The sequence below is a fragment of the Rhyacophila brunnea genome, unplaced genomic scaffold (genome assembly GCF_057557595.1).
Source record: "Rhyacophila brunnea isolate RB1 unplaced genomic scaffold, BYU_Rbru_1.0 scaffold_2, whole genome shotgun sequence".
Taxonomy (NCBI): domain Eukaryota; kingdom Metazoa; phylum Arthropoda; class Insecta; order Trichoptera; family Rhyacophilidae; genus Rhyacophila; species Rhyacophila brunnea.
In genome coordinates, this window is record NW_028232859.1 from 6133200 (window position 1) to 6253497 (window position 120298).

Here is a 120298-nt window from a genome sequence, read left to right on the forward strand (position 1 = left end):
GTAAGATTAACGTCCGCGATTTTCAAATTTATATTAAATTTCATTGCTAAAATATTTAAGGAAGACTTTAGAGTCTACATTATAGATAACGCTGAATTGGATATTAACCGTAATCTATCATGTCACGATTTAGTTGTGTATAATTAAATGGGACTTACAATGGTATAAAATCTGTAGCATACACAATATAAGCTGTCCAAATACATGATCCGGTGAAGATACAGCCCATTATGCCAGCAACTAATCTCCGCCTGAAATGTATACATTTTTACAATAAAACATCAAAATATCACCTTTATTCTTTTTTTCCGACCATGTCCGATCCTAATAAGATCATTTGGGCCTCCACAGAGTGGAGGTTTGTATTAACAGATTTTGTTTTTACGAGAAATGGATGTCAGCCACTTTCTCAACCTAACCCATAGACTCAAACACAAATTGAAAAACAATATGTGTATTTGCCAGACCCAGGATACGAACCTGGGACCCCCGACGCTATAAGCCAACGCATAAGCCGCGCGGCCATCGTGAGTCAAAGTACAATGTTTAAATTGTTATTTATAAAAAAATATGAAGAATATTATTTTATTCAGTGACATCTTGCGAGGATAGACGGAAGAACACACTAGAAACATGCCCTGTATTCGGACCGGTCGCGGCACTGAATTGAGAGTTTCAATGCTAGTGATAGTTATTGATTATTTTCGAATGTAATGTGGTAACCTGATTACCTGCAGTAAATGAAGATTTTCGGTTATGTATTTCATTCAAAAAAAAATAACGTATTATCATTTATTTTCATATGAACAATCAACATTTTCTACTAACAGTTTAACGTATTGGCTCTATGGTGCAGTGCGTACGGTGCTGGCTTTATACCCGGGAGCTCTGGGTGCTATTCCCGGTGAGGACACAATATTTTTATGTGATTTTCTCAAAGCATGAGTGTTTGTGATTGTTTAAAATTACTAACAAACACCTTGTGCGAAAAAGTAAGGACATGGCTATTAACAATTAAAAAAATACATTGCGCTTGAAGTATAAGCAATAACTAGTAATTTGTTCGAAATTTACAGTTTTGTATCACGGCCTGACTATAGTGGGGATTAGTTCGAATACATACCTATTTTATTGAAAGAGAACAGTGAATTAATTTCATCTAGACAGACATTTATGATCTCCAACAGGAAAACGAATAAGAATATCATAATACGATTATTGCTCTTCTTATATTAAATGGAAATAGCAATTTGGTGATTGCAAGTGTTGTATTACAATGTACCATTAATTTAATAAATAGTTACATTATGTGTAATATTATCATTAATCAGTAATTGATGACTATAAAACCATAACTGAATTTGTTTAATAATGATTTCTCTGAATATTAAATTGTAAATTGAGACCCTATAGTCGTCAATGTGCATTTTAATTCGATTGTTTTTCAAATAGAGTGTCCATAGAAAATATATTACTTACGATTTTGTCAAAAGAAGGATTGCAGAACAGAGTATAAAGAATTGCATGTCATTGCTGATGTAGTAAGTCCAAAACATGCACATTTCAGAGCGTGGGAAGAAATTATTTATGTATAGTAAATTCCTCCACCAGTATTTTGAGCAGAGAACTTCATTATTTTCTCCAGGCAAAAAGGCGGTGTCCCGATATGTCCAAGTAGAGCTTATGTCTGATATACATAAAGCTACCATATATGCTGGGGTTAATCTGGAAAATTTCGAACAGTTTCCAAAGAATATTATAAATATTTCATCGATAGAATAATATTTAGAGACACTAGCATTAGTCTATAATTTTAATATTGTGAAATATAATATAACGAATACTTAAATCTTAGGTATATAAAGGGATAATAATCAACGATCATCGATTGTAATAGGTTTGCGTAATTCTAAAAGTAGTTTATTATTCTTTCACAAAATTATACTTAATTAAAATGTTCACAGACAAACATTTTCAAACACAACTAAAGTTCGTGAGGGTTGGTCGTTTATTTAATTTCGTTAATAAAAAAAATGAATTATTGAAAGAATTATTAAATTTGTCTTTACAATATGGTCACACGACTTTATTTAAAAGTCACAAAAAGTTAATTTGAAAATTATTTAAAGTGCCCTCTTCAATATGTAATCAAATAAATATAATGACAAATACACATTATTGTAAACAATAAATTAATACCTTAAAAATCTTTTAGTAATCCGTGTTAATAGTGAAGCCAGATTACTTAAAAATGTCTCACCACACCCATTATTTGGTTTTTTGTTTAAGTCTTTTAAAAACAGATGGGCCAGCAAAAATCCACTGAAAGCAAAATAATAACGTTACATAATTGATGTAATATATTTGAAATATTTAAATATACACAAAAAATACTATTATGATAAGTAATTAGTAATAACAATTGTCATTCTGAATATCCCCAATAAACGCGTTATACTTTCTATCATGATTAACACCCGTGAAGGTCTCAAACATTAAATTTATTCTATTCTAATTGATGGAGCTTTTACTACCTATGAACACTTCTTGTGTATAAATTATAAGGGCTTTGCGATTAAAATCGATTCATTCGGAAATATTTTTTTTTATCTTAATTTAATCTTGTTGATTTTTTGATTTATTAAATCGATTTGATTTGAAAAGTAAGAGAACCGAGTCCAAATAATAATTGTTTACTGTAATTTAAAATGGCAAACCATAAAAAATATTTATTCATCTTTTTCATTTTTTTTGTCAGTTTTCAAAATTTGAAAAAACTACTACTATATTAAAATCGATATTTAGCTTATTTTTACTTAGTTTTTGTAGCATATAATTACTCTACGAATCGAATAAATCCCTAATAGATAGATGCTTGCTGTTGTTAAGTATTCAAACAATATATAACAGTAATTGTAGCAAATTCCGAAATATTTTTAATCAATATGATCCATGGAAATATACTGTCGTCTTACTGTAAACCACTATAATCTATAATTGTACATTTTATTGAAGTAAAGTATTATTGTCATTGCATAAATATATCATTTCAATCACAATGAATATAATCCCCTGTTCAAGGACATTATTGTAGCATTTTTCTCTTGTATTGTCCGGCCGAGTATTGTACAATTTTCTTATATAAAAATTCTTATTGATTGTGTCTTAATTTAGTGCGGTCAACATAATGCTCCTCATATATTACCAATTATATTGCAATTTCAGATACATAGTGAGGTTAGAGAAACTTCTTAAATTGGTTACCGCCGCCTTACTTGAATAAATCAAAAAGTAAGCAGAGTATTGATTGAAATTCTTACCCGATAGTAAAAAATGTATCTGGAGCATACTGTGCGTTGACATATATTTGACCGACCACAGTATTAGCCCTAAACTGAAGGCCAACACCGTCATCAAAAAAGGTTAACATAAACATCATACCATGAATGAGCAGCATATAAGTCATTATTAAAAACCTGAAAATAACTTTATTTTAGTAGACATAATATCAAATAAAAAATAAAAAAATAATGACGAGCGCTGTGCGGCTGATCAATGCACTCTCTGGAGATGAAAAATTTTTAGCGATGCAATAGTATGTATTTAGTTTTTAAAATTCTATTTTATTGTGTAATTTGTATTTTTCTTGAATTACATATTGTAGTTTTTTTAATTTTATTTATTTTACGATAAAATTATTATTAGTTTCTTTTTTTCTCTACTAATTTGATTTACCTGTACTTTTTATTCTAAATGTCACACTGTGAACGTCTTGAATTAATAATTTGTTATGTGTTCAATGTGTATTTTTAAAATAAATAAATAATATATATTGGAGTATTATTGAAAGGACAGTGTTTGTTAATTCTAATTATTTTTGTTGATAGCGGAGTTATTTCAGACCATAAACAACTTCAGAACGTTCCAAATATATTTTACACTAAAATTCAATTAGGGATGTTTGGTTACGATCTTTATAATAAATGTACTATCATAATATCAAAATGAGAGGATGTATTCATTGAACCTATTCCACGATTCATTCAGAAGAAACTGATAATTACTTAGTTATATGTCTCATCTGAACTCTCGTGACTAAGAATCGTGATTACTCCAGAACAGGTACTCCATCATTTTGGATCAGCCGTATCCAACTTTCCCTATCATAATATAAGAATTCCTTCACTTGATCACTATACATCAACAGTCAGCAACCATATTGGCCAAAACAATAAATTAGCCTTGTAAGAACATACATTATTTTGAAAATACTGCTGAAAAAATATATACTTAACCAATAGAAAAAATATTTTATTTTGAAAAAAAAATACGACAACCGGCAAGATCGTACCCACGTCTCTCGGGTTTTGCGCCCATATACATTGACCATAATGCTATATGTATCTTATCTAATTGCGACAAAATTTAACTAATGGCTCTTACACTTCTATTATGAATTATTTGTTGAATAAAAAATAGTTAATACAAGTTCCAGTAAGTTACAACAACATAAAATCTTGGAGTGATCCATGACGTCGATTAGTATTTAAAGTGATTACTTAATACCTATTTTGATTTAAAATACAAAAGCCGATTGCCAATAGTAACTCAATTTGGAAAGCGCTTCAGAGAGTATTGTAAGAGCCATCAGTTAAAAGTTGTCGCAATTAGATAAAATACTATAGCACTGCGGTCAATGTGCATGGGCGCGAAATCCGAGAGACGCAGTTTCGATTCCGGCTAAAGTTTTTTCTTTTGATTATATATTTTCTCAGAAGTGTTTTCAAAATTATGAATGTTCAATAAAAACAATGTTACATTCTTAAATCTTGTGAATTGTGCGTTGAATAAAAAATTAAACTTGTTAGGTTTTCTGGGCGACGACGAACAGTATGTTCTGAAAATTTTAAAATACGGCAGAGGGACATACAGTGTCTTACTGATGTTCAGCTCGTGCTCAATCGATACAATGGAAAGATGTTAATATTCCGTGAGACCATTAGCAATCATCGCCAGTACCACATCTTGAATGCGTTGCATATTTTATTTCCGTAATATTCGTAATGTCCAGTATTTCAATCCATACTAATTGACAATGAAAAACACAAAGGGTTGCACCAGTAATATATTTTTTTTATTTCTTGAGGTCATTTACAATCTCTCCATATTAGTGTCAGTTGGGTCATAGCGAATTTTGCCACTGTCCATTACCATTACTTTCAAACGAAACGGCAGAAGATGTCTTCATCTGGTGACAAACGTCTTCCGCTCAGATGGTTTCGAGATATTGTACACATATAAACTATACATATTTCAAAATGTTAAAATAATAATATGGAATGTTAAGCTACATAGATTTTTTTTGCGAAGTTGCATATTGAAATAAAGTCACTCACCTTATACCATCAATAGATCGCATTTTATTTGAATTATTGGTAAACCAAATTTCTTTAGAATTTTCACGAAAACTAAAGCAATGTAGCACTTTCGCCCAGGTGGAAAATTGTAAAATTTTACTGGATGTTTTTTTTCTATCTGCATCTGTTTGTGTAAATACGGGTAACGACCGTTGTTTATTTATGTCTAGAAATAAATACAATTATTACACACTAAGTACAAAATAACTAGCTGTTTTATTAAATGTATAAATACTACAGTTATTCTAAGTCTGAATTTTTGATTTTAAAATAATCACATGTAAATGATATGATAATTTTTTGATAGATAGTACCTATATTGTTCTAAAAAGTATAATTATTACGATATTAAAAAAATATTCTAAAATTTCAACAAAATTGTCAAATTAAATCAGTCTTTTCCTTCAATGTTCTGAGATAATTTATTTTGTTATGTATTGTTAACTAAGTGCATTTTGAGGAATAAATACACGGTACCTACATGGGTATCAACTTAAAGGCCATTGGGATTTCAAAAAAATCAATTTCATATTTAGAGAGGCTATAGATCTCATAAAACTTTACATACGTTGATTTCAATTAAGATAACTTATAACCTATTAGGTACATATTGTATTTTTTAAATATTTATTGGAAAGGCATGGTTTTGCAATATGACATTCATTAACGTCTTAGTGGTGCCTTGGGCCTCTATGTAGGTAACTAAAATCGCGAATAACTGATTTCATTCATTTAATAATATTATAATGAATGAGCATGTACTTATTGAAATTGGGTCACCAACCTTCAATATAAGATGACACAAAAAAAGAATACCTATATGAGAATAATGTTCCATTGAATTTATCGATATTAAAAGCAAAACAAATAAACGTTAAACTGATATTTTTATTGGTATAATGCAAAGTGATAATATATTATAATATTATGATCATAATTACTATATTTGGTAGGTATCTTGATTAAATATCAAGGTGCCAATAAGTTATGAAACCTAAATATACATAATTTAAAATAATATGATCACCACATACTGTTAATAGCAATAAATATACCTACCAGAGATTGCAGTGGTAAGGCGAACCTGGGCAACAATTACATCAGAATTTCAGACTCATATAAGTAATATGACTTATTCTGTATGGATAAATAAAGACCGATTATATTCACACCGTGGCAATGAATTGAAAATTACGATGGTAGTGCAAGTTATTGATTATATTCGAATGTAATAACCTGTTCGCAATAAATAAAGATTTTTTATTTCATATTTAATTCAAATTATTATCATTTATTTCAATAATGTAACAACATCATGTTTTACAAGCAAGTTATCATATTGTATTACCATCAAAGTTTACAGTTTCCTGTTACATCCTTACTATAGTATGCCTTGATTTCGATCGAAGGAAAGGCTGACGGAGATTATAGAAAGTAATCAACTCTTTTGAAGTAATTAATCCTTAAACTGGTATGTTTGCCATTTCGATTTAATATCAGACGCTTAAAAATGGAAATACATACATCTGATTAAAAAGTTACTTTTTATTGAAATAATTTTAATCACAAAAAATACCCACTTTGTCCATTCGTTGATGTCTCCACATTATATAGCGTTGAAGTACTGTCGAAATTGTTGTAAGATGGTAAATCTGAACTAATCGTTTCTGTTGTTTGTTCTTCAAACGTCTTCAATGATGGTTGGTGGACGAGTACATCATAGACGGTGCCAAATGCACACATTATCGCAAACGATCCAATTAAGACTCTGAAAAACAAGAAAGATGCAATTCGCTATTATAAACATTCACGATCGATAATATAGTCTAGGACCTAGGAATTATATTGTACAAATCTCTTGACCCTATGGCCTATCTCATGGCCCGCACAAAGGGGGGGGGGGGGGCTGACAGGGCTTTAGCCTGGGGGCACGGGCTCGGGAAGGGTCCGGCGTGGCGAGTCGACCAGATAAATGATTTAAACACACATCACAAATTCTCTCGAATTGTAAAAAAAAAGCTATTTATCTTCAATATTATTATTATTTAAAATTATGTAGTTGTACGATATAATTTAATTAACACTGCCTTTATGTTTAGCGATAGGTAGGGGGCCCGTCAAAGATCCTAGCCTGGGGGCCCGCTTCAGGATGTGGGGGCCTTGGCCTATCTATACCAACGGTGGTAAATAGCACATAATCATGAATAGAAATTACATCAATCAATATTTAATATAACATATTATGATTTATTTCAATAAGAACGATCAACATTTTCTATAAACCGTTTACCATATTGCATTCGAAGTATATGCAGTAACTAGCACTATGATCGAAGTTCATAGTTTCAGTAGTTCATTTATCGTGTTTTCTTTCATCTGTCCACCTTGATGTTAGTTGTAGGGATTTTGTTAATATTTGGGTAATATTTGGAAGAAATATGAAAATTTTAGTATATTTTAATGATTGTATGATGGTTTTGAACTATATCTAGGCTCCCTTTTAAATCTCCTGACAGATCGTTTGCGTCGTCTGCATTAAAGAAAATCGTCGCTGGTTCTATCAAGCATTAAGAGCGGAATCAAATATTTTTATTTGTGTCTCCGACCTTCCAAGATTACGAAATATTGTTATTTATACCTATCTGTCCTTTGCTGGGCATCGCTCTCAAAAATTAATAATTTTATGACATCTCATTTGAATTTTAATTATACTTTATTAAACGTAGTATTTATTATAATAATATTACAATAATATTAATATTACAACGATTTGAATATTTAATTATTGCTTAGAATTACATTAATAATAATATATTTTGAAATCAATTGTGAACAGTAGGTAGGTAGGTACTTATTTTTCTTTTTGTGACCAATTAATTGAGGAAGATCATTATTAAATTGTTATATTTGGATTTAATCAATGACATTGGTCTCAAAATTTTTAGGGCAAGGAAAACATATTTACAAATAGTTTTTGTTATAATTCATTTTAAATTTCATCGAATTAAATTAAATGACAATCGAGAACAAGATTTACTTAAGGGGGGACATGCTCAGCGTAGGTCAAAATGGAACTTTTATTGTATTTTCAATGCATGATCCTGGACATTCCTTAAACGTTGTAGATCTTTATATTTATTTTAAACATTTAATGACTGCATAAAGTATTTTTGTTACATAAAATAGTATTCTTTTAAACCTCTCGCTTTAGAATATAGTCATATTCCAGTACATAAATGTGCAGTGGTGTTAAAATTTTTTACATTTATTAACTTTTAAACGCATTTATAAAACCATTAGTATAATTTATATCGACATTATTATAGTGAAATATTTACGATAAAAAATTATATTGATAATCTCTGTGATTCCAAATTTGACAAGAATTAGGCATTTTATTATTCAAAAAATGGGCAAGATTAACACATTTGAAGATAATTCAAAATATACTCATTATAAGCTATGACTTTGACCATTCAAGTGTGATAAACATCCTACGAATAATGATTGCTTTATAATAATTATTGACCTAAGAATAAGGTAGTGATTTTTTGAAATACGCCATTTCTTTTGGCATTCCCCAGTGGTTAAGCTACAACATACGGCCGTAGCCATAAATAGAAAAACTATAATTAAAGTAGGGAGTAAAATTATGTTAACATCATTCGACTCGCGGGCCGTATATGGTCCACCGACTAAGCTACAAATATGTGAAAAAAATCTTAACAATCCCTATCCTAATTTAATATAATTGTGGTTTTCAGTAAATCCAAATTCGTTATTCAAATTTTAATTTGTGTCGCATCAGAAATCATTGATATACATACAATGATCAGGACCAGGGAACACAAGCATAAATTTGAACTCATACTGGGTTTGGGACTCTCCTTGCATTTATTAAAAAAATATGTTATTTGATTTAAAAGGTCCTGGAAAATGAGAGGTATAAAAGGACAACATTTCAAAAACAAAAAAACAATATCTATCGAGAGTTTATTCACGGACAGTTCAATTTCATTTTCCATGTTAATATTTTTATAAATTGTAATCCCAGCTCATGTCCATCACATATTGATCGTTTCAAGTTACTTTAATAAGTAAACTATATCATATTTTTTGTTATAATACGAGGAGGTATGTAAAATAATTATTTCAACTCTGTTTTGATAAAGCCATTTTTTATTTGGGTGAGGAGCGACCATTTTAGGTTGGCATCTGGGCGTCAGCCACCCTTGGCGCAGCCTTAAAAAGAATGCACCAAACGTAAAGTATATATTTTAGCAAAGTCATGACGCCCACGATGGTCGAGCGGCTAACGCATCGGCTTATAATGTCGTGGGTCCCAGGTTCAAATCCTGGGTCTGGCAAATATACATATTGTTTTTCAATGTTTGGATTGAGAGTATGAACCTAATAGGTTGAGTAAGTGGCTAACATCCATTTCTCTTTAAAAAAAATCTGTTAATACAAAACTCCACTCTGTGGATGCCCATATGATCTTTTTATGATCGGACATGGTCAAAAAATCCCTACGTATTTAAAATAAAAGTTTTCACATACCTATATAATATTAAAATAATTTACGCCAACCCCAACTCCATATACCAAATCATGTTAAGTTTGGAATTGCATTTCACAATACCATACTAAATGTAGTATTAAAGTACTTATCTGAGTATATAGTAATTAGATATAATGATTATAGTACTTATCTGAGGTTTTTTTTCTTGTAAATTTGTATGTTTTTTAATTGAGATGGGGGATCATTTTTCGGATTTTGCACAGTCGCGGTCAAGTTTTTAAAGGCAGTGTTGACTTACATAATATCATCTACATTATCTAACTGAAAAACCTAATCGGAAAATATCTACTATCAGAAAAAATAAAAATATTCCTTGTTGATTAAGGGCAATAGGCGCGCACACATACCAATGGTTTGGGGTTTCATTTGAAAACATATCCATAATAATTTATTAATGATTTTTAAGGTGGCGGGTTTCTATCTACCAGGTGCCAGTGACTTTACCTCGCCTACTACTTATATCCTATCTTATAGTATCTCGTCACTTCAATTGTGGTTCACGTATAGGTTCGGGTACATGAGTAAATATAAATATTTGGTATATTACATTATTAAAAATATTTCTTCTTCTTTGGCCATATCCGCCCCTTAACTGAAGCATATGAACACCACGCGGCGCCTCCAAGAATCCCTGTCGCTCGCCAGTCTTCTTGCTTCGTTCCAGGTCAAACCAGCATCCCGTAGCTCTGCCGTATACACTCTGTAGATCGTATTTAGCGGCCTTCCAGGTCGCCGGAATCCGGTCGGTTTAAAGAACAGGCAAGCCAGGTTAAAGTTCTCTTCTGGCATCCGCAGCACGTGGCCGAGCCAGGTCCAACGTCGCCTCTTAACTTTCAGCGTGATGAGAGGCTGCTTGGTGCGTTCTCTTATCTCCTCGTTGCTCCTAAAGTCATACCACTACACCCCCAGTATTCGTCGCAAACATCTGTTTTCGAAGCTCAGTATACGGTTGCTCTGAGCCTTCGTAAGGTGCCATGATTCGCTACCGCAAAGCAGCACCGTGAGAATGCAAGCGTCGAATAGGCGGCATTTGGTTTTGACCGAGTACAATCGTGAGTCCCAGACATTTCGCATCGAGTTGAATGTTGCTCCAGCCGTTCCCATTCGGATAGCGAGCTCTTTCTGCAAAATGCCATCTCCCGTGATGTGTACCCCCAGGTACTTGAAGCTGTCGACGCTCTCGATATTTTGTCCATCGCTAATTAGAGGGAAATCTGGATCAGGACAGGTGCTATTGCACAAGACGTTGGTTTTCTTCGCGTTGATTTTCAAACCAATGCGAGAGGAGTTGTTATGCAACCTGTCGATTGTCTCTTGAATGCCCTCGATTGAGTTGTCGAATAGGACAGCATCATCGGCGTATTCCAGGTCGCATAGCTTCACCGTGGGAGTAACAGGTATGCCTCGGTTGGGTGGTATTGACTTCCATAGTATGAAGTCAAAGAGAATGATAAAGAGAAACGGTGCAAGGACACAGCCCTGTCTGACTCTGGTCATGACCCCGAACCATTCCGTGATAGTGTCTCCAATTCTGACACAGCATTCGCTATTCTCGTGCAGGCTTTTGAATATGGCAATGATCTTGGTAACAATATTTGGTACCTACTTAAACATAATAAATTACACTGGATGGAATTACATCAAGTAGGCGAAATAACCACATTTGACGGCTGAGCTAGAGAAAATGCTAGGGAAAATTAATCGTCATATTATAAGGTGGGCATACCTATTCTATATAATCCGTTACGTCTCATGGGGTAGACAGGTCATGCATTCCTACTGCGAATATTGCAAATAATTTTGATATAGAAAATAATTAGTGAATAATATAATAATTATAATATTAAGGGCTTTATTTATATTTCTCTCTCGGGTCATGGATTCAAATCTCGTGTTTGTCAAATGACATGTTTTTTTTAACGCGTGTTTGAATTCGGAGAATAAAAGTTGAGCGAATAGTTTACAAACATTTCTTACAAAAAAAACAATTAACCCTCTTCGGGAGGCGCCAAGATTCACATTAAATTATATCCGACGGCATTGTATGTAATAGATGTTGGCATATTATGTTTATTTTGATAATTAAATGACACATAATATAAACACGGTGAAGAAGTGCGTCCACTTCTGAAGTTGTGAGTACAAATCCCGCATCCGGCATATTCACATGTCGTTTTTTATGTATGTATCCAGAGCAAGAATCGCATGGGTTGAGTGAATGACTAACAATCATTCCTTGTAAAACTCTGTAAAACTCTGTAAAGTCTTCCTCTGCCATGATCGACAAGGAGCGGGAATGATAAATTATTTTTCCATAGTATTACTGACTAATTTTGACGGATGCGATGGCTCCAGGTTCAAATCCCATATATTTATGTATACTTATGAAGTGTTCCTAATAATTTGTTTTCAATATATAAATAATAATTTATTCCCAAATCCCAAGTCTTGTGTATTACATATTCATTCCATACAAATTCCATCTGGTGTACCGTAGGGGTCCCACCTCTGTCACATACGATTTATTTTATATAGTAACGATATCTGTACTTGTTTTCTTAACTCACAATTTTCTATCTACACAGATGACACTACAATATATAAAAAGGTTTCGTCAATAGGTATACTGTATGCATACTGTCCAATTGTTACGTCTTTATTTAAATGTCAATAAGATGTGCTCGTCAATATCGTTCTCTAAAAGTATCAACCCAATCCATACAGAATACATATCGAACCCTTGAAACGTAGTTCAAAAATACGTGACCTGAGTGTCATAGTGGATAATAAGATGAATTTTAATGCACATATCAACGAAACTATCAATAAAGCATTAACATTACTTGGTTTTAATCTCCGGATTTCTAAATCATTCAGATCACCTAAAGTTCTGAAAGTACTTTATTTTTCATATATTCAATCAATAGTTGAGTTCGCTGTTCGCTTCTGTCGTGTGGAATTCACACTACGTTACGTACATAAACACCTCGAAGGAGAATAAAATAGATTTCAAAAGCATGTCAATAATTGTATAGCTTACTGTTATGATTTATGACATATACATTATGACAATTAATTCTATTTTGACCGCTGCGTTTTTCATAGCACCATATTTGGAAATATCAGTACTTATCTTCTTTTCAAAATTATCAATGGTTGTGTTGACTCGCCCAACTTACTCCAAAGGCCAAAGGGACCCACCCTCATCCATTATTCATCAAGATTTACGTAAATCTAAGCTTTATCCTATGTTGTGATTCTAATTTTACACAAAACTCCTTTATTCAGCGCTCTTATTCTAATTATGATAGGTATTTATTTCTCAACCGTTGATTTATTCAATAATTCACCTACCTGATTCGTTTAAATGCGAATATTCAAAAACACTAATCTAATTTCAAATTTACCTATATCTTTTCTCTTTCCTTATAATTATTTACTCTCTACTCTGATCGTTGCAATATCAGCTTCTTTCTAATATATTTTTACACATAATCTTTATAATTAATGTAACGGTTTGTTTTTATTAAAAAAAATGAATTAAAGAAAGTTTAAATGACGGGTATTTAATATAATATTATAGACTTACACGGCTACGATGAATTTTGTTGAAAATAGCCAGGAATAATCATCAGAAAGTTTTTTCACTCCTTCCAATTGCAAGGACATGTTGTATACCGACAGATGATAGAGGACACCAGAATCAAAGTACTCTTGGAGAAGACTTCCGACTTCTGTCTCCTGGCAAGACGATGGCATGCACAATCCAATGGTGATTGTCGTCTATCAACATAACACAGTTGCAATATCATTAGTTAGGTATAGTAAGTTAGGGTAAGCCGTGAGCCAAGGCTCATTCGACAATTTTGAGGTAAGCAATAGGGATTGTTATCGCGTACACAATTTTTGATCTACGTTTGCTTATGTATGATATTTTACGAATGAATGGATGAATGGTAATGGATGCCTAATTTGTATATATTTTTTTACGTTTCGGCAGCCACGAAAAATATGTAATAATATTTAAGGTAAACATTTTTTAATCAAAAGTTGTAATTGTGTGTAAAATATTTAATCAAACATCAATTACCGGAGACATATTAACTGGGTGGTAGATTTAACGTGATGTGAAAATATGGGAAGATTTAAAAAAATATTAATCATGTACTTTATAATATAGTACTTACCTATATTATTTTATGTCACTGCTTGGTGCTGAGTGATCTACCAGTACTTTTTTAATTTGATTTATTTTAATTTAATTTTTCTCACATGATTCACTTCCTATCGGCGTGATTGTAATCCGTTAATTAACTCACCTCATTCTTCTGATGTAAGAACACCTGCATTGTAGAGTTGTGATGGAAATATGCTGCATAATAATCCACCGGGAAAGGGGGAATCGAATCTGGTGTCTCCAAGGTAACAGGTCCCAATTTAGCACTGACAGGGAACTGTTTTGTTGATAAAGTGGCGACGCATTGCCTTTTAGATCCCATCCAGAATGTGTTTCCCCAATACAAGCCTGTGTTAGAAACACCGGATGCGTCCATCACTGAAAAAAATGGGAAATACGTTGTTTGAAGAATCATTATGTTTTGTAAAATTATTATTGTTTTCATGCTATGTAGTATGTACTATGTAAGTGTTATGCTTATGTTTCCTACAGTTGAGTGATATCAGTGATTAGTGAACATATATCTTTAATCTTATCGTATTTGTAAACTGCAAATATACTAATGCTGTTATATTATGTTATAAAATATGTACATTATACCCATAAGTAAATTTATTACCGTTATGACGTTTTTAATTCGTCTAGTTTTAACTCTTGGGACTATACATAAAAGCCTATCTCAACTATAGGCTATGACTGTCTGTGTTATTTAATGATTACAATTTTATTCCCTACATCTTATAATTTTATAACATTCTCGATTATTATCTCTCACTGAAATTATAACAAATATTGAAAAACTGTTTGATTTGAATTTATGCATTCATGAATTAATATCAACCAACGTTGCTTTGCAGAAAATGGGATAAATAAATAATAATGATGAATAGTGAAAAATAAGTCATGTAATCTTGAAAAGTCCACACAGAGTTATAGTCCTGTATGGAAATCCAAACTTAATAATAATAACAACACTACCCCATTTAAAATACTTCACTGTGTATAAGTTTGTTAAAAAGGTTTATTACAAAAAACGTTTACATACTTTTTATGGCCCATCTGTCGCGATTCCGAATACCCTTTTCCAATTTTCCTAATTGGATTTCACAAATATTTTCAGAATAATTTCTATTGGTAGCCGTCAGCGCAAGACCGTAGTATATGGAATGAGACTCCAAGTTATTTTTGTCTTCAGATTTGCAGGAATTCAAACACAGAAGTAAAAACACTACACTGATTCTCGCCATTGTTTTAGAGTTCATTATTGTATATATTCCCATGTTTATGTGTTATTCAGCTTCGTTTCAGAGAATACTCATAAAATCATTATGCTTTCTGTCAATTATAAAAAAAAGAAAACGTATATAACAATTTATTATAGAAAAATAGATATAATCAATGGATAATAAATTTACAGTTGCAGATAAGTACGTAGGTCAAAGAGAATTCTATCCAGAAAGATTTTAAATCCATGATACTGGAATTGCACAATATGGGGTAAAGTGAAATTGTATCAAAAAACAGTATTTTATATGCAATGCGAACAACAACTAAAAGCAATTTCATATTTGATAGTATTATATTGATTGAAAATTACTAAAAACAAAGTATACCATCCGGTATATTCATATTAAAATGAAAGTTATGATATTGATGTTATTTTTAAGTAAATATTAAATGTTTGCAGATTTTTTTACTATATTTTTATGTTTTATATCATTATTTTTAAACTTCACTATAAATTTTATTTTCCTAAAATTGTCTTATTCTTAACATAGTGGTAATAATTCTGAAGTAGAATATTTCCATATCGATAGTAATTTTAAAACGAAAAAATCTGATAACATTTTAAAAACCTAACAATATTAATAATATCGCAAATAATACGACAACTGTCGTTCATGGTTTTAAACGAAACTGTCAGCTTGTTTTGTTTATTTTAGTAATATTTCGTAAAAAACCGCTAAATGTATGATAGTAGAGGTGGTGATTAGAATCAGAATGATAAAGAAATGATGGTACTTGAGAGGTTTTCTTTTATGCACAAAAAACGCGCCAACTTGCACCATCGGTTTTGAACTTAACGGCCCACGTGCTCGTCGTAGGTCAAAATTGAGTTTTTATTGTATTTTCAAACCATGATCCTGGACACTCCTTAAACGTTGTAGATAATCTATTTATATAATTATGAAGCCTTATTATCCTTTATAGTTATTTTAAACATTTGATGACTGCATAAAGTATTTTTGTTACATAAAATAGTATTCTTTTAAACCTCTCGCTCTAATGTTTTAGAATATAGTCATATTTCGGTACATAACTGTGTAGTGGTGTTAAGATTTTTTACATTTATTAATTTTTAAACGCATTTATAAAACCATTATTATAATTTATTACGAGATAATTTTTGTAAAATATTCACGATAAAAAATTATATTGATAATCTCTGTGATCCCAAATTTGACAAGAATTAGGCATTTTATTATTCAAAAAATCGGCAAGATTAACACATTTGAAGATAATTCTAAAGATATTTATTATAAGCTATGTCATTGACCATTCAAGCGTGATAAACATCTTATGAATTATGATTGCTTTATAATAATTATTGACCTAAGAATAAGGTAGTGTTTTTTTGAAATACGCCATTCCTTTTGTCATTCCCCAGTGGTTAAGCTACAACAAACGGCCGTAGCCATAAATTGACAAACTATAATTGAAGTAGGGAGTAAAATGATATTAACGTGCGTGTTTGAACATGTACCGTTTAAAAAAAAATAAAAAAAAATTCGGTTAGGTACATGTTCAAACACGCGCGTTAACATAATTTTACTCCCTACTTTATTTATAGTTTGTCAATTTATGGATACGGCCGTATGTTGTAGCTTAACCACTAGGGAATGACAAAAGAAATGGCGTATTTCAAAAAAACACTACCTTATTCTTAGGTCAATAATTATTATAAAGCAATCATTATTCATAAGATGTTTATCACACTAGAATGGTCAAAGACATAGCTTATAATAAGTATCTTTAGAATCATCTTCAAATGTGTTAATCCTGCCAATTTTTTGAATAATAAAATGCCTAATTCTTGTCAAATTTGGGATCACAGAGATTATCAATATAATTTTTTATCGTGAATATTTTATAAAAATTATCTCGTAATAAATTATACTAATGGTTTTATAAATGCGTTTAAAAATTAATAAATGTAAAAAATCTTAACACCACTGCACAGTTATGTACCGAAATATGACTATATTCTAAAACATTAGAGCGAGAGGTTTAAAAGAATACTATTATATGTAACAAAAATACTTTATGCAGTCATCAAATGTTTAAAATAACTATAAAGGATAATTAGGCTTCAAAATTATATAAATAGATTATCTACAACGTTTAAGGAGTGTCCAGGATCATGGTTTGAAAATACAATAAAAACTCAATTTTGACCTTCGACGAGCATGTCCCCCCTTAACATTTTAAATCGAAGCCGTACTGAGATATTCTCGAGCCTCATTTAAATCACGAATCACGTATTTGGTACCAAGCAGTATTGATCAACTGGATGCCATGTGGCTCCCTGGGACCAAAAGCCAAAAATAAACTTTTATGTGTTAAAATTATATTACAACAAATAAAAACAATTTAAACTTAATAAGTAAATTATTACAGAAATATAAATCGATAAAAATTTTATAATAAATATTACAATTTATTCGAATAGAACAACTATTACAAAGGACAAATCTCATAGCTTGTGGGTGGATTGGGGCGCAGAAAAATATCTCGATAAAAGGGAGGTCGCGGGTAACAAAAATGTTGAGAAACACTACCCCAAAGGACTACTTATATTGCAAATTTAGATGATTTCACATCGCGCTATAACTTCGCGTTAAGGCTATACTTCAGCTGGGGCACGATCTAAAACGATCGTGACTACGCGACGCGAAGATTATGCAAATGACACGTGCATAACAAAACATAATTTGTCATAAAAAGTCAACACACATTCATATTTTTTGAAAAACTAATGAAAATCGATAATTACATCTATAATAATCCATATGTAGATAAAGATTGATACTCACATAATATACCCAGCATTGCGGAATCGACAGCGTGTGCGCTTGCAAACTAAAGGATCTATGGATTGATCCCACTCACTGTATTTGATATATTATATTTCGTTTGTCAAGTAATCCATGACCGTTCAACGGGATTCACTTTCCCAGGATATTTTCATGAAAAACCTACGACGGTTATAAAAGCATTTTTTGTAAAAAATCTTACTTGTCCAAGAATCTGTCACATTCAAATAATTATATAATGGCGGATGCGTGATAAAAAAATAGTTGCAATGAGACATATTGAAAATTACAATTATTTTCACTACTGAAATTCTTTCACCAAGTTAGAGAAATTTCCCATCGCTAGGCGGTCATTAACTTATGTTATGGCTATACCAAATACAAAATTATTTCCTCAGTCCGCCGCTGTTAATATACATTTATTCAATTTATTGTATAATGTGGGTTTCGTAAAATATACCTACATTTGTAATAATAAAAAATGTAAAACTATATTGTATAAATTTAATGTCTTTCAAGCATAGAGAACCGTATACTAGAATGACATCTTATCTAGGTCATCCACGATGGATATTGTGCGGTTGTTGGCAAAACTCATTATAACACAAAAATTGTGTCGAAAAAATATGGCCTTAGGTAGTCCAGTTTATCTTTCTCCCACGCTGTTCCAGTTGCTTCTTGCCAAACCCTACTTCTCAGAAAGTAATGCAGAGGCAATTTTCGTGCTTACATGAATATAGCTTTTGGCTACAGCATTTCAACCTCGCACATAATATATACTACAGCTCCAAACCCTACTCATCGGAAATCAGTACATCGCAGTAGCATTTGGGGCGAGGGTGCGAAAATTGCTTCTGCCTTGCTTTCTGATTTGATTTGAAGTAGTTTGGCAAGATACGTCCCGGTTGGTAGAGCAGTCATATTTAATGTTATGGGTTCGATATGGTTCAATTTCGCAACTAAATATGTATTTGACTTATTACTAGAATTCAATAGATTGGTCGAATGGCTAACAACCGCTCCTTGTAAAAATCCTCTTAAAAGTTTAATATAACCTTCCTCTCTGTGTCATTTTTAATCTGCCTTGGAGCGAACATGGTATTTTTTTATATTTCCTGCTACCTACCGATTTTTTTAAAATTATCCACATAATATTATAATCAGTAAGAATTTAAATTTAAAGATGGATCATAAAAAGTTTAAATTATTTTTATCAACGACTCAAGTCAGACGGAGTATCAAGAATTCTCTAATTCAAGAATATTTGATTCTTGAACATTGTAGATTAGTTTCTCGAAAATTTTCTGATTTTCGATATATTATACGATCAAGTGTTTTTTTTTCCGTCCAGTTCTTTTTTAAACTCGCAAAACTAATTCTATTTCAAATCAATGTAAAAAATACTCTTTAATCGACTAATTCAGTTTCCAATTTGGTTGAAATCTAAACAAAGTGTATTTTTTAAGAAATACCGGTTCGCATTTCTCGAATTTTCAAGATTCTCATTGATGATTTCTTGAGAAATGAGAATGTCGAAATTTCTGAAAAATATTTTTTCCAGAAACAGGAACCAGTTCTTTCCTCATTATTTATTAAGAATCTCGATCACACCGTATATGCACCCGCGGAGCCATTTTCGTGCGCCCCAGCAGAGTTGAGAGAAAGAAAAATTGATTAACTAAAATCAAGACTATCTACACAGCAAACGTTTTTTAATAACTGTCTAAATAATAATAAAAATGCCACTTTTAAAATTTTGCATTTGTTAACACAAAGTAAAAAACCATTTTTAGACAACGAAATTAATTAATATAGCCTTTCACACTGGTGTCGAAACCCTCGTTGAAGGATTTTTTAATAAGCGTGAAATTATTTCGGCAATAATTCAAGATGTGCAGTTATCTTATGACATAACTATTATGCGAATCCAGAAGATGTCAACTGATTTACAAAGTCAGTTGAAAAATGATATGGAAAAATGTAAATGGTTCTCACTGCAATTAGACGAGTCGACAAATATATCTGATACGGCGCAATTAATTTGCAGTATGCATAACGATGGTATTCAGTGATTTTAGTGTAAAATAATAAATACTAAAGTTACTACCAAGGCAAGAGCAAACAAAAGGCGAATATAATTTTAATATCTTTAAAATTTACGAGACAGAAATCCGATGTGCGTCCGCCACTATCATCCCAAATCTAAAATGCGCCCGCTACCACAAAAAGATTAAGAACCCCTGCTCTACATCTAGAAATATTATGAAAAATTGAATTGAACCGTTTTAAAAAAAAATTGGTTAGGTACATGTTCAAACACGCACGTTACGATGATCTTACTCCCTACTTCATTTATCGTTTGTCAATTTATGGCTACGGCCGTATGTTGTAGTTTAGCCACTGAGAAATGCAAATAGAAATAGCGTATTTCAAAAAAATACTACCTTATTCTTAGGCCAATAATTATTATAAAGCAATCATTATTCGTAGAATGTTTATCATATTTGAATGGTCAAAGACATAGCTTATAATCAGTATCTTTAAAATTATCTTTAAATGTGTAAATATTGCTCATGTTTTGGATAATAAAATGCCTAATTCTTGTCAAATTTGGGATCACAGAGATTATAAATATATTTTTTTTTTGTAAATATTTCACTGTAATAATGTCGACATAAATTTTACTAATGGTTTTATAAATGCTTTTAAAAATTGATTAATATAAAAAATCTTAACACCACTGCACATTTATGTACTGAAATATGACTATTCTAAAACATTAGAGCGAGAGGTTTAAAAGAATACTATTTTATGTAATAAAAATACTTTATGCAGTCATCAAATGTTTAAAATAAAGGATAATAAGGCTTCAAAATTATGTAAATAGATTATCTACAACGTTTAAGAAATGTCCGGGATCATGCTTTGAAAATAGCGTTGCTGGACAATCAGTTCTAAATCTTAGTCCGATAATAATAATTATTGTTTTTAACGAATGAAATTCATATTTGGGATGCAAGTTGGATGAAGATGGACGATGATGCTGGTGTGAAAACTTGTAGTGTGGATTACGTGTTTATTTACTAGTTTACAAAAGTACAGTGATACCTACTTGAACTTGAATAATTCACAAGATTTGAAGAATGTACTATTCTAATTATTGAACATACATAATTTTGAAAACACTCATGAGAAAATATAACCAAAAGAAAAAATCTTTTTTGAAAAAAGTAAGACAGCCAGCAGGAATCGAACCAGCGTCTCTTGGGTATCGCACCCTGGGTATTACCACTATGCTACTAATTGCGACAAATTTTAACTATTTGTATAGATTTAAAAAATTAACATCAATAAAAGGAAATAATTAACACTTAAAACACCTAAAAATGGCACAAGGCGCGAAACCCTGCATTTGTTTTAAATAAAAAATAATCAATATTCTCGGAGTAGGTACTTACTCATTATTTTTAATGTTCTTATTATTATTCGTGTAATCAGAATTGCACGTAAAATGACATGAATTAACTCCAATATCGATATAATTGTTGCTTTCTTCTTTAACTCCTCAACGGATGTGTCGCAGATGAAGGAGAGCGCAATTTTACTGTTTGACACTGTAAGTGTTAAGTGTTTCCAAAATAACTTGTTGTCCCTTTTTAAAAAAGGGTCCAAAATCGTCAGTATAATTGAATAAATTATCCTGTTTTGTTACACGTTTGTCTTTTAGGTATATTGCGTCATTCTAAGTAATCGAAAAATCTCTTGGTAATTCGATAATACATATTTTGAGACAACAATAAAATTTAATACTTACATTTATGTAGTGACGATAATAATTCTACAGCCATTAAATTAATGACAATTTCAATTTTTTTTTTAATTTTTGTCAACTATTTATGCTACTTTACTATCATTTTGATAAATCCGTACCTGGGTAATAAAAACCTACATATTTAGGAAGATGGATCAATGACGAATAGAACAAGTAAAAAGAATTGAGATATCAAGAAGAGCCTTTGTTAAAATCGCCGCCTTAGCAATCGGGCCTCGTTCAATATGACTCGTTCTCTCGATTATTTTCTATTGCATGGACGAATGGCCGCTAAAACGACACATGTCGAAGGTATTCTTTAAAATTCTTGGACTTACAGGGTGATAGACGTTGACGTCTTCAAACGGATAGGAAAGAACCGAAAAATAAATTTTGAGTACTTACATACTATCAAAACCAGAAAACTACAGTAGGTACCTTGAGCTTGACTTTATTATATTATGACTGGATAAAAGTACATCATTCCCGACTCGTCATTGAAGGAATGATCAACAGTAAATGTAGCAGAGGCCAACGCCACATATTTTGACTTAAGAACATCCGTCGTTGGTATAATATAAATGCAGCTTCACATGCAATGCTAGTTTTTGATTGATTTTTAGGGCGGCGGGAGGGGGCGTGGTCAAGAAAATCTAGCAGGTGCCAGTGACTTCCACATTTACTCCGTCTACTACTTATAACTTCTCGTCACTTCATCCGCGGAATAACGCACTTGTACAGATATATTCCCCATACTCAGATACTCCGCTAGTAATATATCGAGATAGTATATCGATAAATGGCCTGCAGGTGTTTTCACCTACGAATTGCTGCGAGTTGTCGCATCCAAAAGTCATTATCGAATTCGCTTGGCTACATTGATATACTACTGGATGAATCATATGCTTCTTAAAATGACGCCTGATTTTCAGCGACTCGGCCAATGTTAAAACTTACTGAGTAAGCCCGATCTAGCTTGCATCTTACTCTAACTAATAGTCAGCGCATGACGACTTGCTCTGTCTGCTTTGGGTTGCAGCCACCCTTAGGTTCACTATTCCAAGAACGCAAATTTAGTTTTACAGCCAGGGCAATACGGGTGAAATGCGGGAATCCATGTTAACGGTCTTAACGCATTATACCTACAAGGAAAAATAATAAGACGATATTCGTAATATCTTTTGTGGTACATTTTTAAAATTACACTTGTATGGGAACTCCTCATCTAGTAGTATATCAATGCTTGGCTACGATCTTTAGTGTTCGTTTTTGTCGTCCGCGCTGTCTTGTCTTTTATGCGTGTCATATTGGAATATTACCTATTGCAAAAATTAGATGTCCCAGATAGTCGCACCAATTTATTAATGCCAAAGGTGTTCCGGTTCCCATAAGTCTTGCGTGTCGTAGAATGCCGAGAAGAGTGGGGAAAACCCGTTCAGCGGTATCGTGTCCATATGCAATAGAGTGAAAATCGTCTAACTAACTCACTAAATTAAGTACCTATTTAATTTAGATAGCGTTTATGTATCACATTAATCTATTTCGAAAGAATGAAATCTGTATGTGTAGAGCCAGATGTATAATGACCAGGGTTGTTTACAAAAGGCTTTTTATTTTTTAAACGGTGAGTCACTTAGTAAATCAATTATAATTAATGTATAAAACATCACTTTAATGGTATCTATTAATTGTCTATAATTCTTGGTGGAAAAATCTGATTACTTGATAACCATATATAGATAAACTATAATAGTTATCAAGTATGGGTTATTATTGGATATACGTGGTATATTTCGGAAAATGAAAAGAATTGTGAACTTTTGTATAAAAGCATAAAATTCGGCAGGAATAGATAGTATGTCAGACATATAATAAAGAACATTTTTAAGATATTGAACTACTTCAAAATTTAGCCAGGAGCCTCGAAAATCCAGAAAGGCGCAGAAAATTTAAATTTTATATAATTACCGTTTGATTTGATTGATGTTCAGTTTGTTTTGGTGTTGATAATTAGTTTTCAATAAAAATAATACAGCTCATAAAATACCAATATTATGGCCAAAATTTCAATAAAGACACTCTTAACTAAACAAGTAAGAAGATTATATAAGACGTGATCATTACAAATAACATTAGAATCTCAAGATGTACACAACATGACGTAATAAACAATGAAAATGTGCACGTAGTACACCAGCCCGGAAGGACTTGAAAAAAATATAAATTTTGATGGAAGCAGGCAAGAGTACGCGATGTGATAGGTTTCGCCAAACTGATGAAATGGCCATACTATGGAATGTTACTGGACGAATGCATGTAATGAAATGAAATAGCATGACATCATAATAATGGTATATGAGGCCTTATGGTGGAGAGGGTTCAAAAGATTTTTTTGAGACCACTTTACTTGATACTGTTTGGATACTATTCACCATTCTTTCCGACTGACTTTCTTTTATATTGTATGCGTCTAAACTTTAATATACTTATAGTAAAAGATGGATCTATATTTAACTACATTTTTCCCGACCGCAGCGTAAGTGAACACTGCCAATCTTAACAGCATTTTAACTTTGTATCCCTGATGACATCTTAGAAATCGAGAACATCAGCTGTTGTTTGTTTTCCCAAACTGTGTTCAATCAAATCGCCTCGGAATTAATATATTCTTTTTAGGTGGACATTGTATTCTAAGTTTTTAACATAGGATCTACTTGGTACACTCGGTGTGCTTCCTTGTATTTTTTTTTACTAATGTCATTTTTCGTCATGTTATGAACGCTTTAACGGATCTACGAATGGATTAAGTTTGACAAAATACATGGAAGCATTAAATGAACAAACTGAGTGTGATTGCCACCATAAAATTTCAAAAGTTTCTGTAGAACCTTGAACTAAATTGTGAAATAAAATTTGACGGACATCGAATCCCGCAGTGTTTTACATATCTGTATGCTTAGTAAGTTAATGTATCGTTAATTACATGTGAGACTTCACAATATTCAGCAAGTGTTTATTAAATTACTAAATATGCTAAAATACACGTAGAGATATTACAACAGCGAATGTTATTTGATTGGCATTGAATAAAGTATTGAAATTATCATCTAATGTTATACATTTTCTTCAAATCAGTGGGGAATGTTGCAATGAAAATAATAATACACTCAACATTCATAATGGTTGCCGATTACAAAAGATATGTTATTTATATTTTTTTATAATAGGTAATAAAAATATTTTGTTAAAAATTAATAAGAAAAATACGGCTTAAAATGTGACTGCACAATACGTAGGTAGATTTGGTTTTCTTGTGTGCATTGTTTGTATATTATTAAAATATTTTATTCAGATAAGGAAAACATGCATTAAATAAATATAATACGAGTATCAAACAGGTTCCGCGGTAATTCGCAAAGACTTGTGAAAAAAGAATGACTTGCCACATTTTTATAATTGATTAAAAATAATTACGGTTTTTACGTTGTTTATGATAAAATAATAAAACCTTTTAAAATTTTATCTTGATTTGTTATTGACCATTAGCAGTGTGGTTATTATTGAACTTTAATATTAAATAAAAGAAACACTTTAATAAATTAATAAAATATAGGTACTTACTTACATATTTACAATGTTTGTTCATAATCAGTATGTTAGATGTGGATTGAAAATGTTTGTCATTTTTACCTCTAATTTTCTGGAATCCCGACATTTTACAAAATTTTTAAAATTTTAACCCTTTGACTGCTACGATGTTGTGCAAAATCCGGTCGAAGATTGCTACCAATAATTGTCGATAAATTAAAGTATTGTATTATTTTTAGACACCTTACCACTCTAATTGATTCTGCGAAATCGGAATATTATGAAAACACGTTTTGTAATTAGTTTATCGTTTTGAATAGATAATGAGGCTATTAGATATTCCCCGCTTCGTCTGCCTTTAATATTAATTGAAATTCTCTGTCTCGCTCTATCATACTGACGACCCCGTGTGCAAGCGAAACGAACTATCGAGTTTTTATTTTTAACAGCTATTGAAGACAATTGGTTGTGAAAAAGGTCTTCATGGTGTTTGCTTATCGGAACATTTAAAATATTGCAAATGATTTTTATTTCATTATTTTTTTATAAATGAAATTGTTTTTATATAGTATAAATCCACTTTAATTTATTAAAAAATCTACGGTCCCTTTAGGGAGTCACGATCCGTGTATTTTACTTTAGTAAATTAGAAATAAGTAAGTTAGTATTAATTAAGTTAGTATAATCTTTAGTATTTTTAGGGAAACACTGTTCTAAAATACTTTTCCCACTGTTTCAAATGTATAATATTAAATAAAAAATTGTCATTCCACCCAGAATTTTACTGTAAACAAATAAAAAACGAAAATTGTTTATATTGTAAACTGAAATTTGTATTTGAAATTAATGCTTTTATTATAAAAATGCCGATGCGATGAAAAAAAATACAATTGTTATAAGTTCTAACCCTACCCAGTCACAAAACATATATAAATCAAGTTATATTAGACAAAAATAAAACTAAATATATCAAAAATGTTTCATACCGCTGAAGCAGTAGTATGTTCCAAAATTAACTTAACATTTCAGGCATCAAATGCAAAACGACGATCGTTGTGGCCAATATAAAAAACAACGATATATCGTTGCGTAGCAGTCTAAGGGAATCACTGACCTAACTAAACATATACACATATAAAAATAATACATAAAATTACTTAACATAATTCATTGTTATCCAGTACAACTAAGTAGGTACTTTTTTACCATGTCCGATCTTAATAAGAACCTCCACAGTGTGGAGGTTTGTATGAACAGATTTCCGTTTTTACGAGAAATGGATGTTAACCACTTGCTCAATCTATTAGGTCCATTCTCTGACTCCAAACGCAAATTGAAAAACACTATGTATATTTCTTAGGATTCGAACCTGGGACCCACGACGTTTTAAGCCGCTCGGCTGTCGTGGACATTATTTAGGTACTTATCATGGAAATAGTTAAAAGCTTATCAAAAATAACTGACATAATATCGAAACTTCCGTTTTATTATTAGTTAGTTTAGATTATAGGATATAATTTGAAATATTTTTAAATATTGCAGTGCCGTACAAAGGGTGAATATTATGAAGTTGGGGTAGTTTGTAGGAAATTAATATACTATGATTTTATGAAGGTATGTTTTTTCTCATCCTATATTATTAACCCTAGATATTAATAAATTTGATTTATATAATAACCTTCTTAAATAGTCTGCGGGTTGTTCAGATATAGCCCCTTCTGTAAGCCGAACAAATTCAGGCGTCCTGAATGAATCTGAACATCATCAGTGTTGAAATTGGGGTGAGCTATTAAGACGCTGATCCTAGGAATACGCAAGAAGACTAGGAACGACAGAGATTCTTGGAGGACGAATATGAATGACGTGTACAAAAATAAGGTTGGTTAAATATACACAGACCCGAATAACTTGAAGAATAAACCTACTCTAGAAAATATTTGTTTGCAGGAGCGGCTCTACCTTAAGGGTTCGTAGGGACCATCCTCACATCGTTATCATTTCAAAAATACACGTCCGATTTGTTTATCATTGTCATAATATACGTGTATCTACTTAATTACATGATTGAATAAATTATTTAATATATTTTATCCATCTAAACCCGTCGTAATTTTAAAGAGATATTTATTATTATTATACAGATAAATATAGCAATGATTGTAAATTATGTAATAACATAATGATGATTAGGCGGTATTAAAATAATTAATTAAATTAAATACGCCCTATTTCCTAATTCCTATGTACAAATTAAGAACGCTATGGCGTCTATTTCTCGATGACCGGGGTCACTCAGTCCGATCCCGTTACCGCGGTACAAATCTCGCTCTACAAATAATGTGAATGCATTATCGTATACGCATACTGGGGAGCGAATCAATTAACCCCTAGATGAGTAAATACGCACGTTGTATGTCGTTGTTCAAAACTGATAATGGTATGTCTATAATTAATAATAGTTATAATGAATTAAGTTGATATAAATTTAAGCACGCTTTTTAGACGTGATTAAGTAACGTCTCGTATAATAATATTATTTGTTCTGAAAAAATACTCTGTTCCTCATTAATTGAATCATATTATTATAAGTAACTTGGTACATAATGTATAACATGAGAAAGTAGGTAGGTATGTATATTTAATAATTAATGGCTAAGCCCCACCACCTAGAAAGTCGTCGAGCCGCCACTGTTTGTTGGTAATTGTTTATTTGATTATAAATAAGAAGGATTCTCCCCACTGAACATATAATATGTTATAAGCAGGGCTCGAAATGGAACGGAACGCACCGGAGCGCCGTTCCGGCTCGTGATTTTGTAAAATTATCGCTCCGTCTCGTGGAAAAAATATTTTGACCGTCTGAGTTAGATAAGCCATAGAAAGAAAATCTGACACACTTATTTTTATAAAATACACATACGATTTGATGACTATGTAATTATCTTCAGAAAATTTGTCGAGCGCTCCGGTTCGTAAACTTTTCCATTTCGAGCGCTGGTTATAATGTGAGAAGAGGAACTGTTGTACATGTCTAATTACCACAAATGTGTTGTATGGTTATACCTATCTATTTTGCAAGGATATATTGTACAATACTATTTACCTACAAAACTTAAAACCCAATATTTAAGCGTGATTTAATATAAAAAAAAGGATTTCAAGTTATATTTATTAAGAAAAACAATATTTTTTAAAAAAGATATAAAAATATTAAAACTATGAATTAGTCAAAAATCGCTTAGGCGATACTTAGAAAACTTAATAAAATAAATTTGAATAATAAATATGACCATTAAATATATGTAATAATAAGATGGGTCCGATTCAACAAATTCACATTTTATTACATTTTTTACAATTGTAAATTTATCTTTGACTTAAAATAAAAAATATTTTTCTTTTTAATGTTTTCAGATACATATTTATTAATTAATGCAGTTGAAATTGTAAATTATCAATAAAAAATCTTAAATTGCAAGCTTCGTATTTTTCCGCAAGGTGCCTCTTTAAAAACGGCTAAGTAAAGGCTTCACCTTAAGATCCGACGTAATTAGTGCACACTAAGCTTTGTTAGTCAAACATATTGGTTTTCATTTAACGAAGAATACAATGTGTATATAGGGCTTATTAGTTTTTGAAATTCAATTAAGCTATCTAATCCATGCCATGCTAAATATGTAATAGACAAAAAAATTTCGTTTATTTAAAAAAATATGTAAAATTGTGCCATAAAACCATACATAATTTTAGATATTTTATAGATATATGAATAATTTTCATCGATTATGGTTTGGTTAGGCAGGTTTCATGTAGTGCTAACACCACGACGTGCGCGTTTGGAGTAGTGGGCCATTAGATATAATTAACATGTTATTTAAATGTGGTAATTAAAAGATTAGCAGTGATTGTGAATTGAAATAAAAACTAACCGAACCATTTCTAATATGTATTCTTATTTTAACGAAAACATGTAAGTATCACTGAAAAAGTTTCCACTGTTTTTGTAGAATCGCTCATAGCATACCGGAACTAATATAGTTTGGTTTAGGCAGAATTTAATTGAAACTTAAAAACTAGCGAGCACCATCTACAAATTGCATTCTTGGTTCAATACAAACAAGTGAGTATGACCGACAAATTTAGTGTGCACTATTTATGACGACTATTATAAAATAAGTTGAGAGACGAATGCTGATCTTAGTACTTATTTCCGAGTGATCGTGATCCTCAGTCGTGAATGCTACGATGAGGAAGAAGAAGAATCGTATACATGGATATATTTTACAATCAGGTTATATGCGCCATTGCGTTAATTTTCCGCGGAGCTGAGGTGAATGATTTTCTTGTTTTTAGCAATACATACCTACTACATAATTATTTTCTAGCAATTGAGTGCCATTGGGTGCACAGTTTAATTTGTCTTTTTATTATTTTTTATTATTTTTGTATTATTGGGTGCGCAGTTCGGACGAGGGTTCCTTACCTTTTTCGCTATTTACGTCTCGACAGTGATAAGGTGGACGAATATGCAAAACGGTCAAAAATATCGTGACTTTTGTTTTATTACCTATAAATAAGAAACAACATTTAAAGCAATATAAAAGTGGAAATTATTTTTTATTTGATATTATTTCAACGATACATTTAATATATTTGTGATACTTATATTTATTATTTGTATATATTTGGCACTATCACGTCGGGGCGGTAGGTGAGGGTAAAGAAATAAGATCGCTGTTGCTTGGATGCTGTGAGGGGATAGTTTATTTATCGTTGAAAGAATAAATAAATTCAATAATAACGATGCCAACCTGAGGTTATAATCACGGGTACGGATGTAATGGTGACTCGATAAGATCGATGTGCTCGAGAGATTGATTATATTATTAATGAACTGAGAGGCTGGAGTCGAGTGGACTGACGGTTGACTATGTCGAGTGACCGGACTCAATGTGAGAGTGGTGCGTCGAGTGACGGACTCGTGACGATAGTAGTGCGTCGCATGACAGACTCGATGAGCGAGTGAGGATTAATGGATTGTCCTTCCTATTTATACAAATGCAGTCCATATATTAAAATATTTTTGCAATTAACAGATCATAATAGACCCTACTGATCTAGCTATGATTGAGACAATCATTTTCGATCCATTGTTTTGTTTTGAAAACAAAACATACATATTAAAGTGTGTCAACTATGTAATGCTGAGCGGTATGATTGCTACATATACCAGTGACGAAGGGTGGAGGTAGGCTGTTAAGATCCGCCATAAATAGTGCACATTAAACTCTGTCAGTCATTCGTATTTGTTTTTATTGAACAAAGACTACGATTTACAGATGATGTTGGTTAGTTTTTAAAAATCAATTAAGCTGTGCCTAAACCAAACCATAATAGTTTTGGTCTATTTTGGGCGATACGACAAAATTATGCAGATTTTTTCATTTATACTTATTTGTTTTCGTTGGATTAATATAAATATAGAAATTACACATATTGTTGATTCATTTTTAAATTTATTGAGCCCTGGCTAAACCAAACTATAATTGATAAAAAATATTATTCTGTCTATAAAATATCCAAAGTTATGTATGATTTAATTGCATAAATGTAGATGTTTTATAGATAGACAAGTATTTTTTGACTCATATTTATTATGGCTTGGTTTCGCAGGGTTTAATTTAATTTTACAAACTAACCAACACCATCTGGAAATTGTAGTGAACATAAATACGTAGGACTGACAAAGTTTAGCTGTTTGTGGCTGATCTTAACAGCCTACTTCCACCCTTCACCACTGCAATATACATATTATCGATTATATTATACAAGAGGAGAAAATATAGGAAAATAATATCTCCAATAATGCTTACCCCAATAAGTATGACTTCCTGATTATTTATGATCTTTGTATGTAATCTCTTTGCAGGACTGGTCAGCTCAATATGTGTGCGAGGCACCTAAGTGTATTATTACTTTCCCTTCTAAAAAGATTCAGGAGTGAGGGGGTGAGTGAATAGTTTACTATTTAAAAGTATTTTTTAAAAATCTTCTTTTTTTATAACAATAATATTATAGCATACTGGATATTCGAATAATAATATAACAACGCTATTTACCTTCCTCACCAAGAGATTTTTTTCTTGTTTTTATAGATACATTACAACTTCTAGCTTCTGCAGTAAAGTTAACAAAATAATTAATAGATAAAGTTGTAAGACTGCAAAATACTAATCGTTTTTATTCGTCTAGGTAACAATATTGTTTTGTACCTTGATAGCTGCCTTGTACCTATATATAATAGACCCACCGAATAGTTTTATTGGAAATATTATTTTCTAAATTATTACACAATGACCCCACATTTAAATGTCTTATACCTTCCCAAATATTTGATCAAAATAAAAATAGAACTTAAATAGTTTTTTTTTTCATTTTTTATATTGCAACTCCCAAAGTCACTTACGGCACTAAACTACCTTAGAATACGTGGCTCGATTGTGCCCAATCACCCTAAGACCGGGGGTGTCTTGCCAAACCCTACTTCATCAGAAACCAAGGCAGAGGAAATTTTCGCGAATAATTTTATTGTCTATTATTTTAAAAAAAAATGTGAATGTTAGGTACCTAGTGATAAGACTTCTAGATTTCAATGGTTAAAAGTCCGCCCCACTATCCTTGTCCTGCGTTAGTTAGTTATGTTCACAGAGACGAAATTGTAGGTATGATGAACACACGGGTATAGAAAAATCATTGTACAGTGGCACCGTGAGTACAGCAAAAGCGATTCGCAGTTATATTTGTATTGGATGTTAGAATTAAAACAACCCTATAGCACTTTACTCATGCGAATCGTCGATGGTGCCATTGTAGAACGATTTACATATTTCTTTAAACGTTTCAACATGAACAACAAATTGAAATATTTTCACAAGTGACAGATGGGTAACAGTTCACAAAAAACACATTACAACAATAATTAATTAAACGAATATCGTTTAGAACTATTAGAAGAACTATTATAGAACAATCGTATCCCAGTAAAGGTAAAAAGTTCATTAATATTTTCATCCACTCCCATTGGAGTTAGATGGGCAACTGTTTCTAAAATGATATTTTAAATTCCAATAAGGTAAAATTAAGAAACTACATTGCATTCAAGCAGTCCTATTGAATGCCAAACTGCTAAAGGTCTGGTTCGAAAAGGTGCATATCAGCAATGGCAAACCTTTTTATGCTGACGTGACAAAATATGGAATGTGTGGTGTGCCATCGGAAACCTAAACACACTGAGAACCATGGTAGGGCGCACCCGAGATAACATGGTGAAGTGGGGGTTGTCCGATGACCAAACCTGCGAGTGCGATGAAATGCAAAGCATGGAACACCTATTTTTATGCAAGGTTTGCCCAGTAAGCTGCAATTTCGATGAGATCCTACAAGCCGAGTAAAATAGTGTTGCCTTCGCTAACTTTTGGAGCGACACATTGTAGCTATTGAAGACCTGACACGACAAAGAAGAGCCAGCGGTTATTCTTACGATAAATAAAACAAATGGATCTGTATTATATTTATACTTATTCTTATTATTGATTAATTATTATATATTTATAGAAATGTATGATTCTTTAGTTCGGCCAATTCGATAAAGATATTAAGATGTTGTTTTAAAATTTAACATATATTTTCATGACCCCCACATCCTGAAGCGGGCCCCCAGGCTAGGATCTTTGACGGCCTCCTACCTATCGCTAAAGATAAAGGCAGTGTGACGCTCTACAGTAGCGTTTTCCAAATGGTGTACGTGGTAAGATTAATGTGTATATTTAGTGTTTTTTGTATATTTGAATTCATCTATTTGAATTATGGAGTTATTGAGTATCGATACACAATTAAAAATCGTATCGTACAACCACATAATTTTAAATAATAATAATATTGAAGATAAATAGCGCCGCAGGCGACTTTTTTACTATTCGAGGAAATTTGTGATGTCTGTTTAAATCACTTATCTGGTCGATTCGCTACGCCGGGCCCTTCCTGAGCCCGGGCCCCCAGGCTAGAGCCCTATCAGCATCCCCTTTGTGGGGGCCATGTATATTTTTTAATTCAATACTTGTTCATTGTATAAACTAATATCACTTAAGTATCACCACTTAAAAACCTATAAGTGACATAAACTATTAATATAATATTATGATGCAATGTTCGTTCGTAATATATAAGCCAAGTCCGACAATATTCAGGCCGTGGCACTAGCCTGCGAATTACAATAGTAGTCCTAGTTATTGATAATCTTCGAATGCATTGCGGTAACATTTGCCTAATGATTTTCGACTGTATATTTCATTCAAATTATTACTTACTATTTATTTCAATATGCAACAATCATCATTTTTAATAAACAGTTTACCATTATTGCATTCTAAGTATGAGCAATATCTAGCGCTACCATTGAAGTTTCCACGGCCTGACTAAAGTGGACCTTGTACACATGCAGATTGTATGCCCATTTAAAAACACTGAAATGCAATATTTGTGTCGCTAGATTTCAAAATCAGCCAAGTCCATAATAGATGAAAAGGAGAAAAACAGCTTTTTGTTCTCTCAAGTACACAGTCACAAGGGTGAAAGTTTATATTATTTCGAGTATAGATTATTTAAAAGTAATAAGTTCAACATTTCGATAATGCAGAAATGTTAGAAAGCAGTAGTTTTTCAGGAATTCACAAAAAAGTAATAAATACCTAAAGGTGGACTTAGCTGATTTTAAAATCTAGCGACACATTTCTTCATAATATACATACAAGAATTTGATGGTGATTATACACATAAAAAGGCGCAGAAAACTATTTATATTAGATATTTGTTCATATGCAAGCGGACGATATTATGACTAATAATAAAATAAAACACATAAAAACGATACACATCTACATAATGGCCATAATGCCATATTTATTTATATACCTACAGCTGATACTGACGAAAAAACATTTAAATTCAGCATTTCTTAATAATATGCAATCAAAAGGTTTGATGAATTTAAGATACCTACATAAAAAGATTCATGGGTAAAATGTCAAAATTGTGAGATTTTAGTGTCTCAATTTTATTTTGGATGGTCGTTGGCAGAGATGGTTAACACACGGAGCGATGCCACTGCGGGTAATTTTATTGAATGCATTTAAGTCGCGTGAAACAAACGTGAAAGCACACATCATAAACGTCGTTATTTTGTAGTTCAAAAAGTAGCTGCTACCACACATACAGTTCATACTATTTTCTAGCGTGCCAGCCACGTACACAATATGATTGCCGCGCGACTGCTGAGAATAACGGTGGCGATAATAATGAATGGCAATTCAAGTTCAAAAAACATTATTTACACAATCTGAAAACTGCACATTCTTATATAGGTAATATAACTGATAAAGCATGTACCCAATATTTTATTAAGCGCCACTACAGATCACTATTTCTTTGTCAGATGTACAATGACGTTTATCCGTTTTGACCGGAGATCGCGTCGTGTCACTGTCGCGGCTGTGTGCGCGGGAGAGACTTGCAACATTACTGGCAGTTATGATTTATGGCTATGTTGATGCCGAATCGAATATAAGTGTACATTGCACTTAACAGTTTCAGGTTATCTTCAAAATCATTACATGGTCACAATGTTATTATTTAAACCAACGGTTTGACGGGGCCCTCCACTGCCGCGGCTAGTTCCAAGGGTATGGAAGTGAAGGTTGTCAATGCCAAGAGGAGTCACAGGCCAAGGTATTCATATGGTTGGAAGTCAGAATAAAAACTCATAGTTGGTAGATGGTCCATATATTGTTCAAGTTCACAAAAGTTCACAAAGTTCACAATGGTTCATCATATTATAATTATTAGTGTTCAGAAAGTCAATATTATTCACATAAATGTTCAAGCACGGTATACGGTCATCCGTCAGATGATAAAGTACATTAACACTCGCAACAAAGAAATATTAATTCGAAGAAAAGTTCCACAATTATCCAAAAGCATCAAAAGATTACTACTATCGAACTTAAGTTGACAGTCAGGTACATACGACCCGATGAATAGCAGATAAAAGTCGAAAAGGATTCGGGGCCTCCGTTGAAGAACCGCTGTACGAAATTATACTTTTCACTCGAAAATTTTTAAAGTACCAGATAGGTATTTATATTCGAAAATTTATTCGCGAAATTTTTCTAAGTCGGGGTTAGGTATTTATAAACGAATACTCGCGCCGAAACGACAAAGTCCAACTTTAGGTATTTTACCCGCAGGAGGAAAGGGGGAGTTGGGTGGTCCCAAACTCCTGTGCAGACTTGCACAATTATATGAATTTGTATAATAAATCAGACCGACGCCCGACGTGGACTCGGTCCTGGAAGCAGTGAAAAACTGGATACAGAATTCGGAAATCCTGGGTTTTTATTCGAATCGGGAGATTTCATCCCCTCGGGCGAGCGTTCTACGGGTCAAAAATCCACATATCATTTTCACTATGAGATCTGGACTTAATTGATTGCCCCGCGAAACCGCAAGTCGCGAGGGAGCTGAAATCAACGGTGTTCGGTAGGCGCGGGCCGCCCGCATAAAATCTCGTTCGCGACATCCCGCTGAGAGCGCGATTTCACATAGCTCTCCCTACAATGAATGCGTTTTTTAGCTTGTATTGTACTTTTAGTTTTTAATTAACCAAGCGAAAACTCAGTGTATCAAAGAGTGTGATACGTCAATCTGCTCGTTACCGTTCACGCTAGCATTTGAGTATACATCCCGTGATGTGAGTCTCTTCATGATTGAATGGCGGGAGCCACAAGTTCGGACCTATAAGCGGGCCGCCCACGCGCTACGTGTATATTTATGATAAAAATAAAAATTATTAAAATACTAGGTCTTATTCTCTACGTATACATATAAATGTTATATCTAATTAACTTATATTTAAGGCGCTAAAATTAATGGAATCTGACCCGTCTCTGAGCTCTATATCTCGCGAACCTTTATGGTTACGCGTACTATAGAATAATTAAAATCTCCGCGGTCCGTAGACGCATATGTCATTTTAAGTTTTACGTTGATCGGACACGCGCAGCTCTAGCTATCATTAATAATGTGTTTGTATGGAGATCTCGCGGCTGTCATGAATTGCGTAACAGGGATTTCGCTCCACACATGAGCCAATCGGCTGCGGCCGCGGTCGGGATAGGGAATTGATCCAGTTGTGCGAGGGAGACAACTGTCCGGTTACCGACTGGCGAACGCAGCGCCAAGGCCGCTCATATGTTACACATGAATCGCGAGAAATTCCGCGGGGCAATCTCGCGCTGGATGCGCGGATCACGCGTATGGTATTAATATGGGAGTGATGAAAATTAGAAGCCAGAGGTATACAGTACCTCGTGAGTGGCTTAGATGCTATGTAGATGCTACGTACAGAGCGCAGGTCTAGACCGATTCTCGTCTAATTAAATTAATTAAAATATTGATTAATTATTATCTAGCTTAATTTCGTGGATCGAATTATGTCAACATTATACTCTAATTATGGGTACAGATTTATATACTAATGTCGGTTTACAATTACACACGCTGACAATACCTAATCATCGCAATTATACAATATTAGATCTATTTATCTTAATTACATTATTATATCTACTCGAAGTCCAATACAGTATTATGCTAATTTAATATTTATATACCTATCAATTATTTATTTAACATGGTAAAATATCTATTACTAACATTATATATCTATCGCTACCATCTTAATTAGGACACATAATCTTCGTACTGCATCTTATTAATTGAATTTTAATTACTACCTTATTATTACTCCGTCGTTATTTACATTCTTACCACCACTCTTCATGGTCCTTATGACCGACTTATCTCATCTACAGTTCACCTTGAGGAGCAGTGGGACCTGCTGGGGCAACTGTAGGACTTCCTCATACATCATATATGGCTTGTCTTCGTCGAGGGTCGCAAGCTTATTACTTTATAACCGGTGGTACATTGACTATTTTGATCAGATCGAGCGATTGGATGGTACCACTCCTTATGGGAGCGTCCTCTCAGGAGCACACTAAACGTGTTCGTGTCAGGTTCTTAACCTATGGGTCGCGACCAAAAATTAGGTCGATTGACACATTTAGTGGGTCGCAAAATATTCTCTCATCATTCTTGAGATACTGGTTAAATTTGTGGTAAATGGCTTGCACGAATATTTCGTCAATATTAATAAACTAGAAGTTTTATCCACGATTTAAAAACTGATACTACAGTTTTACCAAAAGCGTTGAGTATTTATAATTGTAAAAAAAATGTAAAAAAAAAATTAATAAGCAATATTCGTTAATGAAGCAATGAATGCAGGTACTACTGCTCTTTGAAATAACATACTTATGCGAGTTTAGAGTTTTCAGCTCTAACTATTATAATGAAAACTAAATTTGAGCAGACCGAACCCTAAATAACACGGTTACGTCATGTAGTTGTACGTATGCATTTCATCGCGGGACACTTCTTCGTGACATGTAACACAATATGTTTCACGTACAACTACTCACGAAGAAGTGTCCTGCGGTGAACTGTAGTATACGTACAAATTTACGGACATGAAATAATACCAAATAAGGTGTAGCCTGTTTAATATAACATCAAGATTTGATAGATACTCAAATCTTATCCAATGCCAAGGTTCACATTAATAAGATTTAATGTAGTTACCAACCCCGAAGTTAACACCCACGTAGGGTGCACGGCTTAAGCGTCGGCCTATCACGTCGTGGGTCACAGGTTTGAATCCTGGGTCTAGCAAATACACATATTGTTTTTCAATGTGTGTCTGGAATGAGAGTATGGACCTAATAGGTTGAGCAAGTGGCTGACATCCATTTCTCGTAAAAACAAAATCTGTTTAGGCTCATATGATGTTATTAGGATCGGACAAGGTCGAATAATAATATAGTTACCAATACTGTATTTCGCCGAATTAATTAAATTTTTATTTGTGTGTGTCATTTTATTCATATTGTCTTTGGTCGCAAAACCAAAACTTTTGGAAAGCATCAGCTTGAAGCTTGAATTATCAAACAACTAAATTTACAATATTAATACTATCGACCGAAGGTACTTGATGGAATTTGAATTTAGTAGGTATCATGTACCTACCTACATAAGAATATTAATTAATATTATATGTTTAACTAATAAATTTTAAAGACTGATATCATAGATAAGCATATCTCATTCATTAGTTAACTCCATTAATTCCAAATACGTTACAATTATTGTTCCCAGAATGTACGATTTTACACCTCTTGAGTGTAGTATTTTATTAATAAGTAATGATCTATTATTAGGTTTTGACAATAATTTATATGCTTATCGAGTGTATTAATATTGATAAGGAAGGGGATTTTTTACACTTCAACTGTTCATAATTTCTTTGTTATATATTTTTTTATTGACTTAATAGGTAGGTGATAAAGTTTTTACCTACTTTATTGTATTGATTTGTTATATAATTTAGAGTTAATTGTTTTCGTTGTCAGTGTATATTTGCCTTTTGGTGAGTGTACACAGTGCCTGAAAATGCCGAAAGGCGAAACCCGGGTCGCAAAAAACGACTCAAATGGAATAGTACAAAACTTAAATCCATTAGAAAATAAATTTGACATAGTTATATCATACCACAGAAAATATATAATACCTAACTGTCGACTGGTGCATAAAAGGGTTGACCAAGTATTTCGTGTCAGCCTTGGGCTGACTAGACATCTTTCACCCGCTTAGACGCCTCTCCCTGACCATAATAATCAATCGACAGACACGTCTCACCGACGCATTACCAGTCTGGCGACAGTATATACCTGCTTATTTTGTGAGTATATGGAAAACTATCCTTGCTATCGATCAAACGGTTCCATGACAAAACAGAACAGTGAAAAAACAGAACAACGATAAATATAACTATGACATTTCAGGAAAAATATAAATTTAATATTGAAATCTCTATTATGTTGATAGCTTTTAATAGGACAGATTTTCAATACGCCATAATAAATCAAATTATATACCTAACTTCTGCATTAATAATCGCTAGAAAGCCTCAAATAAACGGGACTTTACCGGCAAGCTTAGGATATCGCATCTTAATCAATATAATATGTTCAAAATGATTGGGTGACTAGCTACAACGAAATAATGACCTAAACTATTTTTTTTCGACCATGTCCGATCCTAATAGGATCATATGGGCCTCCACAGAGTAGAGGTTTGTATTAACAGGTTTTGTTTTTTACGAGAAATGGATGTCAGCCACTTGCTCAACCTAAATAGATTCCACAAAAATTAATGTTTCATTTTTGTTCTGTTTTGTTTCTGTTCTGTTTTGTCATTTTCTGTTTTATCATGTTCTATTTTGTCATGTTCTGTTTTGTCCGCTTACCCGATCAAACACACCTTGAAAAAAAAAACAAAGGGTTTTTTTCCAGACGCATAATTCAAACCCACAATATCAAAAACGGGCGCCTTACCACTACAAACAATTTAATTCTTATTTCATTATCTACGAGTACCTAGTCATTTTAATAATATTTAATTTATTTGATATTGGCGAATAAAAATTATGATGAGAAATGGTATCTATTTTCTATTCAACTAATGCCTACTTATACAACGACCTCGTAACTGTTGGGTGATGTTATGGACTCGTGAAAAAAATGGTTCAAGAAATTATAAAGAATATTATTATATCTTTTATTATTTATATAGTTTTTAATTATTTAATTATTTAAACAGGAAAATTAATTAAAAGTAATATGACATTGACCATTAATTTTTTAATTTATAAACAGTTATTAAATTAAGTTATAATATTAAATAAATTAAATTTTCTAAACGGTCTATTTTCAATGGCATTCATTTTACTTTCACTTCTTCATCATTCACATTTTTATCCAGCCGTTTTCTTCCTGAACTAGTACAAAGCCTCACCAACTGCACCATGGGCTGTTCGATAAATATGGATAAAATGAATGCGGCAATACAGGAAATAAAAAAGAATGATAGTCCAAGTAAAATCTGAAAAAGATGAACAAATAATTTTTGATAACATTATTTAAAAAAAAAAAAAAAAATCAACAAATACCTAGGCGTACCTGGACAGTGCGGGTAGATAATATTATATGTATATACGTATGTTTATTCTAAAATGTATTACATACATACCTACTCAGTCTCATGTGCCATTGATATAAATTATGTATCGCCTTCAAAACCAGCGCATCTATTCTATACACAAGACTGCTTTCGGCCGCTACGGCAGGTATCTAGGGTGGGTTTGTATTGAAGTATTAGCACTTCTTGTAACAATTACAATAAGTTAACCGTCTAAACACTGTCTATCTCGCTCTAAAATTTACCATAGCCAAAAGAGGTGCTGTTACAGTGCTGCCAGCTAAAATTTACAAAAATCAGTAGATTTAGTGATTTTTTCTTCAAAATATCAGTAGATTGACAAAAATGTATGAAATTCAACGACTGTGTTTGGTGAAAGCGTGCATATTGACATAATCTCACAAGTGTCTTTTAAAAAATCATGTAAAAAGTAACTTTTATTCATCACAAATATCATAATTTCTTCTTTTTCTGACCAAAATTTCAGTAGATCTACTGAAATTTCAGTAGACATGGCAACACTGTAAGCTGTTAAAACATAGCATAACACATGTCGTAGCGGCCGAAAGCAGTCTTGTGTATAGAATAGATGCGCAGCTATATGTTTTATGTAAAAGTAAACACTTTCAAAATGGTTTTCCAGAGGACGTATAATATGGTTGCAAAGAAAAGTTCTCGCAATAGATAGACTGAATTCGTTTCATCACATATTACAATAATCAATGTTAGTTATTAGTATGTGTGTATGTTTGCATTAAAAACACGAATATTATGATTATTTTTTAAATATTTTTCCCGTACTCAGTTAATTAAAACGCAACCTTTATGTTTTATTACGTACAGAAATGGTTTTACGGGCCACCCTTGTGGTCATGTCTCTATAATATATTATGAGCAATAATGAATAGATAATATTTATTAAATATAATAAGGTTGTAAGTATAAGTTTAGATTTCGAATGCTTACCATGGTTATGATATCAACTTCCCATGAGCTGTCAGTCAGAGTCGATACTATTTTAATAATTATCGGATTTATCAAATATGCACAGTACGATATATTGGATAACGGCACCCAGCATTTTAAAGACAATACCTTTTGAAGATAACCTGCAATTATAAAATACTGTCATCGATAATAAGGTCTAGGATTCATAATATTTGGTTGAAAATCGATAATTACCTGTGTTATAAAACAGATGACTCGATTTATAGAAAGAACTGTTTTGTATGAGAAATTTAAAACTTGTTTAAGATTTGCTAACATTTGCTACCTCATCAACTCAGAGTTTCAAAGATTTTGACTAATCCACAGTGATCATCCATAGAACATTGAGGTTAGTGGGTAACCAAACCAAACCACACAGCACCCGCAACACACCCGGTATTAATCGAGCGTATCACGGGACCCTACATTGTGAAGTATTAGCATTTTTTATGACTGGAAATGTCGCCGCAGCAGATACCCAAGACTGAGGTCAACACGCACTCAAGTGTGCGTTAACTGAGTTTACAGAGATTTTCTAATGAAACGTACCCATGGGAGAAACGAGCACGATGTGCTAACCAAAATAAATGATTATAATTAATAAATATATAGTACAAAAAAATAAGCTAAAACAATACGGATATACAAAGCTGTGTGAAGAGATCTTCACGTCCGCAATAAGATGCTGCAAATTGTATCAACTCAACAAAATTGACCTTTGTGGCGACCAGATTGGATGGCCCGATGGGCCCAACAACAGGTTGGACCGACTTAAGGGTCTGTTTTCTTCCGGAGAACGTGGTTTGTATCCTGTAATTCTCCGTCACATGGACATGTTGGTCGGGTGACAAGCCCAATCTCGAAGAACTTGGCAGCGAATCTAACGTGGCCAGTTAATAATTGACTGGTGTGTAGTGGTCAGGAGTCAAACCGTTAAATATTTCGAAAGAATAATATGTGCTTGACCTTGATAGAGGAATTTCAGGCATCCTATTATCACTGCCAGGTCTTCAACGCCGTACCAAGCAATGTTTAATGCAATTTTCGTTTACGTGACCCACTTTAATGCACATGTAGGTATTATATGAAGGCTTCCAAAATGTTGAACAGATTTACTTACCTCCATTATTAGTGGTACAAGCAATTAAAAGCCAAGCAATACCAAGAGCCCACACATTTCTGCTTAGTGCCGTGTACACAATACCGTATGAGAAGCTAACATCTCTGTTTCCTAGCGCATATATTGGTACTAAATAAAACAACACTGCGACTGCCCACAATAGCCAGACTGAAAACTGAAAATCGAAATATCACATTATTATGATTATAATTACAAGATAAAAAGAACTTTTTATATACAACGTTTTTAAATTCTCTGTTCAATCATATAAACGTTGATAGAAATAATACTGAAATGTCATTTTGACATTCATATTGATTTCCATAGTAACGCACGTATATATTAATAATTTAGTTGCTAGGACCATCCGCTTAGCAACCAATAATGGTGTCGAAATAACTTTTCATAAAAAAAATCGTTGATCTTTCTTACATAATGCTTGCTAAAAAATACTTGTCTTTGTGTACAATTTCCAAATACGAACAATTTCTATTGGATTTTATTTATACATAATATTAATTGTATGAATTTATATTGCTATATCAATTGACTCTTTAAATTTCAATCGTTTCCATTGGGTTTAAAATAATATTTTATTGTAATAACTCTGGCTGAGGTCCCACAAAAGTTGATTTTAAGCCCGTGCCCTCTCCTGACATATGTGTTAAGAAACATTGCTCAAGATACTTTCATCAAATTATCAAAAATAACATCCCAATCAAGAAGAAAAACAATGTCGTGTGGTACTCACCTTATCGACAGAGAGCTTTCCGTTCAATGAATACAGCAAATATCCTGCAGCGACTCCAATTATATATGGTCCGATCCTCACCATAGGCGGCAAGTACAATGTCTCTATGGTATTATACCCAATGTCTATGCTGAAAAATATATTTTCTGTAAGTGTCTCAAGATTCCAGATGGTCAGCACGAATCTATATATATACTACATAAATAGGAGGTTTGATAGTTTTGACAGAGAACAAGACATACTCCGAGTGACACCCAGCGAGAGAAAGCTATGCAAAAATCACTCGGCTTAATTGCTGCGTACTAGATGAAATCGCATCTGCACATATTTAAAGTTAAATTGTTTCAATACAACGCTCTGTTTGTCAAGTAGCTACTTAAATTCGAATACTTAAGTATTGTTTGATATAGCTACTGCAAGTGAACGTCGACCTCCACCAGTTGTTCTTGAGACAAGATTCCTGATGAAACATTTTGAAACAGTGTTGATGTCCGTTATTTGAAATGATATACTGCAAAATATTATTGAAATATGATTATGAAATATATTCTTAACAAAACTTAGCAGCAATTATATGACAGTCTGTTAGCACAATTTATAAATAGGTTATATTTCTAAATATCTACCTATTGCATAGTATTTTATTTTTTGTTCATTTCTTGTTTATAGATCCTAAGCACTGTGTTTATTGTACCTTATGGATAAGGTGCTGTTTTCCATTCCATAGGGATGTTTACACTCCGGTCTTCGAAAAAAGTGTCCGGAGTAAGGGATTTTTACTATTTCGATGTTTATTCCAGCACTTATGTATTTGATTTAGAAAAGCTATGTTTGTCACTCGCGCATGGCTAATATGGTTTATGTCTAGTAACAGAACTGCACCAAGGTTGCTTTTTTCGTTTTGTTAAAAATTTCGTTTAGTGTATTATTTAAAAATAGTACTTGATTTACAACACTTACTATGGTAGATAATCTATAGTGTAAGCAGCGTATGCTATATATATAGATGATGCTGTGAAAATTCCCCCGAATATTCCAGCAGCTAATTTAAAATGGCTGAAATAATAAAGACAACTTGTTGACTGTTAATTATTTGCCTGTCACTACCGGATTTAAAAAATTGTTAAGGAGTCAAGGGTCATTCAGTATGAAAACGTTATTCACAAAAATACATAAAATATGTAAAAAATATATGACTATAATTTATCAATCAACGGTAGGATATAAAGTAGGTAGTATTGAAAAATATTCTTGGAGTTAAGAGTTTGATAGTCTAAAATCCCGTTGACGAATCTAAGCTACTATAATTAGAAATAGAAAATTAACGTTTTAGATCATCGCTCGAGTAAATTTGTTGTTTATGATATTAATCAAAATCGAACAAAATTCGAGATTTATGAGAAAAATTAAGGCAAATATTGCGGTACAAAATAAGATAGAAATATTTTAATTTATTCAATTTGGTCTAGCAGTATCTCGGGCTCAATGACGCTCAATGACGATAATTAATAGTAAAACACAACGATCCAGTGAAAAGAATAGATTAAGCTTTAGGAGGTCTTCACCTAGCATTGAAGTGAAACAGAATGATGATGATATCAAGAATCAAATAGGATTATTTGCTTTTTTTGAGCAATTGAAAACGTCGGAAACGAGAAGATAACTACGTGCAAAAATTACGTGTAAACTTTTACGCGTAAACAATTATTGTCACGGTAATTTAAAATATTCACTATGGCTGCCATACAGGCTGGCGGCATGAGGCAGGCATACAGGCTGGCGCGTACAGGCGCTATAATAGATAATAATGTGATCTTTTGAGAGACAATAGTGATTATCTAAACTACTTTATGCTTATTAATGAAAATACTTACGATGTTGACAATAGGAGAATGGTGGTGCTGAGTACAAAGAATAGCATGTCATTACTGAGATACCAACTCCACATCATGCAAATTTCAGATCTCGGATAAAAACTATTTATGAACAGCAAATTTCTCCACCAGTATTTGGAGCAGTTGTTTCGGTAATCATCCGTTTGCCAAAATACTGTGAGACGATATCTCCAGATGGCGTCTATGTACGTGATGCATAACGCTGCCAAGTAAGCTGGGATCAATCTGGAAGATATTTTTTATGGTTGATGGTAACCAGAGGGTGATATTGAATAAAATGAGAGTTAATGACTAGGTATGCTTTTTAAAAGCATATTAATATGAGCACTGTATATACTATATAATAATATGTATAATTATTGTAATTGCATTGAGTATAAATATTCATATTGTCTACTTCTTCTTCTTCCACCCTGTCATGTCCCAGCATTGGGGCATAGGGCAAGCACAAGTTAGCGCCACTTCCCTCGGTCCATCGCCAACTCCTGCGCCTCCCGCCATGTCAGACCTGCAGCACGTAGGTCGCTTTTGTAGCACCGCTGCAGGGTGATGGAGGGCCGGCCACGGCGACGGAACCCTTGAGGCTGTGCCACAAGGGTACGAAGTGCCGCACTCTTTGGCGGCATCCGGAATACGTGTCCCAGCCACGTAAATCGTCTCTTCATGATAACTTCAATCACCGAAGGCTGTTGTGTCTGCTCACTAACTCGGGTGTTTGTAACGCGGTCGTACCAATGTACCCCTAAGATTCGGCGGAGACATCGATTTTCAAAGCTCAAAAGCCGAGACTCTTGAAGGTTAGTAAGATGCCATGTCTCACAGCCATACAGGAGCACAGATAGTTAAAAAACGACATTTGGTCCTCACAGAATACAGCCTTGACCTCCATGCGATTCCAAGTTGGTTGAACGCAAAGCCCGCCACACCCATGCGGATTCCAAGCTCACTAGAAATACCACCATCATCGGCAATCGTGGCACCCAAGTATTTGAATCTGGACACCAGCTCGACGGGCAGACCGGAAACCCTCAGAGTGTCGGCGTTGATGCATGCAGTAGTGCACATGGATTTGGTCTTAGCGGCATTCAGATGAAGACCCACACGTTTCGAGTTCGCAGCGAACCTGTTCACGGTTACCTCCAACCTTTCGATCGTCGAGTCAAACACGACTGCATCGTCTGCATACTCCAAGTCGCACAGTCTTTCTTCGCATAGATCGGTTGTGTCATCATGGTGTAGGCGTATCCCACTGTCGGGGCAAACCGTCTTACGCATTATGAAATCCATCATGTTGATAAAAAGAAAGGGCGCAAGTACACATCTTTGCTTGACTCCTGACGTGATTTCAAAGAGGTCAGAGGATGTTCCGGCTGCTCTCACGCAACATTCTGTATTGGTTCTTCTGATTCATATTGTAATTAACTATTTTTTTTATTCAACGAATAATTCACAAGATTTAAGAATGTAACATTCTAACTATTGAACATACATAATTTTGAAAACACTTCTGAGAATTACTAATTAAAAAAATATTAGCAAGGTCAAGTAAGTTACAACAAAAAATTGTGGAGTGAACCGTGACGTCGGTTAGTAATTAAAGTAATACCTACTTTGATTTAAAATACAAACCCGATCGCCAATAGTAGCTCAATTTTGAAAGAGCTTCAGTGAGTATTAAAAGTCATTATGTAAATGTATGCCATATGCCAAGTATGACTCCTTTGGCATAGTGGTCTATGTGCGTGGGCGCGATACCCGAGAGATGCAGGTTCGATGTCTTACTTTTTTCAAAAAGATTTTTCTATTGGTTATAATAAAATATTTTTTTCTCAGAAGTGTTTTCAAAATTATGTATATTCATATTGTAGTTTGAATTTCAGATATTAAATGGAAACCTTTCTATATTAATATGTACTGTATTGCAATGCGGCAAAAATAGAATCTCTGAGAATAACTAAACTAATTTTCAAAAATTGAATCTGAAGAACAGGCTCTGATGGTGATATTTAAAATGAAAATAAATGGCGGAGACTCCAAACTAGTTGAAAGAGACTACATAGTATATTATCGTATACTTACTTACTGGTAAAAGAAGAATGGCGAATACTCGATTGCAAACGCTCATTTAACATTTAATGTTTACTTTGACTTGAAATCATTTAACTAGCTACTAGAATTTAATTACTACTAAAAAGGAATGAACACAAGAAGAATTATTAATATTTACGTGCAATAAAACAGTGAAATCTCGATTGTGACCGCCTTTCCACGCATTCAGCAAGGGACACAAAAACTATTATATCTCTAAAGAAAATCCACAAAATAATATATCAGATTACACGGATACGGGCGAGACGGAAGCATTCACCGAATAGACTTTTGTATAGTTTTGGTTTAGGTTATATTATACATATTTATTTTTCGCGCGTTTTGTAAACCTCCAGTACAGGCCAGTAGCAGCGTTGTTTTACTGCGCAAAGGGTACGGCTGTTCAGACTTTTTGAAATATTTTATAGTCCTAATTTTTGACCCTGGCGCACGCTGGAAGACGCCACCATCTTGGAAAAATGGCGCTGAAAATTGTTTTTTTTTCACTATATCTCTTCACTAATAAGTCTAACGATGGCGTGCGTCAAGGTCGTTAACACGTATTTTTTAATTAGGACCACAAACTATAAAACGTAATTGTATAGTTGTAACTAAACAACTGAGAAACAACATTCAATTTCAAATTCAATCAAATCAATCAAAAAAAGTACCTATGGCTATCTCAGCACTTTTTTCAGTGTACTATCCCTTCCTTCCTTCAAAGGGTAGGTATTTTTCGCTAACAATAAATCGTCGCCGATTTTCTACAAACACATATCTCAATTTTTGTCAGTTTTGAGTTGTTTGATGTAAAGAATTCAGAATTTGAATACGCACATATTTCACTAACACGTATTTCAAAACATACTTTACAACATAATATATTTAAGCAATAACAAAAACTCGTATCACAATAAAAGACTTTTATAAATATTATAAACTCGTATCTTGAGTTACGTGTTTGTAAGTAAACAGAATACTGAACTCCGACAGATGATTGTACTAAAGCTCTTTCTCATAAGTCAAGATACGTGTTTGCTGCAGTAATATTCACAGTAAAGTTGCAACGTATTCTCGTATCTCCGAAAATATGACTGATCGTTCTAAAGCATAGTGCGATAAATTGGAGAAACATAACATTTTTTTCATGAAAAAATGTGTCACTATACTAAATGGATATTTCACAGAAGAAAATTTATTTCTAAAATAAAAACTGAGAGAATAAAGTTGTTATTTGCCTCTCCTGAAAAGTTGTGTTTTTTGAGATACGTGTTTGTAGAAAATTACAAATGAAATATTATACTGCTTTTATAGCCATCGTATATATATTTATATGACGTTTACTGACTGATACAATTTTAATGCTTATTATCTTGTTATTTATACATAAGAGTGCGTTTCTCACATTCGATGCAATACGGATTTATCATTGTAAAATTGTCATACCTTATCAATCTTTTGAGTGTCAATGCGCAAAGCCATGCTAACTTTTGATAATATCCCCGAGGTCGTCCAGAATTTTCTTTTTTAGTTGCCATAAAAAATAAATATGATAACAAAAACCCACTGAAAAATAAAATTTTACATTATAAATAATCCATTTTTTAATAATGAACAAAATAATGGAACAAGTTTTTTATATTATTTTTTTAATTTTTTATAGTATTTATAGTAATTGTAATTAAGTAAAAAAAAAATGGAAAATTTAATGAACCGAAGCTTTCGATAATTTTACTATAATATTAACCTAGTTATCTAGTGTATTTTATAAAAATAAGACGTGTGTTCGATTTTTTGTTATGTAGCATATTTAAATCTAACAGTCCACGAGAACGTTTTCAACGGCGTTCCGGTTCGCATCGGTCCATTTTGAGTCCTGTAAACATTATATTATCATCATAAGTTTTCGTTATTGATTTCGCTATTGAAATTTTGTTTTAGCGTCTATATACTTAAACAAAAATGTAAATTAATCTAAGCAATTTCAAAATAACACCTTCAATTTTATTGTGTGTCAGTAGATAAGATTAAATGTGTGAAATTATTTAAAGTAAATGACGCAATCATATTATAATATCGGCAGAAATAAAGGGTGTTTTTTTAGAGGTATAGAACTTTGAAATGGAATAAAACAAAGATGACTTTTTATATTGATATGAAATTTACTTTATTCGAAAGATGCTCTTCTGGCATTATAATTTAAATATGACTTCTGGCATATGACCGCCACGGCTGGCTCGGACGTAGTCTAATCTGGAGGTCCAATTTTCGATGACTTTTTCCAACATTTGTGGCCGTATATCGGCAATAACGCGGCGAATGTTGTCCTCCAAGTGGTCAATCGTTTCGGGCTTATCGGCGTAGACTAGAGACTTCACATATCCCCACAGAAAATAGTTAAGCGGCGTTAAATCGCACGATCTTGGAGGCCATTTCACGGGTCCGAAACGTGAAACTATGCGGTTACCAAAAGTTTCCTTCAATAAATCAATTGTGGCACGAGCTGTGTGAGATGTTGCGCCGTCTTGTTGAAACCACAGCTCCTGCACATCATGGTTGTTCAATTGATGAACGAAAAAGTCAGTAATCATGGCTCTATAGCGGTCACCATTGACTATAACGTTCTGGCCAGCATCGTTTTTAAAGAAATACGGACCAATTATTCCACCAGCCCATAAAGCACACCAAACAGTCAATTTTTCTGGACGTAACGTTGTCTCAACATACACTTGAGGATTATCATCACTCCAAATACGGCAGTTTTGTTTATTGACGTATCCATTCAACCAAAAGTGAGCTTCATCGCTAAACAAAATTCGCTTATGAAAATCGGGATCAACGGCAATCTATTTTTAAAATAAATTTTCACAATTTGGAAGCGTTGTTCAGGCGTCCTATTCATGTTGAAATGCCAAACCAAACTAAAGATAAATCACTTAACAGCTGACAAAATGGCCGCCAATTAAAAATGTACTGCCAGCTTAAAGTTCTATACCTCTAAAAAAAGCACACTTTACATGTGGGCCTAACTCAAATACTGTCATAGCGCCTTGGACTAATAAAGATCTGATATTATAATTTGTAAAATGTGCAAATAATGTTTTCTCTTTTTTCTTAATTGGTCTTCGATAACCACTCGCTTAAACGCTGATTTGTATTCTCTTCTGTCTCAGGGTTCACACTTTTAACGTATTTGGTGATCGTCGCAACAAAAAAATGAATCGATAAGTAAAAAGTTCATTTTTACATTAAATAAGATATATTATAGTAGGATTAGTAGGTACAATATTTAGAGCGGGGGGCCTTTGTGTAGTAGATTGAAATAAATCTTGAGAAATTTCAAATATTTCGTAGTCTTTCAATTCTATGTGTATATTAATTATTAATTATTTCACAATAAACTAGGATTGATTTTAATTTTGATTTTAACGAAATAATGAAAGTGCATTTCCAATAAAAAGGCAACAAAAATATCTTGATTAGTAACATTGAGTGCTTAGTTGTATTAAATGTATTTATCAAAATGTCCAGTAAATGTTTATTCTATAAAAATAATGAGGATTTAAAGACAAGTTTTTTTATATAGTAAATCTAATGTTCGCACTGCTAAGCAATCGCCATTTCGCTAATTGCTCTTCTTACTTACAGAGCTTGTCCATGTGCTCCAATCAAATGAGCAAGTGCGTACGTAAGAGACCTAATAATTAGTATGCTGATATTCAAAGGTTAACATTGAAAGAGTTTATGATATACACTTATATATGTATTTATAATTATAAAAAAAGCTATATGTAGATAATTAAAAAAACCATATTACTAATACTGCTAATTAATATCCGTATAGTATTAACGAATGACTGAATATTATAAAAAACAGTATTGCATATTATTTAATATTATTGCGAAATATCGGCAAAGGCAGATGTGACAATTATGTGATTTTGTAGACATAGATATTAAATATACGATGGCTGAGCGGCTAACACGTCAGCATATATAATGTCGTGCGTCCCAGAGTATGGAACCAGTAGGTTGAGCAAGTGGCTAATAGCCATTTCTCCTAAAACAACAATCTGTTAATATAAATCTCTACTCTGTGGAGGCCCATATTATGATCCTATTAGGATCGGACATGGTCAAAAGAAAATAAATATATATACATACATACAGTCTGGTGTTAGTCAATGTATTCTAAGCCGGCTAATCGATCGTTTTCCGCACGTTTTGTGCTACACCAAGAATGGAGTGTGTGAGTGAAAGGCAAGAGCATTCAAGAAGGGTGGAAATCCAGTAACGATTTGCGAACGCTGCTCTTAGTAGTACGATATATTTTTAATAGGCATTTGTACATTTTTGCGTTGTCATAAATGGCACTCATGGATATCCTGGAACTACTAGCGAATCGCATGCAATTTTGACTGATGTTCATATGCATGCCGTGAAGTTGTGTTAGCGAATTATAATAATCATATCAGATGAGGGAAATTAATAAAAGAAAAATCATCATATAGAGTACTCACCTAATAGTGAAAAAAGTATCTACACTAAAATGTGCGTTGCCGAAAAATTGAAGCACTTTCGAATCCGCAATATAATACAATCGTACTCTGTTATTGATCTCATCGTTCATAAATAATACACTATGAGAACATAAAATATGAAATGTCGAGATGAACCTAAAACAAATAATTAGTGATACATTATTATAGTATAGTTTTGTTTTTGGTTTGTTTACATTGCATATTAGATTCACAATAACGTTTATGTTGATATCTGCGTCAATAAATCAAACGTGAATTCAAGAAACAGGCATTTGTATAGAATAGGTACAAAAATATAACAGCATCTCGCGTGATGTCTAGAATCTATAATACTAGTGGCGTAGCTACCTATCTCATGATAAAAATAAAACTATGACATAAGATATGATAAGAATTACTCTTTTATAATATTATTTTTTTAGTTAAGTACGTAGGTATCTATTTGAGTAGGTGCATTATGTTGCCCTTTGGTGTTAGTTGCAGGAATTTTGTTATAATTTGGTAATATTTAAAAGTATTTTGGTAAAACTCAATTACTGTATGACTGTTTTAAACTGTTTCGAGCGCCATTTTTAAATCTTTTGACGAATAGATTACGTCATCTGAGTCAGAGAAAATCACCTTTGGATAAGGAAACCTAAATCTGCCATCGACAGTAAAGTTGTTAATCAATTTTCTACGTTATAATATTATATAATTCAAGGTTCACAATAAACATCGAATAAATATAAATAAAATGGACACCCACGATGGCCGCGCGGCTTAAGCATCGTGGGTCCCAGGTTCGAATCCTGGGTCTGGCGAGTACACATTTTTTCAATTTGTGTATGAGTCAGAGTATGGACCCTATTAGGTTGAGCAAGTGGCTGACGTCCATTTCTTGTAAAAACAAAATCTGTTAAATACAAACCTCCATATTGTGGTGGCCCATATGATCTTATTATAATCGGACATGGTTGGGGGGAAATATAACTCGCACAGAAAAACAGAATTGGAAGTAAAGCTAAAAAATACTCTAAACATTGACTTTGGACAAAAAAAAAATGGGTCGAAGAGCCGATTAGATCGAATAATTTTTTGGAATGAAGAGCTTAACGGCCCACGTGGTCGTCGTAGGTCAAAATTGAGTTTTTATCGTATTTTCAAACCATGATCCTGGACACTCCTTAAACGTTGTAGATAATCTATTTATATAATTTTGAAGCCTTATTATCCTTTATAGTTATTATAAACATTTGATGACTGCATAAAGTATTTTTGTTACATAAAATAGTATTCTTTTAAACCTCTCGCTCTAATGTTTTAGAATATAGTCATATTTCGGTACATAACTGTGCAGTGGTGTTAAGATTTTTTACATTTATTAATTTTTAAACGCATTTATAAAACCATTAGTATAATTTATTACGAGATAATTTTTGTAAAATATTCACGATAAAAAATTATATTGATAATCTCTGTGATCCAAAATTTGACAAGAATTAGGCATTTTAATATTCAAAAAATCGGCAAGATTAACACATTCGAAGACAATTCTAAAGATATTTATTATAAGCTATGTCTTTAACCATTCAATTGTGATAAACATTTTATGAATAATGATTGCTTTATAATAATTATTGACCTAAGAATAAGGTAGTTTTTTTTTGAAATACGCCATTTCTTTTGACATTTCCCAGTAGTTAAGCTACAACATACGGCCGTAGCCATAAATTGACAAACTATAATTGAAGTAGGGAGTAAAATGATATTGACGCGCGTGTTTGAACATGTACCGTTTAAAAAAAAATAAAAAAAAATTCGGTTAGGTACATGTTCAAACACGCGCGTTAACATAATTTTACTCCCTACTTTAATTATAGTTTGTTAATTTATGGCTACGGCCGTATGTTGTAGCTTAACCACTGGGGAATGCCAAAAGAAATGGCGTATTTCAAAAAAACACTACCTTATTCTTAGGTCAATAATTATTATAAAGCAATCATTATTCATAAGATGTTTATCACACTTGAATGGTCAAAAACATAGCTTATAATAAATATCTTTAGAATTATCTTCAAATGTGTTAATCTTGCCGATTTTTTGAATAATAAAATGCCTAATTCTTGTCAAATTTGGGATCACAGAGATTATCAATATAATTTTTTATCGTGAATATTTTACAAAAATTACCTCCTAATAAATTATACTAATGGTTTTATAAATGCGTTTAAAAATTAATAAATGTAAAAAATCTTAACACCACTGCACAGTTATGTACCGAAATATGACTATATTCAAAAACATTAGAGCGAGAGGTTTAAAAGAATACTATTTTATGTAACAAAAATACTTTATGCAGTCATCAAATGTTTAAAAAAACTATAAAAGATAATAAGGCTTCAAAATTATATAAATAGATTATCTACAACGTTTAAGGAGTGTCCAGGATCATGGTTTGAAAATACAATAAAAACTCAATTTTGACCTTCGACGAGCATGTCCCCCCTTCAGACGTCTTTTCTAGGGCACTGGCGTGATTTTCGCATCGGGGCCCAATATTTCTAGATACACTTCTGTATAAGACACTCACCGCGGTATGCATATATTTTCAAACCCCGTTGAAGGTAATCAATGGATGATCGGCTTATTATCTTAATCAACTGATTATGTGACGTCATTCATAATTCAAAATGGCCGCTTGTCAGTCCTGTCACTTATAGCTAAAATGGATTCGCTACCTCAAACGTTTTTTGTCACGAGTGTTTAGAGCCTTGTTGATTTCGTGGATGCTGCAGATTTGCGGATAGAAATAGATAGAAGGTCTCGACTGCCAAAGAGATATATAAGAGATATGGAAAATCCATACTCTAGATAGGTACGGGGCAGTTAAATTTCAGCAAAAGTTTCGGTTCATGAAGAGACTTTGCAGATAACGAGAAATCAAATCAATAACAATGTTATGATATTATATATCCAAAATCCTCAGTAGGTCCTGATGGTATCCCCCTTTGGATCTTAAAGGGCTGTCATAAGTTGTTAACTGACCGTCTACTATATTTATTTAATCTCAGCCTAAGTACTTCTGTCTTCCCAGATTGTTGGAGCCTAACCCGTGTTCGACCTGTGCACAAAAAAGGCTCGCGCTCTGAACTAATAAATTTTAGCCCGGTCGCTGTTCTATCTGCACCAACTAAATTATTTGAGTCTATTTTGCATAGGTATATTTATAAACATGTAGACGGTCAACTGACTGACGCTCAGCATGGATTTAGATCAGCTCGATCAACAGTTACAAACCTTCTGACGTATACTGAGTACATATCTCATTCGCTGAACGTAAATTGTCAAGTGGACGCAATTTATACAGAAAGATATGTCAAAGGCTTTTGATCGGGTAGATCATGATATTCTCATAAACAAATTAAGTGCAGTAGGTGAATCTATAAATTTTATCAACTTTTTCAAATCTTACTTTTCGCATCGCTGTCAATATGAGGAGTATGCGGGATGTAGATCTGACGTCTTTCAAACTTATTCAGGTGTTCCCCGAGGATCAAATCTTGGCCCAATTATGTTCCTTATATTCATTAATGACATTGTCAATGTTATAAATGGAATCCAGTTTTTACTCTTTGCAGACGATTTAAAATTATATGCGTCAATTCGCAGTGAATTAGATTGACACATATTACAAAATAATCTCAATTCAATTGAAATTTGGGCGATAAAAAATAAACTCGAATTTAATACTGACAAATGTGTGTATTTGGTTTTCAAAATCAAGATCTCCAATTATATTCAACTATAATATGTTAAATAGATTACTGAAGCGTCAATCAGAAATTAAAGATCTTGGCATAACGACATAATGCATATGACGTCACACCAGTGACGTCGCTAAACAACGGATTACAATTGCGTTCATGCATGCAAATTGGCAGTAATTAGCTTGAAGGTAATTTGACGTTATATGCATACCGCGGTCATACAACAGTTTATTTTATATGCTAGCAGTTTTTATGAGAAAAGTTTTACGAAGAACCTCTAATTAACCCATTAAGTATTATATAAAAAGTGACATTGTCCTAGAAAAGTTGTGTAGTTTTAATTTTTGAAATGTTATATATTTTCCTTAATATAAAATCGAAGTTTTCGATCATGGAGCATTTCCACTTGCACCATAACCTTGAAAAAAATGACACAAAAACCGGCTTCTTGAAAATATTTCTTCTTATATATCTTATTAGGTATTATAAAAAATCGATTACCTTTACGAAGTTTTATGAACATTTGCAACTCTTGTATTTACTCTTGGATTGTCCCCTAATGCCTTGTTTTCATGTGGCGATTTTTGTCGTTCAATTGTATGATGAATGAGAGTTGAAAGTCAATTGATGTGTATATATATATATATATTCATATTTCAACAAATTCGATTAACTTTTAAGTTGAATTGAACGAAGTTGAAATAAAATAAAACCTAAATAATAGTTAAAAAATACTCCGCACCTCAATCCATGAATTGATTGAAATTCAATTTTATTCGCATTACCGCCGACAATTTCTTTTACATTTGTTTGTAAACTAAAACAATGAAGTAACTTCCCCCAGATCAGTTGTCTTTCATTATCTTTATGCAGTTTATTATAAGGCTTCTTTTGGTTTATTAATGTAACATCATCATAATCTATAACACATGTAAAATCATATTTAATCAGATATTTGAATTATTATGTTGTGTAATTGTTTTTATTTAACCGTTTTTTATGATTTTCGTGCTATTTTATTCAGTTGTTATATATTTTATATCAATTGTAATAAAAATACAATAAGTTTAATAAATATAATAATTGTATTTTTGCTTGGATTTGGTTAGTTTTTAGGTAAGGTATACCAAGTTTAAAATATCAGAGTTATTAAGAACCGATTCAATCCAATTTAACATTTTCCAAATGCCCACAGGCACTAGCGATGGGTGGAGGTAGGCTGTTAAGATCGGACATATATAGATCACATTAAACTTTGTCAATAATACATATTTGTTTTCATTGAACTAAAACTATAATATACAGATTTTTGCATCCACGAAGAAAGTTTTTTTGGAAAGCTTGAAGTTTATTCAGAATTAAAATGTTGATATCTTTTCCTTTAAGGAAAAGATTCAATTCATTTACTTTGTCAAAAAAAATCCACCAAATATGAAGCAAAACACATCGATTTTTCATCACTAAAGTCGAAAGAATGATCTAATTTTTTGTCATGAAGAAAGAAGCAAAGTTTGTTACTAAGTTCTACAATTCTTATTCATATCGGATAAAGTATTTTGATCGTGTAAAAAATTGATTTTGACTAATTGTATCGGGTATCTTCCAGTGATGACGATTTTTGTTTTTTCAAATACTGAAATATTTTGCGGCTCCCTGGCAGGCGCCACCTAGTTTGAGAAGTACTGATCTAGACTACATAATCTTTATATTATCAGTGAAAAATAGAAGATGAACTCTTAAGATATCTATTATATTATGCATGATGAATATCATCATAGAATGGGGACAATATGTCTTGAAGGAATCAAATGCATTATGGAATAAATTTGAATGACAATAATACATTTTCATTGTCGGTTCGATTCCATTATTCACATAATAATTGTTTGTATACATACTAAACCGTTTGTGCGGTTATTTTATATTCCCTTTTGATATTAGTTGCAGAGATTTTGTTATGGTTTGGATAATATTATTTTATACTCTGTTTATGATTTAATAGTTGAAAGACTGGTTTAAACTGTTTTGAGGACACCTTTTAAATATTCTGATGAATCGATTTCGTCAAATTTGATAAACTAAATCGCCGCTGCCTTGGAAGCTTGTATAATGGGAGAGAAAATGGGGCTTGGAAATATAGACTGCGATTGTTGGACTGTACAGAAAAATACACACCATCCCTCTGACTGAGGCGTATTACGTATTAGTATTGTTTATGTATTATTAAAAACTTTATAATAATTTGACTTAAATAGTTATTTTATATCTAAAGAAACCAACGTACTTTTTTCATTCGCAAATGTCGTATCATTTTCGTTTTTTGTTGACTTTTCCATCGTGTTGAAATCTGCGTCGTTCACGGCTGGTAGAGATTCGTAGATTAATGCATCATATACTGTACCCAGTAAGCACAACAATACAAAAGCTGCAAGAATGCCACTAAAAATGGGATAAAAATTAATTAAAACTTATTAGATTGATAATATTTTACATTGCCTTCCCAAAATTGGCCAACCTAATAAATGGATTATTACAAAGTCTACAGCTATTTTGTACATAAAATATATGAGGCCGTTACATTCCATCACGGAACTCAGAAATAATCAGTTCTGTGCATTCCATATTACACCAGTGTAGAATAAAGCTATGTATATACACGAATAATAAGAATGAAGTTTTATCTGTGATTTCGATAAGTGTCTTCAATATTTCCATGAAACTTATGAACAAAACATAGTTTTTTTTATTCTATTCTCAATCTCTACCTGTGTCTTTTGTTATAACTTAAGAAAAACTGGACCAATTATTAATGAATCTTGGATCGCATATATACTACATTCAAATAATTTTGTTCGTACCAATTACATAGAATCATCTCGCTTTTTCAAAAGGTTGCAGAGTTACAAGATCTTCTCGAATATTTTAAATTGTTGTAGAGAGAACCGTAGGGTGGTTACCGAAAATGACGCGATACCCATTAGTAAAAACATTTATTTAGTTTTTTGCACCCTAGCATACATAGGTACACCACCCCTGACCTTTAGTACCCATTTTAGCATTGCAGTGAAAATCGTGAATATTGAACTCTATTACAATAATATTTTATTTTCATCGGTCACAGAAGCATAAATAATATGTTAAAATACTCACGCAGTGATTATAAACTTTTTTGAATACAGCCAGGAATAATCATCAGAAAGTTTTTTGACTCCTTCCATTTTTAAAGTCATGTTGTAAATTGACTGGTGATGAAAGATGCCAGAATGAAAATACTCCTGGAGAAGACTTGCTACTTCTGACTCTTGGCACGATGTAGGGATACATAATCCTAGAGTGATTCTTGTCTGTCAATATTGGAATGATTATTTAAACTACATATATCTATTTTAAATTTAATTAAAGTAATTAGAAAGACACCAATAGCCTTAAAATGATTATCTAACCTCATTCGCGCAATGTATGAAGATCTGCATGGCGGAGTTGTGATGAAAATAGGCAGCATAGTAGTCCACTGGGTATGGTGGAATGGCATCAGGCGTTTCTTTGGTGATAGGTCCCAGCGAGGCACTCACAACGACCTCTTTTGTTGAAACAGATGCGGCGCATTGTTTTTTGGATCCTGTCCAGAAAGTGTTGCCCCAATACATACCAGGAGCTGGTACACCAGATGCATCCAGCACTATAAAGTATAATTATTTGGTTAGATAGTTCACTCAGTATAATAATAATTGACTTTTTTGTTTACTGTAAAATTTCGTATTAAATTACCTATGCAAATAATGAAAGATCTATTTAGGTGACTTGACCAGGAAAATAAAGGAATCCTCTTTAATATTGCAGAAACTTGTGTATTTCAGATGGCACTGGTGTTGGAAAAGACCAAAAAAGCCTACAGGATAGTGGACAGGAGCTTGCCAATAAAAGCCGCAAAATAAGTTTTAAAAATTTACGAACCGGAGCGCTTGTTAATTTTTAAGGTTTTTTCGACATTTTCGTTATTTACCTACCTTGGATGTACACAATGTATTAACAGCTTTTCACACGACGCGTAATTCTGTTGAAAATTTAATCAGGCATTGATATAACAAACTTTGTTTTTATGAGGAACACCATACAAAAAAATAATATCCGAAGGCCGAAAACTGATAGACGGAATTGAATAGATACTCAAATATTATCAAAAGTCTTTATAGCAAAACAATACAAAATCTTATTATCGCTTGTATAAAAAGTGGTTTAAACATACTATTTATGTATCTGTCCAACAAGTAGCCAATCGGAACGGTGTTTTAATTTTTCCACGAGACGGACCGGTTGCCTCGAGGATTTTACGAACTGGAACTGTGCTCCGCTTGATGTTACAGAATTTCACTCAGTGAACGAATAACCATTGGACTAAAAATAACCCCATAGAGCTGTACCCAAGGGAAACTAAACGACCTCAAGGCCACCCTAAAATCCGCTGTATCGATGAACACATAGAATTTTGAAAGATCGTATTGCGATGAATATTTATATATGGAATGATCTACGGGGAGGGATTCATCCAGCAGCGGATCGCCACCGGCTGAAGGTAGAGAAGATAAATGAAAAATACCTATTGTGTGCTGAATAAAATTTTATTATTAAGTTATGTAATAAGTGATTAGTCACTAAAATGTTTAAGGTGTTTAATTACTTTTTATAGCCCATCTATCTAGATTCCGAACTCCTTTTTCCAAAGTAGCCAACTGCTTCTCACAAAGACTTCTTGGAGTCTCCCTATTGGCAGCAGTCAGTGCAAATCCATAGAAGATAGAATGAGTCTCCAAATCATATTTAACTTCAGAACTGCAGCAGTTTACGCATACAAGTAAAAATACAGAACAAACCCATGATATTGGCACTGAGGTCAACATTGCAACCGTTGTCTTGTTTATTAAAAAAAATATCATGCAATTCAGAACACTTGCATTGAACTTTTCAAATAATCATAAAATAATTAGGTACTCGTAAGTATGCACTATAATAATTATGTTAATCGTTGGTTTAAAATCGTTATTTTTATATTGTATATTAATTTATTTTCATGACTATCAATGTTTTCGGCAGCCACTCTTCAGTTCTTTATAAAAGTCTAAAACAATAATTATTACACGTTTTAATTTTGATTTTGACAAACATACTACCCATGATTAAGTGTAGTATGATGTATTATTAATAATAATTGTAATGTTATTATTATTAAGCCTGCTAACACCGAGAGATATTACTTTATTCGTTTCTATTTTGGCGGTAACTGTTTAACAATAATTACTGAATATACAATTTGACGCGATTCTTGAAATGCTTTCAAGACAGCCACCCCTGGTTACGTTCCTAAAATCGTTGTGTGAATTGGATACTATCAAAATTCAGAAAGCTTTTCTGGACGGCAAAGAGGAACCGGTTCAAATAAACGTAGTGCCAGGGTACCGCTCACGCCTTGGATTGGATGGTAGACATCTAGGCCTAGACCCTAGGGTATGGAAGTATCATCTGGCGATAAGCCCTCAGAACTCTCCCGCGAATCCATTGTAGGCCTGAACCAGATACACTTCAAATATGCTCGATGTGCGTATAGCAGGCACGAGTGGAAATTAAATTCCTAAGTTTGTTTTTAAGGCTTACTCTCTGCATGCCCGTGCGGGACGCTCTGCTATCAATTGCTATCCACCAAACCGATGAAAACGTATTGGCATTGATTGAGCCATTACCGGTACCTCTCTCTATTTACTGTAATTAATTTTCTGGTGGAGATACTTAAAAGAAAATAATATTACAGTATAATTGTGCTAATTTGTTGATTTTTATTTTTGTTTTTAAACTTTTTTAGAAATATACACAGGTTTTATGTTGTAATAAGTATTATTAATTTTATTTGCTAATATTTCTTGATGCAAAGGATTATAAAACAATGTATAAAACTTGCTAAAAATAAAAATATAAAACCATAACATAATTAATTAAATTGCAATATTTTCTTCTCTATTTACTTAATATAGAGATACCTTAATATTATGTTTTTTTTTTACGAAAAAATAGATTCGATTTTCTTTTAAAAAACTTCGACACATTATCTGGATACAAAAACGGATTTTAATATTTTTAACATTACGATACTTGATTATTGTTGGGCACAATAAATTACTTGAGATGTAATTTTAGATTTTTACGTTTTAGTTTACAATATAATAATATTTTTATGTTTACAAACAACAGTTCTTGGGATAGATTTTTGAATTATTTAATCCAACTACTGTGGTATATAATAAAATTTTAAATGTATGACTTTTCGAATTAAACTGTACGTCAAATTGTTAAAAGCCATGCTATTTATAAAGTATTAAAATAATGATTAAGTACTTTGTGGTCCATAGTCTAATCCGTATAATTCGTTGGTAGGCAACTTTTCCCCTCTCAACTGACAGTCATTAGCGTGTGTAATACGTGACAATTATTTAGACAAAGAAAAAAATATGTAAATTTAATTATGGCTTTTTTTGTATAAAAATTAGTAAACCAAATCGACTGAGCATATAACAAACTGATACCGCAGGCAAAAAAGTATTGGTTTCTTGCGAATTTTGTCTTGAATATTAGAATCTGATATGTTTACTTAATATATTGATGATAATATTTATTTTATATAATGTCTGAGCATATGAATTCATAACTTGGACCTACCAATTGTTCTTTTTCTGCAAACATATGTAGTTGTGGACCTCTTCTAGCAGCTGCGTCTATTCGGGTATGTCCAAAGCCGCGTCCGTCCAGTATTGGATGCCCAAAGCCTTTAAATCAACTCCATACTTTGTATAAGGTCAATCCAGTATTCGTTTACCTACCGGATTCCTGACTGTCAGTTTTTTGTCATGCGTGACTCGTTCATCTTGTTCATGTAGTATAGCTGTCTAAGCGATCTAATTTGATGGACGTTACATTGTATATTTGTATAAACACTGACTGCCATTGATGGGTCCAAAGATACCATGCATAACACTATGCCCAATTATTGAGCCCAGCACTCGATGCATTTTTTTGGTGATACACCAGGTTTCTGAGCCACACATGACAATAATATTATTAGTGTTTTATACAAGAGTAACAGGAGTTACCAATATCTATAATGTAATGGACATAATATTGTATACGCGGACTTAGACGATGCATCGAACCCTGTTGTTTTGTAATGGATTTAACATGAACGCATGCTTCTTATTAACACACGATATGCTGATAACCAGCGTAGCGGTTACCGTAGGTACAATAAACAGACAAGATTCTTTGAGTATCGTCGTTAAAAGCCAGATTAAAAACGACACAATACGTAATCACTTAAGTTACGTATTTATTGTCTTTGGTAATAAGGTAACTCAGGGAAATCCCTCAATGTTTACTGACATGGAGTATGATTAGAATCAACAACTACCTCATCGTACTTAGTTATCACCCTAAATCGGACGCCAATTTTTAAGCAACAATTTTTGAACACCAAAATGAAAACAGCGTCGAGAAATATTATCCTGAGAAACTTATGTGGGAGTACATGGAGAGATCAACTCTGTAACTCAGTAGTCAAATACGCCTGCCGGGTACCGAGGACTTATAACAGTGAACGGATCTAGAGGCCTTCATCCTGCAATGGAACGACCCTGGACGAGAGCCTAATGCATAGAGACACGTCGTGTTTTAGGCATGTATTTTTTTTCAATTTTAGTATTTTGATTTATCATTTTAGCGTTTTGTAGCGCTACAAGTGTTGAATTTTAGCATCTATTTTTATTAGACATAAATATCAAATAATTATCAATTCCTATATATGTTAACACAATTAATTATATAAATATATTATACAAATACATATTATATAATTAATTTAAGGATATCGTAACAAGTTGAATAATAATATGAAATTAACATTTTTATTAAAATTATGGAGCATGTTTCAACGGATAATAATTGTTGTTTTAGATTAGTGGGACGATCGGTTACTATTAAACAATTGTACTTGCTGAAGAATCTTTTAACATCGACACTATTCACTGGACACCAAATTGATTTAATGTCAGCATAGCCATACTATATAACCATAATACATAAAATATATGATCAGAAATTGGGAACACTTGTTAAGCCGAGTTGAAGAGTTCTACAGCGATCTCTACAGTGATGACACTGACAATACGACTATAGACTTAGATCTTCAGAGAAATGGAAATTCGGAAGACCATACTCCCGAAATTACATCCTGGGAAGTAACCGATGCTTTAAATTACATGAAAAGTGGGAAAGCCCCCGGGGAAGACGGTTTAACGATAGATATCCTCAAAAAAGCAGGAAAGGATGCAAATGAAGTACTTGCACAATTGTTCACAGCCTGCATATGCAAAGAGGATGTCCCAGAGGTATGGAAAAATGCCAGCATTGTCATTCTTCACAAAAAAGGTGACAGAGAAGACCTAGCAAATTATCGTCCAATAAGTCTACTCCCTATTCTCTACAAGACGTTCACAAAAATTCTCTCAAACCGTCTGCAAAATGTACTAGACGAGAACCAACCGAGAGAACAAGCCGGATTTAGAGGAGGATACAGCACTATGGACCATATCCAAGTCGTCAGAGAAATCATAGAGCGGTACCAGGAATACAAACTGCCACTATGCATGGGTTTTATAGACTATGAGAAGGCGTTTGATTCGATAAAGAAATGTTCAATACTCGACGCACTCAGAAAACAAGGAATCCCTGGACGCTATATAAATATTTTCAATAATATATACAGTAGCGCAACAGCATCTGTAAATCTCCATAAACCATCGCGCAGATTTCCTATCAGCAAAGGAGTCCGACAAGGTGATACAATCTCACCTAAACTATTTACAGCTACCCTTGAAGACTTATTCAGGCAACTTGACTCGAATGACAAAGGGATCCCCATAAATGGAGAATACCTGAGTCATCTGCGCTTTGCCGATGACATAGTAATTTTCTCGCAAGACTCAGAAGACCTCCAAAGCAGAATGCAGGAACTCGCTGAAGTAAGCAACAAAGTAGGTTTGAAAATAAATGTAACAAAGACGAAAGTCATGTTCAACTGCTTTGCAGGCCAAAAAGAGATCCTCATCAATGGCACTCAGCTCGAACAGGTGAAAAGCTACATCTATCTGGGACAACAAGTATCTATAGATGGATGTATATTTGATGAAATTGTTCGCAGAGTAAAGCTAGGCTGGAGTGCTTTTGGCCGCCTGAATAATGTCTTCAAAAGTGACCTTCCACTGTGCCTAAAGCGCAAAGTGTTCAACCAGTGTGTGCTTCCCGTGATGACATATGCGTGTGAAACATGGACCCTAAGTAAAAGAGAGATCCAGAAACTTAGAGTAGCACAACGTGGTATGGAGAGGTGCATGCTGGGCATAACGCGAAAGGACAAAAAGAGGAATGAGTGGATAAGGAAGCAGACAAGGGTTTGCGATGTAATAGAGTTTATTAAAAGCCTTAAATGGAGATGGGCTGGACACATAGCTCGAAGAAGAGACAATCGTTGGACAAATCTAGTCATCCAGTGGTATCCAAGAAGTACAAAACGTCCACAAGGTAGACCTAGAGGCCGCTGGATCGATGAAATGATAAAGTTCTGCGGAAGTACGTGGCAACGCAATGCACAGGACCGAGAGAAGTGGAAGCAACTTGAAGAGGCCTTCATCCAGCAGTGGATAGATTCAGGCTGATGATGATGATGATGATGATGATATGATATATTTATTATAGTAACCTTTCTTTTAAAAACATAACAATAATAATAAAATTTTACATTTATTTGTGATCTATTCGCATATTTTGCATTTATTAGCATCTATTCCGAATTTTACCATCTATCGCAAAATGCTAAAAACACGAGTCACCCGTCGCGAGCAGTCGCCTTTCCGTGCGCTCCGACTTCAGCTGAGATACTCAATCCAACCAAGACCTTCAATCTACCCGCAGTACCAGCCGACATAGCAATTACCTACTTTGCTACACCCTGCCGACCAGCAAAGAATTACCTACTTTTTTGCCGCTACCTGCCGATCAGCAAAGAAATACCTACTTTTTTGCCGCTACCTGCCGACTGAGCAAATTACCCATTTGCACACCGCCGCAAGTGTCTATCCGATCATCCACCTACGACAAGATGGAACACATCCAAATCGAGTTAACCAGACTCGCCGCATTCCGGCCCACCAAACTGAGGGATCTCATGACGCTGCACTTCTGCTCTTGACGGCATATCAGGAGCAGGCCGAGTCGGCGTCACCCGCAGACCCTCCCGCCCGCCCTCCTCCCACCTGGAGGAAAAACCTCAACCCGCCACGACGACCGTCACCGCACACTTGGACAAGGACCACTCGTCACCATCACACATCACCACACCACAACAGCGCGCCGATCAAGGAGGCACACCCAGCCACTCACTCAGGACACGATATCGACCAACTATCGGTAGTTATCAGGGGCTTCGAGATCGGCACGCACACGGAGGACATTACGAACGATCTTCTTCGCAGAGGCCTCCCGATCATCAGCGTCCGGAGAATGACACGGGGCAGGAATCGGCATCCAATGCCTCTTGTCCTGGTCAAACTCTTGGACAATGACAGAGGGAGGCAGATTCACGCACTGAAACACGCACTCGCCGAAGCATCACAATCGAAACACCGAGGAAGAACACCGCCACCACCATCTCACACCGCAACACAAACCAAGGCATTGCAACGACGTCATCCCAGACCCAGACACAAGCCGAACCAAGCCCAGACGTCAAACTTCACAAGGAGACCTCGACGGAAGTTGATGTCACCTTCGCTGAGGCCGAACCAGAAACCCCGCTAACACAACCGGCAAAAACCACAGCTCCTGAGACCCTGTCATCCGACTCTGTTGACAACTCATATACAGAACTAACAGAGACCCCGGCACCAGACTTACCAATTTCCGAACCTGCCGAATCCACCGCTCCAAAATCAGACTGGACCCCGGATGCGGGAATACCAGAGAGACCAGAAGACTATGAAACAGACACCGAATATGACCCGGGCTTCGACTACGAGAAAGATTGGGAAGAATTCTACGCAACATCATCCCAAGAATACGCCCAACAATTCAGGGAATCTGAATCCCAAAGCCAATTCGAACGACAAATCCGATCAAACACCAAAGCCCTGACACAACCCCAAACAGAAGTCTCCACTTCCGAATTGATGGACATCATCGCTTATACCAATAAAATCATAATCCAACTAGACGACATCGACGAACAAACCCACGAAACACAGAGACAATACTTCTTCACAAGAGAATACAGGACGGCCGCGACCAACCGCTACAACTCCTGCTCGCTCGCCAGCCCTCCAGAGCTGCGCGATGAACCGCAGGAGCTCAGCAATATACCAGATCCTGCCCCGCCCATACCAGACCAACCAAAGAAGACAAAAAGCAACAAAAAGAAAAAGACGCCCAAAACAGACAAAGATTACTGCCGAGAGACCAATCAACGCGCCTACTTCTTGAAAAAGAAGTAAGCCCTCCAGACCACACACAAGAACCAGGACCCAGCCCAACCCTGCCAACCGCCAAGAAGCAGAGCCCCGAGCGGCGATACTCGGAGCTCTTCCAGGCAATAGCGGAGACCGGAAATGAAGAAGACGAGCCAAAGCAACAAGAGGTGTGCGAAGAAATCGACGGACGCCTGCGTGAAGTTTGTTTTACTTTTAAATCATCATCCAGATCATCTCACTGAGACCTCCAACCCGGCCTCGCTCGGTCGCGAAGCCACCGAGGCCGGGTCCCTTCAACAACAACAATCAAGCTTCTGCACAGATAGGCACTTGATATCACGGGAGTAGACGCTAAAAACCGTCCTGGCATCCCTCTTTTTAATGCTTATATCCTAAGTAAGTAAGTAATGCCTTACGCATTGTACCACGAGGGACAAGACGGGGAAAATAGGGCTGCTTTTTCCAACCTATGGAGTGACGTCTTGTGACAGCTAAAGATTTCGACATGGTGAAGAACGTAATTTATAAATTATTTTTTGTTGATACAATAACTGTCATTCAAACAATATTATGGTATCTAATTAATCTTTAAATTTTTTTTAAATGGGCGCATGCTACTATAGTATTTTTTGATGAATGTGTTATTATTTGATTAAATTATGCTATGCTCGGTTACGAAGTATTGATCCAAGTTAATCCATCAAAAAAAAAGTTAACTATATCTTTACTTGATTTTGTCATTTTAGTTAACAATATTAGAAAATTAATCTAATATAAATTACTAATTTAAAGTAATAGTAAGAAGCTGTTTTAGTTATACATATATGTATCTTAAATATGCAAAAATAATCTTTTTTTTTTTAATGTAAATATGCGTTTATTCGAGGCATTTAATTACATGCTTCGTATTATATTACTGGATGTTCCTACTAGCACTCAGTGACAGGCAGGAAATTCTCGTATTCGCGAAATATATTCTAAAAAGTTGTATTATTCACACGCTTTCCTCAACCTCCAAGCAACGCATGATCTGCCTACCCCGACGCGACGACACTCGTAGCACTGCAACTCACTATTGTATTTAAGGAGGAATATAAATAGAATCCAGAGGAGTAGCAAAGAGAAATAACGAAACTTGTAGTAACACTGCGTAACACGGAGAGGTATGTATATGCTAGCTCCACCACATAAGGACACAAAAAGGAATGCTTGGATAAGGCAACAAACAGGAATAGATGATGTAATACAGTTTGCTACAATCCTGAGATGAGCATATATCTTAAAGAAGATACGTTTTCTGAACAAATATCGTTATCCAAAGAAACCTACATACCTAAGTGCTAGAAAACATTCAAAAAGTAGACATATAGGCCACGTGATCGACGAAATGGTTTACTCCAAAAGTGTATCAATGCAGCGTATATGAATGAGAATAATACAATTAGATTCATGAGACTTTCATTCGCCTGGATGATGATAATTAGTAGGTGGATCAAAATAAAAACCTCACACCATCGAAGGTGAGGTGGTTCATGCTTTTAAAGGCCGTTGACCAGTGTATTTTTTGTTGAAATCGACTTAGTGATTTTTCTTTCAGAGTAAGTATCTACCTAAATAAACTTTTAATCTTTAATATTGACCCCTACAACAACTGAAAAAACTTGGACGTTTTTATATGGGTAAAAAAAAGTTCTCGACACACCAATACCAAATTTGTATCATCACCACAACTATCTACTTCTGGCAAACTACCAAATAGCTGATTGTCTTATGTTTCAAGAGACATTTAGATTAAAGCCATCTGCTCACGTGAATACTCAAAAAAGACGAGATTGAAACTTCAGTAGGTATCTAGTTAATGTATTTCAATGGCGGCTCGCTGACGGCAAGACTGGAATCTCTCAGTTTCAAAACGTCCGCGACCGAAACCGAAGAGACGCGACATACTAGTCTCTCAGTCTCTCAGTTTCCAATCACCCATAAAACAGTGGTACTAATATCAGTAGTTTAGATGAACAATCATATTTTCTTACCAAAATTGGTAGCACTGAACTGAACTAAACAATAATAACATAGTATATAGTATATTAGTCTAAGCAATAACAAGTCAAGACGTCAAAGGTTAAAGATAGGCGAACCGATTTTTAATTTAAAATATGTGGCAGATATTGAGAAATACTCCTGTCTTTATAATATTATAGGCTGCCAGAATATTTCCGTAAAGATATTACGGAAAAAGCTTAGAATGAAGTAGGGAAGACAATGGGTTTGACAGTTTGAGGTTATGGGATTATTAGGTTTCACTAGCGCCTTGTGCGAAGAATCAGTCACGGACCAGTTTATGACTTCCATCACCAACCAGTTTGTCAGATTTTAGTTTCTGCGTGAGCGGATGGCCTAAATATTGGTACTCGCGATTTTGTTTCTGCCTGTACTTCTGTAATAATATGTTCAGTATTGTACGGCTTACGAAAAAAGAAGAAGAAGAATATTCTATAATCTAATAAGTTGGAATCATAAAATGAAAAACTAAATTTATTACTACTGGCATCGGCATGTGTAATATTTTACAATCCGATCCATTCTCTGGACCCTCTTTTTGCAAGTACATAATATCATAGGCACACTAATTATTCTATGCGTACATAATAATATGTACATTTTTTTTTGTTAACGATGAATAATAATATACGATTTAACTTTTTGTTGTATTGGTGTTTTTGTACATTGTTATATACGAATTTTCTTTTTGTGTGAAGTTAAATTGAATATTAATTACATAGGTAACCGGACAAAACAGAACAGCCAGTGGAAAAAAAACATTTTTGTCATATCTTTTTATTTATTAAATACTTTACGATACTAAAATAAATATTTAATATATTATATATAACTGCATGCTGGCCATTCGGCGTAAACATCTCAATTATTTATCTGCTTGATTTAGATAATCATGTATGACTCCACAGAATTCTTAAACTCATTATTTCGTTGTACCTAGTCACCCAAGCATATTGAAATATACCTAGCTTGCCGGCAACACCGATCTGGGTCCCGTTTAATTGAGGCTTTTAAGCGATTAAAAATGCAGAAATTATATAATTTAATTTTTTACGGCGTATTGAAAACCTGTGTTATTAAAAATCTATACAACATAAATATAGAGTATAGACTATAGAGAATATTGAAATATCTTATTTCTGTTTATCCGTGTTTGTTTTGTCACCGCACTGCTAGCCACCATTTTCAATAATGACAATTAATATTTATTTAAAATTTAGATAAATAAAATGTCGTTAAGGCGAATCTTTTACCTACCAGAGAAATCTAGTGGAAAAATACGAAGCTTGCAATTTGCATTTTTGATATTAATTTACAATTTAAACTGTATTAATTAAATAAATATGTATCTGAAAACATTAAAAAGAAAATATTTTTTATTTTAAGTCAAATTACAATTTTATAATAAAATGTGAATTTGTTAATCCCATCTTATTATTACATATTATGTATGGTCATATTTATTATTTAAATTTAGTTTATTATGTTTTTTAGTTTTAATATTTTTTTATATTTATTCTAAAAAACATCGATTTTTATAAAAAATTAAAAATATGTAATTTGAAATCCTTTTATAGCTTTTTTTCTTACCTCATATTATGGCATATTTTTATCTAGTAGAGTTAGAAATCCGCAAAAAGGTGCACCACATGTCATCTAAAGCCGTGTCCACATTGACAACAAGTTACTGGCAAAAAATATGATAATTATCGTAAAATTTAATGAGGTTGCCAGTAACTTGTTGCCAACGTGGACACTGCATAAAGCTACATCCGTTACCGATCCCTGCTCTAACTCATTTCATAGTCACTAAGCGGATATGAAAACTTTCTCTATCGTACTCACATAGCCGTTTTTTTCAGGAGTTGGGCGATTCGTTTCATAGTAAATCTGCTATCCTACTTTCACTACACGAAGACATCAGTTTACTCCGAAGACCTTGGTATTTTTGTCTGTTTAGTTTACTTTTATTTTTTAGTCACTCGGACGAATTTCTTATAGCGGTCAAGGTACTGTCTAACTGTCACAATAGGCGCCTAATTAAAAATTATTATCGCCATGTAAACCTACTGTTTAGCCTTGACAAATTAATGTGTAAATCATAAAAAAACATTGTCTCCAATAAACGTGGGTTACGGAGCCATACAATTTATCCATGTTTTCATTTCCACGATTTAAATAAAAATACATAGGTACATAAAATACATACATCCAATCTTTAGCATGTACTTGTAATACCACCTTTTCGAAGAGTTTACTTCTTTACTATCGAAACTGGGAGATATAAAGATCTTCGGCTCCATTATTCGGCGACATTTATAAAATTATTGTTTATCTATAAATGACTAATATATATTATTATAAATATCCAACATCCACACACGATTTAACGCAGCCATGCGTATTAGTGACACCTTATCTCCTACGCCGCTTCCATGGCTGCCTGTGCTGTCAAGGATCCTTCTAGCAAATATTTGGCGAAACATGGCCACTTTGAAGGAGGGAAATTTTTGAAAATTAACACAAAAATCCTGTTCGTTGCTCACATAGCGTCTCCACCAATGAAGCGTATTCGCTCGAGAAATCATTTTTGGATTGCAGGAGAGGAGCTGCTTTTACACTTCGAGCGATCAGTATGATGCCTGGCTACCTGGCTAGCTAGCATCTGACGTGAGGATCTACCGTATAATTGTGTATCCGCTGGATAAACGTCCTGGCTTAAGGCTATTCGAACAATATAGCTTATATCAAAACCAAATCCGGAATGGGCATTCCAGGTGTGCTTATATGTGGCATTGATGGGCCTTGAAAGAGTCTCCACCGCAAGTGTGGTGAGATTCGGACTATATAGGTACAAAGCACATAGTAGAGTCAACGCTCGAAATGGAAACTTTTACGAACTAGAGCGCTCGATAATTTTACGATAATATTAAAATAGTTATCTAACTGTATTAGATTCTTTTATGTGTTATATCTAGCTCAGATGGTCAAATTAATTTCACCACGAGACGGAGCGATAATTTTAGGGATTTATGAACCGGAACGGCGCTCCGGTACGCTCTGGTCCATTTAGAGCCCTGAGTGGAGCTATGTAACATGTATACCTTCCCCGAAGGAGTTTCAGTCATAGATCAGGTCACACTGGAAGTTATTACATATCGATGCCTTGCCGGTTCCACTGCGACCTGTTATACAACTTCTATTCTCTGATTTTATTTTCTAATGTCTTTTTATTGTTGAACAAAATATTTTACCTGTTTATTTTCTTACTATCGCCATGTGTCTTACACATACATATATACCTACATATAGGTATTTATCCCATGGCATAATAAAATAGTATATATTATAGAGGGGGTTCTCGTTATCCGAGGGTAATTTTTACCGAAAAATACCTCTTAGCGAATCCGCTTAAAACGGGGACCAAAATTGCTTAGTATTATGGGTTTAATTGGAACACATTTAAAAAGGACACATGTGCAAGACAGAAATAGCGCAAGAGTGTAGGATTGAAAGATTGATAGTGACAGTTGACGACTGTGCGCTGTTAATTGCGCTTGTGTTTTTATAGTTTTTTTTTTGCATTCTTCTGCAAATTTATAACCCCGGGGACTCGGATAATAAGGACCCCTTGTATATAAAGATATAATATAATAGAATCGACCCAAGGAGGACTGCGCTAAGGGTAGTCGCCACCCGGGTGTCAACCACCATCGGCGCAGTCGGTCGCAGGCAGGCAGGGTAGATTCACTGCCTGGATGAAGGTCTTCCCTAACTCCTTCCACTCACTACTTACAAATCTTCATTGCTAAGTTAATGGAATTCTGACAACTTATGACATTATTTTGAAATAATTTCAATACAAGTGAGTAGTGTCATCATAAGTTGTCCAAAGCGCCACAATTCATCATATTATAGTTGTCGATATGTAGGATCTCCGTCACATCAAGTGGATTTAGTATATATTATTGACTACTTATTACTTTTATATGTTTTCTCAAAATAACAGTATATTACATTTTAATCTTAAACAGACTTTCTGAACAGTGGGACGTTTAAACGACGGTTCGATTTTCAGCCATATAACCCATTTATAACATAATAAGTATTAAATATTTATATGTTCATCACTATCACCATCACTGGATGATTCGCCCATTCAAATTATAAGCATTACCACCTCATCTACGGAATACCGTAGCTACAGGTATTGTTATGGGTTGGAATTATTAAAAGATATTATTAATTATATTTAATGTTGTCCTTTATTTCCGCTTTATAACACAAAATCACATAACATATTATTACTGGTATACTAACATAAGGTTGAATATTACTAGGTACAATATGTGTGTTTCTTGTTAGAAGTCCGGCTGAAGAGTGTTTTATATACTGGAATACTACTAAAAAGGAACAATAAAGATGATGCAACAAACTTAAGAAATGAACAAGATTTAACATGTAAAAAAAATAATGAACTCATTATTTCAGCCGGTCGAATCCACTGGCTGACTCACTAATAGTTACAATTTCAAATGGCACATAACAGTATTTTCGAATGTCCTTCCACTAAAACTCAGGCAGCACACTGCAACTCGATAAGGTTATAAAAAGTTTACAAAAATTCTAAGCTTCCGCTCCATATCGATATGACCTCTCCGACCGTATGGCGACTAAAAACTAGAAAGCCTGTCAGGATGATAACATAATAACATTGAAACGAATAATAAATTATAATATTGGATTTCCAGGAAAAAATTAAATTTTGTAACTATTTAAATAATTTATTAACAAAACAATAAAAAACTTAATTTACACAAACATGATATGAGAAGAATTCTTCCACTTTACTCCATTTTTTTTTAAATTTCGTAAATACTTTGTCAAGCTCTGTGAATCCGTTTATATGCTTGTTTTAGCGTAATGTAGGAATCGAAGACTCGCATAAGGAAGTAAAAAAAAAGTATATGTTCACTAAAATCTTCTAGGTTTCATAATCGTGCAATGTCTTTTTTTGACAACCACCTTTGCAGTTTATGCAAAGTTATTATATTATTATATTATGCTTATCTTTTCCGATACAAAATTAATAATATTTTTCAGAGATTTCAATTTTTTTTTTATTCATAAACTTTATTTGTCATTTAAATTATTTTTCTTTAATTATAAAACCGTGTCGTTGTTGTCAAAAACCATATAAAAAATGAATAATCTCGAAATCGAGAAAATTCCATGTCATACAAGCGTTTTAAACAGCAATTTATAAATAATATTACGGTCGGCTTGAAAATATTTTTTTATGTTTTGTTTATTTTGTCCAGTAATAAATAACATACCAAAAATCAACACTCTTATGTGCTGTGTTACGGTCGCCATCTTGAAAAATGACGACGATTTTTAGTTTTTTTAGCTATATCCCACGAACAGTTAAAAATATCGAAAAATGTTTCACATAAAAGTTGAACAATGTTAAAAAAATTATTTCATATTTTTTTTATTAAGAATATTTTTTGTCTTTAGGTAAGAAAAAATTATATAACAGATTTTTTTGTTTTAATTTATTGAAGCGATGATTGTGACAAAACACTTTTTAAATCACTGTAGGTACGCCTAATGCACATTTTTTAAATACATCTGAAAAGCCCCAATTTAAGGAAATTATTTACTGATAGGTTTCACCTATTCACTTAATATGACTAAACTACTATTATAAATGTTATTTTAACATTTTTTAAACTAAATCATCATGACGCTTTTATAACAACTTTCTTGCTTTTCTGCATATTTCATAATATCTTACTTTCAGTTGCGTCGTCTTTTAGCGTTATAAATTAGTAAAGGTCTTTACCAATTTATTAAATGGGTATTCGACAATCACAGCTAATATAAATCCGCCGATGTAGGATAAAACGACGAAAGCAAGTCCCAACGAAATCTGAAACAGAAACACGATATAAGATAATTAATATATTATGCCCAATAGATGTCATTATAATATAATATTTTTTACTATGAGCCCTATGCACAATCGTCTGTTATAATTACAACAAAATTACAACAAAACACTATCCAGAAAGCCTTTCATAGTTATGATCGAGTTGTCAAAAGTATATTAGTCTATGGAGTTGTCTATGGTCCACCAAATCTGCAATAGCTTCGTTCTGTTTTTCTATTGAAAATATTACCATATATAAAAATTCTCTTTTTCATAATTTAGGTAAATTATTTTGTAATTGTTAAACGATGACAAAAATATGAAAAATATACAAAATAAATTCAATAACTATTAATACACAATTAATATTTAATAAAAATGATTAAATGTCTCCGCAATTAGTGAATAATATAAGTTATTTTTTGACCATGTTTTTCCCGATACGGTAACACTTGCCGTTGAAATGTAAGATTTTGTCATTTACAATTATTACAAATATATGCCATGATGTGAATAATTATATAGAGTGATTAAAACTAATATTACCATGTTGGTGTGTACGTAACTAAGTACTTATATATTTCAACTACCTATCTATTGGTTTAATATTACATAAACATCTAAATCTGAATAAGAAAAGTTAATTCATAATTCATTGACACTGATATTTCAATTCGATAATCGGTTTTACTAAATTAAGACATGTACAGAATCAAGAAAGTAAAGGAAAATATGTCGTATTAAATGTCACGGATATTTAATAGTTGTTCAATACCCATATTGAGATCAATTGTTAAATGAATTTGAGTGTATTGGCCGTTTTAAAGACACGTCAATTTATTTTGACAGCAGCTGTCAGTGGTAAATGGCAATACGGAAGGGGGGCAAGGGGGCGAGTTCATAACAAAATTAGTCTATGGTTAAGGATTCCTTATCTCTATTATCTATAGTTAACAGATGGATTTCGGCTACTTACAATTTTTACTGTTATTTTATAGTAAGTACGAATTGAGCATCGCGCTCTTAGGTATCTAAATAATTGTAAAGCATTAATTGTGCGTACTGTTAAATACAATATTTTGTTTTGACCTTTCCAATGTAAATTTAAAACAACAATATAATTACACCAGTTTACAAAGTGAAGTGATTTCATCTAGAGTATTTACATTATCAATTATTATTATCAAGACTAGAAATATATGATAAACTTGAAATAAATTTGATCCACTAGTTTATGTTTCATTTTTACGCTCTTATGGTAATACTTATGTCATTTTATAATGTCGTAGGCTCCGGGGCCCCGACGGGAGTGGAAAATTTACCTTTTGTTTTTTAATGTGTTTTTGGACCAGAGTATGGACCTAATATATTGTGCAATAATTAGTGTCGAACATCCAATTCTCATACAAACAAAAATCTGTTAATATATCCTCCACAATGTAGAAGTCCATAATATTATGATCCCGCTAGCGCTCGTCCAGCGTACGCGCGTCCGGCGGAGCGTTGAGCGACGCGCGCAACTCAAACGCCTACACTGGACGGGGCCTTAGGACTGAACATGGTGATGTAATGTAATATATATAATTATGATCAACAATATCATTCATCTATAATATAAATTGGGATAAATTGATTAGAAAAATTTCCGAGTCAACATCAAACAACCAATAACCTGACTATACAGTAATTCTTCATTTATGTATAATATTCTATAAATTAGTGTTACTCACAGATGTTGCGATTTCAAGTTGCCAAGGTTGTTCATTCATAGTAATCACAGCGTAAATAATTATGGGATTGAGCAAATATGAGCAGTATGATAAATTGGAGAACGGCACCCAGCATTTGAAGGACAATAATTCTTGAAATGTGCCTGTAATTAGGAATAGTTCACACGTAGAAACAATAATGATAATATCGGTGAGATTGGGTTAGTAATCAAAGAGGGTCCACCAGATTACATATTGTGTCATATTATAATTATTATATATCTTAACCGATATAATATACATTACATATATATACCTAATTGATTACAATACTTCCAGTTAAAATTTTAATAAAGCAATAAAACTATTTTCAACGATCACATTCATATTTTAATAAAAAAACATTTTTTTTCAGTCAGCTGTTTCAATAAGACGGTTGGTTTATAAATGCATGCCTGTGATTAACAGTATTGGACATTTTATAATATGATAAGTTTGTGCACGAAGTTTGCATTTTGAGACAATAATTTATTGATAATTTACATTTTAAAGTGTTTTAATTAATCAAAGATAAGCTTACAATAAAAAATGTAATACAATGTGAATTCGTTGAAGAATCTTTTTATTAAATACCTATTAATTTATAATTTAAATTTTATTTATTAAGTTTTTTTCAAATTCACTGAAAATATTTTTGAATAATCCGTAGTTTTAATGGCGTAATTATTAATATTTATTTTAAAATGTGCATAACTTAAAATCCTTTTTATTTCCATCCCTCGGTGGCTTGACGGCTTACACCTTACATATCGACGTGCCCTAGAAAAAACATGATATGTCTGAAAATAGCGTTTTAAGTTTTATTAGCTTTTTATAATATCATATTTTTTGTGCATGTCCTGTAAAAATTTCAGGTCTCTAGCATAAAAATTGACAAAGTTAGGTTTTCGACAATGGTGCTCTATATCTACATATCGCATCGACCAAATTTGTGTTCACATAAATATCCGAGGAGTATAGTCATATATCAATAAAAAAAGTGTACTGCGTTTTATTTTACGAGTAAGAAGGTTGTTATACTTGCAATAACAGTCTTTAACGGAGATCCTAATATACGGCATGGTTTATATTGACGTATCACATTAGTTTTGAAAAATATATTGGTTTATCTTCGGAAAATATTGGAATTTGCAGTAGGTAAATGCAGTTTTAGTTAAAAAGCTACTCACTAGTCACTAGTACTAGTGTTTTATTATCAAAATATTATATTATTGAATATTAAACAAACAAAATAGAAAAGAATTATTTTGTACTAATATAGGTAAATACTTTTACTATACTAGGACACAGTAATAATGTTTAAATATTGATTATTCATTATATTGATTCATCAGCCAATTTCAATCCACCGCAAAATAAAGACCTCCACAAGCTTTCTTCGACTATTTTCGGTTAATTACTCTTCTACTTAGATACCCAAAAAACAATGTTGTAGGCTTAGACTATAGATACATCTAGACGCCACCCGTTGCATTGCTAAATGAAGCCGCTTGCCTTGCGTTTGGTTTGTGAGCGAGCAAACGCATTCGTCTACAAATGTTCGAGACCATAGACCATTTCGCTAGTGCTCGCCCAAAGTGCTCGCACTAGACGCTCAGAATTAAAATGTAATTTTCTATTTTTTTACGTTATATAGTATTTTTAAGCGGTCAAAATGCAACCATTAGATAAAGATATCTATAATTTAAGTTATTTCAAAAAAACACTAGGTCACTGATATTAAAATATATAATAAAATACAAATAAATTATCACGAACATGTATCAACTTACCTATGAAACGTTATGCCATCTTCTTGCTTATCAGTACGGCTACCACATTTTAAGACAACACACAGAACCATCTTTTCTACTTAATTAACTAAAAATATTTACCACTGACTTTATGTTTAACACAAAAATATCAATTTTAGCAACACGAGCTCGCAAGTTATCGACGCTGTGTGAAGCGTTTTGCCCCGATTTGATGGCGATATTTTTGGAAACTAGCTTACACAAATGTAGACCTTTTATCTTACTCTAGCGCGTGTCAAAGAGATCGTAAGGGTGCCGAATACTTTCTCACTCGCACTCATGCATCGTTTTTGTTCAGGCCTTGGTTGTAGGTAATGTTTAAGTTTGAAATTGTTATATTATTTGATATTAAACAAATATCCAATAGAAAACGATATGGATTTATCATTATAATAATTCACTGTTTCAATTATTTAGATGAGTAAAAAAAGTATGTAATTATAAATAAACTTAATTTAAATAAATACCCAGCAGAAAACGACATATTTTAATTAAATATTATTACCTATCACTAGAAAACAAATTGTTTTGCAATTAAAAATGTACCCACCTAAAATATCCGATCATAATGAGGCCCCCCACAGATTGGAGAACAGGTTTTGTTTTTACGAGAAATGGATGTCAGCCACTTGCTCAACCTATTAGGTACGTACTCTGACTCCGACCACAAATTGAAAAACAATTTGTATCTATTTTTCAGACCCATAATTCAAACTCGGAACCCACGATGTTATAGGCTGATGCTTATACCTATAATATTATGTTTTAACTTCAAAAAAATATTTTATTTTCGGTACAGTATGACACATTTTGATTAAATTAGTCTTGTACATCGATAATAACAACTAGGCAGTATTTTCATGTTTAAATTACAAAATATTTTATTATTTAAAAGGAAGGACTTATCTAGCTAGCAAATACAAGAGAGTTTATTTTATTATTCTCTTAGTAAAATTCTTACTAATTACGGAATAATATTTATGACTTAAGGGGGGACATGCTCGTCGAAGGTTAAAATTGAGTTTTTATTGTATTTTCAAACCATGATCCTGGACACTCCTTAAACGTTGTAGATAATCTATTTATGTAATTTTGAAGCCTTATTATCCTTTATAGTTATTTTAAACATTTGATGACTGCATAAAGTATTTTTGTTACATAAAATAGTATTCTTTTAAACCTCTCGCTCTAATGTTTTAGAATATAGTCATATTTCGGTACATAACTGTGCAGTGGTGTTAAGATTTTTTACGTTTATTAATTTTTAAACGCATTTATGAAACCATTAGTATAATTTATTACGAGATAATTTTTGTAAAATATTCACGATAAAAAATTATATTGATAATCTCTGTGATCGCAAATTTAACAAGAATTAGGCATTTTATTATTCAAAAAATCGGCAAGATTAACACATTTGAAGATAATTCTAAAGATATTTATTATAAGCTATGTCTTTGACCATTCAAGTGTGATAAACATCTTATGAATAATGATTGCTTTATAATAATTATTGACCTAAGTATAAGGTAGTGTTTTTTTGAAATACGCCATTTCTTTTGTCATTCCCCAGTGGTTAAGCTACAACATACGGCCGTAGCCATAAATTTACAAACTATAATTGAAGTAGGGAGTAAAATTATATTGACGCGCGTGTTTGAACATGTACCGTTTAAAAAAAAATAAAAAAAAAATCGGTTAGGTACATGTTCAAACACGCGCGTTAACATAATTTTACTCCCTATTTTAATTATAGTTTGTCAATTTATGGCTACGGCCGTATGTTGTAGCTTAACTACTAGGAAATGACAAAAGAAATGGCGTATTTCGAAAAAACACTACCTTATTCTTAGGTCAATAAGTATTATAAAGCAATCATTATTCATAAGATGTTTATCACACTTGAATGGTCAAAGACATAGCTTATAATAAGTATCTTTAAAATCATCTTCAAATGTGTTAATCTTGCCGATTTTTTGAATAATAAAATGCCTACTTCTTGTCAAATTTGGGATCACAGAGATTATCAATATAATTTTTTATCGTGAATATTTTACAAAAATTATCTCGTAATAAATTATACTAATGGTTTCATAAATGCGTTTAAAAATTAATAAACGTAAAAAATCTTAACACCACTGCACAGTTATGTACCGAAATATGACTATATTCTAAAACATTAGAGCGAGAGGTTTATAAGAATACTATTTTATGTAACAAAAATACTTTATGCAGTCATCAAATGTTTAAAATAACTATAAAGGATAATAAGGCTTCAAAATTATATAAATAGATTATTTACAATGTTTAAGGAGTGTCCAGGATCATGGTTTGAAAATACAATAAAAACTCAATTTTGACCTTCGACGAGCATGTCCCCCCTTAAGAAAGTGAAAAAAATCATTTTTATTACTCTTTCAAATGGTGAGAATTTCCGAAAGGCTTACTAATTGATTTGTACACATTGGGACCAACTTAAGCTCATTGTAAAACTTAAATACGTCCGACGTGTTAATTTTATGTTTGCAATAATATAAAAGGGTATATATTATTATTACTTTGAACATTGAATGTTTCTCGAAAACGAGCTCTGTGGATTATAAATTATTATTACATGTCGGTCACCTAAAAGAAAAGATTAGCTGGGTTTTTTGAAAACTTATTTTATCTATTATTTTCAATAGAATTTTACCGAAAAACGTGTATAATATTCAGTTTATGAATCATTTATTGTTGTCTAGAATCTAGGTAAATAATATGTTTGAGATGGGATTAACATATTGTGGTATCCCCAGTAGGTATAATATCAAACAAAATATCAATTGGTTTTGAAAAATCTAGTACCTACTCTCATATATACTTACCTCGTATTAATTTATTGAATATGATTGTTTTAAAATATGAAAACTAGCATAAATAGTAATTACTATTTTTTATCTAAGTTAAATCGGTCGGAGTTATATAGATCGATCAAAATAGTAAGTTAAATAAAGTGCTATGAATGATAATTGATATTAAACTATGTTTTTTTGAGAAAGTATTTAATAAAACTCTACGTAATTGATTAGATTAGATAACAATATAATGTATCATTTAAAGAAAATACTACTTACTTGAAAGCCAACCGTTTAGAAAAATGCAGATTCGTACCAAACCAAATATTACAATGTTGGGGAGGTACATATTTATTTTATCTTTCCAAATAAATTATTGCAATCATGACACCTCGTATTAATTAACATAACTGAGTTCAATTAAGACGTACTTATACTGATGTTTCATGATTTATGTTGACAATTAAATATAATTCAACTATGTTTACTAATCGATAATTAAACTCATATCAACAATAAACATTAGAAAAACAAAACGAAAGTTAATATGATCACTGTATCAGTATTTATAAGCTTTTAATTACAATTTTACAAGATCAATTACAGAAAGATATTATGTTGCAAAAATTGAATTAAAAAAGTGAATAGAAGGTAGATACTGAAAAGGTTATCACTCTTGCTACAGCAGAACTACATAATGTTGTATCAATGTTATTTTAGATAGGTAATTACCTAATCGTGATTATAGAATGTGTATGTAATACAAGCCTAGTATAATTTTTTTATGAATTTAACGAACATTTTAATAATGCGATCTCATTTGATAACGAAAGTGAATTCAGCTGTCTTTAAATAATAATTATTAGGTTATAAATAACACTTTCCTTAGGTTTATTAGTATTAAAATTTTTGAAACTAATAAACCTACTTAAATATATTTTTTCCAACATTTCGATGCTTTGGTAGGTACATTTGTGCCAAATTGTTATGTATAATATTATATTCCACTAGTTATTTAATATTTTTGTATTTTTGTATTGAACAGTAATAATTATGTGTGTTCTAAAGTGATAATTACTAATTTAATTCACTCAGTATATCCTTTATGTAAACCATTAACGAACTTATAATGATTTATTTAATGAAATATATTAGCTCTCTGGTTTCGATAATTGTACTGAATATTAATTAAATTAAAATTGTTCTAGCGATATACATGACCATTAACATTACATTGTTTTTTTCTATCTATTCTATATTTTTAATGAAAAATTTGTTACGAAGTAGGTATAAAAAATAGATATTTTATTGATGGTGTAGTAAGTAGTGTTATGTACTAATTTCCTCATAACTTCTTTATTATTTCATTATAAACATTTTCCCTGAATGTTTATTATTTCGTAATGTACATATTCTGATTATTTATAAAAATATCATTAATAATTTGCAAAAAAACATAAAAAGTCATACTTAAATACATTTAAATTATAAAAACTCCTTATAAAAAAATATATATATATATGTCCCTATATCCCTTGTTAAGATTTTATAGACACGCTGTACTATTTCGAGTTAAATATTGCGCAATGTCAATTTTTCCGTAAAAGAGCGTTATAACTATAGTTGTAATTAATAAACTCGTATGGAGTAAGAAAAATGCGACGTAAAATAAGGTTTCTATCTCAGAATATGAATGTGTTATGTGGAGTCAGTAATCTATTTCGTCCGCGCAAAAGCATGTTGCATCGAGTCAAAATATAAAGTGCGTAATATTATTCCAAATAAAAACGATTTTTTGGACATTATCTCAGCTGTTAATTAATGAATCACCATTAAATTTTGATAGGAATATAGACCATAAAATGGTCTATCTGATTTACTTAAATAAGATAAGAAAAAACTAACTCATTTTATATGATGAATTTAATAGCGTAAATATTTTAGTTTTCTCGCTCTCCTGAACATTTATGATTTTAGACTTATCATGGTTTTTTCTGGGGCCGTCGATATATAGAGTAAGTTGCAAACGTTATGAATAATCGGATGAAGGAGGAGGGTGAAGGACCCTACAGCAGTGGCGAAGACTCCATTCTAGGCGATTATTTCCTTCTATTGACCGTCTTAAGAAAAATGTTTTTAATTGCATATTGACTTATTTAAATAATCATTTGATTATTTTATATTCAGTAAAAATAATTTAATTTACCAATGACATCTGTCGTATATCTAGGAATGTATTATACATATATACAGATTACAGAACCATCTGTCAAAGGTTTTAAAAATATTCTATAGCACACCATCTATCTTTAACGTGTCTATCGGATTATTCTTCGAGGAATGCTAATGTATTTTTGTATGAACGTCACGTGACCTCAGTTTGTCTATCATATTGTATGCAAATGGGTAGGCTCCGATCGCCAAGCCTAAAACCTTTGCGCATAATATTTTTGTCTATGACTGCATCTTTGTCCAAAATAATTAATTAGATAATTTAAAAAAATCTATATTATTAATCACATAAATAAATTTAAAAATAATAAATAATTGTATCTCATGAGTTTTTATTTGTTTGTTTTGAATTTTATGTCGTGAGTGAGCTATTGAAATCTCATTGAATTAGTGTGTCGTTGTCATTAATGTGTACCAATACATTAGTAGGAATATGGTATTATATTTTATTTCCCGTAGGTATACCTGTCGAGTGTGCTCTTTTTCTCAGATCTCCACAGACTAACTCTTTCCAAAAGTCACCTTTCGCTACTATGCGAATGTACGGCATGAATGGCAGAATGCCACATTAGAAGAAGAAAGTCAATTATTAGTATTTTCTTGGGGCGCTATAAGAGTTATATTAATATTATGATTATTAGGTTTGGTAGATACCTTATTATTTTGATTTTTTTCTCATAGTTTAGTGTTGTTCTACACAGGTATAAGGATTTGAAAAAAACTATATCAGAACTGTACTTAGGCCTTTTTTCAGACTAGACTAGAAACTAATTATATATTAAAAATGATTCGTTATGGTTATTATTTATTTTTACACGATCGATATTTTTTCAAGAATATTTTCGCACGGTATACAAGCGGCATAGATTATTAATTATTATCTGCGGTTGCTGTAGATACTGATATTTTCGGGTTTATTTTTCTTAAAAAAAAATACAAAATATCACAACAATCATCATTTGATTTGATTGACTGATATCAGTCGACGGTTGTTGCAATATATTTCAAATAGGTACTTCGATTATGGGAGTATATCGTATAATTGTAATTAATTTAATCTACGAAGCTGTTAGAAAATTAAATTGGCAACTCTGTTTACCTCCATTATTGGTAACACACGCAATTATAATCCAAGCGAAACCGAGGGACCAAACACTTCTGTTAAGTGCCATGTAGATCATACTCATAGGTAAACTAATATTTCTGTCTGCGAAGCCAAACAGCATAACTAGGATAAATGTCACTGCGACTATCCATAGAAGTCGTACTGTATCCTACAAAAATAAAATAAAACACAACATTATATTGTACCTACATTATAAAACCTCGACACTCGAAAAAGTCGAGAACATTATAGGTCACCACTTCATGGTCATTTTGGCATGGAACATACTTTTGTCTTGACCTACCGGGCGGATTCGTTACAAAAATCGCACAGGTGCAGCGGTAAATATAGTCACAAAAGTAGCGCGGCAAATGGCGCTTCGGGTATGATGTGTAAGCCCGCGCCCCACAATTTATTATATTTTCTTTGAATTTGGACAACCAGCATTCAGAGAAAAGGCAAAATATGTTCCATATTTAATAATTTTAGCCGTCAGGGTTTAAGTAACCATCAACTGAGGGGTCCAGGGGGGGCGGAGACCCTCCGTCAGGCGTCGAGTTTTTTTTTTTTTTTTTTTTTTTAATATTCCTAGCAAAAAATCTTGAATTCTCGAGATGTTCATTCATAATTTATAATCTTGAGAAATAAGAATATAGCAATTTCCGAATTAAAAAATCTCGACAAACGAGCATCCAAATTCTATTTCTGGAGAATTCTCCACACGATACGCAACCTTTGTGGATGATATTGAGCTATTGGTTATACAGTTATATAAATTAAGAGTGAAACGTCTGTGATCACCAAAATTATTATGGATATCGATAAGTAGCTCTAGTTATGTGCGGGCTAGTTAAATGTCAGTGGAGGTAGGTACCCATTTCATTTTAATCCTTAAACTAATAATGTACATATTATATTCATTTCACATAGGTAAATATATTTTGATTAGGTGTATGTCATTAACATTTTTTAGTTACTGTAAATATTACTTACTTTAGTAATTGGTAGTTTTCCTTTGTATAAATGTACCAGGTAGCCAGAAACAACTCCGATAATATACGGACCAACTCTCACCCATGGAGAATAGTATATTATCTCAAACATGTCATAGAACATGTCTATGCTAAAACAGAAAAATAAAAAAACTCACTTTAGAATGTGTTTATCCACCTATTTACGGTGCTGGTTTATCTCAAAAACATAACCAGTTATAATAGTTGACCAGTATATAGTATAACCCTCCCTTCCCCGGTCACCTTATGCTACAAATGGAAATAAAATTCAATAAATTAAGAAATTAAAAGAGAATAAGATAAAATTTTCATTTCTCCCTTCGTTTACCAATGACTAATAAAATCAAATGGAAATGTTATGTCACAAAATTAATTCTCCAACATAATAATGCATTCCAAGACTCTTTGCCGGAAAAAATGGTCATCCCTTCGGCCAAAATTACTTTTATATGCAAAAATTTTAAGCAATGTCATTTCATTATTTTTGTGTAGTGTTTTCAGATCATGAAAAATTTCCCTTGTCATGGGAAACTTAACAGTTGAAAATAAGGAAAAGGTTGACAAGGAATTCGATCCCGGGACTCCCGAAACATTGATTTTGTTATCAATCACAATCAATTGGTATGTGTAGAAAATCATTATAATATTAATGACGTGTATGCACATGCACATGTCACAGGGAGAATTGCCAAATGCTCATTAATAATAAATAACTATTTATTGCTGCCATTTGCAATTGTAACAACATCAGAAAAATAATAAATCCGTAAAAATTAAAAAGAGCCGTAATATTGAAAAAAAAGTATAATCAACAATAAAAAGTTTTTAACGATGTTTTATAGTAGATAATCACTTATCCACTACTTCCGTAGTTCGACACGTCCAATAATCCGACAAAATCAGAGCCATAGCGAGGGAAGGGGGTTGATAGTGCATCGCGACGACAGCCAAACAACTTAAGCACGGACCTGCGCAAAAGCACACTTACTTTCGTGCGCATATAGTAGGTGCGTCTGCGAGCGTAAACGCTGCGTCTGTGTGTGAAAAGTCTGTTTTACACGATACAATACAGTTTACGATGAATACCCCATCTCGATCGGGGTATTACAAAGAACCTTTACAAAGACAAGCACGAGAAATTATTGTTTTTAATGTGAGTGAATATTTAAAAGTGATGAGAAAACAGTATAATTATAAAATGATTTTCACAGCATGTGTTTTTACAACTTTACCAAAAATACCAATTAAAAGACATTATTTGTAAATCATAAAAAAGGGATTGGGTCATCGATATATTTAATATGTATACTGTTCACTTCTACTTAATAAGTCATAATGACTATTAACTGACTATGGAAACTATGTATGTTCTTGTTATTTAATTAATGAATACCTGCAGCAATATAATCAGTTAATGTGGGTTTATTGATTTATTTCCTTCCAAACAAAACAATTACAAAATATTAATTAACATAACTATCATAATAATAGTAATTAAGAGGTGAAATTATTTAAATTATTTTTTTTATTGTTAATTATCAAAAAATAATTGGACTTCTAAGTGAATTACTGAGAATAGAATTGATATAAATTAAAAACCCAATTTCGCCGGTTTTTCTTCTGAAAAATGACAATAATAAAAGTTTCTACACGCGACTACAGCGACTTCCTGTTATCAACGAGATCTTGTTATGGACAGTAGTTTAATAAATATTCAAATTGAAAGTGACTTTGACGATTTGCTACGTGTAATACGGGCTGTTCCTTTTTTAGTCGCTTCTGTATTGCCCGAAAACAACCGAACATCAAAAAGTTAACGTTTATGTTGTAGGACTATAGCGATAACTCTTTTCGTAATGTTATTATAGCTTCTATCCATAAAACTAGAATGATTTATTAAATGAATTCACACTGCAGAATACACTCTCCCAGGTGAAGGTGAATGGCCAACGGACGGAGGGCTTTGAAGTATCTCGGAGTCTTAAGCAAGGAGACGGATTGGCTCCCATGCTGTTCAACTTCGCCCTCGAATCCGCTATCAGAAAGTCTCAAGTGAACAGGAGCGGCACTATATTAAGCAGACCGAGCCAATTGGTTGGCTACGCAGACGACCTCAACATGATGGGTAGATCCATACAGATTGTGAAGAAAGAATTTGACCACCTCCAAAGGGCCGCACTAGAGATTGGCTTAAGAGTAAATGAAAACAAAACTAAAGTCATGGTACAAAGCCGACAAAATCAGAGTAGGCTGGGCCAAAGTTCCAGTTTTGGAAACCATCAATTTGAGGTTGTCAACCGGTTTACATACCTGGGTTCCAATATAACAAAAGAGAACGAGGAACTGGAAGAAATAAAAGCCCGAATAACCGCTTCAAATAAATCGTACTTCTCATTGCTGCCCATATTCAAATCCAGAAATGTCCACAGAAAAACTAAGACGTGGCTCTATAAAACCGTCATACGCACAGTCGTTGCATACGGGTGCGAGTCATGGACGCTAAATGTGAAAGCAGCTGAAATGGTGGATTGCTTTGAGAGAAAGATCCTTAGGCGGATATACGGACCCATGAATGATGGTGGGGAGTGGAGAATTAGGTACAACACGGAACTATACCGCTTATACCAAGATTCAAAACTCTCCAACTTCATAAAACCCCAGATGCTAAACTGGGCAGGCCATGTCCAGCGCATGCCTGAGTCACGGATACCGAAAAAGATCCTCGAAGGAAACCCAGGAGGGAAAAGGCCAGTGGGAAAGCCACGCACACGATGGGGTGATAATGTTACAAAATATGCCAACCAAATACGTGCGGAGGACCGTTCCGGCTGGAGGACAGCGGTGGAGGAGGCCAGGGCTCGACTTGAGCTGTAGCGCCATCGAAGAAGAAGAAGTTTAATAATTATTCAAATTGAAAGTGACTTTGACGATTTGCTACGTGTAATACGGGCTGTTACTTTCTTAGTCGCTTCCGTATTGCCCGAAAACAACCGAACATCAAAAAGTTAAGGTTTATGTTGTAGGACTATAGCGATAACTCTTTTTTTAATGTTATTATTGCTTCTATCCATAAAACTAGACTGATTTATTAAATGAACCCGTAAAACATATATATCGCACCCCCAGTAAAATACTGTAGTAAGTCAAAAATTGGCATTTTGCAGGAGAGCCATTTGAAGTTTCGAATATTCTTTGTAAATACAGGAAAAGTCTGAATGTAAAAATTATTGCTCATTTTTATGGAAAAACATGATCTATTTTCAACTGTATTCATCATTTTTCTCTAAAACATATACAAACGGAAATATTTGAATATTTCTGAGTTACAACTGTATTTTATTAGGATATTTGACAATTTCATGGTAAAATTTGAATCAACTCAATACTTTCTATGTAAATTTCCCTACCATCACTCTAATAATTTCAACTAATTTGTTGGGCACTGTAAAGGAAGGTTTTCAAAATATTAAGTTATGGTACAATCTTTAAAGATTTATTGAAAAAAAAAGAAAAATACAATTATTAGTTCAAAACAACAAAAAAATACTAAATTATTTAATTTAATGGGAAAATAAATTTTTTACATACGATTTTTAATTTTTAAACATCACTTGGAAGAGAAGCAAAAAATCATAATAAAATTCACGATGTTTAACGGTGCAGAGGAAAGCTAATCCTTCTTTTTAATTGTCGTTATTTTTGGCCACTCTTGATATGCTTTGGATATATTGAGACCATCCATTGGTAACGGTTTGCCTATTTGCTGTTGTCGAACATTCAATTTCCTACATTCTTCATGATAACTGGTTTAAAAAAAATAATGTATGGATAGTCTCTGTCTACTTTTATAACTTTAATCTTCTGCCACAAAACTTTTTCTCCATTTTCATCCGTGTTGTAATTTTTACCGATTTCATCTGCTAGTTTTTTCATCTTGAGAAAATTATTTGTCGTCATGGATTTAACTATGTATGGTTGTCCTGTTTTCTTACTTGTTTGTACAATGGTAATCATTTGGCTGGGCACAAATATTGGTCCACTTTTTAGAGCCCTGGTCTTCTGCTGCTCAATTGTAGAATGGACAATATCGCCTTCATTTTGTTTATGCCCGGTGACCAAAAACTTATGAGAGATCGTTGTATTTTTTTGTGAATTCCCGGTGGCATATAAATACATTGCAGCAATGTATTTATTTTTATTCTGCCCGGCACAATTGTCACTGTAAAAAATAAAATGCTCATTGTGGTGATATTTTTTACATGCATTGTAATCGAGTACACAGCTACCAATTTTATTGGATCCTCATGCAGCTTGACTCTCGTCCCACATGTATCAGTTTGCAATATTTTCAGTGATATTATAGACTGTACGATTGTACATTGCCAAACTTTCGTTTATAATAGAAAGTTGACACATTTCCGCAAGGAAGCGGTAAAACAGCCTGCAAATCATATACAGCTACATTAATGACGCTATTTTGGCCATTAGTTCGGGACTCTGCTACGTCTTTGATCTTTTCATCCCTTGCCTCTTTTTTTCCAGGTTGATGTGTCTCATATTTTTCTTGAAGTTGTTTTTTTTCATCTGGTGGTGAAGAATTATTGTATAGGTCGCATTCAACGCACAAATCTTTTTTAGGCTTAAAGAAGCCAATATTAAATTCGTCATTAAATATAGATGCGTATAATAGTGTTCTTTTCCAAATGGCATATTGCTGTCAGCTTGTTGTTTTTTGTATAACCGATACATTTCAGCAATTGTTAATTTACCATCTAAATACAATTTGGACGTCTGTGCACGCAAATAATGTTACTCGATCACTTATATCATTTTTTTAAACATCACTAATTTTTTTGTGATTTTTGTGATCTCTTTGTTCTGGAATTGGCGTTCTGGAAAGAAGATCTCTTGTTTTCCATGCAGTGGAGCAGTACCTTTCACTCACCCCAAATCTGTTGATAAAATATTTTTTGCATACTTCTTGTATTTTACTTCCATTTAATTGTTGATAACAAAAATTGTTACCTCTGCTGCTTCCAGTTTTTTTTGTTTGAATACTTTGGAACAATAATATCCATGCAATTAGTGAGAAAATTACGCTGTATCTCAAGATTTTCCTGTAGTAACAGAGTTACAACAGTATTTTTGTGAAAAGTATTGTTTTAGTTTTTTAGAAAGCTTCTTGTAAAATACTGTCGTAACTTAGTTACAACACTATTTTATTATCTATTCAACAGTTTTCGGAAAGTAATGTACTGTATTAAGTGCTTTCTCTCCGACACTATTTGAGTTTGAGATACGATAGTATTTTATTAAAATAGCAAAAAAAAATACGAATCCAACCACATCCATAACTCGAAAACGCCCATTTCAGACTTACGACAGTATTTTACTGGGGGTGCGATATATTATATATTGGCATAAATTAACATACCTACTTAGGTACATATTTTCATGATTTATATATTTTAGTTTTTCAAACCTTCTAGTAATCTGACATGTCCATCAAACAAGCAGGTTTTATACAGTGCGGGTAAGTGAGATTCTACTGTATAAACAGCAAATAATCCATATATTATTAACAATTTATCTAATATAATATATCTGTTTCACATTTTATCGACAATATTTTCATATTTTTACTTCAGAATCCAGATTTGTCCATGTAGTTTTAAACATTTAAACGAATCATACGCAAGAAACCCGAGAATTTGAGAAAATAAATAGTTACCGGCTAAAAATAACAAAAAAGAAATTGAAAAGGAGGAAAAAGGCTACAGAACGGAACCGAAATTTATAAAAATCACCGGTTTAATACTTTTGCGATGAAAAACTAAAAAACAACCTCTCGACTGAACCAGACAGGAAATCCTTTTGTTGCAAGAAAAGTTTAAGATTCGGCGATAAAAATTTCCTGTAAAAAAGGTCTCAAATTTGATCGCAAACGGATTCGAACGGAAGAAAATTTATGCCGGAGAGACCAATCTTGAATTTTCAAGAACAAAGAGTATCGAATTCAAGAATTCTCGAATCTTGGACTATGTATAATAATATGTTGGTAAGAGTAGATACACTACACACATACTTTTGTAAATATATAAAAAAAAATAATGAAGCTTACAATGGCTTGAAGTCTGTAGAGTATACAACATAGGATATGTACAAAGATGATGCTGTAAAAATGCCTCCGAGAATGCCAGCAGTTAATTTGAAGCGACTGAAAGAAAAAAATAATCTTTATAATGACGTTCCAATAATATTTAAAATCCCGCCCCTCTTATATCATATCATAGATAATCTTTCTGGTGAAACAAAACTCTATTACCAGTCTCTTTTGTCTATTGTTTAGTTTCCGAGTTTAGGCGCCGCAATTTTTTAAAGCATTTTAGTCGGTCTTTCTGGCGACCAGATCCAACAGCTCGATGGGCCCTGCAGCTGGCTAGACTGACTTGAGCATCTCTTCTCTTTTGGATCATATTCTCGGATATTCCCAGATGATGTGGTTTGTTTCCTGTCGTTCTCCGCCACATGGGCTGGTCGGGTGACAAGTCCAAAGTCAAAGAGCGAATACAATTCACCGTGCCCAGTCGGTGTTTCAGTGGTAGAATGCTCGCCTGCCATGAATATACTGCCACGCATAGTGTCAGTGGAACATATTTGATAGAAAAAAATATTTGCATGTCACGTGTAATAAATTTCTTTCGACATGGGGTATAATAGCAAAATGTCGCATCGTCAGGTGTGCAGAAGCTACTTTTTCGAAACGATTTCCAATGTACGACCGAACCCACAGTCACTCGGCACCAACGCCCTGCTTCATTATGTGCGTAGCATTATAATTATTATATTTGTGCATAGCACGATTTTTATTACATTGCTTATAACAATAAAAGTAAATTTTATTTACGAGTATATAAGCATTTATTTAGGATAATATTATTAATTGTCAAATAATCATACTCACGATGTTGATAAAAGAAGAAGAGCTGTGAAGAGTACAAAATATTGCATATCACTGCTTAGATACCAACTCCAGAGCATACATATTTCTTTTTTTGTAAACAAATTATTAATATACAGTAAATTTCTCCACCAGTAGTTAGCACAATTTACATCATGTTTTTCTTCTGACCAAAAAGCTGTCTCTCGATATCTCCATGTAGAATTTATGTATGCTATACATATTGCCGTCACATAAGCTGGGGTTAATCTGAAAGAGACAATCTTTCATAGTAGCGGATTCAACATAATATGACGACGTTGAAACAGTCTCAGATATGAAGACAATAATTGAAAGTTTGGCCATCATATTATATATTATATGTTATGGGGTTCCAATTGCAAAAGGTTGAGTTTCGAAATAGTTTTCAGTAGCAACAAAAATACATATTATCTCAACTGAAAAGCAATCAAATCATAATAAATACAACATTAATTTAAAAAAAATAAAGAATATATTTCGTACCTCAGGTATCTTTTAGTTGTCCGTCTTAAAAGTGATATTAAATTATTAATTATAGATGTTTCGACCAATCCAGAGTTTGATTTTTTGTTGATATTCTTCAAAAATGAATGAGATAGTAAAAATCCACTGTAAACAAAGATTTCAAGTTATACACATTTATATTTTTATAAAAATCGATGTTTTTTAAAATTAACATAAAAAATATTAAAACTATGAATAAATCAAAAATCTCTCCGAAGACCATGAAAATATATGTCATAATAAGATGGGGACATAAACAAAATTCACATTTTATAACATTTTTCTTAAATTGTAGGTTTATCTTTGACTTAAAATGAAAAAAAAACTTTTTAATGTTTTCAGATACATATTTATTAATTAATTAATACAGTTGAAATTGTAAATTATCAAAAAAAAATCTCAAATTGCAAGCTTCGTATTTTTCTGCAAGGTGCCTCTGGTAGGTAGAAGCCTCCCCCTTAAGGGGGGACATGCTCGTCGAAGGTCAAAATTGAGTTTTTATTGTATTTTCAAACCATGATCCTGGACACTCCTTAAACGTTGTAGATAATCTATTTATATAATTTTGAAGCCTTATTATCCTTATTAGTTATTTTAAATATTTAATGACTGCATAAAGTATTTTTGTTACATAAAATAGTATTCTTTTAAACCTCTCGCTCTAATGATTTAGAATATAGTCATATTTCGGTACATAACTGTGCAGTGGTGTTAAGATTTTTTACGTTTATTAATTTTTAAACGCATTTATAAAACCATTAGTATAATTCATTACGAGATAATTTTTGTAAAATATTCACGATAAAAAATTATATTGATAATCTCTGTGATCCCAAATTTGACAAGAATTAGGCATTTTATTATTCAAAAAATCGGCAAGATTAACACATTTGAAGATAATTCTAAAGATATATATTATAAGCTATGTCTTTGACCATTCAAGTGTGATAAACATCTTATGAATAATGATTGCTTTATAATAATTATTGACCTAAGAATAAGGTAGTGTTTTTTTGAAATACGCCATTTCTTTTGTCATTCCCTAGTGGTTAAGCTACAACATACGGCCATAGCCATAAATTGACAAACTATAATTAAAGTAGGGAGTAAAATTATGTTAACCCGCGTGTTTGAACATGTACCTAACCGAACTATTTTTTTATTTTTTTTTAAACGGTACATGTTCAAACACGCGCGTCAATATCATTTTACTCCCTACTCTAATTATAGTTTGTCAATTTATGGCTACGGCCGTATGTTGTAGCTTAACCACTGAGGAATGACAAAAGAAATGGCGTATTTAAAAAAAACACTACCTTATTCTTAGGTAAATATTTATTATAAAGCAATCATTATTCATAAGATGTTTATCATACTTAAATGGTCAAAGACATAGCTTATAATAAGTATCTTTAGAATCATCTTCAAATGTGTTAATCTTGCCGATTTTTTGAATAATAAAATGCCTAATTCTTGTCAAATTTGGGATCACAGAGATTATCAATATAATTTTTTATCGTGAATATTTTACAAAAATTATCTCGTAATAAATTATACTAATGGTTTCATAAATGCGTTTAAAAATTAATAAACGTAACAAATTTTAACACCACTGCACAGTTATGTACCGAAATATGACTATATTCTAAAACATTAGAGCGAGAGGTTTAAAAGAATACTATTTTATGTAACAAAAATACTTTATGCAGTCATCAAATGTTTAAAATAACTATAAAGGATAATAAGGCTTCAAAATTATATAAATAGATTATCTATAACGTTTAAGGAGTGTCCAGGATCATGGTTTGAAAGTACAATAAAAACTCAATTTTGACCTACGACGAGCACGTGGGCCGTTAAGAAATATGTATCTGAAAATATTAAAAAGAAAAATATTTCTTATTTTAAGTCAAAGATAAGCTTAGAATTATTGTAAAAAAAATATTATAAAATGTGAATTTTTCAAAGGACCCCATCTTATTATTACATATATTTTGTTGTCATATTTATTATTAACGTTTAGTTCATTAAGTTTTCTATGCTGTACTTAAGAGATTTTTGACTAATTCATAGTTTTATTAATGTTTATATTTATTTTTAAAAAAACATCGATTTTTATGAAAACACAACTTTCTAATGCCTGGGTATTATCATTAAAATAACTTTAATATCATCTCGCTAAATCCAAGGAATCGAGGTTGAGTATATTCTCTAGTAGGTACTCTCTGTAGCAATACACAAATACTGAGATGTAATGGATATACTTTAAATTATTATTATAATAAACCAATAAATGTATTACTCACCTCATAGTGAAAAATGTATCTACGCAAAAATGTGAGTTGGTGAACGATTGCACCATTGCAGTATCTGCTATATAATACATGCCGACTCTGTTATCAACTTGATCAGTCATAAACAGTATACCGTGAGTCACTAAAATAGAAGTAGTCGTAAAAAACCTGAAAACAAATATTTTTTTCGTATTAAACGACCATCAACTCTTGGATAGCAGCCGATGTTTGACACTGCCGCATCAACACTCGACGGTTAACTTATACGCATGTCGCTCAGCAGCTAAAAGCGGCTTTTCGAAACTGCCAGATTAAAATTTTAATCATATAAATCGAGTAATGCCATTAATTTTTACAAACATTCCCTTTAATAATAAAAATTTCAATAAGTTCCGTTTTAATCTGAATTAGGGGCCCACTTGCAGAAATAATTTATAAATTAAAACAAAGTCATCTTGATGTTTGATGTTTATATAGGTACATATTTTTATTTATATTGGTACCACAAATAAGATAATATTTAAAAATAAAATTAGTTACTTGATGGAAATTGAATTTAAATTCTACTTGATTGAGTTTTGTACTATTCCATTTGAGTCAGTTTTTGTAACCGAGGTTTCGCCATTCGGTATCTTCATGCACATCTGCTTTTTTTCGCCTCACTATAACTTTAAGGGGGGACATGCTCTGCGTAAGTCAAAATGGAGCCTTTGTTCTATTTTCAAAGCATGATCCTGGACATACCTTAAACGTTGTAGATAATCTATTTATATAATTTTGAAGCCATATTATCCTTTATATTTATTTTAAACATTTTATGACTGCATAAAGTATTTTTGTTATATAAAATAGTATTCTTTTAAACCTCTCGCTCTAATGTTTTAGAATATAGTCATATTTCAGTACATAAATGTGCAGTGGTGTTAAGATTTTTTACATTTATTAATTTTTAAACGCATTTATAAAACTATCAGTATAATTTATATCGACATTATTACAGTGAAATATTTACGATAAAAAAATATATTGATAATCTCTAAGATCCCAAATTTGACAAGAATTAGGCATTTTATTATTCAAAAAATGGGCAAGATTATAACACATTTGAAGATAATTCTAAAAATACTAATTATACCGTTTTAAAAAAATCGGTTAGATACATGTTAAAATATGCGCGCTAACATCATTTTACTGCCTACTTCAATTATAGTCTATCAATTTATGGCTACGGCCGTATGTTGTAGCTTAACCACTGGGGAATGCCAAAAGAAATGGCGTATTTAAAAAAAAACAACACCTTATTCTTAGGTCAATAATTATTATAAAGCAATCATTATTCGTAGAATGTTTATCACGCTTGAATGGTCAAAAACATGGCTTATAATTAGTATCTTTATAATTATCTTCAAATGTGTTAATCTTGCCCATTTTTTGAATAATAAAATGCCTAATTCTTGTCAAATTTGGGATGACAGAGATTATCAATATATTTCTTTATCGTAAATATTTCACTATAATAATGTCAATATAAATTATACTGATGGTTTTATAAATGCGTTTAAAATTAATAAATGTAAAAAATCTTAACACCACTGCACATTTATGTACTGAAGTATGACTATATTCTAAAACATTAGAGCGAAAGGTTTAAAAGAATACTATTTTATGTAACAAAAATACTTTATACAGTCATCAAATCTGTAAAATAAATATAAAAGATAATAAGGCTTCAAAATTATACAAATAGATTATCTACAACGTTTAAGGTATGTCCAGGATCATGCTTTGAAAATAGAACAACAGCTCCATTTTGACCCACGCTGAGCACGTCCGCCCTTAAGGAAAACAACAATTGTGACAATATAATAATATATTATTATGTCAAATTAATAATTTATAATCATAACTTACCTCAGTCCATGAATTGGCAATAATGTATTTTCATTCATATCGTTCCAGCAGAGTATTTCTTTTACGTTGTTTGGTATACTAAAACATTGAAGAATGTTCACCCATTTTGGCAGTTCCATAATTTTAATGTATTTTCTGTTAAGTTGTTTTTTTGGTTTCAAATCAGACTGCTCCAGACAATTTTTATTTATATCTAAAAATGCATACAATCAGATATATTAAATACTGTGGATGATTATATTAACTGAATTGACGATTACATTGTAGAACTCCGTTATAATAGTTTTAATTTTAATGATGGATGATTTAATAATATCATTATGAGCCGAAACGATTATACTTTCAAGTATTTAATTGAAAAATTAGAATGCTGTTTAGTATTGTAATATTATGAAATATGCGGAGAATCAATTTCTTCCGCTGATTAGGAAGTATGTAGACGGAGCTAATATGTTTATCGTTTATGGTTGCTATCGATGGCTCTGCTTAGATCGCGGTTGTTGTACCTACCGTCTTGTCTTGCCTTCCAGCACTTCTTGTCTCCTGCTCAAATTATCAAACATTATTGGTAATGCGGTAGGTTTATATAATAAAACTGCATTACCGTAAGTGCTCAGCCGTAGTGGTTTGGCGGGCGCGGCGCGGTGGCGTCGTGCGAAACTCAAACGTATAACCGTGTGTGAATTGTTCGTAGACAATGTCTTTTTTGGTGCATAATACACACAGTTATACGTTTGAGTTTCGCAAGACGCCGCCGCGCCGCGCCCGCCAAACCACTACGGCCGAGTACTTGAATTATTGATAGTTTCAGCAAGAAACAAAAAAAAACACTAAGTAAAGGACGCGCGATCTGAACACAATCAATGATAGTAACCATAGATAATAAACACAGTTTGCAACATTGACTACTACTTTCGCACGGGAAAAAATTGTGTCGATGGGTAATCGGTTTTAGTAGGTATGGACAGTCTGGTAGAGACCCACATAGATCTGCCGGCAAACAAATAACAATGTATTAAAAACTATTTTAAAGTTGTGATAAAACATACCACAAATATTTCCGCCGCGGATAGACAACACGTGCAAAAGCACTGTGAATCAAACTATGGTGAACATTCTTGCTGATTATTTTACTCATTCATCGGAAAGTGATTCATGGTGTTGTTTTGAGTAAAGCGCGAAAAATTCTACATTTTAGATTGTTCCAACTATATTTTATTTAATATCAATATTTTATGGTGCAGGACCAATTTTATTGTATTTAGTTTCAAGCAATAAAAATGTACCTACATGCATTTGTATAACGGAAAAAGTTTACAAAAAAATGAATGCTTTGTTTGCGGGAATGCATAGGTCGGTTGGTACTAGACTTCATGAGTCAAGAATGAGTTAATAATACAAGTATGCTCGAGAAATCGATGATTGATTACAATGCATTTGTATGGTGATTATATTGAATAAAGCTTTCCCATGTCACATGTATGTTGATAAAAATAGAGTGATAAAAATAGTTGATGAAAATAGAGTGATAATAATTTTATTAGTTTGGTTAATATCATATATACTGCTGCGCAAGGCCGTAAGAGACTTTTGCTGAAAATTATTTATCAGTAATCCCAAACCAGACTCCGTCAAAAAATAGAATGTATTTGAAACTTTTTTGATAATTATTTTTAAACAATGACGGATTTCGAGGTTTTAAATTTCTTAGATGTCGCGTAATAGTCATTAGATATGTACATTGAAAAAAAATGCGCTGGATAGATACAGATGCTGGATACCTATAAACCCACATAGGGTCATAGGGTCGGGAAGAAGAACAAGTAAAAGATGAAGGTGTAGTTAATGATAATTTAATAACTCTACTGACTGTAGAGTCCGTATTCTTTATGCTGGCGGTCACGTCACGTCGGCGTCGCTCGCGGACGAAAATCATTGTATCATCGCGTTCGTCTGTTGCAAGTTTTCAATGGGAGGGAACGAGAGGGAATACAGTGTTAAGATGCTGAATCGGAGGAAAAGCCGCACGCCAGTATAAAGAATACGGACCCTAGTTAAGTTATTCTCACCCTTAAGGGAGGAAAATTTACAAAGAAGAAATATTACAACTCTGTCGGTACAGATATTATATTCTATAGATCAGAGTAAAAATATATTTTTGTATTAATTATACTCTTTAGATATGCGCTTAATTCAATTTACATATATTATAACTACAGATTGTAAGGGGTGCCATATTTTTTGTTCAGGGCTACACTGATTACTGCGGTATATGGGTATACTTTTATATTTCATCTATCTGGAGGTACACGATGGCCGCGCGGCTTAAGCTCCGGACAGTCGTGGATCTCAGGTTTAAATCCTGGGTCTGACAAGTACACATATTGTTTTTCAATTTAAGTATGGACCTAATAGGTCGAGCAAGTGGCTGACATCCATTTTTCGTAAAAATAAAATCTCTTGATACAAACCTCCGCTGTGTGGAGGCCCATATCATCTTATTAGGATCGGACATGGTACCTTAATATGACGTGTCAGTATATGTAAACATGACATGTATCCCTGATATTGCCAAGCAAAATATAATGGGCATGGGTTGTTCCATGACAAAGTCACTTCTTTTTTGGTCAGTAGTTAGTGACAAATATAATATAACGAAACCAATTACAGTCTTATTTCAAATTGCTCTCATGCAACGTTGCAAATTGTCGCTTACGCTCTTTTTGCCTAGCATGTCGATTTGTAATTAACTTACCTCCGAACATATTATTATCGGAAGAAATTCCCCCATTTTGTGTCTTTGACACAGCCTGGTAGATTAATAAATCGTAGACTGTGCCAATTAAGCACATAACTAATAAAGCTCCAACGAGACCACTGAAAAGCAACAAAAGGGTTTCAAAATTTGTATAAGTTCAAACAATTCTTATGTACCTTGTAATATTGTACAACATATTAACTGTTCAGATTTTTTTCATAATTTTCAGCTGCGGTATTTAGTTAGTACCAGTGAACCACCATCTTAAGGGATCTCAAATGATTAGTTATGTGCTTCTCAAACGTTTTCATACCACGGCCACCGAAATCAGAAAAAATAAATCCAAGGCTCTCCTACCCAACAATTTTAGTGTTTAGTGACCAATAGTACTTTATTTAATATTAATTATTATTATGGGTACATTTTTATTAACAATAATAGAACATTTCTTTTACTTGCTTGTAAAGCAAAAATTTAAAAAAAAAATTAACTTCAAATTTATTATAGCTATAACCACTGGCGAACGGTGAAAATAAGCTGATCTAAATAATAATATAATAAAGCTAAATAATAAGATCCGCCATTAATACTCCACACTAAACTTTGTCAGTCATATGTATTTGTTTTCATTGAAATAAGACTACAATTTACAGACGATGTTGGTTAGTTTTTAAAATTCAATTAAACCATGTGAAAACCAAGCCATAATAGATAATAGTCAAAAATAATCGTCTATCTATAAAATATCTAAAATTATGCAAATAAATCATACATGACTTCGAATATTTTATAGGTAGAATACTATTTTTATCTATTATAGTTTGGCTTAGACAGGACTTAATGAATTAAAAAAAAAATGAACCAACAATATGACGTGAAATAATATGTACTCTCAATTCAACAAAAAAACAAATAAACATTAATGAAAAAGTGTGCACAGTTTTGTCATATCGCCAAAAATATACCAAAACTATTATGGTTTGGTTTAGGCAGGGTTTAATTTTTTTTTTAAATTAACCAATAACAACTGTAAATTATTGTAGTCTTAGTTCAATAAAAACAAATATGTATGACTAACAAAGTTTAATGTGTACTATTTTTGATGGATCTTAACAGCCTACCCCCACCCTTCGCTACTAGCTACAGCCTACAAAAATTATTTAATGAGAAAAGGGTGATTGCAGATTTTTATATAATAAATCAATATCCGGTACAGTCTTTGAAATGCTAATTCGCAGGGCTTGCTCCAAAGTCTCCGTTGAAAGACACGATCTGTGTTTATTTTTTATTACCAGTAATGATGAAAATGCTGTTTTGCATAGGTATGTTGTCGCAAAAGGAATAATGACTAACAATACTGCTTTGCAATTGACGGACATTCTTGCTCTCGCCTTATCCAAAATTCTGCAAGACTTCTTACATAAATTCGACTTCAAGGGAATTATCTGATTCGAAAATGTGATCAAGTATAACACTTGTTTGAAGTCGAGAGCGATATTTCATTGGTGGTAAGACACTCTCATCCAAGCATGAAAACAAGTCAGTGCATCTTTGATTAGTACCTTTTGACCACGAAAAAAGTATTTTTAGAAAGCTTGAAGTTTGATATTCAGAATTAAAATGTTGATATCTTTTCTCTGAAGAGAAAAATTCAATTCATTTACTAATCCGCCAAATAGAAGCAAAACACATCAATTATTCATCACTAAAGTAGGAAGAAAGATCTGATTTTTTGTCATAAAGAAAGAGGTGAAGTTCATTACTAAGTTCTACAATTTTTATCTACATCGGATAAAGTATTATGATCGTATAAAAAATCGACCTCGAGATTTTGACAGATTTGTATCAGGATATCGTCCAGTGATCACGTTATGAGTTTTGTTTTTTGAAATACTGAAATATTTTGCGGCTCCCTGGGAGGCCACGCTCCCCAGTTTGAGAAGTACTGGCTTAGGGCTACAACCAATGAGTATACTATTTGAATATTTGCAAAACTCATTCATCAAGGGCAAATTTACCAGTACCCTGTGCGTGCAAACCAGAGCTGTCAAAGACCCCCAAATTAAAAACAAAACAAAAGAAATTAAGTATACAAAAATTGTTCCAAGATTATTTTAATTTCTGTAAATCAGTGATGAGGAACTTTTCTTTTGACAGGCCCCAATTAAATACCAAAACATTAGATACGTATATTTTTCCACTTAATTATTATACAAACCAATTAATTTACAATAAAATATAATTCAGTTTTCAACATTTTTCGCCTCGCTAGGCCGCAGAAAATCATCAGGGGACATAACTCTATGTATATAAAACACACAAAACAGATTAATAAATATAATTCCGATAGGCTATATCCCAATACACTACATTTCGACGCTGGGTTTTGAATGTGTGAGTGTCCTACGAAAATGAACCACGCATTATATACGTGTAATAAATAGTGTGTGTTGCAACCTTCAAGTCGGTGCATAAACCGAGAGCAGTTGTCAGTATTCGACGTATGACGTATTCTTGACACGAGTTCAAGTTTATCCTGTATTCTTCCATATTCGATATCGGTTACCTACTTCTCCACACCCGTTAGTTATTTCAGTTTCTATTAGTTCTGAGTTCCCTGATAAAACAAGATCAATTTATGTAAAGCCAGTCATCTATCTGAACCTAATATCGCTTGTGATGTACAATAATATGACCAGTGGTAGTAAATATACGGGTACTGCGTTTTTTTAGATATAAGATGAACAAAATAATATTGTCAATTTTACTGCTCTAGCACCAAAGAGAGTAAAATCAGGCATATCGACATTTTTTTTTTGTTTGCCTACCACCTAATTTTAATATATTGATTTCTAGAAGTCATTAACCTCTTTTAATATGCTTTTGGAAGATGTAGAACATATTAGATTATTATGTGTTAAAATAAAAATAGAATATATAGTTAAGTATTTTTTTGTTACATTTTAAAGATATGTGGGCATACCGGTTTTTTGAAATACACGTTTCAAGTCGTCTTATGAGTATAATAGTTCGCGAATAAGAATTCTGATAGTATTTCCAAATCGTGTGTATACATACTGATGACTGATGAGTATGTATGTGTCAATACAGTCAAGCTGTAAAACACGGTGACGGTTACATGTCATCTAATAAACATGTAATATGTGAAAACTCACCCAGAAATCATAAATCCCGTTGTATTCAACCAGGAATAATCGACGAAGACTTTTTTAACTCCTTCCAATTGAAACGACATTTTATAGAGCAATTGGTGGTAGAGGACACCAGAATCGAAGTACTCTTGGAGAAGACTTCTCACTTCTGATTCTTGACAAGAACTTGGAATGCATAATCCGAGAGTAATCAAAACCTGCATGATATAATTTACAATTATTAGAGTACAATTTGCGCTCCAAAAACTATTCTTACTACTTAATGTTTTCAATATTGTATTATTTCATCACAATTTTATTAGTTTAATAAAATTATAACACCGTGTATCTTTTTATTGCTTCCATTGTCCGATTCGACACGCGAACACTAAATTTTATAGGGGAGGGATTCGAACCCCCGATTACCAGCTTCAGAAGTGGCCATTTACCACTCCATCACAGCGGATGCAGTTTTTTTTATTACACCAAATATAATTTAAAACTGATCTTGAAACTAAGCCCCCCCCACCCCCCAATCACTGTTTACACTCGTAAACTGAAAGAGGAAATGCTCATTTTAAGATCAGTCTTGAATTATGATTGGTGTAATATAAATTCAATTTTTAAAACGTAACATTATTTATTCTAAACAGATAACGTGTAAAAGCATCTTTATTTAAATTTGAAAGTTTGTAGCCTTTTCTGGGCGAATTAAATCCTAAAATATATCTATCAATAGAAATTCAGGAAATAAAAATTTTAGTTGCCACGTCGACGCCAAAATTTTAAATATTTTTTTTTTCAGAATTGAAATATTGAAACAGTCTTACTTCATTTCTCCAATGGATGAACACCTGCATTGTGGAATTATGGTTGAAATATGCAGCGTAGTAATCCACTGGAAATGGGGGGATGGCGTCAGGTGTCTCCATGGTGACAGGTCCAGCGAGAGCACTAACACCGACCTGTTTAGTCGAAACAGAGGCGACGCATTGTTTCTTGGACCCCATCCAGTAAGTATTGCCCCAATACAAGCCTGGAGTTGGTAATCCAGACGCGTCCATCACTAAAAAAGTATTTTTCGTGAATTCTAAATTGCCACACATCGAATTCTAAATATGTACACTGTCATTAGTGAAATTTAAAGGTTTCAGGGTTTCGTTTTTTGACATATCCATAATGGATACACGTAATATCGATCAGAAAGTTAGTTTCCCACCGTTTTGATGTTACCAAAATGATACAATACATTTTTTTAATACAATAATAATGTAGGTTTTGATACGTGTGAAAACGAATCATCTCGAAACCATCAATCTTTTGCAAATTATTAACTTTAAAGTTTTTTGATTCTTTAGAGTTTATGTAGGTATATCTGTATAGTATTTAAATGTTTAATCGAAAAAGAAATAACAAGAAATCAGTGCATAGTACTTTAAAAAAAAAATTGAGTTTCTAGATTAGTTAACATATATGATTTACATATTAATTGTTAAATTCTTTTTATTTAGAAATTGTTACTTTTGAAAACTAATCCTAAAATCCCATAAATCCAATTCTTATAGAAAATACTGATATTTTCAATACCAACAAATACTTACTTTTTATAGCCCATCTATCAAGATCCCGAACTCCTTTCTCCAAAATAGCCAACTGCTTCTCACATGTACTTTTTGGAGTATTCCTATTGGTAGCAGTCAGCGCAAGTCCATAAAAGACAGAATGACTCTCCAGTGTATTTATTGCTTCGGAACTACAGCTGTTCACGCACACAATCACTATAGTAATTCCCGCCACTGCTTTGAATTTCATTTTTTTATAATACTCCATTGTTATTTTATTTATATTTATTATTAATCATGTCATTCTGAGGTGTATTATTATTATTATTATTATCAAACACTGAGGCGAAGCCTAAATCTTAACATAAAAACAAATATTTACAAGATAAAAAGAACTTTTTAAATACCACGTTTTTAAATTTTCTGTTGAATTATATAAACTTGACAATTCTATGTATTACTAAATACTTTTTTTGTACTGTCTATAGTATGTAGTATGTGATCTGTAAAGATTGTATTTTTTTTAATGGTGTTAACTGTCAATTCATGGCGGAAATGCAATGCATTAATAATTAAATAAAACGGAATGTTTATTAAGCAACTAATTCCACTTTTTATTTTTTTATTATTAAACTGGATCGGTTTTGTACGGTTTTAAATGACATTATTTTCGATTTGTTTTTATTATTGTTATTATTATTATGTTCGTTAAAATCGAAAGCGAAAGCTATTTTATATCTAAAATAAATAATTACAAGATAAAAAGAACTTTTTAAATACCACGTTTTTAAATTTTCTGTTGAGTTATATAAACTTGACAATTATATGTATTAATAAATACTTTTTTTGTACTTGATTAGAAATACTGAATAAATATAGAATACTGAAATGTCATTTTGACATTTCATATTGATTTCCATAGTAACGCACGTATATATTAATAATTTAGTTGCTAGTACTGGACACACAAGAAAAAATGTGTACTAGACAAACAAGAATACGAACTAATAAAAACGTGGTAAAAAATGATCGGACATACGCAGGATTGCCAATTATTCCACTTTGGCCAGGATGCCGGTTGCAACTTACCCGGGACGTACAACATTCCGGATTTTTAGAATAACCAACCGAAGGGGGGACATGCTCGTCGAAGGTCAAAATTGAGTTTTTATTGTATTTTCAAACCATGATCCTGGACACTCCTTAAACGTTGTAGATAATCTATTTATATAATTTTGAAGCCTTATTATTCTTTATAGTTATTTTAAACATTTGATGACTGCATGAAGTATTTTTGTTACATAAAATAGTATTCTTTTAAACCTCTCGCTCTAATGTTTTAGAATATAGTCATATTTCGGTACAGAACTGTGCAGCGGTGTTAAGATTTTTTACATTTATTAATTTTTAAACGCATTTATAAAATTATTAGTATAATTTATTACGAGATAATTTTTGTAAAATATTCACGATAAAAAATTATATTGATAATCTCTGTGATCCCAAATTTGACAAGAATTAGGCATTTTATTATTCAAAAAATCGGCAAGATTAACACATTTGAAGATGATTCTAAAGATATTTATTATAAGCTATGTCCTTGACCATTCAAGTGTGATAAAAATCTTATGAATAATGATTGCTTTATAATAATTATTGACCTAAGAAGAAGGTGGTGTTTTTTTGAAATACGCCATTTCTTTTGTCATTCCCTAGTGGTTAAACTACAACATACGGCCGTAGCCATAAATTGACAAACTATAATTAAAGTAGGGAGTAAAATTATGTTAACGCGCGTGTTTGAACATGTACCTAACCGAATTTTTTTTTATTTTTTTTTAAACGGTACATGTTCAAACACGCGCGTCAATATCATTTTACTCCCTACTTCAATTAAAGTTTGTCAATTTATGGCTACGGCCGTATGTTGTAGCTTAACCACTAGGGAATGACAAAAGAAATGGCGTATTTCAAAAAAACACTACCTTATTCTTAGGTCAATAATTATTATAAAGCAATCATTATTCATAAGATGTTTATCACACTTAAATGGTCAAAGACATAGCTTATAATAAATATCTTTAGAATCATCTTGATATGTGTTAATCTTGCCGATTTTTTGAATAATAAAATGCCTAATTCTTGTCAAATTTGGGATCACAGAGATTATCAATATAATTTTTTATCGTGAATATTTTACAAAAATTATCTCGTAATAAATTATGCTAATGGTTTTATAAATGCGTTTAAAAATTAATAAATGTAAAAAATCTTAACACCACTGCACAGTTATGTACCGAAATATGACTATATTCTAAAACATTAGAGCGAGAGGTTTAAAAGAATACTATTTTATGTAACAAAAATACTTCATGCAGTTATCAAATGTTTAAAATAAGTATAAAGAATAATAAGGCTTCAAAATTATATAAATAGATCATCTACAACGTTTAAGGAGTGTCCAGGATCATGGTTTGAATATACAATAAAAACTCAATTTTGACCTTCGACGAGCATGTCCCCCCTTGTAATTTCTCTGGGGGAAATCGACTGACATCGTGAACGCAATCGATTATACATGCCGGATTTTTTTTGCCGGAAGAGCTAAGAAAAGGCTGTCGATTCTCATTCTGATCGATATTTTGAAAAAGATGTCCCGGAATTTTATGAAAAACGGTTGAAAATCTTTGACATACGACGTGCTCTCAGGTATAATATATGGAACGAAAGTATGGACACTCACAAACACAACATTATGATCATAATATATCGCACGACACACAATGATGATTCCACAAATGGGATAAAATCAGTCTTTGTTATTTCATATTACAGATTTACAGCTACATGTTTGCTGTAAACATACTACATAAGCGTGAAGTTAAATAGCTTTGTCAGAAAATATGATATAGTTAGTTAGTTAGTTAGTAGTTGAGTGACACCGAATGAGAGAAAATGATGGAATAGGCTTCGTGTAAGTGTTACACGAAGATTCCATAATTTTCTCTGGGGACTCTTTCGCTGGGGACTGCTCTTACACTGTAAGAGCAATTCCCAGTAGACTGAGCATTCATTGTATAGTACTTACTAGATTTTCTAGTACTTAACTATTTTTAAGTGTCTGAAAATTTATATTTCAAAAAATATGTAATTTTAATAAGAACAAATCAAGGAAAGATTTCATATTTTACAACTAATAAAATAAGTCATAAAGTTGAAAATGAATGCAGTTAAGAAATTTAGTTATAATTTTGTATGTAAGCAACATTTAGGTACTCTATTATGTATAAGATTTAAAGTAAAAAATGCCAACAATTTAATCTTAAAGCAAATCTGACTATGCAATTGTGAGAAGTTTTAAGGTGTTTGTGGTGTATTGCTGAAACTCCTCTAGGGAATGCATGTGTCTGTGCTCCGTCGTCTGGATCTTACCACATCCGTAAAATAGAGACTATGTCAAGGCTCAAGCCCTAAGCACATCTGGAAAGGTCTAGGACGATTTGGCGCTGGTGCAACTGGACGCCACGCAATTCGAAAATAAATAGACGTTAGGTACTTATAGGTACTTTGAAAAAAATATTTTATATTATTATTTATATTTAAATTATTATATTATGATTTATAATTGATGAGAATTTAAATATTCACACGTAAATAATGATTTAATCGTGCATATGTTTAAGTTCCAACGAAAAAATTTAATAAATAAAAAATATGAAAAAATAAAAAAAATTAAATATTTTTATATAAAGCCTTAGGCGTGTTAATTCTCAGTCCACAATAAAAAAAACATTATGTTAAGAGTAAAATGAATTAAAACTACTAAGTAGTAGATAGAAACTGATTAAAATTCCTCATCTACGTTCTGTACACGTGTATACGACAGTGCGGCGTCCAATTGTCCTGGAGTCCAGTTGTCCCATTCCCGGTAGGTTTGTATCGAACTATTAGCACTTATTGTAACAATTACAATAAGTTGGTAATGACTGTTGCTATAAGTGCTATATTTTAACAGCACCTTTCTTGGATGTGATAAAATTTAGAGCGAGATAGACAGTTTCGACTGTTTAGCCGGCTAACTTATTGTAACAATTATAATACCTCAATACAAATATGTAATAAATACTATCTCTTTATCACGTTAGTGGTCGATAGCCGCCTTGTGTATAGACTTGACCCACTGGATATCCAAAAGATATGCCATCACAGTTTACTACAAACAACATAATTATTTTTCGTTGACCTAAATTATTTATTATTTTTTACGGCCAGTAATTTAATAAATTTTTATAAATACATATTTAACGTTTATTTTCAATACTTAGTACCTATTTATAAGCTAACAATCCGATTTGACATTGAAATTTACATATTGACGTCATTGCACCTGTCAAAATTTCAAGCCAAACCCGGTTAATTTGATCCTTTTAGACTTATCTCCTTTTTCCTTTCGCATGAAGATAAAATTAGCTATTCAGTAAAAATCTTCATATTGTGTAGCTACCGAAATAACCAGCTATTAATTCAGAATCCAATGTATATTAAGCAAGGCTTCTTTTGTAATGTAACGTGGTGGAACGGCGTTCTGGCACCTTTTTTCACGGTATTTTAAATGTTTTAAAAGCAATTAGACGAAACAATGTTCGCGCTTTCATAGTACAAGTTAATTTTCCTGAATCATCTCATATGAAAAAACATATCCTGAAAAACTATCTCGTTTGATACATACATTGAATTCTATTACCATTTCTTCAAATGAATGTTAACGCAAATTTTCGCAAATGAATCTAATTAGAGCTTCGTTGAAGACCAAAACAGTTTCGGTACTTTTGTTCGTCAAACTCGTCGGACTACCTTTGACACTTTTCGATCCTATCAAAATACGTTGATCGGTGGGGTTACTCAGTGGAAGACATTCGGCCATAGACTCTACACTAATAAAAGGAATCGAGACAATTTGCCAGACGAGAGTTGGACTGAACTTTGGAAATCACCATTGCCACCACAAAAGGGGGGGCTGACAGGGCTCTAGCCTGGGGGAGCGACAAGATAAATGAGATAAACGCACATCACAAATTTGCTCTAATCGTAAAAAAATCACCTGCGGCGCTAATTTCCTTCAGACATATTAACATTTTGAAATATATGGTTGTATAATTGCATTTTTTGGTTAATGATTGTTAATACACTGAATACCCTTAATTTTACCTCAAACAGCATTTGAAAAAGCGTCACACTGACTTTAACCTTCGTGATAGGTAGGGGGCCTGCCAAAGATCCTAGACTGGGGACAATTTCAATATGTGGGGCCCATGGAAATCACTATTTATTCAAATATATGATGTTTTTACAATTTAATTTTTTACAACTTTAGTTGTTTATTTGTATTAATGTTTGTTTGTTTAATTTTTCGTGCGCTTCGTGGCATAGGAAAAGTTACTTTAAATGATATTTGAACATAATTTTCTTAAGTAGTTAAGAAATTTGTCAAGAAGTGCGTTCCGGCACCTTTATTTTTCAAAAAAAGCCCTGATATTAAGTATGTTATAAACATTTTTATAAAAATGGAATTATATCAAGCGAGCGTCAATTCATTTAATCAAGACAATATTAACATAGAGTCCGTATTCTTTATGCTGGCGTTCACGTCACGTCGCTCGCGGACTGAAAGCATTGTGTCATCGCGTTCGACTGTTGCAAGTTTTCAATAGGAGAGAATGAGAGGTAATGCAGTGTTAAGATGCTGAAGCGGTAGGGGGAGGGCGAAACCGCACGACAGCCTTTGGTAGGTAAAGACATCGCCTGGTTCCCAAGTGGCTGACATCCATTACTCGTAAAAAGAAAATCTGTTAATATAAACCTCCACTATGTGGAGGCCCGTATGATCTTAGGATCGGACATGGTCGAAAAAAAAGATTCATGTTAAAATGTGAAATTATCATAAGTATAAGATAAAAATAAAGAAATATGACGTTGATGAATTATTTTGCTTTGAATATTAGGTATGTTGCGTAAATGGGCGTAGTCTAAACAAGTTTGAGAGACATTATAATAAATATCGGACATGGTCGGGGAAAAAAATCAACATCATATTATACGCTGTCGTGAATTCGCCATCGTTGTATTATATTAAGCTTATCACTCGTTACAACTTGCAGAATAAAGTTCCAAACACTGATTTTATTGTACATATATAGTAGTAAATTATTTCGAGAAATTTATCCTTGCAACTGGAATATTTCCCAACGCCCGAGAAATGAAGGATTGCAATCCAGGCCAGAATTTTAAATGCCGGGATTAGGACAAAAACATGTAAAATTATGCGAAAAAATATTATGTGTCATTTATTTAACAAACAAAACATACTAGAATTACTCATATTATTGGTTAATACTATTTTGGTTAATGCTTTGGATACGGAGTTATATAAGATTTGTTCATTTTATTACACTTCGTTAGTTTATAAAAACTTACAATTAAATGTTTCAGATTGAGAAAAGCTTGTACCCACTTAAGATTTTTGAAGTTTCTGACAAAGTAAGTGTGTCTCCTGCGTTTTAAGGAAACCCGACACCGAAACCACACTACTTTTATTTGAGAAATATTTTGATAACGTAATAAGCCCGACACGATTTTTAAAAAGTATACGATATCACAAAAATAACGATCAATTTGATACTACAAACATCATTGCTTACGTTGTAATATTATGATTTTTATTGTCTACTACTTTTAGATTTAAGAGTAAGAGTGCTTTCCGCTTGGCATGCCGAACTAAACTGCAACTTCAGTCAAGTTTTTATTATTATTGACTATGATAAAATTGTTCATTTATGTAGTCAGTGGTGCTTGGCATTTTTTTAGCCAGCGACAACTTTTATAATGTTAAATATCAAAAGTTCCACAATACATCTTTTAGATGGAATATTTAAAGATGATATATTATATTTAATAAATAATGCAATAATATATTATAATAAAACTATTTTCATAACTAAATATGGAATCTGTATGTATTGATATCAAAATTATTCACACTTTTCTTCTTCTTCTTTTTGAACGTTCTCATAGTAGGATTAGTCATGTCTTTCATTCTCGACTTTCCCGGCCTTTCCGGCCTACTTCAATATTTCTCAATACGGTCGGATCCAATTCTTTGCTGTCTGCGTCCTGAGGTACCCACCTGGCTAGGATCATTGACATCATTGACAGTCGCTCATGGCATTATTTGCGACATAACGTGATAATATATCAATGGTTTGCTGTCCGATTCGGTTAATCAACTCACGGCCAATGTTTTTTCAGTTATCTCTATTTTCAAGTTTGCGTATGTACGTTTTTTCTCTTCTTCATTTTAGTTTAGATAACATACGTGAAATAAGTTATTGCTAGTCTTGAAAATTTTTGCTTGTTAGAGCCAGTATTTTCAATAGTAGCAGTCGCTTACAGAAGTGCATGCATTTATTTCCTGATATTGACTTGCTTGCATTAATGCTATTATTACAGGTATTTATCATTAGTGAAGTTAATGGCAAACATATTAACAATATACGATATGCCGATGATACTGTGCTGATTACTGATAGTTTAAAGAGTTTACATCAACTGGTAGAAAAGGTTAATGAGGTTAGTAATTCTTATGGTTTAAAAATGAACCTCAAGAAAACAAAACTATTACTAGTATCAAAAACAGCGACACCAGACACCAACACAAATTTTGTCATTAACAGCGAACCAATCGAACGTGTGACCCATTATAAATATTTAGGTACATGGGTCAATGAGAAATGGGACCAGTCTCAGGAAATAAAAACTACAATTGAGATCGCAAGGAGCGCCTTTCTCAAAATGAGACGCCTCCTTAGCAATCGAGATCTTAACCTAGGTCTGAGACTGCGTATGGTACGTTGTTATGTGCTCTCAATTCTTTTCTATGGTATGGAAGTATGGACGCTAAACCAAGAGATGTCACGGAGACTTGAAGCTTTCGAGATGTGGCTGTATAGACGCATCCTCAAAATTCCTTGGACTGACCGGGTGACAAATGTTGAAGTTCTCAATCGAATGGGGAAGGACCGAGAAGTTCTACGTAGTATCAAAACCAAGAAACTACAATACTTCGGCCACATTATGAGAGGACAAAAATACAGCATTCCCCAACTTGTCATTCAAGGAAAGATCAATGGGAAGCGTAGCAGAGGACGGCGCCGCATTTTGTGGCTTAAGAACATCCGTGATTGGTACGAGTGCAGCTCCACCGAACTGTTCCGGGTAGCAGACGACAAATATAAGATCGCCTTGATGGTGGCCGACCTCCGCTAGGGGATGGCACAATAAGAAGAAGAAGTTAAGATGGAGATGATTTTATAATTGCAGTTAATGAGTCTTGATGTTGGAAAATCTTATTCACAAATATACAAATAAGTAGGTTGGTACCTACATTAACTACCTTAAGATTAAGGATGTTATCCAGAGCACTGATATTCTGGAGCTTCAAGAATCGAATGGAATGACGTGTAGATTCAAATTTCAAATGGCAGTGATTTTAATTTTGTCTATTTTATTTCACGTTATTCTCAATCTTATGTCCAACTTACTATGCATTTTGGATTAAATATTGCTACTAGATGACCATTTAGCAGGTACCTACGTGTATTTCAATGCAATTTCATATCAAATCGTTTTGTTTTTGTAAAAAAATATTGTTCTATTATTATTGTAGATTTATTTTAATTTAAGCAGTCGCATTGAACAACATACAGGGCGATCATCGCATAACCGAAAACACCACTGCGATTATCATTTACAAATTTACATCATTTACATAATAAGTGGAACCACACCATTAAACGTAACATAAGTTTAAGGATTTTATGAACCGGTATTCAGACATTAAAATTGAATAGTGTCGTCAGTCGAAAACAGAATATTAAGGCGATTCGCTTGTTTCTTTCTGCTGTTTTAAGAATACTTCCTCTTCCAAGCATTACTAAAAATAATTACAAGATAAAAATAACTTTTTATATACTACGTTTTTAAATTGTCTATTGAATCATATAAACTTGACAATTCTATGTATTAATAAATACTTTTTTTTGTACTTGATAGAAATACTGATTAAATATAGAATACTGAAATGTCATTTTGACATTTCATATTGATTTACATAGTAACGCACGTATATATTAATAATTTAGTTGCTAGGACCCCCTTCGCAACCAATAATAGTGTTACTTTTTACGATTTTTTTTTCCGAAATAACTTTCCATACAAAACAGAACTGAAACATTAACTGAAAATGAATTCAATTCTGCTGAAAGATGGCTGAAAGTATTAAAAAAATGCATTGTCATCGTGTTCTGATATATTCTAAAAGTTTCAAATGTCTAGCTAGTCGGAAAGTTAGTTAAACAAGATTTGTATTGGACAAACAAGAAAAAAATTGTACTGAACAAACAAGAATACGAGCTAATAAAAACGTGGTAAAATAATACGTATTAATCACTGCATTTTTTTTTTTAAATATGTACCTCTAGAATTGTAGATAGTATTCTACGCATTTAACATTTATAACATAACACATCATGTCACTTTTTCAAATAGATACACGGTTACAGCTGTCATCGAAATTGACCTAAAATCTCTTGCGCCAAAATCAATGACATATTAAATGGACAACTCACTTCATATCGGCGCGCTCGAGAAATTGTACATGAAAGTCATTCACAGATGTATAGGTAGACGTCACGTGACCATAGACGTATCCATTTCCATTATGCGATACAAGCTTCGACAATTTATAGTAATATAACCTTTATTGTAATGGCGTATTAGTGTCATTGCGTTAGAAACAGTTCTCTGTTACTTACGACTTCTCGGAGATTAGACGCAAGTGAGCCCAGCGCATCACAGGCGTCTGTCCAATGGTTTCTGTCATTCAATTGCATTGAATAAACATTCATCAATATCTTAAAATGGCATTTTATCAATAATAAATAATACTCACACATGAAAAGTGATATCCTATCTTTCTTGGAGTGTTTAGTAGATTTTTTTTACAATTTTTAACTGGGCACATTGGCATTTTGTAACACAATAATAACGGCGGAGTCGAAACCTGACAGTCAGAAATTTTGTATGGGCAGACCCAGCGGTGTCGCCAGGCCGCTTGCAAGCAGAATGTTCATTTGAGCGTAGGATACCGATATTAAAATATGAATTTCGCCATCCGGCAGACCCGACACAAAGTGAGTGTCATTTTCTTTTCCAGATGCTTCGTCCATATTAATGTCATTGGCCAAAATGTTGCGAATGAAATATAAGGAATATTAATTTGTTTAACAAGGTCAGTAATTGAAAATATTAGTTAATTTCGAAAGGAGTAAATAATAATCATATGCCAATTAAATGTCACCATAAATCTCCAAAGATAAATGAGATTATCTCGTAGAATATAATATTCCGCACAATAAACAATAATGTTTGTTATCATTTAACATTACGTTATCAAAAAAAAATCAAAAAAAAAAAAGAATCAATGTGAAATAATCACTTTATATTGTCAATGACATCAAGTTTCTAGACCTAGACTCTAGAGGATACATTTTGTAAATGGTTTATTAGCAAAATAATATTAAAAGCATTTAATAATAGATATATTCACCTTTTTCGACACTCAAATTCATTTTGTTTTAAATTTGTATTTAATTGATTTCTTTAAATTAAAATATAAATTCTTTATTTGAAAATATTTTGTTATTTGCATCGTGATTAGGTATGGTGTATATAATATGGCTAAATTGATAAATCACATTGGTCGGAATCCGATGGTGCAGGTTCGTGTTCCGTTTCACAACTAATATTTTTTCAAAAAATTCGTGTTTTTGAGGTGTTCCAAATTATGTATTATATTATATTTTTATTCGTTAATTGTACTATTTTTCAAATATTATTAATAAGGGTTCTATTCCTAAAACTAAGTATTATTGAGATGGTTTTTAAATATTTTTATCCCATTTCAACCACATCCGAAAACAATTATCAGTTACCAGAAACAAGATATAATTATATAACATATATGAATACCTATAAATCAAAAAATATATATTATAATTAATATATCTCCAAACTTGTTTAGACTTCGCCCACATACGCAAAGCAAATTCATCAATGTCATATTTCTTTATTTTTTTCTTATAATGCATACCGGTAATTTAAAAGTGCCATTTACCAAAAATAAGGTAGATGGGAATTTAAAAATGCACTCAAACATTCAAAGAAAACAATATTGTATTTGTATGCCAAATCAACAAATTAGCAAATTTTAATGCAGTTTAGTAAAAAAATAAATAGAAAAGACATATTAAACTAAGTATAAAATCAAAGTAAAGAATCATTTTATAGAAAATCTCATGTACTGTGCCTAGTTTCCTCTAATTGGGCCAAAGTGACCTGCTCTCTGAAGCAATAAAGGGCTTAGTGCCAATAAAGAAATAAACTGTTTTATCTATTATTATAGGGATGTGACGACGTATAATATTGCTGTCATATTTATAATTAAGTAATTACTGTTTTATTCTTAAGATGTATTTTGTAAAATGTTATTGTAAAAATTTTTGTGTTCTTGCGCGTGCTATGGGTATTTTAGATTCATGAGGTCTTTTTCTTTTCTTCCGTCATTTTACTCCTGCAATTCGGCATGGGCAAGTAATAATTATTTAAATCAGATAACATTTTATTCCTTTTCAATAATCTCACCATTTTCCAGGGCTCTATAGAGTTATTAAAATACTCCATGTAAATTTCATCGTATTGATAAAAAAAATATAGATTGGCTCATCACCAGCGCATGTCGAGTGACAGGTTACCTATTGTACCAACCTCTTGATTTGGGGGTCGTTTTACGGAAATCAACTTTCTATTTGATGAAACATAATATTCTTCTCCATAATCCTTTAACTTCTTTCTGGCCAATTGAACGCCTTTGTATGCCACCACAATTAGCAGAAAACGGCTCGTTTTCATCCATTTTGATACAAATAGCATATGACTAACGATGGCACTTATCGCCTATTAAAGGGGAAATGAAGATCGGTACTTATAACCAACACCATCTTCAGGAATTTTTAAGAATTATTTACGGGCATCAGTGGCTTTTGTAGTCTGTAGTGTGCAGTTCACTGCTGTAGAACATTTACCTTAGAACATGCTATCCATTTCTTAAATAAAACCGTTTTCATAATTTTGGGCACTTCCAGCCTTTTAGGTTTCCGGTATTCAATATGATAATTTCAGATTTTAACATGACACTTTTTTTTTGACCATGTCCGATTCTAACAAATTCATATAGGCCTCCACTGAGTGGAGGTTTGTATTGACAGATTTTGTTTTTACGAGGAATGGATATTAGCCAATTGCTCAAACTATTAGGTCCATACTCTGACTCATACACAAATTGAAAAACAATATGTGTACTTGCCAGACCCAGGATTTGAACCTGGGACCCACGACGCTATAGGTCGATGCTTAAACCGCGCGGCTATCCTGGGTCACTGATGATGAAACTAGGCAAAACTTAAAATAAGTTTGCTTGTAAATGTCACAAGTCCCAGAGTATTGGTTTTAAAGTCAGCAAGTCAAGTTGAAGGCAAAGCCAACAATCTTAATTCTGAAATTAAGGTTATACCGACTATGTCTATATTCATTTAATAAAATATCACAATTTGATAATGATATGCTATTATTAACAAACATGCGCCCACGTATTATACAAAATTTAAAAATTTGAATTCGAAGATAATTTCTAAACGAGATATCCTTGAGAGCCACAAGAGTCTGTAGTATATTGTCTGTAAAGATGAACGTATATTTTTTTTATTTAACCGTATTAATTGTTAAATTTATGGTGGAAATTCATTGAAATAATAGTTAAATATAACGCAATGTTTATTAAGCAACTAATTACAATTTTTATTGTTTTATTATTAAACTGGACCGGTTTCATTCGATTTTAATGACGTTGGCAACACAGTTTGTGTACAGCTACACAACAACAACGACATTAAAGTGAAACCTACACGAATTCTGCTATTTCATAAAAATAAATTTATTACAAATGATAATAATATGGATTTTTTTTTAAATCGATAGCTATTTTGGTTGTAACACCATCATTACAACTACTGATCATTATTGTAAAATGGAATTCTACCAAGTAAACGCTGCTCCATTTATAATAAATTTATCATTATTAATATATAGCCGAAAATAGTGAAGGTTGCTATAGTGCCATTAAGATTATGGGCAGATATGATTTATTCTAGTGCGCAGGTATTAGGCAGAGCAAATATGACCCCCTGCGACAGGGGTTCCCAACCGGTCGATCACGAAGCAAACATTGGTTGATCCTAATTACTATTGTGAATTTTGAAAATAATAATGATTCCGATATTTTAAATTCGCAACCATGGATGAAGAAAAAAATATCCCGGTCGAAAATTTAATATTTTTTTGGATAGTACAATGAAGTAAGGTGGTTGAGGAAAGGATATGTTCTTATTAGGTTTCAAGAATCATTACTTACCTGAAATGAGAACATTTTAAATTTTATTGAGAGAAATGATAATAATGCAACCTATCTTCAAAACGACATATTATAGCTTTTAAAACAAGTATTTTTAAACTATCTAACATCAAAATTGAATGAGATAAATTCTGAAATCAAGAACCATCACAGATGCGATATCGTTTGTCAATTAATTCAAGCTGAATATTATTACTATGCATATAAAAATTACGAAATTGGTATAAACGAAGATTCCTATCACTATATGAGAAGAAATATTGGATAAATTTAAGAAGAGATTTACTTATTTTAATTAAAATTTGCAGTTTATTATCATCGTCTTTAAATAAATATGAATGAAAATATTGTCCAAAGTCTAGCTCAAACCATCGCAATGATTTTCCTAATGGATGTGGGAAACTTCGAATTACAGTTGATTTAATTGTAAAATGACAATTAACATGTTGAAAGATGGTCGAATTAATTTCACTACGAGACGGAGCGATAATTTTGGGGATTTATGAACCGGAACGGCGCTCCGGTACGCTCAGCAGTCCGATTTCCTAACTATCGTCTGGTGCCACACGAGACGATAGTTAGGAAATCGGGCCCCTGGTCCATTTAGAACCCTGAGTAGAACCATGTAACATGTATACCTTCCCCGAAGGAGTTTCAGTCATACGTCAGGTCAAACTGGAAGCTATTACGTCATATTGACGCCTTGCCGCTTCCACTGCGACCTGTTATAAGTACCTACAACTAATTCTCTGATTTTGTTATCTAATGTCTTTTTCTTTTTGATCAAAATAATTTACTTGTATTATATTATATAATATATATATTTATCACATGACATATAGTATATACAGAGGGTCCTCGTTATCCGAGGGTAATTTTTACCAAAAAATACCTCTTAGCGAATCCGCTTGAAACGGAGACCAAAATTGCTAGTAAATGGGTTTAATTGAGACACGTTTAGAAAAGAAAAATACACTGGCATCCTTCTGCAAATTCGTAACCCCGGGGACTCGGATAATGAGTACCCCCTGTATATATAGTATATACTATTTAGAATCGACCCAAGGAGGACTACGCCAAGGGCAGTCGCCACCCGGGTGCCAACACTGTCAACCACCATCGGCGCAGGCAGGCAGATGTAGATTCACTGCATGGATGAAGGTCTTCCCTAACTCCTTCCACTCACTACTTATAAATCTTAATTGCTAAGTTAATGGAATTATCCTTTTGAAATGATTTCAAT

General features: G+C 32.7%; 2 protein-coding genes across 7 annotated transcripts; both read right to left on the reverse strand.

Moving 5' to 3' along the window:
• Positions 1–37138: 37138 nt before the first annotated feature.
• LOC147071757 (nose resistant to fluoxetine protein 6-like) lies at positions 37139–61126 on the reverse strand. The gene is made up of 8 exons (XM_085946395.1): positions 60689–61126; positions 59454–59689; positions 59161–59354; positions 58295–58449; positions 56753–56930; positions 52241–52396; positions 49209–49286; positions 37139–37154 (listed from the first exon to the last, which is right to left on the reverse strand). The coding sequence occupies exons 1-8, from the start codon at positions 60942–60944 to the stop codon at positions 37139–37141; spliced, it is 1269 nt and encodes a 422-aa protein (XP_085802521.1). The 5' UTR covers positions 60945–61126.
• A 13273-nt stretch (positions 61127–74399) lies between these two features.
• LOC147071758 (nose resistant to fluoxetine protein 6-like) lies at positions 74400–112256 on the reverse strand. 6 transcript variants are annotated; one of them, XM_085947096.1, is made up of 14 exons: positions 112204–112256; positions 105513–105831; positions 104742–104977; positions 103936–104129; positions 100757–100878; positions 98002–98194; positions 96103–96258; positions 93776–93901; positions 93275–93520; positions 92432–92527; positions 86291–86420; positions 85292–85466; positions 77295–77437; positions 74400–75564 (listed from the first exon to the last, which is right to left on the reverse strand). In XM_085947096.1, the coding sequence occupies exons 2-14, from the start codon at positions 105739–105741 to the stop codon at positions 75454–75456; spliced, it is 2157 nt and encodes a 718-aa protein (XP_085803222.1). In that variant the 5' UTR covers positions 105742–105831; positions 112204–112256; the 3' UTR covers positions 74400–75453. The 6 variants fall into 6 exon arrangements, with proteins under 6 accessions (XP_085803222.1, XP_085803223.1, XP_085803220.1 ...); XM_085947097.1 differs by having other exon boundaries at positions 105513–105778; positions 112172–112256; XM_085947094.1 differs by having other exon boundaries at positions 105513–105825; positions 112172–112256.
• Between the last annotated feature and the right edge of the window lie 8042 nt (positions 112257–120298).

Coding starts and splice junctions, on each gene's coding strand:
- LOC147071757 (XM_085946395.1), bottom strand. CDS start 60,944: ATGATATTTTTTTTAATAAACAAGACAACGGTTGCAATGTTGACCTCA. Junction 59,690..60,688: donor AGATAGATGGGCTATAAAAA/GTAATTAAACAC, acceptor TATACTTTATAG/TGCTGGATGCATCTGGTGTA. Junction 52,397..56,752: donor CAATCAATTCATGGATTGAG/GTGCGGAGTATT, acceptor TATTTGTTTTAG/GTTCATCTCGACATTTCATA.
- LOC147071758 (XM_085947096.1), bottom strand. CDS start 105,741: ATGGAGTATTATAAAAAAATGAAATTCAAAGCAGTGGCGGGAATTACT. Junction 100,879..103,935: donor ACGGGATTTATGATTTCTGG/GTGAGTTTTCAC, acceptor GTTGCTTTTCAG/TGGTCTCGTTGGAGCTTTAT. Junction 75,565..77,294: donor AACTTGAAATCGCAACATCT/GTGAGTAACACT, acceptor TTTCTGTTTCAG/ATTTCGTTGGGACTTGCTTT.